Source organism: Bos indicus, chromosome 2, assembly GCF_029378745.1.
Source record: "Bos indicus isolate NIAB-ARS_2022 breed Sahiwal x Tharparkar chromosome 2, NIAB-ARS_B.indTharparkar_mat_pri_1.0, whole genome shotgun sequence".
NCBI lineage: Eukaryota > Metazoa > Chordata > Mammalia > Artiodactyla > Bovidae > Bos > Bos indicus.
Window position 1 is genome coordinate 30,475,316 of NC_091761.1, and position 144,179 is coordinate 30,619,494.

At 38.6% G+C, this 144,179-nt stretch overlaps 2 protein-coding genes and 1 non-coding gene across 7 annotated transcripts in view; 1 reads left to right on the plus strand and 2 right to left on the minus strand.

The window, feature by feature from the left end:
* The first annotated feature begins 10,329 nt into the window (after window positions 1–10,329).
* On the plus strand, window positions 10,330–62,027 carry GALNT3 (polypeptide N-acetylgalactosaminyltransferase 3). Of its 3 annotated transcripts, none has more exons than XM_070803917.1 (11): window positions 10,330–10,755; window positions 38,995–39,617; window positions 43,415–43,587; window positions 48,365–48,514; window positions 50,208–50,442; window positions 50,915–51,032; window positions 52,463–52,663; window positions 54,716–54,847; window positions 55,047–55,148; window positions 60,040–60,192; window positions 60,918–62,027. In XM_070803917.1, exons 2-11 carry the CDS (start codon window positions 39,103–39,105, stop codon window positions 61,038–61,040), a joined length of 1,902 nt encoding a protein of 633 aa, XP_070660018.1. In that variant the 5' UTR covers window positions 10,330–10,755; window positions 38,995–39,102; the 3' UTR covers window positions 61,041–62,027. The 3 variants fall into 3 exon arrangements, with proteins under 3 accessions (XP_070660018.1, XP_019827254.1, XP_070660012.1); XM_019971695.2 differs by lacking the exon at window positions 10,330–10,755 and adding an exon at window positions 10,780–11,081; XM_070803911.1 differs by lacking the exon at window positions 10,330–10,755 and adding an exon at window positions 29,097–29,121.
* Window positions 62,028–99,902: 37,875 nt separating this feature from the next.
* CSRNP3 (cysteine and serine rich nuclear protein 3) overlaps window positions 99,903–144,179 on the minus strand; it is a 205,144-nt gene continuing 160,867 nt past the window's right edge. For all 3 annotated transcript variants that reach the window (XM_070803923.1, XM_019971710.2, XM_019971704.2), the window contains 3 exons: window positions 129,974–130,233; window positions 112,644–112,940; window positions 99,903–110,402 (listed from right to left, as the gene is read on the minus strand). In XM_070803923.1, the coding sequence (XP_070660024.1) occupies window positions 109,350–110,402; window positions 112,644–112,940; window positions 129,974–130,233 (1,610 nt within the window). In that variant the 3' untranslated portion in view covers window positions 99,903–109,349. The remainder of the gene's footprint in view (window positions 110,403–112,643; window positions 112,941–129,973; window positions 130,234–144,179) is intronic.
* Window positions 143,674–143,780, minus strand: LOC139179015 (U6 spliceosomal RNA). Its single transcript, XR_011563452.1, has one exon. It is a non-coding gene; the product is annotated as a U6 spliceosomal RNA (small nuclear RNA).

Consider the following 144,179-nt stretch of genomic DNA (forward strand, 5'->3'; position numbering starts at 1 on the left):
TTATAATCATCTACTTTTGTGTGGTCTGGGACATTATTTCCTGATATAGCATAGCATGAGATTATGGCAGCGTTTAAGTACTATTAAAAATAAAAAGGTGGCAAAACTAATCAGTCTGGTTCATTTTATTTTGTGATGCTACAAAGGGTCAAATTCCATAAAACCAACTGACGGGCTGTCCCAGGACTTTTGCTTTAGACAATCTTTAAAAATGAAAGGTTATTTTGAAAACTCACTGAGATATTATAAAATACATTTTTTCATGAGGATTTTTATTTTGTTGTACCTTTTTACTGAATAGTTTTATATTACACATTTCTAGAATGATCCCTTAAACATGATCCATGCACTGCAATTCCATCTGTCTAGTGTGTTTATATGGGGTCCAAAAGTCAGGTTACAACATTCACAATTTAATTTTTTATATTGATGAATTTTATTGTATCTTCTCACTTTATGAGAAGAGATAGATTGAGCTAAGAATCATTGGTCCAAAAGTATAAGTATTTCACTTGCAACTGAAGTATATGTATCACTTAAAAGTAAGAGAGACTCTTATCTTTAATGTGAAAATAGAAACTGTCAATGAATGCTTAAAGACAAGCTAAAGATACTGAGTTATTCACCCTTGGATTCAAGGCAAAATGATTTTATAACTTCTCTCATATGATGTAGTTTATAGAACACAGGTATTTGGGTCTGACAGACCTGCTTTTAAATCCAGCTCTCTCAACTGTGCATCTTTGAGCTATTTCCCAAGATCTCCTCACCTGAAAGACAACAGGGATTTTATGGAGACTCAATTAGATGATGTAGGAACAATTCCTGGTACAAAACTATTACTGAGTAAATGTTATCCTTTCCCCACATTGCAGGTCAAAATAGGAGATAAAATGTTTTCGGTACAAGAACATCAAGTCATTGCAACGGATTATAAGCAAATTCCTTATCATCCAAAGCACTTACCAGTGTTTTTTGTGTGTGTGTGTGACATAAACCACAGACTTATGGATTCCTGCCCCATTATCTCCTCCCACTCGCTTCACACATGGTTTCCTATCCATCATTCTCTTTTATTTGGGGGAGTCGGGGTAAGAGAGAGAAATGCCATCTCAGGAAATGGAAAAACTTACTGTGAAGGGATGTACATCATCATCATCATGACCGCTGAAGAAAGTTTATAAAAGACATGAGTTGTGAATAACATACTTTTTGACATGAATTGGCAATGACAGCATGCAGTTTTGTAAAATAAGAGACCAGAGAAAATCCCATGGAGGCTGAACATTCAATATAGATTTCTTTTGCATCATTTTATGCTTATTACTATGAAGGCTTTGTAGTGGATGCTAGTTCTGAAGAGAGATTCAGATACATAACAAGCAACATAAAATTATTTTTCCATGTCTGTTGTTGTTGTTGAGTTGCTAAGTCATGTCTCTTTTTTTGACCCTGTGAACTATAGCCCTCTAGGCTCCTCTGTCCATGAGATTTTCCAGGCAAGAATACTGGAATGGGTTTCCGTTTCCTTCTCCAGGGGATCTTCCTGATTCAGGGACAGAACCTGTGCCTCCTGCATTGGCAGGCAGATTCTTTACCACTAAGCCACCTGGAAATCCCTTTCCATGTCTATACCTAAGTAAGGATAATTTCTTTCTCACATCCATTCTTACTTACACTGAAAAATGTTTTGTGGCCTCTCTGAATCTTTCTGGGGCACTAGAGGGCTTGGGGGCTGTCCTACATCTGACTGCCTCAAGAAGGCTTTTGGAAACGTTTTCTGTTCTAACTCAACATTAGGTAAGGAATAAACTTAGGGTCTTTCTGCTCTCCACGTTAGAGCCTATGAGGCCAGCTTCTTTTCTGCTCTCAGAGTTCCCTCAGCAGGCTGGCTCTTAGCGTCAAGTCTGCGTTCCTGCACATCTTATTCTGCACACCATTCTGTGAATGGTGGCCCATGCAGTTGAGCAATATGGCATTCCTGCACAATGAGGTTACAGGACTTCTTCTCAAGCATCCTTTTAATGCCCTTATCCCCACCCCACCTTGATTCTCCTCTCTTTCCTCATTCTTAACACATTTTATTAATATTTGGGGTGGGGAAGAGAAAACTGTCTCTGACTGAGCACATATTCTTTAAAATATATAGTTTATGGTGTATGTTTTGTGCAGTCATTTTAAGCTTAGACTTCAAAATCCCAATAAATCCAAACTTTGCATGTCAGAAGTTTTCTTTGTACGATCAGGGAGAGTACAAAGGGAGCACAAACATAAAACAAAAGGTGCTTGCTCTTGTTGAGAGACCAAATTTAGATGAACTTGTTAAATACATTAAAAAACTCAAAAAAATAAAAAATAAAAAAACTCCCCCCGAAACTTAAAAGAACAAATTAATCCTTTTCATGATTTTGTGGTTGGTCAGGAGAGTAAAAAGGCTGACTTAAAACTCAACATTCAAAAAACTAAGATTGTGGCATTTGGTCTCATCACTTCATGGCAAGTAGATGGGGAGACAATGGAAACAGTGACAGACTTTATTTTGCTGGTCTTCAAAATCACTTCTGATGGTGACTGCAGCCATGAAATTAAAAGACACTTGCTCCTGGAAGAAAAGCTATGACAAAACTAGACAGCATTTTAAAAAGCAGAGACATTACTTTGCTGACAAAGGTCCTTCTAGTCAAAGCTATGGTTTTTCCAGTAATTATGTATGGATGTGAGAGTTGGACCAAAAGTAAGTTGAGTGCCGAAGAATTGATGCTTTTAAACTGTGGTGTTGGAGAAGACTCTTGAGAGCCCCTTGGACTGCCAGGAGGTCAAACCAGTCAATCCTAAAGGAAATCAGTCCTGAATATTCATTGGAAGAACTGATGCTGAAGCTGATGCTCCAACACTTTGGTCACTTGATGTGAAGAACTGACTCATTGGAAAGACCCTGATGCTGGGAAAGATTGAAGGCGGGAGAAGAAGGGGGACGACAGAGGATGAGATGGTTGGGTGGCATCACTGACTCAATGGACATGAATTTGAGCAAGCTCCAGGAATTGGTGATGGACAGAGAAGACTCTCATGCTACAGTCCATGGCGTTGCAAAGAGTCAGACATGTCTGAGCAACTGAAATGACTGACTGACTGAGGTGATTCTTTAGCTGGTATCTACCTGGGCTCTGACACAGAGTTACATTTAGCTGATGGATGGCTGGAGTCTGAGCTCAGCTGGGCATCTGGGACATTTGGGCCTCTCTCTCTCCCCATGGTTTTCCATTTCAGGCTTCTTCATGATATGAAGAAGCAACATTCCAAGAGACTAAACACAGAATGTGAAAAGTCTTCTAACGCCTAGTCTCAGAAGTCACAGAACACCACCTCCACTATATTCTGTTGGTCAACACAAGTGGCATAATACTCCATGTTTAAAAGGTGAGAAAACAGATTTTACCTGAGGGACACCAGGTTGTGTGAGCTGAGCCCTGCTTGCATCATGGAATCCTGTCAATAGACAAGTAGGGCTGAAATGCACCCTGAGCTCCCTTCAGCCACCTGGATACCCTGGAGTGAATTTACATCTACTGGGAGGATAGGCTCATCCCCTTGGCTCATCACAAGCCATGAGCCTGTGAATTCTCTCTGCCCATTAGTGACATTCTCTAATCCACACTCGCACACACACACACACAAGACACTGTTGAGGCTGGTAGAGGCCCAGTTGAATATCATCTGAGTTTGAATCGAATACACACTAGGTCTTGATGAAGGCTAAAGGCTTTCCCACATAATTAGGTGGTTATTCTAAGGCTGCATAGAGTTTGCAATCGGGGGAGAAAGGGAGAGGAAAAGAAGTTGGACATTGTTCCTGATTTACCTCCTCTGCTCCCTGTTCACTCCCAGGAGTGAAGCCACATTATTAGGCCTTGGGAGGAACGTGTCCCCAAGATTGTTCTTAAGCCTTCAGAGGATGTCCCACATGGATGAGTCCTTTGTCCTCTACTCCTTCTTTATCATGTCTATGCTATTTAATCCCTTTCTGCAGTATCTCCATCTCCGCTTGCCTTTTCTCTGTGGTCCATCAACTCTTCTAACAGAAATAAACACATTTCCTTCCCTAGCAGTGATTTTGTGTGTGTGTGGCCTCAAATGTCAGCTACTTGTCAGGGACTCCTGTTATTGAAGTTTTGCAGAGGGGAGGATCGGGCTGTTTTAGAGTTGGCTGACTCCCTCAGGAATAGAGAACAGGTGCATTCCAACTCTGTGATTGGACATATGTAAGGAGGAAATGACTTTTCTGTTAATCAACTAAAAACAAAGCCACTGAAAAATATAATTTCCTTCAAAGTTTTCCTTCTAGTATGCATGAAAAATCAATATTTCTCTCTTAAACTTAATTATAATGATGCTACTTCTTTTTGGTATAATACCTTAGACCTATTATGCTAAAAGAGCATCCCTATCTTCAATGATTAAAATTATGGATAGATTTTATAACTATTTAGCAATAAATGATACCACACCTAGGTAGCATCTCTCAACAATTCTCCCTTTATGATACTGGAGTAAGGAGGAGGGAAGGACCAAGAGAGGAGGGAGGTTTATTTTATGCCATTGCAAGGAATGGAAAAATATCAAGGTGATTTGGATTGATTTTGGAGGCTTGCTAGTAGACCAGGGTCTTCAGCTGTGTTAAAGAGTCTTTGGAGAGATGGAGGGAAGAATACTGTATCAAAAGATGTACAAATTTTCAAAAGTGGGAAGCTAAGTGTGGTATGATCAGGAGACCCTAAAAGATTTAACTTATTTAAAATAAGGGGGCACATCCATATTTCTAAAGTAATAAGGTTTTAATTACAATGAACATCCTTTACATAAAGGCTTGGTAACTAAGATTCTTACAAATAGAAAATGCTAATTTGTTTCTATATTTTACTGTTTGGGATAAGATTCTTCTAGTGATGTCATCATTGTTTAGGATCTTGAATGGCTGATATAAAAGTCAGAAGGAAATCATTACAAATGTTTCAACAGATGAAGACAGTAGTGACTAGATGAAGAGCATGATCATCATAGTACTGTTTGCAATAACAAAATTTGGAGACAGTCTTCACTATCCAGTAATAAATGACCGATTAAGTACATCTACACAAAAAGAAACAATGCTGTAATTTGTTGCAAATTACAAATACAAAATAATGTTGTAGAGAAGTGAATTAATTGATGTGGAAGTATATGTTAAGCAGAAAACTTTACAGAACAAGATCCCAAAATGATCTAGATTTTATTTTAAAGACGTGTCTCTATCTCCCTTCACATCTCACATTCCTCTCCCCCAACTTTTTCCAATAAAATATCTTTGGAAAGATATACAATGAAAACAGGTCTGGTAATTAGTACTGATTTATCCTCATGGCAGAAATTCTGGATTTTTCAAAATTCATCTGCATTTTCTGATATTTCTATAGTGAACATGAATTGCTTTATAATTTATTCAATCATTTTAAAGAAAACAGAGAGATAAATTGTGGGGAAAAACAGATCAAGGATACTTGGAGAACTTCTCTGCGGTTAACGTCATGCAGGACTATCACCATCTTTTCCCACAAAACATCCTTTGGTGCCACTGTCAGAATTTAAAATCAGCTAGATTGAATTTAGCCTGACTCAGCATAGCATTTGTTTTTTTTGTCTTATGCTAATGCTTGAAAGCTTGAAACTCTGCACTCTATTCAATCCATTTCATCAAATATTTATTGAGCACCTACTATGTGCCAAGCATTAAGGATACAAGATTAACAAGACATAATTCTGTTGCAACTTAAGTCAATAAGTGCCCTCATAGAAATCTGTATGTCTTAGAAAGTCCCAGATGGTTGTTCTGATGATATTCTTCAAGGGAAAAATCATAAACAATCCTCATACAAGACAATGTCCAAAAGACTTCATACTAAAAATAATCTATCCATGTTTTCACTCATAATATTTTAAGCACAATGTAGAATTATGCTGAATCACTATTTTTAAAAAAACATTCACATATTTGTGGCTCTTCACTATGATACCAGCACCATTCTCCTTTTAACTCAATAGCTTTTCAATTCTTTTAGTAGAAATTATTTCAGTCTTTTTAGTCTTTGAGTCAAAACTCTCAGTTTGACTTTGATCCTGAACTGGAGACTCCAGTTTCCACACAAGGAAAAACTGTTTTTAAAGTTTAAATCAGGCAGTATGTTTCAAACTAAAGTTGCTAAGTCCAGGAAAACGAAAAATTAAACAGTTAGCAAATCCAAAACACTTAAAGTTGGACTTGGTGAATCTGAACAATTTCACTAGTTATATTACATAATTAATTTTTGAATTAAAATTTCAGTCTCAGTTAAGTAATTTATGTGTTTTCATTTTTGTTTTCTTTTAGAGGTTTTTTTTTTACCCCTGACAATTTTCATGGCATTTACATGAATCAGTGTGTAAAGGAACTTGGCAATCACATTATACCATTGTCTTATTTTGTGGAAAAGAAAATGTAATCCCAGAAACAAGTAACTCATAGGAGTGTAAGTTTCTTTGCATCAGTTCAGTTCAGTCGCTCAGTCGTGTCCGATTCTTTGCGACCCCATGAATCGCGGCACGTCAGGCCTCCCTGTCCATTACCAACTCCCGGAGTTGACTCAAACTCACGTCCCTCGAGTCAGTGATGCCATCCAGCCATCTCATCCTCTGTCGTCCCCTTCTCCTCCTGCCCTCAATCCCTCCCAGGATCAGAGTTTTTTCCAATGAGTCAGCTCTTCACATCAAGTGGCCAAAGTATTGGAGTTTCAGCTTTAGCATCAGTCCTTCCAATGAATACCCAAGACTGATCTCCTTTAGGATGGACTGGTTGGATCTCCTTGCAGTCCAAGGGACTCTCAAGAGTCTTCTCCAACAGTGCCTTTGAAATATAAGTATGCGATAACTGGTAACTACTGTTATTAGAAACTTGTCCCTCAGATTCCTAGTCCATTACTCTTACTTGCCTAAATTATTTCTCCAAACTGTTTGGTTAAAGCATTCTTTTGGGCTTGTACCCAGCTCAAGACACTCTGATTATTGTTTTTTTCATGATATTTAGTAGATCTATTTATTAATTTAACAAATATTTATTGAGTACCTATTAAATTTCAGATACTGGTCTTGCCACTACTTTATATATTAACAGAAATTATTAAATAGTGAGTATTATTTTGGGAGTGGTTTAGTTGCTAAGTGCTGTTCGACTCTTGCAACCCACGGACTGTTGCCCACCAGGCTCCTCTATCCATGGGATTCCCCAGGCAAGAATACTGGAGTGAGTTGCCATTTCCTTCTCCAGGGGATCTTTCTAATCTAGGGATTGAACCTGCATCTCCTGTTCTGCAGGCAGTCTTCTGCATTGCAGGTGGATTCTTTACAGATGAACCACCAGAGAGGCCCAAGTATTATTTTAAACCCATATAAATGAGCATTTTGTGGTTAGTCCTGTGTGTGTGTGTGTGTGTGTTTTCCTGTGGCAGAGGGGAGTGGAGGTGAGAGAATGTCTGTCTTCCTTCCTGTGTAAAATCTGCTTGGTTTTCTATCTTAACTGACATTTTATACCAAATATGTAGTGTTAAGATAAGCTTGTTTCAGGAACTTCCCTGGTGGTCCAGTGGTTAGGACTCAGCATTTCTGGTTCAGGAGATGCAGGTTCAATCCCTGGTCTGGGAACTGGGGTCTGCCTGCTTCATATAGTAGCCAAAAAAAATAAATAAATAAATAAAGCTTATATATGTATATATAAAATATGCTTGTTTCTGAGAAGCATGTCTACACTAAGTCTCCTGGGTTTTATTTTATGATGAAATACTGATTTCCTCTTTATAAAACAAATTCTTTATTCCATAATTTTGAATAACATGATACTTTCAAAAACCCTTTGTCTGATTAGATTTAGGACATTAAACATTTCAGCATAACAGTATTTTCCTCTGGGCCTGCGGCATTTTAATTTTATTGTTAAGGAATAACTTTCATTAATTTTAAGACTTTGCTTCAGAATGAAATGAAACAGTATGTGTAATGCAAATAGTAATGCCAGACAAAGAAATATTGTTTTTCTTATTTAAATGATTTGTCTTCATTGTAAAAGTGACCATCAATTTTTAGCTCTTTCTGATTTTTCCTGGTCTTTTTTCACTCATGCAGCATTTTGGTCCTATTTACTTGTTCTCCCCTAGCTTCTCTTTCGGCTTCCCAGGTGGCTCAGTCAATGGAGGAGACTGTCTGGAGTACAGGAGACAAGTGTTCAATCCCTGGGTTGGGAAATTCCCCTGGAGTAGGAAATGGAAACCCACTCCAGTTTTCTTGCCTGAAAAATCCATGAACAGAGTAGCCTGGCAGTTATTATTTGACTTAGAATTGCCGTCAAAGAATTTCAGTTCTTGGATTCCAGGTTGCTTTTCTATATTCATCTGCTCTATCCTGCCCTGTTAGTGAAAATTGCTTGTTGCTTGGTGGGACATCAAAAATCTGATAGTCTTTGGCTCCTGCCTCATTTAGGGATGAGGAGTACCAGATAAGAAACATAGACTCCTTGGTTTAGGATTTCTTAGTTTATTAATTTCTCGGTTCAAGTTTATTGGCTTCGTATTTCTCCCCAATTTCGCAAAGGCTGACACTCTAATATCTGCTTAAAAGCAAACAACAAAGAAAGTAGCGGAATTTTTTAAAAAGGAGCTGGGGGATGTGGAATTTAGGTAGTGTTTTTAGCTCTGGATCTAACAACAAATATGATCAAGTTGGTATGGTAATACACATAAGTAGCTCCTGAACTTTTGTGGGAAGAAAGGGAGAGCTTAAAAAATTGCAGGCAAGTACTGATATAAAAGGGGCTTTTCAGGTGGTGATAGTGGTACAGAACCTGCCTGCTAACCCAGAAGACATAAAGAAACAAGGGTTTGATCCCTGGGCAGGGAAGATCCACTGAAAGAGGACACAGCAACCCAACTCTAGTATTCTTGCCTGGAGAATCCTTTGGACAGAGGAGCCTGGCAGGCTGCAGTCCATAGGGTCACTAAGAGTCAGACATGGCTGAAGCAACTTAGCACACACACACACACACACACACATATTAAAATGTCATAAACATAAAATGGTTTCTTGATGCTTGCAGTTCAGTTCAGCTGCTCAGTTGTGTCCAACTCTTTGCGACCCCATGGACTGCGGCACGCCAGGCCTCCTTGTCCATCAACAACTCCTGGAGTTTACTTAAACTCACGACCATTGAGTCAGTGACGCCATCCGACCATCTCATCCTCTGTTGTCACCTTCTTCTCCTGCCTTCAATCTTTCCCAGCATCAGGGTCTCTTCCAGTGAGTCAGTTCTTCACATCAGCTGGCCAAAATATTGGAGTTTCAGCTTCAGGTAACCACAATATACAAAATAAACAACTAACTAAAGTTTTAAACCCGATTTATGACTGTAATATAAAATAGTACTGTGGATGCTAAAACCAATGTTAGATGAACCAAGTCCTAAAACTACACCTGTTGATACTGTACTGACCAGTATTTCTAAGCCTTTACTTTTCAGTTCAGTTCAGCCACTAAGTCGTGTCTGACTCTTTGTGAACAAACCTTTACTTTAGTAAAGTAAAACTAGTAAAGTACTTTAGGTTAAGAGTATGTACCAAAATGCTGGAGGAAGGCCACAGGTAAACTTTATGGAAAAACCTGCCACCAGGTAATTAAGCATGCCACTGAAACATTTTCAGCTATTTTTCTCTTAATAGTCCCATGTACATTCAAGATACAGCTAAATAAATGAGTAAGTTCATAGGAAGGTAGAAAGGTCATTTTAAGTCCTGGTTTCGGGTGTGTCAATGCTTGTCAGAACAGCAGCAGGAAGACTGAAACAGAAAGTTGTATCTATCATAGAAAGATTTAAAATTTGTCTTTCTTTCTTTTTTTGGTTTTGGGAAGAACAGCAAATCCCACCAGTTCCTTAGAGACTGCGTTCTCACTTCCCAATAGATGTTGGGTTTAAGCAAAACTGCGGAGAAGCAAGCCCTCTCTAGGAAACCTCAGCGTCTTTGCAAACAAGGACAGTGGGTTGTTCTCTACTGTCGCTGCTTTCCCTCTCATCTGGCAATCGGTTTGCCTTTCGATAGCAACCCAGGAAGGAGTGGCGCGCCCCAAATTCGCGAGGCTCTGCCAAATACCAGAAGCTCTTCTTTGGAAGACAGAGGCTCCTCCTTTGGACGTGAGGCGCCCCTACCAGAGCGCGCGCTTGCAGAAACGGAAACCACTAGCTGCGCTGAAGTGAGTCAAGTGATGAAATCAAGACTGCATGGGAAGGAAGCTCACCCAATAGCTCACGAACCTAAGTGGTGACAGACGCTGCTGAACTCTGCTCGTGGAAACCCTACGAGCCAACCGTCGCTAGTCATGAGGTGGTCCTCGGAGGCACGGGGCACCCCGATCTCCGGACAGCTCACCCCTTCATTTTGGCAAAACGCAGAGGAAGACAAGTGTGTCTGAGGGATATCTAGATCCTCTGGTTCCCTAAGGACTCAGACTGTGTCCCGGTTACAAGGTGACCCCTGACATCAGGTCAGCGCAGGACTCCTCAGGGTAGACAGGCTGAGACTCGCCCGGAACGGAGAACCAGCCTCGCCTCTCGCGCGGACAGAGGAGCCGCGCGGCGGCTGCGCGCGGCCAGGGACTGCGCCCTCGCCCCGAGCGCGGACCTCGGTCCTCACCTGGAGCGCTCAGGTAGAGCTTGGGCGGGGCGGGAGGCTGGCGCGCAGGCGCGGGGCGGGGGCCTCGCCCTTGCCGACGTCGCAGGCTGGAGCTCACCTGGGAGACTCCGAGAGGAAGCGGAGCCTCGGTTCGGCCTCTCCTGGCAACGCCGGAGGCCCAGCGGGAAGGCAGGAGGCGGCGGCGGAGGAGGAGCTGGACTAAGCGGCAACTGTAGCGACAGCAACCGGAGCCGTCGCCGCCGCCGCCGCCACCTGCACCTGGCGCCTGGCCCACGTCCAGCGCCCGCCGTGCCGCCGCTTCCCGCCGCCCTGCCCTGCCCTGCCCTGCCCACCCGCCAGGTGAGTCGGCGGGCCGGCGCTGGTGTCGGGGCTGGGGACCCGTTGTCCCAGGGCAGCATCGGAGGTGGGGAGGGGGGTCGGATGGACGCGGAGGCTCACGTGGCGGGGAGACCGGGACGGTCCTGGTGGCCGGTTGGAAATGGTCTCGAGAGCGGTGTTTCAGTTGCCCTTCGGGAGAGGCCGAAAGAGGTGCCCGAGGCCGGGGGAGGTGACGCCCCGGGGGTCACTCTGTCACCCGCGGTGCCCTCTGTAAGGAGGCTCCAGAAGATCCAGCCCCGGGCCGAAGTCCCGGGGGCCCGGAGCCTGTCCCTTTGAGGGTCGCGGACTGGGGATGGGGTGGGGAGGTGTGAAGGGCAGGGACCGGGGCGGCCGCGCTTCCTCTCGGGCTAACAGGTTGTAGGTCTCCTCCCTCCCCGGTGTGGGTGCCGGAGCGGCGAGCCCGCGGCGGGAAGGGCCGAGCTTGGCAGACAACTTTCCCAGCCGGACCCCAGACAGTCCTAACTGGAAACCGCGGCCGCCGAGCCATTCGAATGGTTTCCGAGTGGTTTGGAAGGCGCTCTGTGGTCGGGACGCGGACATCCTTCTCTCTCTGTCTGTTTGGTCTCTGCACTTTTCCGGGTGCGCTCCCTAAGCCAGAGCTGCGCCCACTTTCCGGTTTGATCAAGAAGCTATTTTCTTCGTGTCAGGAGGAAATCCAACTGCCACTCACCGACCGCACACCATCTCGTTAAAGGACCTGTTGACTTAACAACCTGCATATCGCGGGTTTGGTCTGCCTGTGGCATATGACTCAAAGGTTCAAAAAAACTTTGTTTCAGGAACCTGCCACGTCTGAACCTGGGTGTGCCAGGCCCAAATTCCTTTCCCTGCCTAATTAGGCTTTTCTGAAGCCCAAGAAATGAGGGTAAAACCGGTGCTTACCTTAGATTTTTATTTTCTTTTCTTTCAAAGTCCATCGAACACCTTATTTTAAAATTGATCAAATAACTGTTTCTGTTTTAAGAACTCCATGGAGTTACCAATTCTTCTGGTTTTCAAAATACCTTATCAAGTGAACAGTGAACATAATTTGCTATAGAAGTTATGCTGCAATATTGAAGACATTTTAATTCAATTTGTATTATTAAAAATCAAAGTTGCTGCCTTTATTTGAGAGTTTCTGGTTGTGGGGAAATCTATTGCTTTTTTTACTATGCAAATTTTTCCTTGAATTTGTGGCTAAACTATGTAAGGTTAGAATCATGCCCTACAAATAAATTTCTTTAAATTTAACTTTTAATATCTGTAGTCTAGCATACATATTAGTTGAAACATTCTGAACAGTTTGTACCAAGCATCTTTCTTTTTGCATTGCTTTGACTAACATTTTTACATAGAAATTTTAATAATATACAGTCTCACTGTCTAGATTTTTTTAGTTCTATCTTTGCTAATTTTTTTTAACATAGTTTAAATTGAACACTTAAAATGCCTTACGAAACACAAATAATATTTTAAGGTGCAATTAAAGTTAAAAATTCAATCACAGCACAATAGGAGATTATTATTAATGACAGCTTTAACCAGTGCGTTTTGCTTTTCATAAAAGAGCCTCACCTTCCCTCTTCTCGCCATACAGAGAAATATATGTGCTAAATACTGTTTAAAAATTAGATATGGGTATTGCTCTCTCTTCTGAGGGGCTTCACAGGTGGGTCAGTGGTAAAGAATCTATCTGCCAGAGCAGGAGATGAGAGTTCGATCCCTGGGTGGGAAAGATCACCTGGAGAACGAAAGGGCAACCCATTCAAGTATTCTTGCCTGGGAATCCCATGGATAGAGGAGCCTGGCAGACTACAGTCTGCAGGGTCATAGTCAGACAGGACTGAGCAACTGAGCGCACACACATTGCTCTCTTGAGTGTATGGTATTAATTTAATCTTATTGATTATTGGGCCAGATGTTATTAGATTATCTTTGCTTTTAATTCTAGAGAGAAATGTAACATATCTGCATTATCTAGAGTAACAGTGTGTCTCATTTAAACTATCTGTAAAATAGAAAAAAATAATACTTCCCTAGACTAAGATAATGAGGACTTAAGTCAGGACTGCCTTCTAGCCCTACCATTCTTAGGATCCCCTTCTCACATTGGATATCCAGTCAACCCATCCATTTTGTGATGAACTGAAGCTGAGAAGAGATTCTAACTTCAGTTCACCTAGCAAGTTAATAGTAGACATGGCCTTATTTGAGTGACTTGACTCAAGACCCATGTTATTCACCACCCACCTTCTCATTTATCTTAAGATGTTTATCTTTCTGTCTTTCATATAGTTTGTAAGTCCTTTGTAATTACAGAACAGTCAATTGTTCTTTGTCCAGCTCTGATTTACTCTAATTTCTACTGCCCAGATGATGCCTGACTCCAGGGAGACTGAGTGAGGCTGTCAGTCTTTTCTCTCACTGTGAGCACATGTGTATTGATGATGATATGTGGCTTGAGATTTTTAATCCTTCCTTGGTATTTCAGAGCCACATTTAATTTTTTGACTCAACTTGGACGACATAATTTAGTCTTCTGATCTTTTATTATATTGGCTTAAAATGTATTTTATTTTAAGCCAATAAAACATCAATGTTTTTAAAACTTTTTTTTTTTTTTTTTGGACTGCAGTCCTCAGAATTGCATTCTATTCTTCAATACAATAGCCTGAAGTATGTGTATATATAAATGAAGCAAGGTTTACAAGGCAGTGCTAACCTTACAACTGGATGTTCTCTATTATTTACTGTAAAAAATATTGGTCCTAAAACACTGCATTGATTTTATGGGCCCAGATGGGCTGGAACCTACAATAAAAATGGTGATGTCCTATTGAATTTACATTTTTTTAAGGCTGATTTTTCTAGCAGTTTATGTCTCTCTCTCACACACACATTCACGGGGAAGAAAATCAAACTGTACTTTAAAAAATGTATAAAATTATACTGTAATCCTTATGAAACATTTATTGGATGGCTAGAGGCTCTAGGACCTGGTGCTAGACCAATCTCTCAAACATTAGGAACTGCATGAAACCTTATTGTACATCATTGTTATCTTAAATGAGTTCTCAGTATATTGTGGTATGTTTGGGGATAGGAAAAATTGGAAAGGTTTTTCTGAAGGGATTTCAGTGGTAACTATTATCAAATGAAAGCTTGAGAGAGAAAAAGAATTATGTCCAGCTCTAAGTGCTAACTTTTATGGCTGAGTTATATGGTGGGTAGAGGGTGAAAAATATTATTATAGTAAACTGGCAAGTTTATTCTTTGGTTTGTCATTTGTTAATGTATGTTTTCCTTTTACTATGAAACAAACATAAGACATATTGTAGAAATCATACCATTTACCCACCCCCTGCAAAAACTAGATTGGGAAATTGAGAAATTTGACTGGATCCCTAAAGGACCTGTAGGGATGTACGCTTGGAAACTCTGATTGGATGATTAAGCCTTCCATAGAAGCTTTTAATTTTAACCTGCCTTCTGATTCCTGGTAAAAGGAATCTTTCTCCAAAAGCAAATATTACTGTTTTAATATTTTGGAAATGATTAATGCCCAGATCATCTTCAGACGTATTTAACTTTTTGGTCCATAGAATATAAAAATACATTTGTTATGCTAGATCTTTTATGACTGTAAAATCTTATTGAGAAAGAAATATTTTTAATCACCTATCTAATTACGCATCTAGTTAGGATCAGAATGATTAGTTTGTTATAATTTGAGTAATCAAAACACAATTACTATGGGGCCAATGCTGCTGCTGCTAAGTCGCTTCACTCATGTCCGACTCTGTGCGACCCCATAGACGGCAGCCCACCAGGCTCCCCCGTCCCTGGGATTCTCCAGGCAAGAACACTGGAGTGGGTTGCCATTTCCTTCTCCAATGCATGAAAGGGAAAAGTGAAAGTGAAGTCGCTCAGTCGTGTCCGACTCTAACAACCCCAGCGACCCCATGGACTGCAGCCTACCAGGCTCCTCTGTCCATGGGATTTTCCAGGCAAAAGTACTGGAGCAGCAATGAATTCAAATAGTGCCAGTAAAGACAAAAGACCAACATGCATTAACTTATGGCAAAGCAGAGACAAGTAGGACTCTGAATTCTAGGTCATTAGTGACTACTGGCAATTAGATGAAATCTTCTTCAGTCATTCTCTGGGTTGGCCTCATATTTTTGGCGCTAAACAGAGATTATTTTCCCAAGTACACATTTTCCCCCTATAATTGTTACAGTTTCAAACTGTCCAAACTAGTTTTTTCATCTCATCTATCCCATTGCCTGCTGGACATCTTTAAGATGTCATAATTACCTGAGATTATACATGTGTAAACCAGAACCTTCATCCCATCAAAACAGCAGCAGCAACAGCAAAAGACAACCTCTTTTACTTCCTGTATCTTCTTTATGAGCATTAGTACATTTACTGTATCTTATCCACAAATCCAAAACCAAAAGAATCTCTGATAACAAAAATTTTTTTGGTTAACTCATTTTTCAGTAGAATTCAGTACATTTGCCATGAAACCTGAGTGAATTGTCAGGAAGCTGTTTATCATCTACTCTGCTTGGTGGATGTGTCTGGCTGAAGAAATAGTTCTGTGCTTGTTTGAGTGTGTGTGTGCCAAGTCATTTCAGTCATGTCCGACTCTGTGCGACCCTGTGGATTGTAGCCCTCCAGGCTCCTCTGTCCATGGGATTCTCCAGGAAAGAATACTGGAGTGGGTTGACATGCCCTTTTCCAGAGGATCTTCCTGACCCAGGGATTAAACCCTCCTTTCTTACATCTCCTGCATTGGCAGGCGGGTTCTTTACCACTAGCTCCACCTGGGAAACCCCTCTGTGTGTGTTTGCTGCTGCTGCTGCTGCTGCTAAATCGCTTCAGTCGTGTCCGACTCTGTGTGACCCCACAGACAGCAGCCCACCAGGCTCCCCCGTCCCTGGGATTCTCCAGGCAAGAACACTGGAATGGGATGCCATTTCCTTTTCCAGTGCATAAAAGTGAAAAGTGAAAGTGAAGTTGCTCAGTTGTGTCCGACTCTTAGTGACCCCATGGACTGCAGCCCACCAGGGTCCTCCGTCCATGGGATTTTCCAGGCAAGAGTACTGGAGTGGGGTGCCATTGCCTTCTCCGGTGTTTGACTACATGGTACCATCCAAGTGCTGCTGGGGGATACTCTGTTATATTGGCTATGTAAACCATATCTCCTTTATAACATCCAAAATATCTCAATTTTTGAAACATATTAGGCTCCTGGGATTTTGGAGAAGGGGTTATTGATCTGTATCACCATTCAGGTGTCATGCCAGAAATCCAGAGGTCATTTTTTACTCTCATTTTAGCTTCTAGAACTATCAGAATACTGAATCTCTTTAAGGTTTTCCACCTATTTTTTTTTTTTTTTCTTGTTTCACAAATTCCTCTCCTACTTCTACTGCTCTAGTTCAGGGTCTCGTCACCTTTTGTCTTGGGTACCATAGTCCCCTGCCACCTGATATCTCAACGGATAGTGTTAAGCTCAAATCCATCCTCAGAAGAACCCCTGAGGTGCTAATCTCTTTAAAAATATAAACCTGAACTTCTTTCTCCTCTGCTTCAAATCATGTAATGACTTTTCATAGCTCACAGGATAGAGAATCTATGGCCCTTAATATGGCCCCACCAGGTATGACCCTCATTTAACTATGGATTTATACTCAGAATTTTTTATTTCAGCAACAGATGTCATCTGTTTGGTTTGTTTTTGTTGTTCCTCTGCACTGCTCAGAGCACCTTCCCTCTTATGTTTACTTCTATAACTTTTTCTGATTCTTAAGAGTCAACTGAGATCTCACATCATTTAGGATACTGCCACCCCAAGCAACATATACTCCACATACACCTGAGCTGGGTGAGGTGTCTTTTTATCATGTGACTTACATATGTGATATAATATAGTCTGCTGGCTCACCTGTGAACTCACACACAATTTTTATTAATAAATTATTTGTAAAACATGTAAAATTTCTCTTTCCACTTAAACTATTATGGAATAAAAATATTGGAGTAAAAATGGCACAGAAAGGAGAGAGAGGCATTGGGCAGGAAGAATATTTGCTTTTTTTAATAGACATTGCAGAAATTGGGAAGTAGGAAACATACTTAATTAGGCTATTTAATTTATATTGCTATTATTTCCATCTGATTTCTGTGAATTCAGTGTTATTTTTGTGCCTTTTGGTTCTGTTCCAAGATCTGGGTTTTACCATTTAGAAGTGAAAAGTTAATTTTGTGATTGAAATGCCTTGCAGCTTTTGTTTGCAAATATTCTACAATTGAGTACATTTGTATTGGTGAGAAGTTTGAGAGATCAGCTTTCACGTAAAGAATATAATGTAATTAGACTAGACCAGAAAAAAAAGATGAAAGATTCCTTCCTGGAAGTCTCCCTTCGCCAAGTTCTGTCAGTTTTACCTCTTAAATAAATATTTCTCAAATCCATCTACTTTTCTCTATTCCTAGCACTAGCATCTCTTGCCTGAACTTTGGCAATGTGTCCTCCCTGTTGCCTCTCTGAACTTCTTTCTAGTTGCTTCGCAGGGTACCTAGAGGGATCTTCTCAGAATATTGGTCTTCTTACCCAGCTGCTTAAAGCCTTTCATTGCCTCAGGGTAAGTCAAACTCCTTAAGATAGCCTAAAGGCATGGCTTGATTTAGTTCCTGCCCAGAGCACATCTCTCTCATCATCACACTCTGTTCTAGCTCTCAGTTCGGTTTAGTCACTCAGTCCTGTCTGACTCTTTGTGACCCCATGGACTGCAACACACCAGGCCTCCCTGTCCATCAACAACTCCCAGAGCTTGCTCAAACTCATGTCCATCGAGTCGATGATGCCATCCAACCATCTCATCCTCTGTCATCCCCTTCTCCCACCTTCAATCTTTCCCAGCATCAGGGTCTTTTCAAATGAGTCAGCTCTTCGCATGAGGTGGCCGAAGTATTGGAGCTTCAGCATCAGTCCTTCCAATGAATATTCAGGGTTGATTTCCTTTAGGATGGACTGGTTTGATCTCTTTGCAGTTCAAGGGACTCTCAAGAGTCTTCTCCAACACCACAGTTCAAAAGCATCAATTCTTTGGCGCTCAGCTTTCTTTATTGTCCAACTCTCACATCCATACATGACTACCGGAAAAACCATAGCTTTGACTAGATTGATCTTTGTTGGCAAGTAATGTCTCTGCTTTTTAATATGCTGTCTAGGTTGGTCATAATTTTCCTTCCAAGGAGCAAGCGTCTTTTAATTTCATGGCTACAGTCACCACCTGCAGTGATTTTGGAGCCTAAGAAAATAAAGTCAGCTACTGTTTCTACTGTTTCCCCATCTATTTGCCATGAAGTGCTGGGACTGGATGCCATGATCTTAGTTTTTTTAATGTTGAGTTTTAAGCCAGCTTTTTTGTTCTCTCTTTCACCTTCATCAAAGGGCTCTTTAGTCCCTCTTGGCTTTCTGTCATAAGGGTGGTGTCATTTTCTGCATATCTGAGGTTATTGATATTTCTCCCAGAAAACTTGATTCCAACTTTAGCTTCATCCCACCCAGCATTTTGCATGATGTACTCTGCATATAAGTTAAATAAGCAGGGTGACAATATACAGCCTTGATATACTCCTTTCCCAATTTTAAACCAGTCCATTGTTCCATATCCAGTTCTAATTGTTGCTTCTTGACCTGCATGCAGATTTCTCAGGAGGCAGGTAAGATGGTCTGGTATTCCCAACTCTTTAAGAATTTTCCAGTTTGTTGTGATCCACACAGTCAAAGGCTTTGGTGTAGTCAGTAAAGCAGAAGTAGATGTGTTTCTGGAACTCTCTTGCTTTTTTGATGATTCAGCACATATTGGCAATTTGATCTCTGGTTCCTCTGCCTTTTCTAAATCCAGCTTGAACATCTGGAGGTTCATGGTTCATGTACTGTTGAAGCCTGGCTTGGAGAATTTTGAGCATTACTTTGCTAGCATGTGAGATGAGTGCAATTGCGCAGTAGTTTGAACATTCTTTGGTATTGCCTTCCTTTGGGATTGGAACTGACCTTTTCCAGTCCTGTGGCCATTGCTGAGTTTTCCAAATTTGCTGGCATATTGAGTGCAGCATTTTAACAGCATCATCTTTGAGGATTTGAAATAGTTCAACTGGAATGCCATCACTTCCTCTAGCTTTGTTTATAGTGATGCTTCCTAAGGCCCACTTGACTTCCAGGATGTCTGGCTCTAGGTGAGTTATCACATCAATGTGATTATCTGGGTCATGAAGATCTTTTTTGTATAGTTCTTCTGTGTATTCTTGCCACCTCTTAATATCTTCTGCTTCTGCTAAGTCCGTACCATTTCTGTCCTTTATTGTGCGTGTCCTTTATTCTTGCTCTACTAGCTTTTTTTCTTTCCTTTTCTTTTACCAAGTCCCTCCTGCCTTTAGGTCTTTGTGTCATTCTTCCTGCCTGGAACTCTCCTTCCCCTTTCACCCTATCTAGCTAAGACTTACCTTCTGATTCCAATTTAAGCTCTTACTGTAACTGGAATTTTTCATGGGTCTTTTCCCCCACCTCCAGCTATGGATTAAACTGAAGACTGAAGCCCAAAGAGGTGAAGTCCTACTTAATACCTGGGAATATTACCTTAAATAAAATTAAAGTTTCCTCTGCTCCTAAAAGGAGCAGACTTTCGTATGTGACTCGTATGTATAAAAAATAGATTTTAGTTATTAATGCCTTTATATTTTTACCAAATAACAGTAGTTAATATTTATTGTCTTAATAATTTTTGTCCTCAGTTACTACTTTACTACTGAACATTTATGTGCCAGGCATATTTTAGGAACTTACGTGAATTAGTTATTTAATTTTCAAAGCTGCTCTGTGAAGTGCATGTTTTTGCCCCTAATTTAGAGATAGGAAAATTGAAAAATAAGTAATTTTCCTCTATCTACAAGGCTAGTGAAATGTCAGAGCCAAGATTCAAATCTAAGTTGTCTCATTCCAAATCCTATACTTCTCCTGACTTACATGTAAATAAAATTAAGTAGGATTTAAAAGATTCTGCAATAGCAACAGAAATCCTCTCAACCCTCATCTTTCCCAATCGTGCTATGAGAAGGCAATCGCTTTCACCTCTTTTAGATGTTTCTTCCCATTTTTACCTTTTGAAATAATATGCTTATACTGCTATTTCTTAATGTATTATTTTGACATTACCTACTGACTGCCCACATGGTAGATAAATCTTAAGCTTTTTCACACACATACTCACTGCACTCCCTACCTTGATTTGCCAATAGATGTCACAGTATAGTCTCACATTTTGTTGGCATTTTAGTATGTATTTATTGTTGTGAAATCTTTTTCACCAGTGAGCCGAGCAAGTCTATTATGAACATGCTTCCTTGTAGAATTTTTAAAAATCTTTGAGTTAAGCATAAACTCACTTAAGAAAAAAGAACGTGTTTAGTTTTTCCATATATGGTTTTCTATATAACCCAACACTGTCTCAGTAAGATATTTTTCACCTAATCAAACCTATCAAATTCATGGGTCCCTTCCTAGAGCTCTCTGTCTTCTTGTTTCTGTTTGGACTATTGCTTTCTAGTCCTGTTCCATAGCAATTGTTTGGGCTCTTTCTTTGCTGACTTCTGACAGAGTTTGTATTTATTAGATATCATGACTTCTGTTGTTTTTGCGCTCCCTAATTTGGATGGAACACCCCCAACATCCAGTAGCCCTTTTCCTTTCACTGTGTCCTTTAATACCCAGTTTTCCTCTCTGGAGGCAATTAATACTTTTTCTTTAAAAAAAAAAAAAAGATGTGTATATTTTCTCTGTTTTTGAAATGCAAATAAATTTTGCTTTTTTTCCCCATTTAACTGTATTGTGGAACTAACATCGTATCAGCATATAAAGTTGCTTCTTTGTTTTTAACTTTGCTTACTATTCCATCATATGACTCTATCATTATTTATCTAGTTCCCTTTTGGTAGAGTTGTAGGCTGTTTCAACATTTCAATATTAAAAAGAATGCTTTACCCTGGAGAAGAAAATGGCGACCCACTCCAGTATTCTTGCCTGGAAAATCCAATGGACAGGAGCCTGGTGGGCTACGGTTCATGGGGTCGCAAAGAGTCGGACATGACTTGGCAACTAAACAACAACGACAAACATGGAAGCTGTTCTTTTTTCTTTTTACTTTTATATGTTTTAGAATTTTCCATAATAGAAACTTTAATAGAAATTTTAAAAAAAGAATGCTTTAATGTAAAAACTTTACAGGTTGTCATTTCACTTGAATACTAACATGTGTGGGATAAATTTCTAGAAATTATTCTCATACTTGGTTGATACTTTGATGGAGATCTGGGTAGTATAAGACCTTGCATGTTGGATGATTCTGCATCAAATGGGGTAAGAATAAAGGGTAAAAGAATAAGTGGGTAATACTGGTGATAAGTGGGCCCTTCTGGAGAGCCATTAATAGTGCAGAGAGGGTTTCTAATGCAAATTGTTTTCTTTGAGCTTTTGACCATGACATTTGTTTTTTCAGATATGACCCATCTTTTTGAACTTTGTCATCACCTCCTTTAGTGTTCATGGCTTCTTGCTCCATTACTTTAGCTCCAGGTCTACCCCTGAAGTAATCCAGAGCGGAGATTATGCTGTTATTTTTCAGTCACTTAGTCGTGTCCAACTTTTTTGTGACCCCCACGGACTGTAGCCTGCCAGGTTCCTCTGTCCGTGGGATTTCTCTGGCAGGAATACTGAAGTGGATTGCCATCTGCTTCCCCAGAGGATCTTCCTGACCCAGGGATTGAATCTGCATCTCCTGAATTGCAGGCAGATTCTTTACCACTGAACCACCAGGGAAGCCCAAGCATGTCATTACGTGGTCTTTTTCAGCAAGCCAAGAACCTATCTTTAACACACTTCACAGCTCAACAACCTTCCCAAACTCCACACTGATTTATTTGTTGAGTTCAGCTAACTCTTTATTTCCAAATCGTATCCTGAGCCTCCACACCTCTTCTGCTCTCACCTGGATTACTTTTACTAGTTTCCTAATTGCCTTCAGCCTCCTCTCTGGCTTTCCCAACCATCTCCCCTCAGGGGGAAAAAAATCTATATTCATCACAGCTTCAAGAGCAATCATTTTAAATTTCAGTTCTGATTAGTTTATCACCCTGCTTAAAATCCAATAAAACCTCTTCCCTTTGCCTGAAGGTTTAAGTGTAAATACAGATCCCACAGAATTAGGTACCTCTCCCTTCTCTACATGGAGCTTGGCATTCAACATGTGTGTCACAGGCCTCAGTGTGTGGTATTGTCCTGACAAAAATTGCCCTACCTGAGGTCATCTGTTGAAAGAAGAATTAAAGTTTAGGCTGACATTGTTTTATTTCCAACTGAAACATACATTAAAAGGGTTTTTTCATACTTTAACCATAGGATGCAGAAATTTCAAATGATTACTGAATCAGTGGAGGGATATCATGTGCTTCAAATCAGGCACATGTCTGGCCTAATCTTAAAGGAAGACATTGCTTTTATGCGTAATTAAATAATGTTATGGATTTATGGAGAATTTATTTTGTTCTTTTTTATCTGGGGATGTGTTAGCTAATGGAAATGGGGTAAGTAAGGGAAATATATAAATGCTGAGGTGGAAGTTTTTTTTTTAATTTCTAGGCTAGAGGGTTGGCAAACAGGCCTTGGGCCAAATTCATTCTACCACCTGTTTTTGTAGAGAAAATTTTATGAGGACCAGCTATGCCCTTTTATTTATATATTGTCTATAGCTGTTTCTACACCATAAAAATAGAGTTGAGGAGTTGCAATACGGATGATTTCTGCCCACAGAGCAAAAAATATTTATTGTTTTGCCCTTTCCAGAGAGTTTGCTGACACTTTCTAGAGAGGAATGGAAGTTGAGAGCTTGAGAGCAAGTATTTACTAAATGAGTTGTACATAAACCTGTAGAAAGATGAATGCAAAGGGATAAAGGTTTGAGCAAGCAATCTTCACTTCTCCCCTGTTTCTTAATACTCTGAGACCTCAAAAGAAGAGTGCATGGACAGGCATATATCTGCAACTTGTGAGTTTTGGACCCCAAAAGGAATGTTTGATTGGATTTATTGTGTGCAACTTGCACACCCATCTTCCAACTGTATTCCATGACAAGGCCCCATGCACACTTCCTTCATGAAGATATTGAGAAAAAAACAATGAAGGGGCCCCTGCATTGTTGAAAAAATCTATAGTTGCTATCTTTAGTAACCCATGAGATTGGCTCCCTAATTTCAGTGGAGATGGTGGAATCCTATAGCAGCAGAAACCAAGTGGCAACATTTAACCACCAAGGATGAATCGGGTTACCTGTGCAATAAAGGAAAGCAGGGACATAGGTGTAATCAGAAGGCATTGGCCCTCAGATGGGGCCAAAACCCCAAATGGTTTTGTGGGTGAAGTCATCAACAGACTTCTGGCACTTTGTGTATTTCACAGGAGAAGCTCTAGATCAGGTAGCAAAAAGCTTTAGTGGCCACAGTTGAGTGTCATGACCTTTCATCCAGTTTCCAAACCTAAGTCAGTTTCCAAGTCGAGAGTGATTTGATTGATGTGCCGCCCTGTTCCCCTAGAGGAAGAGCACTGTGTCACTGCCTCAAGCGTATACCATAAACCTTCCTCTAAGCCTTTCCCAAAGGAACCTGTAGCCATTTGTTAAACTGCAGTTTGAGGAAAAGGAAATAATCATAGCTTTCACACTTAATTCCTGAGGACCAAAAATATCCTTGTGGTCCACCAGTGAAAATGGGGATGTGGAGTATATGGAGTCTTAGCTCAAGCCTGACTCACGGTATGCTCAGATGAAGGTCAGAAGATCCACTCTGTGGATCTTCCCCCAGTTTCTCAAAGTATAATTGGAATAGATATACAATATAACTATATTAGCTTTCTAAATCACAGGTCCAGAACCACTATGGTAGGGGACCTAAGTGGAAGACCTTAGGACTTTTCCTCTGTAAGACAGTAGATCAGAAGCAATGCCATATCCCAGAGGAAATTGTTGAGATTAATGCCACCATCAAAGGCTTGAAATAAGACTAGTGATATTTGTCACATCTCCATTTACCTCACTTATTTGGCCTGTGCAAAAGTTGGATAAATCTTAGAGAATGACTGGACTACCATAAATTTGGCTGATTCCACATTACAGCTGACCTTTGAACAATATGCAGGTAGGGGCACCAACCCTCCAAATAGTTAAAAATCTGAGTATAATTTATAGTCAGCCTTCCAACTGTGTAGTTTCTCTGTATTGGCAGTTCTGCATCCGCAGATTCAAAAAACCTCAGATCGCATAATGCTATAGTATTTACTATTGAAAACATACACGTGTAAGTGGACTCATTTATTTCGAACCCATGTTGTCCAAGGGGCAGCTGTAGTTGCTGACCCAGATATAGTATCTTTACTTGATCAAATCAGCACAGCCCCTGGCTTTTGGTGTGTACCTACTGATATGATGAATTTACCAGGACTACCAAAAGCAATTTGCTTTTATTTAGCAGGGCCAACCATATATTGTCACAGTTTTGCCTCAGGGTCAGGTTAGTCCTTCTGTTCTAGAAATCTTAATCATCCCAACATTCCACAAAACATCACACTGGCCTACTCTTGATGCTATTTTATTGATTGTATCCAATGAGCAGGAAGTACTTGGTACTTTAGATGTCTTAGTAAAGTATATGAGAACCAGAGGGTAATATTGATAATTGATAACCAGAGGGTAATATAATATTGATAACCAGAGGGTATATTACCAGAGGGTAATATTGATAATTCAGCCCCACAAAAATTCTAGGACACTTAAGTAACATTTCTGGATATTCAGTAGTCACTGTGCCCAAAAGGCCCTTCTGGATTTTGAAGCAACATGTACTACCTTTGAACATGCCACTTCAGCTTGTCTACAGAGTAACCCCTAAGGTTGCTAGTTTTGAAAGACTATAAGAGCAATAAAAGGCTGTGCAGCAAGTCCAGGACACATGCATACTGTGCTCCCAATCTGGCTATGTGACCTAGCAGAGTCAATGATTTTCTGAGTGTCTACAGGAAATGGAAAGTCTGTACAGAGCCTCTGACAAGCACCAAGAGCAGAATCACAGTGCAGATTTCTGAGATGTTGAAGTAAACCTCTGACCTCTTTAGCTAACTCTTCACACTTTGACACACAGCCTTTGAAACATTTTTTGGTTTGCTACCAGGTAGATCCTGAATACATGAATGTAGGGTGTCAGTTTATCATGTGGGCCAGACTTCTCATCATTGAGTGTTGTCTGAGCTACCTTGCCATGAAGTTGGCCATTCTCAGCAACAATCTGTCATCAAGTGGAAATGGTATTGTTAGGAAGAGGGAAATGTCCTCCTCTGCTCCTCCCGAGTCCCTGTGACTGGACTAATAATAAAATTGACACGAGAGACTAACAGAAATAAAAGAAACAACTTTTAATGCATGCACACAGAGTTCTCATAGAAGATGGGACCTAAGAGGTAGCCAGAGTAGACATCTTTTACACTTTTTACACAAAGAAACAATACAATTTGTGAGGAATTGATAGGACAAAGAAACTTAGGCTTTGAGTGCTCAATTGGTCAAGAATCTAAACAATTTGGGCTGTAGTATTAAACTAAAGAAGTAACAAAGTGTGTGTGTATGTTTAATACAGGTTTCTTGGCCCCAGATTCCTTGTCTCTGGCAATAGGGTGTCCTCTACCTACACAAGGAGAGCATGCCCCCATTTACATGAGAGATTTATTTCCTGCTTCCTCGTATACAGGAGGGCTGAAGGGTCCCTCTTTCATTCAATATTTCTTTTTTTTTTTTTTAGTTACTCAGTCATGTTTGACTCTTTGAGACCCCATGTATTATAGCCCCCTCCAGGGTCCTCTGTCTATGGAATTTTCCAGGCAAGAATACTGGAGTGGGTGGCCATTCTCTTCTCCTGGGGATCTTACTGAACCCAGGGATCAAACCTGGGTCTCCTGCATTGCAGGCAGGTTCTTTACCATCTGAGCCACCAGGGTAGCCCAGATGTTTCATAAGTAACTTTAATTCAAAATAATATGCCATTGAGGCATATTTGGTGGGGAGGCCTAGCCCTCAGCTCCAGTAGTATGTAAGGGACAGAGCTTGTGCAAATTTGGAAAGTATGAGCAAATGACTCAGACTCCTTTGATGGCAGCTCCTATTGTATTTCTCAAGCCTGGGTTACAGGGGAGTCTGCAGAATATGCTGGTACCATTCAAGAGCTGGTACCCAGCAAGAAAACTCCAGAAAAACATCTACTTCTGCTTTATTGGCTATGCTAGGGCCTTGGACTGTGTGGATCACAACAAACTGTGGAAAATTCTTAAAGAGTTGGGAATACCAGACCATCTTACCTGCCTCCTCAGAAAGCTGTATGCAGGTCAAGAAGCAATAGTTAGAACTGGACATGGAAAAATGGACTGGTTTAAAATTGGGAAAGGAGTATGTCAAGGCTGTATATTGTCACCCTGCTTATTTAACTTATATGCAGAGTACATCATGTGAAATGCTGGGCTGGATAAAGCTAAAGTTGGAATCAAGTTTTCTGGGAGAAATATCAATAACCTCAGATATGCAGATGACACCACCCTTATGACAGAAAGCCAAGAGGGACTAAAGAGCCCCTTGATGAAGGTGAAAGAGAGAATAAAAAAGCTGGCTTAAAACTCGACATTCAAAAAACTAAGATCGTGGCATCCAGTCCCATCACTTCATGGCAAATAGATGGGGAAACAATGGAAATAGAGAGTTTATTTTCTTAGGCTCCAAAATCACTGCAGATGGTAACTGCAGCCATGAAATTAAAAGACGCTTACTCCTTGGAAGAAAAGTTATGACCAACCTAGACAGCATATTAAAAAGCAGAGACGTTACTTGCCAACAAAGGTCCATCTAGTCAAAGGTCCAGTAGTCATGTATGGATGTGAGAGTTGGACCATAAAGAAGGTTGAGTGCTGAAGAATTGATGCTTTTGAACTGTGGTGTTGGAGAAGACTCTTGAGAGTCCCTTGGACTGCAAAGAGATCCAGCCAGTCCATCCTAAAGGAAATCAGTCCTGAATATTCATTGGAAGGACTGATTCTGAAGCTGAAGCTCAAATACTTTGACCACCTCATGTGATGAGCTGACTCATTAGAAAAGACCTTGATGCTGGGAAAGACTGAGAGCAAGAAGAGAAGGAGGTGGCAGAGGATGAGGTGGTTGGATGGCATCATAGACTCAACGGACATGAGTTTGAGCAAACTGGGAGACAGTGAAGGACAGAGAAGTCTGGCATACTGCAGTCCGTGGGGTCACAGAGGTCAGACACGACTGAGTGACTAAACAACAAATTCAAGAGTGGATAGCTATAGCACTACAATTCTCCTCATTGTAAAGTGCAGTGGAGAAGGAAAATTCTCCCAGTCGGCAGAATTTTGAATGCTGCTGCTGCTGCTGCTAAGTCGCTTCAGTCGTGTCCGACTCTGTGCTACCCCATAAATGGCAGCCCACCAGGCTCCTCCATCCATGGGATTTTCCAGGCAAGAGTACTGGAGTGGGTTGCCATTGCCTGCTCCAATGCATGAAAGTGAAAAGTCAAAGTGAAGTCGCTCAGTCGTGTTCGACTCTTCGCGACCCCATGGCCTGCAGCCCACCAGGCTCCTCCATCCATGGGATTTTCCAGGCAAGAGTACTGGAGTGGGTTGCCATTGCCTTCTCCAAGAATTTTGAATAGTAGATATAATTTGTATAGTGTATCTGAAATGAGGGATGCCAGCAGTAAAGGTGTATAATGAGCCATGGGCAGTTGCTCATGGTTCAACTGTATGGTCAGGGACTTAGGAGAAACAAGATTGGAAGATTGGTGACAAGGAATTTTGAGGGAGTGGTATAAGGATGGACTTTTCAAAAAGGAGAGATCCTGAAGAAATTCATGTCCCATCTGAATGCCCACCATAGAGCACCTATTTCTCTTAATAATGAAGTGGACAGAATTACACACTCTATGGATGCCAGTTAGCCTTTCTCCTGTCTCCCCCAGTGCATATGCAGAGGGCCCATGCATAGTAGCCATGGTGGCAGAAACTGAGGCTATGTGGGCACAACATGGACTTCTTTCTAAAGTTGCCTGGCTAGTGCTATTGCTGTGCCGGGAGCCAGCACGGGAGTTCCCACCCATGACAAAGGTCATGCGGAGAGGATCTGACATGCAAAGGCGAATCAGAACTCAAGAGGCCCCCTGGACCTGCCCGAGCATTTACCCCAAAACCAAAATCTGTCTGTTTCACTATTTCACGACTTTCACCAACTCTTCTGACATTAATGGGGGGGCTATCCCCGACCACCTTTCTCTGTAAGAAAATCAACTTAAAACTCTAGGTAATAAGTCTCCTGGGCATAATAGGTGTGTTTCAATTCAAACCCCTCTGATGACTTTTTCTGGCCTGCCTGACAGGTTTGTTTGGACTCCTGCAGCTACGCATGTGATTGTTCACAGCCTCCCAACCACAAGATGCATGGGATGCTTAAGATATTCTAACAGTGCAGAGCTTCTCAGAGAGTTAAAATTGTTAGAATAGAACTAGTAGAGGATTTCTTGTTGAGCTAATGCTTGCTGCCAAGTTTCCGTATCCCTTACCTACTGTGTCCCTGGGAGTGTATTGATTAATATAGTTGGTGTATAGAAATGTAAGTAGTAGCTTTAATGTTTGTAACCTTGGACCCTTGATTTAATTCTTTTCTTGATATAGCCCACCACACTTTTGCCCTATAGGAATGCAACTTTATCTAATGCTTTCGGAGGGTGGCGCCTGACTTTAGAATAATCTCCTTTAGAGAAAAACAAGTTTTCTGAAGAAAGGGTCATAAAATGTTAACAGGCCTCCTGGCCAGAAGATGATGTAAATCACCTAAAGCTTTTGCATATGGTAAGTTTGCAGAAAAAAAGCTTGGCTTCGATAAGGATCAAGGACTGCTGACCTTGCATGACTTTACCGCCCCCGCCCCATTATCCTCTATGCACAACTTAAGGTATAAAAACTACTTTGGAAAATAAAGTGTGGGCCTTGCTCATCAGACTTGGTCTCCCCTTGTCGTTCTTTCTCTTTCCTTTTCCTTTTCATGCTGATCCCCTGAAGCGCAGGGGCCCTCTGTGTTCACTTTCCTGCCTGGGCTTCTAAGACCCACTCGAGAAGGTGCCTAAGGTGGGGCACCTTCCGCGATTTGAAAGGGCGCCTGAGGCCTACGTGAACAGAGTGAGTCCTGTGCTGGGGCTTTATTGGCTTTCTGCATAAACCAAGGAATATCAGCTTCTTTTCTCTCCTCTATTTTCCTAAACTGCAAAATTCTTTCCTTATCTCTTTATCCTCTTAATCGCAGACGCAGTCCTCTGCTGAGTTCTTAGTCAATGAGAAATCAACATTGAGTGCCTAGGGGCACCAGCCAGCCACTGGGTGACAGGTTGATTATATCTGACTTTCCGTCATTGAGGGAGCAGAGATTTATCCTCATTAAAACAGACAAATATTCAGGATATGGATTTGTTTTATCTGCCAGCATTAACAGCACAGAATGCTTGCAGACAGAGTTCACTCAGAATGAATAGTGGAAGAAGGAAGCCGTGAGTATCAGTTATGGTCTCCTGGCCAATGAGATAAATGAGGATTGCAGTAGCTTTGCACGTTTTTCCGTTGCCTTTTGTATGTATATGTGTATTTGTATCTGCTACCAGTTTTCTTCTTTCCTTTCCATTTTTTTTTCTAATATTACACCGGAAGTTGTTAAAAGTTAACGTTATAATTCAGTCTTTAGGTGACAGAATATTAGGTGGGACTGTGACAGAATTGGAGAAGTAATTCACATAGTCCTAACAGTGGATACAATGGCTGTTGGCACTCTGTGTCTCCCCATTTTGAGGTTTCCCCTTCACTTGTGAGAAGGGTGCATCTTGTTTGGTGGAATATAGTTATTTTGCTATTGGGATATACTTTTCAATAGCCCTACCATGAACATTGGGAACGCACAAGAGAGCTGGCTGTTCAACTTTTATCTCAGGCACTAGCTTGGAGCTACACTGGCCCAAGGTGCCCATGAAAGTTTTACAGTAGACTCCTGCCGAGGACAGCTTTTCAGCTCCATTGGCAGCCAGAAGTTTTCCTGAGCACCTAGCAAATTCCGGGGTTTGATACCTTGCTAGGAATGACTTCTTTCAGGACCCCAGAGGGAGTGTCTCCACTAAGGCACCCCATGACTCACTATTAGGGAGCCAGTGCTCTCCCATCTCCATTAAGATCTCTGGATCTCAGCCCTTGTGATGGGATAGTTCTTGGGCCTTCAGCTCAGCTTAGGGGTAGTGGTTGCCCCTTATATCTATCATATCTGTGTTCTTTACAATTCTTGTTAACTCCTACTAGCCAATTCTCTGTTACTCCAGTTCTCTCTTAATAATAGATTAACCTTTCCTTGTTCAAATCAGTATCTACTTTCTGTCTCCTTGCTAATCCCAAAGCCATCAACTGTGGTGGTTCACTAGCTAAGTCGTGTCCCACTTTTGCAACCGCATGGACTGTAGCCCACCAGACTCCTCTGTCCATGGGATTTCCCAGGCAAGAATAATGGAGTGAGTTGCCATTTCCTTCTCCAGGGGATCTTCCTGCCCCAGGGGTCGAACATGGGTCGCCTGCATTGCAGGCGGATTCTTATGCCATTTATCTTTCATGTGTTATGTGAAATTCATTCATAGGTGCAGGTGTGGCAGGAGGTAGTATTTGAGCCTCCCTCCCTACCTACCTGGTTACCCCCATGGGTAAGTGTAACTCCGTAATTACTTTTTTGTCCCAAACTATAAAGATAGGTTGGCTGGTCCACAAATCAAGATCTACAACCTTTCACCTAAGATACGTTAATGAGGATGTTTATCTGACCAGATATGGTTTAGAAGTTGAATGTCTGACCACCCTCTTTTCCTTACTAAAGCCTATGCTTCACAGTCACTGGAAGTCAAACCTATCACTAGGCTTTTGCCTCAGCCTGAAGATACCTTGGTTCAGAAGCCATCCTACTTTATGACAAAAGTCATCCTACTTTATGACAGTTTCATGCATTTTGTTGTCTGCGGGTGGCATTTTCCAGTCACCCAGCACAATTTTACTTAGTGTTGAGCTGGGGTCTTTGGGGTTTGTCTGCTGTGTGTGGCTGTCTCAATGTAGTTTGCTTTGTTTTAGTGTCTGTCACTTGTCATATATCCGGAAGTTACTTCCTGCTCAGAATTGTTGACAAGGATGTGCATGTGGACTTAAACAATCAGAACTAAGAAACTATAGGTAGCAAATCATCATGAAATTTTATTCCACCAGTAAAGACAAACAGAAATGACTTCCTACCACTCCTCTGTTCATTAACATTTTCAACAGCAGATGACAGGCACTTAAAATTTCTGCCCAAGACTTAAGTGAAAGTCGCTCAGTTGTTTCCAACTCTTTGCAGCCCCATGGACTATACAGTCCATGGATTTCTCCAGGCCAGAATGCTGGAGTGGGTAGCCGTTCCCTTCTCCAGGGGATCTTCCCAACCAGGGATTGAACCCAGGTCTCCCACATTGCACACGGATTCTAACTGAGCTATAAGGGATGCCCAAGAATATTGGAGTGGGTAGCCTATCACTTCTCCAGCAGATCTTCCCAACCCAGGAATAGAAGCGGGGTCTCCTGCATTTGCCAACTGAGCTATCAGGGCTTAAGGCTTTATTATCAGGGCAACTTTTGTGTTTAAATTCAGTGAGGAAATCCAGATATGATGCATGGAAAAGCTCCAATGAGTATTAATTCACAATAGTGTACTTTTGCTAGTCTACAATCTAGGCTATGATTTGAAGATGTAGTTTTGTAATTTCTTGCTTTGTGTAGTTATTCTTAACTCTTTGTAGCATGCTTTAACTCAAGTTGTAAGCAAGTTTCGTATACCAATTAGGCTTTGTGCCAGCTAAGTTCAACTGAAACCAGACCTTGAATCCCTAAAATTGTAAAGGTTTATTGTGACAAATACAGAAACAAGATATGGAAAGAACCACTGTTTGCTTATTTTATTAAATGTTACTCTTATGTACAGTTATGAACTTCTGCATTGCACTGCTTTAGAAGATTGTTTTACTTGAAATTTTAAAATGAAACTAACGACTAATATTCTTGCAATGTATGCTTTTTCACCTGGAGGGACAATAATGACTATAATGATGGATCTTATTTTGATATTTTCCCATCTGAATCTGCATTTAAACAACAGCCCCAGATGATTTATTGTCACGTTATAGTTGAAGAAGCCACGGTCTACATACTTGGAAGCACAACTTTATAGTTAGATTATTTTAACTTATGAGATTTTGTTTTCTTTTCTGTTCAGATGGAAGCATATTTTTACTCTTGAGAACAATTCATTGATTTTAAGCCAGTCTCACAAACTGTTAGAATTGTGAATATTATTTTAACCTTTCAAAGTATCATTTATAGGTATCTTTATTTATTATTAATACCTTTTTATAATGTTTACATATATACTAAGATATAGATTAATTTTTTAAGAGCAGTACTTCTCTGAATTTTATTTTTTTTCTAACGTTAGACATTTGTAAGGATTTAGAATTTAGAAAATCTGAATTTTAATTACTTTTTTCTAGTTTTGAAAAACTATTTTATGGTATTCCCTTCTCTTCTGTGAATGTGATCTTTTATAATTAGCAAGTGACCATTTTGGATAGGTATGTTTAAAGATTTTAGAAAGAGAACAAGAACAAAGCCTTTGTCTGCTAATCATTTCTAATGTGCAAATATCCTTAGCTTGCTGTTGTGCTGAGTTTTTGTTTTTAATTCTCAAACTTAATAATCCAATTGGAAGTTGTTTCTAGGAGAGATTTGTTTTGGTTCATTGGCTGTTTTTACACTGATCATCAAGGTTGGCAGGTAGTATGGTCTAAGAACATGGTATTATTCCCAGGAATAGGAATTAAGACCCCTCCCCCCCAGTTTCATCTTACCCATTAATTAGTTAGGATTGTGTCTTTTATTGCTCACAGTCTCAGTTTTTCCATCTTTATTATGGGAATAAAATATTATTTTAAAAATGGTTTTACAGCATCATAATTTGGAATATAACCTCAATGCCTCATTTGTATCAGCAATTAATCCTTTAACCTTTTCAGGAAACTTTGGGTCATTCTTGCTTTGGATTTTATCTTATCTCTCTGTGTCAAAATAACTTGCTTAATTTATATCAAGAGTCCATTTTGAAAACCTGTCTTTGGAGTATTAGCAATTAACAATGTGGTTGTCTTTGGTTAGGTGCAGTCCCTTCCTTATCAGGTGCTAGTTTTGCCCAAAGTCTTGTTACCTAAGTGACTGATTCTTAACCTTTGCTGCCTTTTAGAATTATCTGGAAAGTTTAAAATAACAACAAAAACAGGGCCTAGGCTCCACCACTAGAACAATAAAAAATTATATACTTTAAATATGTGCAACATATTGTACATTGTGTACATTTCAATAAAGCTATAAAAAGTTCTTAAAAGTCTCTTTTTAATAATGCACAGTGATCCAAACAGCTAGAGTTCCTCTCCATAAAAGCCACAATGTCAAAAATAAATGAATAAATAATAAAAATAAGTAAAATAAAATCAGACTCTGTAGAGATGGGGCCTAAGGCACTGCAGTTTTAAAGAGCTTTCTGCTCACGTGTGTCCAGAGTTGAAAATCAGTGGTGGAGATGCTTCATGTCGAGTGTAATTTATCATTAATGGAAGCTTGATACTGTACATTAGCAGCAAAGAAGATCAGAGTATACACAGTCCTGAGGGAACTATGTTGGAATCTTCAGCTGATCAGCAATTGATAAAAAAAATCTATTCCCTTAGAAATAATCTGAGAAAAGCAAACCATCATCTTCCTACTTTAGTAGACTCTACCACTAAGCAGTCTCAGTTTCTTAACCCTCTGTTGTCAAAATCTACAGTCTCATCCTCCTCAATCTTTATTTCCAAAAATATGCTCTGAAAATAGTTTTTTCTTTAAAACTTCATTTGTCCAGAAAACCTCACTTGAGTTGTTAAGAGACTATTTGTAGTTTTCCCCCCTAGATTTTCCCCTTATTTCCTTACATTTATAACATCAATTCTTGACCCTAGTGGCCTTATTTCAGACAATTCAATGAAAATCTCAGGCTTTTACATCAGTTGGGGAAATGCTGCTGGAATGACCTTGGCCAAGCCACTTAATCTATTTGACTCTCAATGTTTGTCAGTGAAATGAAAGTATGTACAATCAGGTAGGAAGTGTCAAAGTATGTGGGACTTAACGTTTAACAAAAGCTATTTCTATTGTTTATGATAATAAATGAAATCTTGGTCTACTTTCATCCCTTCTCTAGTCAACGAACACTTATTGGGTACCCATTATGTCGCCAATATTGGGTAAGTGTCAGAAAAAACAACCATGAGTAAAGGAGTAAATGCTTGTCCTTTATGTGCTTTTCTCGACTCTCCTGGTAGAGATATCCTATACTAAATCCTAACTGAGTGACTCCCTTGGGTAGATAAACATATGGACTGGAGAGGATTACTGCACTATTGATGAACTCCTCTAGTTTATAGTTTATCCTTAAAAAAGAACTCACTTCCAATGGCCTCAATAATTCTATCCTTTTTTCTAATTCCCCACCCTATCCACAGATACAACTTCTGGCATAAAATGTTTTAGAAAAACCATCACTATTATAGAAAGAGCTAATAATGTCATCTCCCTCTACTCCGTACTTTCCCAGGACTCTTTCTTGTTCTGCATTGTGTTAAAACGTTCTAAGGAATGAGACCAGCTCATTCCTTCTCAAATTCCTAATCGAGCCTATTCTGGCTATGGAAGAAATCTAGGATCACTCTGTAGCACTAGAGAAAGGGGTTTTTGGTGATTGTCTCAGACAGAAAGGAGGATGAACACAGGTTGATTTACATCTGTTGTCAAGCATGAACACTATGCCAGAAAACATGTTTATGGGTAGGATGGGGAATTAGAAGAATGGAACTAGTGAGGCCATTAGAAGAGAGAAGGGTGATCAGGTTGTATTTTGTAGGTTGGAGACCATTATCCTGTGAAAACTCAGTATTTTTTCTATCCTTATCTCCCTGGAACGTCTTAGATCATTGTTGCCCTGTTGTTTGAATGTGTCCTAGATCCTAAGCCCAAAGATGTTAAGAGCATGACTATAACTCAACCATTGGATTCTCTGCAAAAAGTTCATTTCTGATTTTGCACTAAAGTCCGTTAGACCAGGTCTCATGACATTTACTTTTAAAGATCAACCACTGTCAAACAATTAACATCTCTCAAGGGTAGTATGCAGATTGTATCCACTTAATTTGGACACATTATCTGTCAGTCTGTTCTCCCTTGTTTCTCCTTTTTTCATATTCCTTTGCTCTTTCCTTCCAGTTTCTCCTTTTCCTCCCCCAACCCTTCAGTTTAGTTCAGTCGCTCAGTTGTGTCCGACTTTTTGTGACCCCATGAACCACAACACGCCAGGCCTCCCTGTCCATCACCAACTCCCAGAGTCCACCCAAACCCATATCCACTGAGTTGGTGATGCCATCCAACCATCTCATCCTCTGTCATCCCCTTCTCCTCCTGCCCTCAATCTTTCCCAGCATCAGAGTCTGTTCAAATGAGTCAGCTCTTCACGTCAGGTGGCCAAAGTATTGGAGATTCAGCTTCAACATCAGTCCTGGGTATTCATCTCCTTTAGGATGGACTGGTTGGATCTCCTTGCAGTCCAAGGGACTCTCAAGAGTCTTCTCCAACACCACAGTTCAAAAGCATCAATTCTTCTGCGCTCAGCTTTCTTTATAGTCCAACTCTCACATCCATACATGACCGCTGGAGAAACCATAGCCTTGACTAGACTGACCCTTGTTGACAAAGTAATGTCTCTGCTTTTTATATGCTGTCTAGGTTGGTCATAACTTTCCTTCCAAGGAGTAAGTGTCTTTTAATTTCATGGCTGCAGTCACCATCTGCAGTGATTTTGGAGCCCAGAAAAATAAAGTCAGCCACTATTTCCACTGTTTCCCCCAACCCTTAAATGTAGCTTTTTCTCTGGCCTTCTTTATTTCACTATTGGTGAATTCTTTTGTAACACAAGACTGTCAAACGTTCATCTCTAGCATAGAGATTTCCCTAATTTTCAGTCCTATATATCTTTTTCCCTGGAGAAGGAAATGGCAACCCTCTCCAGTATTCTTGACTGAAGAATCCCATGGTTAGGGGAGCCAGGCAGGCTACAGTCCACAGGGTCCCAAAGTAGGACACAACTTAGCAACTAAACCACCATATATCTTTTTACTCATGAGAACTCACCTTGGAAATCCTTCTAGCATCTCAAATTTGTCATGGCCAAAATGGAACATCCCATCTCCAATCTATCTTTCTTTCTATATTTCCTGCTTTTGTTATAGGCATCACTTTACCCATCCACCTCCTCTTTTTCCCTTTCGTTCACAAAGTCCTATTTGATCTCAATTCCTTGAGTCTCTTGAGTCAGCCCTCTTCGTTCTTCCTGTTTCCTTGAGTGATTTGGTACACATTACCTTTGCTGGTGCTGAGGAATTTGTGATTTTTCAAAAATATAAATATGATTATGGTCCTTCCTTAAAGTCATTCAGTACTTTCTATTCCATTCATTCAGGACAAAATTGGTAGAGTCCAAATTTACTGTGTGAGCTGATCTTTAACTGACCTTCTGGCCTTACCTCCTGCCCTTTCCTGCTTGTGGCTTCCATTTCTGCTGTACTCAAGGACTGATCACATCTTTTCTTGCTCTTAGGCCTTTGCCCCTCCATTCCCTGTCTCTCCTCTCTCTTTTGTCCACCAGCCTAAAAATTGCTTATGGCTGGATGATATCTCTGGGAAATTCTCCCTAACATTTCTCCTCATCTTCCACGTGCTTTCATAGTCTCCATCATATCACACTGCTTCACTGCCTGTTGAAGTGCCATCATTCCTATTGGCCTCTGCTCCTTGAAGCTTACCTTTAAGGTATCTTTCCTTTCATAGCCGTAGCCCAGCACAACATTTGATAGAGTTAAAATGACATAACCACAATTGGGTGGTTCTGAAACTCCTTATATCTTAAAGTGATGTTAAAAGCTTAAGAGATCATTTTAATTTTTACATGATACCGTTGAAGCAACCAAGCTGAGAAATATTGGAATCTCAGTTTTATGGGCAATAAACATCATAACCCCCACTCCAGTACTCTTGCCTGGAAAACCCCATGGACCAAGGAGCCTGGTAGGCTGCAGTCCATGGGGTCGCTGAGGGTAGGACACGACTGAGCGACTTCACTTTCACTTTTCACTTTCACTTTTCACTTTCATGCATTGGAGAAGGAGATGGCAACCCACTCCAGTGTTCTTGCCTGGAGAATCCCAGGGATGGGGGAGCCTGGTGGGCTGCCGTCTATGGGATCACACAGACATGACTGAAGTGACTTAGCAGCAGCAGCAAACATCATAACTGAGGTATCTTTTGGAACCAAAGTGTCCATTCTATACTGAAAACATATAGAGCAGTCCAATTAGAAACAGTATATCAAACTAAGTTTGAAGGTTCTGCCTATTTTCTTTATCCAACTTAAAATTTCTTGTTAAAGACTGGAAAATCCATCTTAGAACTTGGTTTTCTTATTTTAAATCTAGCGATAACTTTGGAAAAGAATTTAATTAAATAAAGTGCTAGCTTTTACTTCTATAAATGGCATTTTCCTTAAAATATGTTTAGGATTAGGAGCACAGGCATTTTCTTTGCCCCTTTGCCCCTGCTAATTACTTGCTGACTATAATGGTGCATGGTGTATAATCACGTACTGAACCCTTCACATTACATTTTTTTAAGCATTGTGAAGAAAGTCCATCTTCACTGTGATTCAGGCTGTAGTCAATTTCTTCTATTACATTTTGTTTCTTCTGCTTCTGGTGGCCTGTATTAGAATTTGGTAAACATACTGCTTTGTTCTTAGGGTCATCTACAAGCAGGATTTTATCACACCAAATACTGGTTGTATAATTCAATGATCTCTATCGCCTCTTTAGAGACACTTCAAATGAAACTTACTGCCTTTTTTTTTTTTGCTACTAGATTTTATGTTTGCGTGAGCTATGAAAAATAGCCTTTATATAACATTATCTTAATTTTCCAGTCTTTATTGGTTATGTCAAATTCACAAGTACTATCAGGTGTGCAGATTTGGGAGGATGCCGGTTTACTTGGTGGTGAAGCTGCTTTATCATTTTAATTGATTTATATGAAGTTCAGATTGTTGATGAACTTCTTAAAAACCACGATTTTAGATGTGTCTCTGACAGTACCTGTCAGTGTACTTTTGTTTTCTTCTGGATTACCCCTTTCTTTACAATCAGTTTAATGAAGTCCTTTGGCCTCACGGTTATTGAACTAAAATTCTTTTTAAACTCAAAATATATTTATAAAACCTATGCATGTTATATGGTAGATAGTAGCCAGAGTTAACACATAATGTATTTTTTACTGGAGAGAAATCTCTAATATTTTATAAACCCAATAGATTACAGTTAACGATAGCAATTGTCTCCCAAGTGTAATTTTTTGAGGCCAAGATATCTTTGACTGTTATTAACCATAAGAGTGTGTTGTTTACAGCTTTTGTTCAGTTGCTGTCTGAGTGAGTGAAGTGAACCATGCCTATAGGGATGAATAGCTACTAATACCATCTATCATTTCTGTTTACAGGGATTACAATTTAAGGAACCTTCTTGCCAGCAAATCTATGATAAAAAATATACATAACAGAGGAAACTGTAACTATTATTTGTCAAGTGACAAGCTTTTAATGTCAGAATGGCTCACCTAAAACGATTAGTAAAACTGCATCTTAAAAGACATTACCATAAAAAATTCTGGAAGCTTGGTGCAGTAGTTTTTTTCTTTATAATATTTTTGATTTTAATGCAAAGAGAAGTAAGTGTTCAGTATTCCAAAGAGGAATCAAGGATGGAAAGGAACATGAAAAACAAAAACAAGATGTTTGATTTAATGATAGAAGCTGTAAACAATATTAAAGATGCAATGCCAAAAATGCAAATAGGAGCACCTGTCAGGCAAAACATTGATGCTGGTGAGAGACCCTGTTTGCAAGGATATTATACAGCAGCAGAATTGAAACCTGTTCTTGACCGCCCACCTCAGGATTCTAACGCACCTGGTGCTTCTGGTAAAGCATTCAAAACAACCAATTTAAGTGCTGAAGAGCAGAAGGAAAAAGAACGTGGAGAAGCAAAACACTGTTTTAACGCTTTTGCAAGTGACAGGATTTCTTTACACCGAGATCTTGGACCAGACACTCGACCTCCTGAGTATGTTGAAGCATATTAATTGTTTAGTATTTATCTCGAGGGTTTGCCTGGAAGGGGCGTTAGTTAAGGTGATACTTGTTCTTTAGCCACTTTGAAGCAAAGAATTCACAAATACCAATTGTTTAATCTGTTTCAGTGATTTTTTGCTTATTATTATTGAGGGTAGATTTCTGTATCTATGATTGGTGAGGCATTGCATATATGAAAAATTACCATCTTAGAAATTAGGAAACAGAATTCTAGATCTGACCTCTATAGAAACACAAGGAAATCCTTTATTCTTAAAAGCTTTAGTTTTCTCATCTATTAAGCAGGAAATACGGGGTGGATTTTATGGGAAATGTGGGAGGTGGAAGAGTTATTTCTGTTCTTCTCTGTGTTGCTATAGAATAGAAATATTAAAAATGTGCCAAGATTTTGGAGCTATTAGATAATGATACTTTATGAGCTAAATCACAGACTCTGTGGCTACTTTTAGTGCTATAATTATATTTCAGAATGCCCTGTGTTTTGTAACCTTTCTTTTAAGAGCCAATATTGTCATAATTACTAATTCAACTGCAATTCTTTCTCTGGGGTATTGTTGAACAAGTTCTTGTATTTATTGAGTTTTCTCCCTTTAGCTTCTGAAAGGCCAGAATTGCTTTTTATTGTTACTTTGTTTACATGTTTATCTCAAATATATTTTGTGTAACATTCTCCCACCCCAGATTCTTCTGTGCTGACTCTTTGTTCTTAGTTAACTGTTTTGTTATCTTTGAGGTAGTATTCAAATACTCTGTTTGGACTGAAATGGTGAAAATGAATTTCAGCACTTTCAGGCAATCTGTAGGTTTGTTAAAAGTACAAGCTAGACAAACTGTAAACAGTGCCTGCATATTTTGCTTTCTAGTTAAAAGAGAATTAAATTTATAAGTGTGGCTGAAGAAATGTACTTTGGTAGACTTAGGTCTATTGCTGTCTTCATATTTTTCTGGATCTGTTATCATGAATACCTGGTCCTACTATGAGTCCCTCAATACTGAAGCTGTGTAAATTAGATTTCTGTTGCTCTATTCTAATGCATATTATTCAGGGTTAAATTGCTTATTATTTTAAATGAATGTGTGAAAAAACAAATAAGTGGAAAATATTCTAGCTGTTCTAACAGGGCACCGAATAGTTCCTTTTTTATGCTGATAGGTTAAAATGCACTATGGCACTTTACTGATTTTGGAAGAAGTGTTGATTGAAAAGTAATCCCCATCACAAATCAAGAAGCATGCTTTTTGTTCTTTGACATGACAAAATGAGCTTAAGATAAGCCTTTTCCCCAGTATAGCATTGAGAATCTATAGAAATATTCGATAATGTTAATCAATAAGTAAGTGCAAAATAGCTAAACAGACAAACTTTTTTTGGACAGTAATGCATACTTAGAACTGTGAAGGGTTGAAGATTTAATATTTCCATAGTTTTAACTTATATCAGCAATAAAAACATTTTCTGAAGAATTGCTAATCTTTTACATGCTCATTAGAAATATGGATCTTGTTTCTCCCAAAGCCAGATGGTCTTGTGCCTGATAACTTAAGCACATTTCTATATGCCAACTTTTTCAAATGGTTTGACTGGGAATCTGTAATTACTTTGGCAAGTCATTTTAATTTCACTACTTTAAATGACATGTGAAACAACTTTTAAAGCATAAATTGAGCATGCTAATTGTTTCAAAATAAATGAGGTTTATGAAATCATATTGTGAAATTTTATTATCATTTGCATTAACAATACTTTTACTTGATATTAGTACTTATCAGTTAGGTAAATAAACCCTAGTTTAAACTGAAAGTCTTATGAGATTAAAGAGATAACATTTCACTAGTGTGAATTTTTGTAAAGTTTCCTACTTTAAATCTTCAAAAACTTTTTATATTTCTTAACTAATACTATATTAGTTAGTCACATGGCAAATAAATATAGGGAATTTTTTTTTTTTTAATCTCAAAGCTTCCTCCCCCAAATGCTTATAAGACAAAAAATAAGGTTTTCTCTTTTCTTAAAAAAAATACTACAGTATGAAGTTTTTCATAATTTTTACTTATACTTTGTTGTTTTATAAAACTTCATGTATTAAAAATACAAACTTACATTTCGCTATTTGTTTCTGTGTGATTTTAACTCAAGGATAGATAAATTGGTTGGTTGTGTTTGGACTTTATTTTCATGAGTAGATGAGTAGTTTATCCAAAATTCACTTTAGAACAAGTCGTTTGTTTTCATCTACCAGTGTGGATGAATGCGATTATTTTCTTCTGGCTATACATATATGTCACACTTTAAAATCACGACAGTCCTAGAGAGCAAAATCACTTTCGTGCAGAACCTTCCTCCTCTTTTCCTACTCGGTGGTATTGACACCCTCTCAATAGTTTACCCCTAATCTAATTCCTTCATCACTACAAATATTTCAACCTAAAGATCTCTCAGAAAAGGATCTGAAACACATTCATACTGATGTATGGTTATAAAAGTAGTAATTAGCGAGAGTTAGTAGAATATGTCTTTTAGGGTGGCTGCTTCCCCAGGCCTCTAGTACCATCGTGGGGGCTCTGGTTTTCCCATCGGCCCTGGCAGAGCAATGGAAGTGTGCTGGGCTCTTATCTCCATGAGTGACAATGATTTCCTTCCCTATCTTTGGATTTGACCAGCACTGTTTGATAGTTCACACACTATTTATAGTGGTATTTGACCGTGTGGGAGGATTTCGTAGCCCGTTTTCTAAAAGTGTACAACCTTTTATGGTTATCAAAGATCCAGTTGTTTTATCTTTACCATAAACCACACATATTTTATGTCCCAGGTTCACTCTGTCTGATTTTACTGTGTTTTGAGGCCTCTCCTATATGTTATTTCATTTGATCCTCACCTCAGCTCAGCTGGGGAAGGACTGTGGTCATCTCTAGTCTCAAAGGCTGGAGATTGTATAGACCCACCCACATCCCAATGGGTTCATGTGAAGATTATTTTCCTTGAGGGTGACATTGCTATAAAAATGAATTCAAGATCTGTTTATAACTAATGTTTTTTAGCAAATGAGTAGGATCACTCATCAGTCATAAGCCACCTAGGGTCTCTCTCCTTACTGGAGCAAAATCTTTAACACAGCAAGTCATGTGATATATGGTAGGTACTTAACAACTTTTTGCTTCTGATGATCATTATAAGAAAATAGGCTTTGTCGAAAGCGAATTTTTTTTCCCTTTTGGTTCAGGTACAGGTTAAGGAAATTGATTAAACAGAAAATATTACATACTTAGCAAATATCTAATTTAAGATAATCTCTACAAAGATGAGTATTAATTTAATAAAGCTGCACTGTTAAAAATTGCAAATATAAAGAGAAAGGCATCATTTCTACAATGAAAGAAAAAAAACTTTTTTTTTTTTTTTAATTTGAGCAGTTAACACTTATTTGCCATTTTACAGTTTGGCTCACTTCTAGGTTATTTTTCTTATCTAAAATGTTATTTATATTTAAAGTTATATTGTTGAGAAAGCTTACAAGAGCATGTTTTAATCCATGACATGTGATCAATATCAGTGGACATGATCTCTAGGTGAGTGGTCTATTTGTAAAACTTTTGTTTCAATCTGTTTGCCTTTATATAGCATTAAGATCATCTTACATAGAAATAAACTGTGCACCAGCATTTCTACTGTGTTAAAGATTAAAACAATGATAATTTTAGCAATGGTATAGCTGTGAAATAATGTAATAAAATTCATTATCGTTCTTCTACTTTGACTTTTTCTAGATGTATTGAACAAAAATTTAAGCGCTGTCCTCCCCTGCCCACCACCAGTGTCATAATAGTTTTTCATAATGAAGCATGGTCCACGCTGCTTAGAACTGTCTACAGCGTGCTGTACTCTTCACCTGCCATACTGCTGAAGGAGATCATTTTGGTGGATGATGCTAGTGTAGATGGTAAGAAAGCACACGCAAATTAGATTATTTCCTGAGTAAATCCATGTGGTGTTGTCCAAAGTCTTTTTGGTTGTATTTACTCTCTGTATGCCACCTCAGAGCCTGAATAGAGTGTCTTGGATGCTGTGTATGATGGGTAGAAGGAGAACCCAAGGATGTCCATAGATATTTTGGAGTTTATAAATGTGTGAAACACCATTATTTATATTTTTGTAGTCCTCAGTGTGAGATTTTTTTCTTTTAAAGACATGATTAGGAGCACATACTTGTGCCTTGAGTTAGGCTGCCTTGGTTTGAATCCCATTTCTGGTCCTAACAAGCTATGCAACTTGGGCAAGTTACTTAACCCCTTATACTCAGTTTTTCTGTCTGTAAAATAGGGAAAATGTTATATTTCTTTTTTTTTTTTTTTTTTACGAGGCTTGATCGCTCAGAGCTTTTGTGTAGTAAAGTTTTATTAAAGTATAAAGGAGATAGAGAAAGCTTCTGACATAGGCATCAGAAGGGGGCAGAAAGAGTACCCGGAAAATGTTATATTTCATCAAATTTATTGTAAGATACATTATTAGTGTATGTATCATTAGAAAAAAAGACCCTTACAGTCAATTAAACTAACATACCATTGATTATAAAAAGTATATAATTGTATGGTTTAGAATTGAAGAAATATATTAGTATACAACTCCTAGGGTTGTTTTAAAGATTAGATGAATTAATATAAATAATACATTAATAAATAATATAAAAGAGTAGTTAAAAATTACTGAGGAGTTACCACATCCTGTTTTATTTTTGGTTCTTTTAAATATTCTAATACCACTTACAAAGCTAGCTAAAATCGTTAATGAATTTTCACTTCAGTTTACAAGTCAATAGTCAGTTGCTAAGTTACACATTGTCAGTTGGACTCACAGGATAATTGGACAAATACTCTAATTTGCTGAATTTTCAAACATTACAAATATTTTAGGTATCAAACAGGTACAGATTATTTCAATGAATGCAAAGTTTATTCCTGAATGAGCCCAAGTTTGGAACTAGATTTCTTAAACTCAAATTCCAGCTTTTTGGAAACACTAGTGAGCAGTTTCCTTATCCGTAAAATGATGATGACATTCTTCCATCAAATTCAAGCACCATCTATTATTAGGTAAATCATTACTTTATGGGGCTTACTCTGGTGGTGAAGATGGTAAAGAATCTGCCTGCAATTCAGGAGGCCTGGGTTTGACCCCTGGGTTGGAAAGATCCCCTGGAGAGAGGAATGGTTACCCACCCACTCCAGTATTCTTGCCTGGAGAATCCCAGGGAAGGGGGAGCCTGGCGGGCTGCCATCTATGGGGTCGCACAGAGTTGGACATGACTGAAGCGACTTAGCAGCAGCAGCAGCAGAGCCACAAACACTTTCGCTTTTTTTTTCCATTGCTATAGACCATGAGGAGGAAAAAAGTTGCCTATTATGTCATATGTCATCAATTAATTATAAGATATATCCAGATTTTAGACATGGTAGTAAGTGGATAAAGCACAAAATTATTAACTTGGTTTATTTAAATATTTCTACATACAAGTCTAGACATCCCTATGGTTTCAAAATAAAACTAAACTAAAATAGCCCAAGTGAATAGAGGTTATATTATTGAGCTAAATTAACATCCAGATGGAATAGGATTGCTCATCATCGGAGATCTTTGACTTAGCTATAAAACCTATCCACCAAATAGAGAAGCTTTATTATTCAAGTTCCCTGGATTCAAGTTACATTATATCCAGATTTCTGATTTGAATCTTTAATCCTCTGAGCCAGGTTGCTTCACCATCTGATTGTAATCAGTTGCTTTATTTATTGCTTGATTTGTTCTGTATTTTTCTAATTCTTTGTATCTATTGGGACCAAAGTCCATGGATTTTTAAGTGATATCTGATTAAGTTCTCTTGTGTGTTTTACATAAAAAAAAAGAAAAATCCAGAACTTTATTTTAGAAATCTTTTGCTTTGGTTTCTTGAACTCTTTTCTCAGATAATTTTTATTTTGTTGATTTTTGAAGAAGTCGGACAACAGGGACACAGTAAGGCTACATCTAGTAAGCCTTCAGTTGAAAGTAACTTATATTATTTAATTGCACAGCAAGATTAATAGTGAAAGGAAATCAGAATAAAGGATGATATCCATTTATAATCTTTCTGTTTCAACCATTTTAATCTTTTCTTTCCTAATCACTATCTAAATAAATATATAATGTTTATATAATTATACCCATGTAAGAAATCCAGTTTTGAAATCTGACATTTTCACATCACATTGTTATTAGCCTGTTTCTGTCACCTTCAAAACTTACTTTTAATGACAGTAATGAACCAGATACGTTTTGCTTAACCATACAGTTTGTTTACCCTTTAGTCTTACTATAACATGATATTGCAATAGATATCCTTATGCTTATGTTATTTTCCTTTTTTTGAATTATATCTTTAGATTAGTCTGGAACGGCAGGGCTATTTGGTTAAAGTGTCTGAATTTTTTTTTTTTTTTTGTAATTCTTTATAGCAATCAACAGTAGATTTGGAAATATTTTCTTGACAAAGCGCTATCTTTGCATAGTAGTGTAATTGTCTTATTGGATTCAGTCAGAGAACTATCCAAGGAGTACCCACTGTAGAAAATGTATCCCTAGTTATGGTAAAGGAACTTGTGAAGTAGAAACCATAGTCCCTGACTTCAATTTGCTCGATGGAAAAGCATGAATATGTGGGTTATCAATTAACAGATAGCTAAAACCCAGTGACACCAAACAAAATATAATGAGCGTTTCCAAAGCATAGACCATGTGCTAGTTTTGTTGTTATTTAGTTGCTAAGTTGTGTCCAACTCTTTGTGATCCCCGTGGGCTATAGGCTACCAGGCTTCTCTCTGTTCATAGGATGTCCCAGGCAAGAATACTGGAGTGGATCGCCATTTCCTTCTCTAGGGGATCTTCCTGACCCAGGCATAAAACCTGGGTCTTCTTCATTGTAGGTGAATTCCTTACTGTCTGAGCCACCAGGAAAGCCCAATGTGCTAGTTAGTCCCTGTCTTAAATATTTTATTTGTATAACTGATCTTTCATTGTATCCTCCCAACAGTCCCCTATGAGGGTAAATCCTATTATTCTCATTTTATAGATAAAGAAAGTGAGGCACAGAAAGGTAAAATAACTGGCCTAAGTTCACATAGCTAAAAGTAATGGTGCTATATATCAGACCCAGGAAATTTGACTTCATGGTTTTGTGTTTTTAAATTCATAAAATTAGGAGTGTGGATGGGGGTTAAATTTAAAAGGCAGGTAAGAATTTACAGGAAATTCAAAAGTTGTGGGTGAATAAAATTTCTTAACTTGTGAACAGTGAGAGGGTTTATTGAAGGAATCTGTAGTGACTCCATTTAAAAAATCGATTCCTGTAAAGATATTTGAAATGTTTCTATTTTATAAGTTTCTGCTTTGAGAATTTATCATTAAAGCAGAAATATCTATGGTTATATTTTTTTAAGACAAATTACAATCCTACTTGTCTTTCAGAGAATTAATTTTGAGGTACTTAGAAGGTGTTAAAAAAGTTAATCTGTTACTCTGAGATAGTAATGTTTAGATAACACTTACTTTTCCCCAAATGTTATTCCTAGACTCTTACCTCTTTCATGAATGTTTAAGCTTTAAATAAGCAACTATCCTTTCTGAACCACAGGAGAATTAAAAAAAATGTGCATAATTACAGATAAAGTCAAAGTCACCTCCAATTGCTTCTGAAATCTGGCAGAAGCAAACATCTACCCAGGAGGCTTCCGGGCATTCTCAATATTCCCAAGTCTTTTTGAGTCTGTGTGATGGCCCAAGAAGGCCACGTGAAGAACTACATGATATATTCAACAAAAAATCGAGCATTTAATGTGAAAAAAACAGGCCTAAGGAGTTGTTTAAAAATATGGACAACACTTGAGTAACTTGACTGACATTTGTTTCTTTTACCTATTATTTTAACTCTTGCTTAGTATGTATGTCATCCAAATAGGAATACTGAGATCTTAAATTACACACCCATAACTCAGATTTTCCCTGCTTATAACCTCATTACTGATTTGCATGCCCTTTTCTTCCTTCCTATTTTTATTGGAAAAAATCTGTGTCAGGAGACTCTAGAGCTTTCAAAATTTTTTTGCTGACTCTTTGTAGAAATATTCACAAACTACTGTAGCCCTGCATTTTTCTACTTGTATTTTTCTCAAGATTTTGGTCTTAAAGTTATTTTGACCACTGACTAAATGTCAGAGAATTTTTTTGAGACTTCACATTTTTCTATAAATTTCCAGATTTAAATACCAATTTTAAAAAGAATTTAAAAAAATTTAAAAAGAGAATCAAATATCTTTTTGGCCAAATTCAGTTTCTTTCTTTCCTTTGTCTCTCTTCTCTGGCCTCTAAATGAGTGTTCTTAACTCCTGGGGTCTATTCCATTTGAAGTCTCTCACTCCTCCCAAACACATTGTATTTATTGACATGACACGGACAGGATGCCTATGTGTTATAATGTCATGCATTATAATCATCCAAAAGTTAAGGATTGTATATGTAGTTTTTTCAGTAGAGTTAAGGATGTAATATTTTTTATCTTAAGGGGTGGATGTGTACAACTGTTAAGATTATACACACAGAGGAATCATTGCCTTGTGCTTTCTTTAGCTTTCATGTTACATGTGAAATAAACTTAGAAATGAGTTAATCTTGATTTTTTTCTCTTACAGAGTACTTGCATGATAAACTAGAGGAATATATAAAACAATTTTCTATTGTAAAAATAGTCAGACAAAAAGAGAGAAAAGGTCTGATCACTGCAAGGTTGCTAGGAGCAACAGTAGCAACAGCTGAAACGCTCACATTTTTAGATGCTCACTGTAAGTATGCACAGAGAAACACAGTTGTACCATTTTCCCTCTCCCTCCCTCTAATTCAAAAGGTAAGGAAAGCTTTTCTTTAAATGCCTAATAGCATTTTCTTCAACATCGCTTCCAACTGGTGAGTATAGCAGTGATAGCACAAGCAGATTATAGCTCTGGGTAGGAAATTCCTTTCACTTATTTAAAGATCTTACCTCCTTTGTATTTGAGGTTCTTTAACTTTATGTCTTCCAGTGACCACCTTCCCCAGTGAGTTATCCATGCCTGGAACAGTTTTTCAGATGCTTGTTTTGTATTTAAAAAAAAAAAAAAGTGTTTTTCCTTATCATTCTTGATTATTACACTTTAAAGTGAGTGAAAGTTTTGTTTCTTTTCTTTCCCCTTCAAAGATTCATAAAGTCCTTCTTGTGCCAAATGAGAGGTGTCCCTTCATAGCTTCCTGTGTGTTTCCCATGAATGTTGTTAGTTTTTGTTTGTTTTTGTTGCTGCTGGGTTTTTTTTTCTTTGTATTTTAATTTTTTCTCCAGCATCAATGATTGTAAATACAGTAGTTGAAGACTATTTTTAGAGTCAATGTTTAATGTTCACCATAGATATTACTTAAATGTCACATAGTCCCTGGAGCTCCAAGCTTCCTGAGTTTTACTCTGTGTATGAGTGTTTAGCTTTGGATTGGCCAGCCCTCAGGTGCTGTTTGACCAAGCAAATGGTTTTGAGCACACACTAATTGTTACAGAAGGGCTTTTGGATTTGCTTGAGTCTCTTTAGAGCTTTCACATCCGGTATTCTCTCAATACCAGGCATTTAAGAAAAGTCTAAAGGTAATCCAAGAGAGGTGTTTTCAAAAGGAAATGGCCCCTTCTCCAGTATTCCTTCTCCTGTTCCAAAATTACAGTAATATCAGACTGGGCATTCTTCCCCTCCAGGCAGATTTGTCTGAGGGTCCTCCTGGGCCATGACTGCGGATGGCTGGATGATGAAAAGTCCTGAGTAGGACTGCACATGCCATATCCCCTGAAGTCTGTGTGCGCTGTGAGAGCCTGGCCTGGGGCCAGAATCCGACCTTTTGTGCCACACCTTCATCCCCTGTGAAATGCTGAGTTGGTTTGAATGGTTCTTTTCCAATTGCTAAAATCAGAATATTCTGATTCCTTTACTTATTTTCTCCTACAACCCTGTCAGAGAAATGAAGATTTCCATTTCTATACCTTACTCAAGGAGACAAGTTTAAGTAAATCAGAATATTTTTGGAGCTGCTGCTGCTGCTAAGTCACTTCAGTCGTGTCCGACTCTGTGTGACCCCATAGACGGCAGCCCACCAGGCTCCCCCGTCCCTGGGATAGCAAAAAGTCACCCTTGATTCATAGTCCATTTTAAAGAGAAATACACAGTGTGAAACTTAAATATATCAGTATCATTTTACTTCCATTCCAAGGTTCAAAAAATGTCACTCCCTCCCCATCAAAGTCACTCCTTAGCTATGCTTAATCTTGCCTGCTTTTTTTTTTTTCATCCTACCCTTATCTCATTACAAGAAACCTTTAAGAAATCTCCCTTATATAAATGTTCAAAATAATAATAATGACTTAGATATTCTCATTTCTCTGCAAACTCTCTTCCAAAATACAAAAATAAAAAAAAAAAAACCTGGAGTGTTTTGTTGAATTGATTAAAGCTGTATTCTTTCCAGGTGAGTGTTTCTACGGTTGGTTAGAACCTTTGTTGGCCAGAATAGCTGAGAACTACACTGCTGTCGTGAGCCCAGATATTGCATCCATAGATTTGAACACGTTTGAATTCAACAAACCTTCTCCTTATGGAAGTAACCATAACCGTGGGAATTTTGACTGGAGCCTTTCATTTGGCTGGGAAACACTTCCCGATCATGAGAAGCAAAGAAGGAAGGATGAGACATATCCAATCAAGTAAGACGATTGCTCTCAAAGTCTTATATATAGTTAGTTGTTTGAATGTCTATGCATTCTTTGTTTTTTACAGTAATTTCCACCAAGGTGATTCACACTAACAAAAATAAAGAATATTCTGTATGGAAGGAATAAAAAAGTACTTTATTTATGCACTTGCTTATACACAATTTACCTAGTAGGAAGTAGAATTAAGTGAGCTCTATGTCTTCCTTATAATCATTACTTAAGAATCTTTAAGTTTAGTTAAAAGACAAAATAATTTTGCTCTGCTAGGGAAGGATACTTACCAGTTCCTCCCCATCCCCCAGAACTTGACTTTGAAGATTGCATTTTTAGTTTTTATTAATCTGTATAAAGCCTTGAAATTGTGATCTCTCTTTATTTGTAAATTTGATTCAGTTGCTCTTAAAATAGTTCTTTTTTTCTTATTTGGTTGTGTAACAAAGTTTGACAATGGATTATTTTTCAGAACACCCACTTTTGCAGGAGGCCTTTTTTCCATATCAAAAGACTATTTTGAATATATTGGAACTTATGATGAAGAAATGGAAATTTGGGGAGGTGAAAATATAGAAATGTCTTTCAGAGTAAGTTTATAAATATAGCTCACATACTAAACAATGAAACATATATTTCTAGTTGGCTGCTACAGATTATCATAGATGTATCTAGTCTTTACTTTTTGTGCTTTCTTAAATTGTTAGAAATTTTAGAATCAATATATTTTCTTTTAAAATGTAGCTTATTATATTTATTCATATTTATTCATTGCTGCCAGTGTAACAAGAGGAATCAGTTAAATGATTGTGTCCAGGCACTAACACCAATTAATGCACTTGTAGCTACTGAATTCCAGCCAAGATAAATATAATTAAATCTAGTGCTTCAGGAAATTGGTTGACCATCAAGGGAGTCAGAATGGAAAAACATTTACATATAATTTTAAAGAACATTGAATTTAACTCTTTGGATTAAATGAGCTTTTTTTCTATACATATTAAAAGTTAATATGAGAAATAAAACAAAGGTTTTAGATCTCTACATGTATGTATTTGATTTTCATAAGTTCATTTTTTTCAATAGCTTTGTCATTCATTTCTCATCACTTAGGCTGGAATGTAGTAGAAAAAGAACTGAACTAACAGTTGAAAGTTTTGAGTTTTGGCTCTGGTTTCATCATATAATGGCAATGATTATCTTAGCCAAGTTTGAGTGGCCTAAGGGCAGGGGTCTTATTTTATTCATTTGAGTATTCCCAGCTCCCAGCACATGTTGAATCTCAAGCACAGTTGAACTGAACACATCACTAAGCTTTCTCACTTGCTTAAAAGAGAGAATGTGATCACAGCCCTAATGTTAGCACCTACTATTAAACATGATGTTTAGATTTCTCATTTATGGCAGAACAGATTGTCAAGACATCTAAGTGAGCAGGTACTGACTTAGCGATTTGCCATTTTATTTAGAGTTAAAGCAAATAAGGTTTTTTGACCCTCTTAAATGGCATGATATTTTTTAATATATATAATGACAAAGTTTAATAGGTTGTGTTTTGGAAAAATGACTGTCTGGAATCGTTTTCTTGATCACAAAATTGAATGTTCAAGAGGTAGAGTTTGGGCCCACTTACTCCAAATCTGCTGTGGAAGTCAAATGCAGAAGAGCCATTGGTCTTCTGTGAATGCTAGAGAACTTGCATATTTTTTGACCAAAAAAAAAGAAATTTCAGAATTTATTTTTATGAGTGATCTGAAATCACTATTCTGTTAACGTAATTTCTGAAAATATGTTTACTTTTTTGGTCTCTAGTGTCTGTACTGCCTAATGCTAGTTCTTTAAGAACTTAAGTTGAATTGGCAGGGAACAGAGAAAGCTGTAAAGAGAGATAAAAGAGAAAGCTGTTTGTAAAGCTGTAATAAATCTCTTGTTTTTATTAGTATCTTAAAGGTGAACTTAAAAGCAACACTTTGATTTTCCTAAAATACTGTAAATTTAAACAAATATCATTAATTATCAGGTATGGCAATGTGGTGGGCAGTTGGAGATTATGCCTTGCTCTGTTGTTGGACATGTTTTTCGCAGCAAAAGCCCTCATACCTTCCCAAAAGGCACTCAGGTGATTGCTCGCAACCAAGTTCGCCTTGCAGAAGTCTGGATGGATGAATACAAGGAAATATTCTATAGGAGAAACACGGATGCAGCAAAAATTGTTAAACAAGTAAGTTAGAACTAACAATTAACAATAAAAATCCACAGCAAGTTCACATGTCCTTGGATTTGTTTGAGTCAACTCAAGTATAAAACATTTTTTAAGGAATTATTTTTGAAGCTGGTCTTTTTAACTCAAAAATGTATAACTAACTGATGCCAGTTTTCTCTCTCTACACTCTCTCTCTCTTTTTTAAGTCAAATAAACTGCATTTAAAACCTGAGGCAATATATAGCAGAAACCAATGCAATATTGTAAAGCAATTTCTTCCAATTAAAAATAAATAATTTTTTAAATTGAGGCATTCTACTTGATGTTACTTTTTTTTAACGTGAAAGATATTTAGTTTTTGTGACTGCTTTGGTTCAATATTTTACTTAATGAAAATAAGATTAAGTGGAACTGCTTTCAACTGGTTTTAGGTGATGTGATTAACTCCTGAATCAAGGTGCTAAGTGGCATTTTGAATTAGAGAGACAGTGTCAGATGTGGCAGAATGAACCAAGATATCGAGCTTTTTTGTTTCCAGTTCTGGCTCCACTTTCTGGAAGGGTGACTTTGGCAAAGCCCCTTGACACTATAAAATGATCATGGTACTTTATAGGGTGATTGGCAGGTTGACCAGACATGGAGTGTATGCTCCACCACATTTCTTCTCTCTCCTTCCCTGTCTTGATATAAAATACTTACCTGTCTCCCAAAACAGCTGTGAAATAAGGAAATAAGTACTAACAAAGGCATGGCACTATGGTTATTATTGACCTGTCCTAGATAAAAGCTCTGTAGAATCATCATGCCTAATACATTTAGAATTGAGTCCCAACAGTTTCAATATTGGATGTGGTAACTAAACTAGACAGTTTAAGGACATGCTTTGGTAAATGGCATCCAATTCTTTGTAAGAAACCGTGCCAGTTCGTAAGGAAGTATATATTGGGATTAAAGGGCATCAGCACCTCGGATGTCATAAAGATCTGGTCCCCTCATTTGTCTTTTTCTCTGGTCTCTGGTATCTCCCTATAACATGTCAGTACCAAGCAATATCAGAGCAGTACTGGACTGGATTGCTAGCCCTTCACCCGCGGCCACCGACACAAGTGGGGTAGTTTGTATACTGTATAAGGTACTTGGCTAAGCAGGCGAGTGGATACTACATACCGCTTATGATTTGTCACCCACAAAGTGGCAAGTGACCCAGAAAACCCATTTTTACCTAGGGCAAATAGACCTACATGATAAAATATATAAGCTACCCAGAAGTCCTTTAGAGTTTCCTACCTTTTGCTAAGACCCCTCCCTGGGTTCAAAACATTGAAGTTGGCACAGAAAATATTTTTGTTAGTTGAACTGATAAGCTTGAGTATTTACTTTTACACATATCTAGGTACTCATAATTTTTCTTTAAAATTTTGCCTATATCAAATACCTTTTCAATTTAGAAGTGCTTTTAAAAAATATTTTCTTATTCCTTTTTAAATAAGATAAAGGGAAATAAAATACAGTTGATTAAAAACTTGACTTTTTCTACTAAAACATTGTTATTGTTAGGATATAATTAGGAGATATTATTAGGAGTAAGCAGCACCCTTAAAACTAGAAAAAAATATTCCTAAAGTATAAAAATTATTATTATCTTTGTGGTCTTGACTGGAGAAGAGATATAAATTACATGGTACATTGGCGCTGTTTCTCACACCTCACTTATAGACCACTTTAGTGTATAAAACTGGGATACATTTCGAATGTCCCACTACCATTTTTTGCTTTCAGCATTTCATTTAGGATCTCTGTCCCATGAAAGAGGTTTGTGGCACAAAGGAAGAATAAAATAGCACAAGGCCAGCACTGCAGTGGCCCTTGATTCTCTTTGAAGCCAGAAGTGAGCGGCCAGGCGTACTTGTTGCCCGAATGAATGGTGACTGTAGTTAAACTGCATATTACATTTTGACCCAGAATTTCTTTTTTTTAAAGACCTAATGTAAATACAAATAATAGCATTTGAAGTACTTCATCAGTGCTGTTTTAATTATGCATTCCCCTTCACTTCTCATCTTCCTCCAGAAATCATTTGGTGATCTTTCAAAAAGATTTGAAATAAAGCACCGCCTTCAGTGTAAAAATTTTACGTGGTATCTGAACAATATTTATCCAGAAGTGTATGTGCCAGACCTTAATCCTGTTATATCTGGATATGTGAGTATTTTCCTGTTCCTTTTTATTTGGTATACTCTTTGCCACCAATATTTATGTGGTTCAAGGAAAAATGCTGTAATACTTTCTGGTTTATTGCTTTTGAGAGTTTTACGTTAACACCACTTTCAGAAATTAGTTGAGAAAATATATAAACCACGTAGATTTTTAAAAAATTTATAACTTGAAAATTTCCCTTTAGATTAAAAGTGTTGGTCGGCCTCTATGTCTGGATGTTGGAGAGAATAACCAAGGAGGCAAACCATTGATTCTGTACACGTGTCATGGACTTGGGGGAAATCAGGTGAGCATTGCACGAAAAATCCTGCCTTCTGTTTAGTACCTGCAACCACAAGTAAGTTCTTGCATGTCTTTCAGAACCCATATATCAATTTCATGTTCAGGTAAACTGGTATGTGAAATACTTTTAGAGTAAGTTGGGCAATTAATATTGAAGTTGCAGAGTACTTTATTTTGATTTTCACTCTACCTCTGAAAACAGTTTGAGGTTGCTTACCCATTCAGTAGAAAGGCAAATGAGAATATAATAGAATAATGCCATCTGAAATAAAAACAAAAACAAAAACAGGATCTTCTGTGTGAACCCTTAAGGTTGCATGACTATTAGCATGGTGATTTTGCTAAATTATACATAAAGGCTATATTTTACTGGATTAGACAGCAAATAACATCATGTTCATACTGTACTTTTGTGGGCTACAATATTATCTCAACAGATTTTTAAAAAATATGTATGTTCTTGATTCTTCTTGATTGGTGACATCTTTGCTTGTTACTACCCTTTTCTCTGTTTTACTAATTAAGACTAAAATGTCATATGTCACTATGGATAGAGAACATATTAAAATATTATTTCTAGGTTTTAGCTTCCTTTTCTAGCCTTTTACAAGTTAATTCCTGGAAGATTAGACTCTCTCTCCGTTGTTAATTCAACAAATTCACTAAGTGACCCCTGCATACCAGGTACACTGCTGGGTTCAAGCAATTTAGATTCCAGCTCCTTCAGGAAATAGCTGTTTCAAAACTGGCATTTACAGTCAGGATGGTAAGGTCTGGGATAAAGCTTTGAGTGCTCTGAGGGTATGGAGGAGGGCATCAGAATTAGGGTGTCCATACATTTGCCTGGGAAAGGTGACATTTGGGAACATTTTTTGAAAGGTACACGTAAGGGTTAGTGAAATAGCTGGTGGGAGTGAGAACAGATTGTCCTCAGGAGAGGAGCTGGTATGTCTTTTGGGGGAGGGCAGGATTGCAAGTGTTTTGGTATAGAGTCCAAGATGTGCATAGAGGATTTTCATGGTATTATTAATGAATACTCATGATGCCCTGTGTTAACAGGATGGAACTTTGATGATATCAGTTTTAAGAAGAAAGGGCCAGTTTATCTCCCAGTCCATATACTTCCATGTTTTTTTCTACTCAGCCTCAGTTTAATTCAGTTCCAATGCTTACTCATCCAAACCAATCAGTCTACTTACTGAAGGTAGATGATGCTGATGCCCAAAAGCTATAGGTAGGGAATAAGATCCATTGCTTGATGGTTAGATATAATTATGAAATAGGATGGAGATACACATAGATATATACAGACTTACATGTATATACATATACATAGATGTATGAGTATATATCTTCCTATTTTGAAATTTCCCTACACACCATATTTTAAAAGAAAAAAATAATTATACAAATAGTTGCCTTTTTTTGAAAATAACACAGGACTATCCAAGTAAAAATTAAGGTTTGGAGCAATGAGAAATATTTCCTCATTTGTAAAAATCTTACCATTAAATGTGTGTGTGTGTGCTCAGTTGTGTCTGACTGCTTTGTGACCCCATGGACTGCAGCTGCCAACCTCCTCTATCCATGGAATTTTCCAGGCGAGAATACTGAAGTGGGTTGCCATTTCCTTCTTCAGGGTACCTTCCCAATCTGGTGATCAACCCGCGTCTCTTAAGTCTCCTGCATTGGTAGGCAGGTTCTTTACCACTAAGTGTAAATATTTATAAATTTATTTCAGGGTTCCTATAGCATTACATCTATTTACCATAAAAATTGAAGATATATTTTATACACTGTTCTGTTTTTCTCCTATCATTGCTATAAAGATATTTTTATAGTTCTGTCTCTAAAATAATTTTTAAATTATGAATATCATGGGGCATCTTTTAGAAATTTTGGAATGGTTAAATAATTCACATATTCTTTCAACAAGTATTTGTTTGACAGTCTATAAAGTAAGTCACATCCTTATAGTAGTGAAGAAGACCAAGTCTCTGTCTTGTGAAGTTTGTATTCTAAAAGGAAAGGAAAAAATAGATATGTAATTTTAGGTATAAATAAAAATAGGGTAGGGAAATAATGTGTGTGTGGGGTTAGTTATTTTTGGAGATTCAGGAAGACCACTTTGAGAAGGTGACCTTAGCCTGGAGGCCTGTAGGAGTTAGGAGAGGAACCATGTCCTAGGAAGAGAGCATCTCGGCAGAGGGACCCAAAGCCAGCGGCCCAGTGGCAGGTAAATGGAGCGGGCACAAAGCCAGTGTGGCTGGAGTAGAGTTAGAGTGGTCTAGGAAAAGAGGGTGGAAAATGAGGTCAGAGACATGGATTAGGGGCCTGGTCATATAGGACTTCACTGGCCATGTTAAGATCGTGGATTTAATCCCAGTGTGACAGAAGCCATCTGAGGGTTTTGAGTGGAAGAATAATATTTTCTGGTTTATATTTTAAGATAACTGGTTTCTATTGCCCTGACATGGCCATTGATTTTATTTTGATTTATTTACTTTAAATGTTATTTTCAGTCAAGCACTAGTTTAGGAATTGTGGTTCCTTGAGTGGTAGATGTTTCTGAGATATCATCTAACTTAGTCATTTCCTCAGGCTTCCTTCTACTCTCTTGACAGATAATGATGTTTTTTGTAGCAGAAAACTCCATTGTAGTGGTATTTAACTATGCCAAATGAAAAACAAGTATTTTGATTATGTGAATAAATCGACTAAATACTGTTGTAGTGCAGAGTGCAGTTTAATCCCTTACCACTTTGTTACACAAGCCCTTCTTCCCCTTTCTCTTCCGGTGCTTTTGTCCTGGTTCTAAGATAAAGTCTCTCCAGTGTTCTCAGCTAGCTAATTGCATACTCTTTGGCTAAGTATCTTCAACTGTTTTCCATTCCTTATAACTTCCCTTTTAATGTTTTTTTAAAAAACATTATGAGTGAAGTAAAGTACTGGTCAGCCCTTCTCATCATCTTTGAGGTCCTAAAGTTTATCTTTTTTAAAGCACAGACAGAATGTTGTTTTCCTGATCTAAACCCATTTTCTTTCAATCTGAAGAAAGAAAGTCTTCCTTCTTTCCATCTGAAGAGCTTTCAGTCTCCATCTGAAGAGCTATCAGTTATAAAAATGACTGATACTGTATTTGTGGAAGGAGATAAATTAAGCATGAGGCTAAGGCCAGGGGAACTCAAGATTAATTCAGCTAATGTTTGTGGAGTGCCTACTCTAATACACGTAAAGGGTTTAGAACAGTCCCTGCCTAGCACATAATAAGGGCTCAATAAATATTAGTGCTAAGACTAATTACTTCCCTATTGAAAATCAATTATGTTCACTCATTTTCTCTTTGGAATGTCAACATTATGAAATATTTGATTTATAATGGATGTCATTACTAGATACACTGCCTGACTTTGGTCTACAGTGAAGTCAGCTAGCTACACCATAATTCTAATAGAGTGCTGTGGAAGTTGTCTCTGATGACTCTGGGAACCCTGAGGAGAGTGTAAGTTTGTGCATGGGACAAGTTCAGGGAAAACTAAAGAAGGAAGGTAATATTGGAGTTGACTTTTGAAGCATCAAAGGGAGTTAGCTAGGCAGAAAAGCATCCAGGGAGGTATTCCAGGGAGAGCACTGTAAAGCAGTCTTGGAGTTGTGGATACACACGTCCTGCCTTGGTAGGATTATGTGAAAGGAGCAGTGCATAACTGGGACAGTGGTTGATGTAAGATTGAAAGTGGAAGATTTCACAGACCAGTTAAGAAGTATGGGCTTTATCTTAGCAACAGTAGTGATTCACTTAAGCAGGGAACGTAAGGGATCAAATCTATGTTACAAAAGACAAACCGGCAGCAGATTGGATTGTGTTATAGGAGCGGAAGTTGGAGGCACATGTGGAGGTGTTGCAGTAGAGATTTTGAGTGCCTGAACAAGAGAAATGAGGGTGTGGAAGTAAGGATGGGTAGGATGGTAGCATCTGAGAGGAAGATTTAGGAAGACTAAGGAGCCAATTAATTGGATATGTGGAGAGAGAGAAGCATCAATAATAGTAACAACAGCTAAAAATGAATTGAATGCTTACCACATCCAGTTACTGGTCTAAATGTTTTACACATATTAACCTATTTATAGTCATAACCCTATGTGTGCACTTGTGTGCTAAGCAGTTTTAGTCGTGTCCAACTATTTATGACCCTATGGACTGTAGCCCACCAGACTCTTCTGTCCGTGGGATTCTCCAGGCAAGAATACTTGCCATGCCCTTTCCAGACCCAGAGATAGAACCATGTCTCTTACCTCTCCTGCATTGGAAGGTAAGTTCTTTGCCATTAGCGCCACCCAGGAGCTATTAAATTACCTTTTACAGGCAAAGGAACTGAGGTATGAAAAACTGCCCCCCCCCCCTTTTTTTTTGGTCCATGGAATGAGGGTTGCAGGATCTTAATTCCCCAGCCAGGGACTTAACCTGGGCCACTGCAGTGAAAGTGCCTAACCACTGGACCATCAGGGAATTCCCAAGAGTGTGTTTAAATACTACTAGTTCAAATGAAAGTACTATTAATTGAGATGAATAAGAGGGAAGGAACACTTGTGGGGAGAAAAAGGAATGATGGGCTTGCTAAAAGTTTCCAGGCTCTTTTCTATGGCATACCTGTTCTAGTCTCCATCCTACCTAGAATCCAATTTCTGACATGGGGAGGAAGATAGTACCTTCTTAATTAAGTAACTATTGGTGATAGGCTGGAGAAAGGACATAATCTTTTCTGTTCCCCAAACTCAGTTTGTAATTATGATACCTATTTTTCAGTGAGTTGCTGATTTTTTTTTTTTTTAACTGACAGTTTTGCAACTGAGGATATAGGGTGCTTTTGTCAATAACAGCATTCTTCCTTTCACAGTACTTTGAATATTCTGCCCAACATGAAATTCGGCATAACATCCAGAAGGAATTATGTCTTCATGCTGCGCTAGGTGCTGTTCAGCTGAAGGCATGTGCCTACAAAGGTCACAAAACAGTTGCCACTGGAGAACAGATATGGGAGATCCAGAAGGTACCTCCTTGCAGTTAATTCACCCCTCTATATAATTATTCTGAGTAGCTCTATTGCTTATCTGGGAAAATATATGAAACAGTACATTAATGTTATCCATCAGAATTTCTTTGTCTTTGTTAACTTTGTCATTATGTATCTCTACCTTATGTTAAGAAAGAAGGTATCAATGAATTAAATACTCTTAGAGCAGAATGGTTGTAAAATGTCTTAGAGCATGATTTATGCAGATCAGCTTTCTGTGGATTATTAATAATAGTTGTTCATATTTGTTTTTCTGGAGTTTCTTATAATGCCTGTGACAGTCATACTTTTCTTACCTAAACTGATACTTTCCTTCCCATTTTTTGTACTTTTTCATGAATCTAGATTTGAGGGGATACGTGAAAGGTGGTTTTTTTCCCCCCTGTTTTTAAGCATATGTTTTAAAGCTTAGCTGGAATCTTCCAATTCTTACCTGCACATTGTTTTGTGTAATGTTAGAACATTTATATAGCACCTTCTTTGAATTGAACATCGGTGGCATAAATTGCGTTGCCTACACCAAAAACCAACAAGATTTAATTAAACATAGTAGATCTTAGAAAGATTAAAAGTTAAGAATGGTATATATTTATTCTGTTAAGTCTACCTTAAGCTTCCATGAGACCTTGAAGTGTTTTTATATTTCTCAGTTAACCCTGAGTCTTGAAACTTAATGTCTGTTTTATTTCTTTTTATTCTAGGACCAACTTCTGTATAATCCATTCTTTAAAATGTGCCTTTCAGCAAGTGGAGAGCATCCAAGCTTAGTGTCATGCAATCCATCAGACTCACTCCAAAAATGGATTTTTAACCAAAATGATTAAGTGTTCCTTAAAATTAAGGAGTTGAAAAAGGAGATATTCTTTCTCATAAAACTGTGACTAGGCATACACTGTAGTTTTTGAAAATTATGCAAAAGCAGCTAATTGTAACTTATTCCAAGTGCATTTTTTTCTTATTTATATCTTAAAATGTCTATGTAGCACTGCTACAGAAATCCCTTAAGTTTCCATTTCAAAGCACAATAACTAGTAATACCAAAGACTATTTTGAAATGTCCAGATGTAGAGGAAGAGAAGTTTATAGTATGATGAAAATAATTTTTCCAGAAAAGTGATGTTTGTGTGCTTTGTACACTTGAGAATATGCATAGTTACATTCACACACTCACAATTTAAAATATTTCTTCTAGTTTTTTGGGGGGGAGGGAGAAAGATTTGATACTATATTTTTTTAACATAGAAATGGATCAATGAAGGTCAAAAGTTGGCCTTTGTGTAAAACCAGGAAATTTTTTATAGATCTAGAATTTATTATATAAAAATGCAGGTAAACATTTTTTTTTTGCATTTTGTTAACTTACCTGTCAAATGTTTCCTTAAATATGAAATTAAATAAATAAGGAGAAGACTATTTTTAACACTTCGATTTCTTCGCAAATTTAAAAATATATTTTAGTCTGAAGTCTACTTGATTTGAAACACTGAAGTCTTCCTTAAAAGACTTTTTAAAAAGTAACTATACTGTGTGTTTTCCCAAAGAAATTAAAAAAAAAAACAAAAAACCTCTAAGTTGCTCTATGTTAAAAAGGTGTCTTTTTCCTTTCTGTTAGTCTTTTCTTCCTACCAAAATTCACTAATCTTGAATGTTTATGAAATTGAGTTTCAGATGTCATACTTGACTCCTTTAAAGTTAAATTTTGTTTGTTACCGATTCAGTTGTAGATTATCTTTGCAATGAAAAATTTCACCAAAAACCTTCTTTCTATCTATGGAAAATACAATAAAACCAATTTTTATCACTATTATAAAGGATTTGATTTCAGTTTATTTTTTGGATAAAATATATAATTGATAATAGAAGCATGAATTTTGTATACTGAATTTCTAAGCATCAATTACAGAGTCATCAGATATTCTTAAGGGAAAATTAATAATAAAAAAAAAATAATAGCAATGGCATAAAAATGGGAAATAGAGAAGATTCTGTGTTAGATATTTAGAGAAATTTCTACTAATTTCTGATAACTTTCCTTGAGTATATGACAACTATTTGGTGTGTGATGCTTACTTGGAAGACTTAACGATTTTTCTTTTTGGTAATTTTATATATAGATCCTTCTATTTTTATTGAAGAAGTAAAATATGATTTGGTTCATTTTTTAACCTGGCTTCAATTGTGTGTAAGAGAATATTTTAAAATTATTAGCCCCGTCTTCTCATTGTACTTTGAACCTACATTAAAAATAAAAAAAAACCCTGCAGTCTTTATTACAATGCCAACATTATTTTAATTCAACTGATACTTATTGTGGGTCTAACTTTGTGTCAGAAGTTATGGTAGGCATATTGCCTTTAAGCCTAGGTCTTATACAGCAGAAACACAGATAATTTTGAAATAGCACAGTGCGTGACATTATGATGTTATATATTATGATGCAAATGACAGCTCACTATTCATAGTGAATATTTCTTTACTTTAATAAGTACTTTACTTTAAAATATTACTTTATTTTACTTTAAAATAGTTCTTTAATACTTTAAAAAGTATGACTTTAAGTAATAAAAAGTAATACTTTAATAAAAGTAATACTTTAATAAGTACTTTAGTACTTGAAAAACGATGACTTTTTCTAATACTAATATGTATTGTGAAATATACACTAGAGCCCACATACGTGTGCTATTTCTGTTTCTCAGTCTGTTAACTCCAGAGTAAGCATCCAGGAGCACAGATTGTTCTTGGAGCTCATTGTATCTCACAAAACCAAACAAATCCCCAAAGGGACTTTATAAATTATGAGCTTAGTAAAACACATTAAAAAAAACAAATCTGAGCTCCCTCTGTGTATCAGTCATATATCATCATGTTAAGACCCAACCAAAAATCTATTTAGATTAGGTTAATTTTCATATAATTTCATTAAATGCATTCAAAGGGAGAGTCCTTTCTACCTGATTTGGGAGTCTCAGGCTGTTGCTCAAGTGTCATATAATTCATTTCATTAGGAATTTGTCCTTAAGGGAGAGGATAGTATCTTTTACAATCTGAATTCTGAAACAATGCTAGCAGGAAATTATTTCTGGAGTCTTCTTATCATCTATCTGAGAGATTTGGATGCACTCAAGTGTGAAACTGTGGAACTTTTGCTCAACATGAAGCTACCTTGGAGATGATGTAGTGGCTGCAGAAGAGCCGGTATGTTGCCCTTATTCCAGAGGTACTAAACCCGCTCAGGTCAATCTGATGGCTGTAAAGCCATGACATGACCATACAATTAACCATAGCAGAAAATAAACAGTACACCAAAATTGCCTATTACTACAACTGACAATGACGATAAAGTTTTAAGTTCCTACATTGACAGAGATGTGGCCTTACTTTTGATAGACAATTTAGTTCACTACTATGTAAACCATTAAAATATAAGTACAAAAAGATAGGAGCTTCAATTTTTGAGACAATAAAGTTGAATGCTTTGGAGAAACTAGAAAAGGTCAAATTGTTTTTTAAAAAAACACTGCCAAGTTATGTGTGGATAAGAATTATAAAAGAGAAAACAAAAATTAAATTGCATCACAATTGACCTAGTGTGGTTATGCAGAAAAGATGTTGCATAATTCTCATAAACCAATTCATATTCTTTTAATGTTTCTTGTATATCTGTTAATTCCTGAATATAATTTTTCATTTATTTTTCTAAGAATATTAATAGATTAAAAATTTTTGTGTTTACATCTACTGTATTGGCAATTTCCTCTGAGCTATATTTTCCCATATTGTTTTGCTTTCTGTGTTTCATAATGGCTACTTTCCTTAAATATCTAATGCTTCTTTACCTTTAACAGAGGATCACTGAATACTTAATGGAAAATTCATGAGTATGGGGAGGGCTTGTTGGCTGTAGTCTTTCCTATTAGATGACCTTATTGGGGCTCTTGCAATGTGAAACAAAATGACTGTTTAGATCCCAAGAGAAGAAGCTTCTGGTCACCTTCCTGGAGGGAATAGACTGAAATGTCATTGGGAGAAGAAGGCTGGGCTGTATTTTCAATATAGGACTCCGGTCCTCAACTGTGCCTTGTGTTCCCTGTTTGAGAGACCCTCTCTGTTTTTTACCCTCTCCAGTGAGTGAATATCTAGGCTTCTGCTTGAGGCCAGGAGAGGATCCAGGGGTCTGACTGGCAGATAGACTTTTAGCTATTCTTCCTCTTTCAACTCTGCTTTCTCTAAACCTCACTTCCAGAGGCACCAAGAACCACCAGCTTCTTTATTTGTATTTCAGTGGTCTCACAGTACAAAATGGATTACTGATCTGCTCTCTCTCCATTGCTATGCTATGCTATGCTAAGTCGCTTCAGTCGTGTCCGACTCTGTGTGACCCCATAGACGGCAGCCCACCAGGCTCCCCCGTCCCTGGGATTCTCCAGGCAAGAACACTGGAGTGGGTTGCCATTTCCTTCTCCAATGCTAGCTTTGAGTTAATCTTCCTCCATTGGTCTGACCCTTACTATGAACTGGCTTGCGTTCCAAACTCCAAAATTTCATCATCGAAACTCTTTTCTTTCTTTCTGTGAATTTTCTCTGTCTTTTTATTGTGATTTTCAAGGGATTTTGGAAGGGACCAAAAGAGAATGAGGATTCAATCTGGTATTCTTAAGAAAAAACTTCCATGCATTCTTCAATGACCTCAGTCCGTCTTCTGTCACTAACACCTTCCAAGTTGTCAAATCCAATATCCCCTTTCCTGTCCTCATGTATCTCTGTAACGTTTGAGATGATTGACTGAAACCTCATTTTTGACGTTTCTTGAAACATTCTTGAAACGTTCTTCTTTTTTGTCTCTGGGCTTCTCTGTCTCCACAAGCTTATATCTGTAGTCCCATTGCTCTTCTCTAAACCATCATATCTTACATGGATTTAGATGATCTCTTAACTAATTTCCCTAACTTTTTGTCATCCTGACCCAGGCTGTGCTGCTTTCTTGCCTCATCCATGACCATGTTTCTCTGGCTCCTTGTGCTTCACGCACGGCAGCTGTCTCTTCTGTCTCGGATCGAGCTTGTTCTTGTCTCAGAGCCATTTCTTCATCTGCATGCTCTTCACAGCAGTATCTTTTACATACGTCAAGTCTCAGATCAAATAACGTGTTCTCAGAAGAGATTACTTTTATAAAGTAACTCAGTCATGACTGCATCACCCTGTTTTTCCATTATTACATTTATGATTACCTGAAATTTACTGTCTTATTTTATGTGTGAACTTGTCATTTATCTCCACTAAGATGTCAGCTTCATGAGGGCAAGATAAGAAACAATGAAATTGCATTACATTTTAGGGAATGTGTACATCTTCTATGTGAAACAGCTCTGTATTTTTAAAGAATATTTTAAGCACAGAAGGGATGCCAGTTGGGGGAGGGCTATAAACATAAGAATGGAAGATGCAAAGGATTAATAAAACGAACAACAAAAAAGGTTTTTTGCTTGGACCGATGAAAATAGATACAAAATTAAAAAAAAATTCTGATAGGAAAATTATGGGTCTATGTATCATTTCTTCAAAAGATGTTTTACAGAGAACATAGATTTATTTATTTAAAAATAAAAGTACCAATTCACATAGCAAATAGTAAATTTATGAAATTCATTAACTAAATAGTTTATATATGTGGAGATTTTAGTAGATATAAAAAAAGTCAACAAAGCTGATGGTTGATAAATTCACAGTTGATAAGGAAAGTAAGATGTTTGGGATGTTGCCAAGCTTCCAGAGCGACACGAATGATGGCAGCATCTCACTAAACTTATCCCTTAAGTGCATCAGTCACAGACACATACTTCTTTGAACATTAGCTATGAGAGTATTTTTTTCTGTTTAACAATTTCTTAATTTCAAGATATTCCTTTAGAATCTCAGCTATCCATTGTGTGCATTATTATGGGAGGTGTCTTGACTTTTTCCCAATGAAATTTTGAAAATGTCTTCCATTTTAAAACAACATTGTGAAAAACATTTTTCTTTGAAAGTGTGAAAGGAATCCAAGGTGTTTTTAAAAAGGTACTTTTAGTAAGTTTTTTTAAAGAAGAAGAAATAATTTCTACTTATTTGTAAAATTTTTATTATCTGGAAGGAGCATTATTCATTATTCTGTATTAGAGTGCTTTTATTATTTTATTTTTCCATTGAAGTTCTTAACTCTGGATGATTTTGGTAGAAAAGAAATTTGTTGAAAGGGTACTGAGTAGTTCATAGAATCATTTATAACACTGGAGAAAACTAGAAAAATGGGAACGATAAAGCAAAGCATATAGCTTCGAAGCTAACATGCTGTAGAAGGTTGCTGGTGAGAATAGTTTCCACTGTTACCAAACACCAAACGAATGGTTGCCCCTCTTAGTCACCTGGCATTGGCATTGCCCACTGCTGACATTGGCTACTAGACGACCCTCCTTCTACAGTTGTGAATGAATTCCCGGAGTTACTGCCAAAGCTGCCGCTGGGGTAAATTCCCATTACCAGTATCCAGCAATGGAATTTATGAAAGTGGGATCTGGGTTTGGGGCTTCTGAAGAAGAAGGCTGACATTCACAGGAATAGGAAGGGAGTCCAGATGTCAAGGAGCTAAAAAAAATAATGACAAATCACTTTAGAACAAATCCTAGGATATGTAAACTATAACATGATTTATTTCCTTGCTATCTTTCGATTTAAAGAGTAAACAGCATATATTATGTATGAAAAGGTTTTCACTTAATCATATTGTGAGCATTTTCGCACTCCTCTTTTCCTTGCCTATAAATTAGGTCAAGGATATTATATATATATTTTTTATTTCTGTGTTATTAGAGTTAAGTAGGAGAAGGCAATGGCACCCCACTCCAGTACTCTTGCCTGGAAAATCCCATGGACGGAGGAGCCTGGTGGGCTGCAGTCCATGGGGTCGCTAGGAGTCAGACACGACTGAGCGACTTCACTTTAACTTTTCACTTTCCTGCATTGGAGAAGGAAATGGCAACCCACTCCAGTATTCTTGCCTGGAGAATCCCAGGGACGGGGAACCTGGTGGGCTGCCGTCTATGGGGTTGCACAGGGTCAGACACGACTGAAGCGACTTAGCAGCAGCAGCAGAGTTAAATAATTTGTTTTCTACCAGCAGTGTTTTTTAGTTTGTTTTATTAAGTTAATTTTTTATTGAGATACAATTTATATATAATAAAATTCAGGGAGCTTTTGTTGTTCATCATAACATTTTTGAGATTCATCCATGAAACTTTATGTATCTGTAGGTTTGCCTTTTAATTACCAAATAATATGCCATATATGAATACACCACACTTTGTTTATCCATCTTCCATTGATGGACATTTCAGTTGTTTTGACTTTTTGGCTGTTTTGAACAAGAGTACAATGGATATTCATGTACAAGTATTTCTATGAATGTGTGGTTTTACTTCTTTTAGATAGATACATAAGAATGGATTTATAGATTTGATGTACACTTAACTTTAAAAGATACTGTCAAGATACTGTTGTTTTTTATTTATTATTTTATTTATTTGGCCATGCTGTATGGCTTGCAGGATCTTAGTTCCCTCAGCAAGAATTGAACTCAGGCCCACTGCAGTGGAAGTGTAGAGTCCTAACCACTGGACCACCAGGGAAGTCCCCAAGTGGTTGTTTTTTAAATGGTTGTAATAGTTTTTATTCCCACAGGCAGTATATGAGAGCTCTTAGTGGCTCTGAGTCCTCACCAGCATTTAGTATTTGTAACCTTTATGATTGTAGGCATTCTAATGAATGTGGAAGGGTATCTTATGGTTTCAATTTTTATTTCTCTCATGAAGAGTTGTTTTGAACACCTTTTCATGTTCATGTTAGACAGTCATATATCTTTTTTGTAAAATGTTTGTCTTTTGAACATGTTTATTGGATAGATTTCTTTATTATTGATTTGTGGAAGATGTTCATGTATTATGAATAAAAATCCTTTGTTAGACATATGTATGGTAAATATTTTCCCCCAGTCTGAATTTGTTTTCTTAAAGATATGTTTTAATGTACAGAACTTCTTTTTATTGAAGTGTAATTTATCACACTTTATGTTTAGTGTTTTGTATGTTCTAAGAAATCTTTATCTGCTCCAAGGGTGTAAAATTGTATTTCCATTTCTTCTAGACACTTTATTGTCTTATCTTTAATTTTAGGTGAATAATTATCCTTGAAATACTTTTTATATATAGAGTGATGTACAAATTTGAGATTTATTTTTCATAAGGATATCTAGTTGTTCCAGTATCATCTATGAACTTTCTTTCCCCAAAGAATTGCACTGCTGTCCTTGTGTAGAAATCAGTGCCCTCTGTGTATGTATCTATTTCTGGGCTCTCTAGTCTGTTTTATCTAGATCTACATGCCTTTCCTTACGGCCATACTACACTATCTTGCCCCTTCATGGATCACGGGCTTGTCATGGCCAAGGGGCTTGTGTAACTCAGTGAAGCTATGAGCCATGCCATGCAGGGCTACCCAAGACAGACAGATCATAGTGAAGAGTTCTGACAATATGTAGTCCGCTGGAGGAGGACATGGCCTTGAGAACCCCATGACAGTATGAAAAGGCAAAAAGATATGACAACAGAAGATGAGCCCCCCAGATCAAAAGGTGTCTAACATGCTACTGGGAAAGAGCAGAGGGCAATTACTAATAGATCCAGGAAGAATGAAGCGGCTGGGCCAAAGTGGAAATGACGCTCGGTTGTGGATGTGTCTGATGGGAAAAGTAAATTCAGATGTTATAAAGAACAATATTGTAAGGCACCCTCGTGGCTCAGTGGTAAAGAATCCCCCTACCAATGCAGGAGACAAGGATTCGATCTCTAGTCCAGGAAGATCCTGGAAGCTGTGGAGCAATGAAGCTTATAGGCCAAAACTATTGCGCCTATGCTCTAGAGCTGCAACTACTGAGCCCCTGTGCCACAAACACTGAAGCCTGTGTGCCCTACAGCCCACGCTCTGCAGCAAGTGAAGCACAACAGAGAAGCCCTCACTCCTCACAATTAGAGAAAGCCCACACAGCAATGAAGACCCGGTATAGACAAACAAATTTTTCTTTCAAAGAACAATATTGCATAGGAACATGGAATGATAGGTCCATGAATCAAGGTAAATTGGACATGGTCAAGCAGATGATCAGATTGAACATCAACATCTGAGGGAACTAAAATGGACAGGAAAGGGTGAATTTAAATCAGATGACCATTATATTTACTACTGTGGACAAGAATCCCTTAGAAGAAATGGAGTAGCCTTCACAGTCAACAAGAGTCTGAAATGCAGTACTTGGGTGCAACCTCAAAAGTGACAGAATGATCTTGGTTCGTTTACATGGCAAACCATTCAACGTCACAGTAATACAACTCTATGCCCCAACCACTGATGCTGAAGAAGCTGAAGTAGACTGGTTCAATAAAGACCTACAACACTTTCTAGAAAGTGAAAGTCGCTTAGTCGTGTCCAACTCTTTGCAACCCCATGGACTATACAGTCCATGGAATTCTCTAGGCCAGAATACTGGAGTGGGTAGCTTTTCCCTTCTCCAGGGGATCTTCCCAACCCAGTGATCAAACCCAGACCTCCTGCATTGTAGGCAGATTCTTTACCAGCTGAGCCACAAGGGAAGCCCAGGAATACTGGAGTGGGTAGCCTATCCCTTCTCCAGAGGATCTTCCCGATCCAGGAATTGAACCAGGATCTCCTGCACTGCAGGCGGACTCTTTGCCAATTGAGCTATCAGGGAAGCACTACACTTTTTAGAACTAACACCCAGAAAAGATATCCTTTACATCATAGGCGACTGGAATGCAAAAGTAGGAAGTCAAGAGATGCCTGGAATAGTGGACAATTTGGCCTCGGAGTACGAAATGAAATAGTCAAGAGAACATGCTGGTTATAGCGAACACCCTTTTCCAACAACCCAAGGGACAGCTCTACACACAGACATCACTAGATGGTTGATACTGAAATGAGATTGCAGCCAAAGATGGAGCACCTCTATTCAGTCAGCAGAAACAAGATCTGGAGCTCACTGTGGCTCAGATCATCAGCTTCTTATTGCACAATTCAGCCTCAAATTAAAGAAAATAGGCAAAACCGCTATGCCATTCAAAGTGAAAAAAGTGAAAGAGAATCACTCAGTGGTGTCTGACTCTTTCCCACCCCATGGACTGCAGCCCACCAGGCTCCTCTGTCCATGGAATTCTCCAGGCCAGAATACTGGAGTGGGTAACCTTTCCCTTCTCCAGGGGATCTTCCCAATGCAGGGATCAAACCTAGGCTTCCTGCATTGCAGGCAGATTATTTACCAACTGAGCCACAAGGGAAGCCCAGGAATACTGGAGTAGGTAGCCTAACCCTTCTCCAGCAGATCTTCCCAACCCAGCCATTCAGGTATGACCTAAATCAAATCCCTGATGATTATACAGTGGAGGAGACATATTAATAGATTCAAGGGATTAGATCTAGTAGACAGAGTGCCTAAAGAACTCTAGACAGAGGTTCATAACATTGTACAGGAGGCAGTGATCAAAATAATCCCCAAAATAAAGAAATGCAAGAGGGCAAAGTGGTTGTCTGAGGAGACTTTACAAGTAGCAGAGGAATGAAGAGAAGCAAAAGGCAAGGGAAAAAGGGAAAGACATACCCAACTGAATGCTGAGTTCCAGAAAATAGCAAGGAGAGATAAGAAGGCCTTCTTAAAGGCAAAGAAATAGAGGAAAACAATAGAATGGAAAGGACTAGAGATTTCTTCAAGAACATTGGAGACATCAAGGGAACATTTCATGCAAGGATGAGCACAATAAAGAAAAGAAATTGTAAGGACCTAACAGAAGCAGAAGAAATTAAGAAGTGGCAAGAAATCACAAAACTATACAAGAAAGATCTTAATGACATGGATAACCACAGTGGTATGGTTACTCACCTAAAACCAGCCGAGACTGTGAAGTCAAGTGGGCCTTAGGAAGCATTACTATGAACAAAACTAGTGGAGGTTACAGAATTGTGGCTGAACTATTTAAAATTCTAAAAAATGATGCAGTTAAAGTGTTGCACTCAATATGTCAGCAAATTTGGAAAACTGGAAAAAGTCAGTTTTCATTCCAGTGCCAAAGAAGGGCAATGCCAAGAAATGTTCAAACTATCATACAGTTGCACTCATTTCACATGCTAGCAAGGTTATGCTCAAAATCCTTCAAGCTAGGCTTTGGCAGTATATGAACTGAGGACTTCCAGATATACAAACTGAATTTGGAAAAGGCAGAGGAACCAGAGATCGAATTGCCAACATTCATTGGATAGTAGAGAAAGCAAAGGAATTCCAGAAAAACATCTACTTCTGCTTCACTGACTACACTAAAGCCTTGGACTCTGGGAATCACAACAAACTATGGAAATTGCTTAGAGATGGGAATACCAGACCACCTTACCTGTCTCCTGAGAAACCTGTGTGTGGGTCAAGAAACAACAGAACCAGACATGCAATATGGACTGGTTCAAAATTGGGAATGGAGTATGAAAAGGCTGTATGTTGTCACCCTGCTTATTTAAATTCTGTGCAGAGTTCATCATGCAAAATGCCAGGCTGGATGAAGCACTAACTGAAATCAAGATTCCTGGGAGAAATTTCAACCACCTCAGATACGCTGATGATACCACTCTAATGGCAGCAAGTGAAGAGGAACTAAAGAGCCTTTTGATGTAGGTAAAGAGGAGAGTAAAAAAGCTGACTTAACATTCAAAAAACGAAGATCATGGCATCTGGTCCCATCACTTCATGGCAAAATAGATGGGGAAACAATGGAAACAGTGACAAGAGTTTATTTTCTTGAGCTCCAAAATCACTGCAGACAGTGACTGCAGCCATGAAATTAAAAGACGCTTGCTCCTTGGAGGAAAAGCTGTAACAAACATAGACAGCATATTAAGAAGCAGAAACATCACTTTGCTGACAAAAGTGTGTATAGTCAAAGCTATTGTTTTTCCAGTAATCATGTGTGGATATAAGATTTGGACCATAAAGAAGGCTGAGCGCCAAAGAATTGGTGCTTTTGAATTGTGCTGGAGAAGATGGTTGAGAGTCCCTTGGACTGCAGGGAGATCAAACCAGTCAGTCCTAAATGAAATCAACCTTAAATATTCATTAGGAGGTCTGATGCTGAAACTCCAATACTTTGGCCACCTGATGTGAAGAGCCAACTCACTGGAAAAGACCCTGATGCTCGGAAAAATTGAGGGCAAGAAGAGAAGGGGACAACAGAGGATGAGATGATTGGATGGCATTACTGACTCAATGGACATGAGTCTGAGTAAACTCGGGGAGATTGTGAAGGACAGGGAAGCCTGGTGTGCTGCAATTCATGGAGCCGAAGAAACTAGTCTGTCACTGTTTCCAATTTTTCCCCATCTATTTGCCATGAAGTGATAGGACCAGATGCTGTGATCTTAGTTTTTTGAATGTTGAGTTTTCAGCCAGATTTTTCACTCTTCTCTTTTACCTTCATTAAGCTCTTTAGTTCCTCTTCCTTTCTGCCATTGTGTCATTTGCATACCTGAGGTTACTGATATTTCTCCCAACAATCTTGATTCCAGCTTGTGCTTCATTCAGCCTGGCATTTTGCATGTACTCTGCATACAAATTAAATAAACAGGGTGACAGTACACAGCCTCGTTGTATTCCTTCCCCAATTTGGGACCAGTCTGTTGTTCCATGTCCAGTTCTAACTGTTTCTTCTTGAGCTGCATACAGTTTTCTCAGGAGCCAGGTAAGATGGTCTGGTATTCCCTTGTCTTTAAGTATTTCCCACAGTTTGCTATGATCCACACAATCAAGGGCTTTAGTGTAGTCAGTGAAGCAGAAGTCGATGTTTTTCTGGAATACTCTTGCTTTTCCTGTGATCCAACGGATGTTGGCAATTTGGTCCCTGTTTCATCTGCCTTTTCTAAATCCAACTTGTACATCTGCAAGTTCTCGGTTCATGTTCTCTTGAAGTTATTCTCAGTGGTGGTGAGGGCTGAGAAAAAAGGACACTCATAAGTTGCTGGGAGTGACATAATCTTCCTGAATGGCATTTCAGCAGTGTGTTAATTGCCTTAAAATTGTGCAAACCCTTTGACTCAACAATTCTATTTCTAGAAATTTGTCCTATAGTAAAAAAAAAAAAAGTGTTTTTTAACTTTTACTTTAAGAATATTTATTAGGATTTTGTTTAGTGAAGGATTAGAAAATTATAAATGCTTATTTGAAGAAGATTGTTGTGAATAAATTTTTGTATATCTATACTATGAAATAGTATATTTATATATAAATTTATATATATCATGTAAAAAAAAATGAAAAATATTTGCACTTTTAAAATCATGGCTAGACCCTTCACAAATCCAATCTCTACCCTGTTAAAAATGCCCACTTTTCTGAGTTTTGGGTTTATTTTCCTTTGTTTATTATAATTCTACTACATATGTTTATAATTTTAGTATACTATATATACAAATACAAACATTAAACATTACTGCTTTTGAAGTGAATTTATTTAGATGGGAAGTATATTTAGGATATACTGGATTTTTAAAAATCCAATTAGAAATCTGCATATTCAGAATAATCTCATTTTTTGTGGAAAAAAATCTGGGAGGATATACAACATTGTTACTAGGTTGTAACAATTCTGGGTGGTGGGGTAATATCTGATAATCTAGATATCTTACTTTTACTAACTTATTTTATGGATTAGTTAAATCAGTAAAGGTGCTTATTGCATAGAAAACTATGGTTAGAAAGGATTATTTAAAAGGTAGTGTCCATTGAGGAAACCAGAATTGAAAGAGACACATGTACCCCAGTGTTCATCGGAGCACTGTTTATAATAGCCAGGACATGGAAGCAACCTATATGTCCATCAGCAGACGAATGGATAAGAAAGCTATGGTACATATACACAATGGAATATTACTCAGCTATTAAAAAGAATGCATTTGAATCAGTTCTAATGAGGTGGATGAAACTGGAGCCTATTATACACAGCGAAGTAAGTCAGAAAGAAAAACACCAATACAGTATATTAATGCATATATATGGAATTTATAAAGATGGTAATGATGATCCTATATACAAGACAGCAAAAGAGACACAGCTGTAAAAAACAGACTGTTGGACTCTGTGGGAGAAGGCGAGAGTGGGATGATCTGAGAGAATAGCATTGAAACATGTATATTATTATATGTGAAATAGATCGCCAGTCCAGGTTTGATGCATGAGGTAGGGTGCTCAGAGCTGGTGCACTGGGATGACCCTGAGAGATGGGATGGGGAGGGAGGTGGGAGGGGGGTTCAGGATGGGGAACACATGTACACCCATGTCTGATTCATGTGAATGTATGGCAAAAACCCACAATATTGTAAAGTAATTAGCTTCCAATTAAAGAAATTAAAAAAAATAAATATATAAAAGTGTCATCCTTAGTACATTTTTCACTTCTAATTATTAAAGTAAAAACAACTACTAGTTGTCTTAGGAAAAGTAGAAGATGATTAAATTATACTTTTATTTACTTAGTACAACACACTCATGTTCGGTTTAGGCACAAATGAAGGCAATAATATTTTTGTGACCTTTATTTCACTTGCATCACTGTGGAAAGGTTTCCTTACCCCTGTAAAAGACAGTAAGGAAATACCTGCATAAAATGTGAGAATGCAAAGAGAATTCACAGAAGCACTTTAACCAGAGAGACGCCCAATCCCCTATTCTTGATAAGGGCAGGGTAGTGAGACCATACATCTGCCTTATATTTATCAAGTCTTGGTATCTGGTTTCAAAGAAATTTGTACACATCAGTAAGTTAGATATTAGGTGACTTATTAAAACGAGTAAGATATGATCTATTGCCTCAAGGAGTGTCCAGTTCAGCGAGGAAGTGGACCACTGATCAGCTGATTACAGTTAAGGTAGAAGTTGGGGATAGAGATGAGCACAGAGTGCAAAGAGAGGTAGAGGGGTGACCTTGTTCACAACAACGGGCATGTGGGTGTCAGGGAAGTTTTCTGGAAGATATTTCTGGGAGCTTTACTTTGAAGGGCCACCTAGATTTAGCCAGATTGACTGTCCTTCAGCTTCCCGCAGTAACCTGGCAATTACTCTTTGAATTAAGCATCTTTCACCCAGTCTTGAGAGCAGGAGGTGGGCCACAGTGAACTTAGAAACAGAGAAGGCAGAGCTCATCCCCCTCCTGACTCTTTTTCTGCCAGACCTACTGGACTCACACCCCACATGCCCTAGCTTTGGCTGTCCCTCCCTCCCAGTCTATTTTGCTCTGCTTCCTGATTAGTGAGCTTTGTAAGTTCACAGGGAAACTGAAGGCATGCTATGACAGAGGTCCTCTTCAGCTCATTTTCTGCTGGCAGATATCCTCTATCAGAAGCAATATTGATCTTTTTCTTACACAGATAGGCTTGTGATTGTTACTGAGTTTTTAAAACCTAGAGTATGTGTTGTTAGAAATCACATTTAGTGAAAAATCTGAAGAATAGCAAGTCAATGACTGACATGAAAATCAGTGTTTATTGAGAATGTGGAAGTACGGGGCTGTGATTGGGCGGGAACACACAGGACTGTCTAAGGTCCATTCCATCAGTATTTCTTAAGGTGGGTGCTCAGGTGTTCATTCTTCTTGAAAATGAAGATTTATATTTCATACAGTCTTCTGTATTTATGAAGCATTTTATAATTAAAAGAAAAAATAGTTAAGTAAAGAAGGAAGGAGGGTGAGTATGGTGAAGGGTTGGGGGTGGTGGTGGAGGTGAAATACACATCATGAGGAGGGTCCACTTTGTTTACTATTATTGTCCCTAAAATGGCCTTCTTGTCTCTCATCTGCCCTAAAGCATTAATGATAAATACTTATCTGTATAAGAGGCTTTGCTAAGCAAAATGCTCAGTGAATTGGATGTGGAACTTAGAATACTTCAGAAGGGCCTACCGGATATGAATGCTGTAGAGCCAAAGCATTGAACAAATGCAGCATAAAAGGATTTGCATTATGTTCCAACCACAGAGCAAGTGCATTTAATGGAGTTATAAGGGAACCATGGGAATTGTGTGTTTATATAAAGTAGAGTTCAAAGGGAGTTGCCAGGGTTTCAGTTGGGAAAGGGTTTGTGGAGGAGGCAGGATTGCTGGAGCCATTTAATAGAAGCAGGAGAGTTTGAACTGGAGGGAAGAAAATGTTTCAGGCTTTGAATTATTTGTGGTCCTGTTGCTGTTTTGACTATTAGGGGAGCAGGAACTGCCTGCATGGTGATCTCCCCAGGCCTGCAATGGATTGTCCAGGAATGCTCCACTGTGGCTTCCACTCCTCTCTGGCAGTCCTTTCCCCAAACCACAAAACCCAAATGAATGTGCTTTTCTTCTAAATAGGCATGACTTTGAATATGAAACCAAAATTTTTGGTTTGAGAAGAGTCAACATTTTGATGGCATTTATATTTCTGGTGTTTATTTTTCAAGTGCAGCAGTAAAGATAAACTATCCTCCTCCATCTGCGCTTACATCTTTCTATAGTTAGCCGAAAAGTGGTGCTCATCTTGTTTATCACCCATTTTTGTCTGCTTGGTGTTTACTTTTAGATCTCTTTCTCAACAATGGGAGCATGTCCGCTCCTTGGCATTCAGATTCATGTTGTGATGGGAGAAGAGAAAATGTTACCAAAGATCTTATGAGTCAGTGTTCCGGAACATGATTTCAGCATCCTCTAATCTAACTCTGTTTTCTGCTTCTTTCTTTATGCTCTTGTCCCTTTTCATCATCCTTCCTCCTCCCCCATGTCCCAAGGTCTTCTCGTTCTTCTACCCTCATTCTAGCAAAAGGCTTCATATTTAGGAAGACTGATCAAAGTTCCTCGAAGAGAAGGCTTGAGATAATACATCACTCCCACCCTGTTGTACATCACAGGAAATTTTGCCTATATTGACTAGAGGGTGAAGGACATACTTATATGTCCTTTGGAAGGAATGATGCTAAAGCTGAAACTCCAGTACTTTGGCCACCTCATGCGAAGAGTTGACTCATTGGAAAAGACTCTGATGCTGGGAGGGATTGGGGGCAAGAGGAGAAGGGGACAACAGAGGATGAGATGGCTGGATGGCATCACTGACTCGATGGACGTGAGTCTGAGTGAACTCCAGGAGTTGGTGATGGACAGGGAATCCTGGCATGCTGCAATTCATGGGGTCGCAAAGAGTAGGACACGACTGAGCGACTGATCTGATCTGATAAAGAGTAGTTTAAATTACTGCTTCCCAGATGCTGCTAGTGGTAAAGAATCTGCCTGCCAATGAAGGAGACTCAAGAGATTATGGTTTGATCCTTAGGTTGGGAAGATCACCTGGAGGAGGCGATGGCAACCCACTTCAGTATTCTTGCCTGGAAAATTTCATGGATAGTGGAGCCTGGGAGTTTACAATCCATAGAGCCACAGAGTCAGACACGACTGAGCAGAGCACTGCTTACAGTTGGCCCTGATAAAGGAGTCAGTTTACTTGTTTTTGATAGAAATTTTATCCACTCACGGTAGAGGTATGATGGAATAATTTTTATATGCTCTATGTAGAAAATAACATTAAAATATCGTCATGGGGCTATAGCATGCAGCTAAAACATGCAGGAAAATATAGAGGCATATTCACTAAAACTTATTTATTGATTTTATGACATGATATTGTCAGCTTTTAAAAATTGGTCTTATTTGTTGAGATTTAAATTCTCTCTATAGATATTTATCTTTGCACTCTATGTTCATAATTTTAAGTTTTATTTTCATAACAAGAAACCCCCAAATTGTAAAAGCTTCCGCCTTCACAATACTTGCATCTGCCCCTGATGCTCAGGGAAATGAACAATTGCAAATGTGAAAGCTGAACAGGTTAAGCTTTAATAAGGAAATTTATTTCCATATCCACATAGGAAGATGAAACATTGCTTCTCTTATGCTGTATTTATGATGTTTCTGATTCTGCTTTCTAACCCATCAAAAACATAAAAAATTGTTTCCTGCTATTGTGTACAACCATCTTTCCAAATAGTCAAATTCATGTTACACTTACTCTTTAGAGCACCAGCCACCCTAATTCTGAACTGTGCTTTTTGATTTACTGGAAACCAGCCCAGTGGGCATTGCCCTTGTGTACCCATTTTGATATAGTGCTTCCATGAACTGATATTTAATGAATATTTAATAGAGTGTGTTCAGCTAAATTAGGTCAGCATCTAAGGTGGTAGGGGAGCGGTATTTTTTTTTTTTAAATGCTGGAGCAGCTTCAGATATCAAAGCACATTAGAAAACAGAGACCTTGACAGAGTAAACAATAGGGATTGCCCTCTTCCCTCCCCTCCCCTCCTCCCCACCTTTGCCAGAGGACTCAGGAGCTGCTTCAAATTCCTGAAACATCTAAGAGGTATTTCAGTCAGTAGAAGCTTGGGCCTAATGCTGATGTGAAAACACAGGGAGAGAGGAGTTATAACCCTTCAGCCTGAATGCTTTGGAGGGTGTGGGGACTCACCGAGTTAGCAGAGTGGATACAAATTGTTGTAGAACATCGGAGGATTTAGTGGTGACTTGGCATTGGTTCTGCAACTTGCATTCAAACGGTTCAGGAGGAAAAATGAGAGATAAAGCAAAGATGATGAAAGTTCACACTGGGAAGACTAGATGAACGGTACATGGAAATTTTCTGTACCACTCTTGAAATTTTTTGTACATCTGAAATTATGTAAAAATAAAAAGTTAAAAAATGACAGCTACAATAAACTAAAAACTGAAGAAGACAATAAAAAAGCACTATGGGTCGCCATTTTCAGCCTACCTTTTTCCTTAGTATAATGAAAACACTGACACAAACAATTTAAATAAAGGATTGGATCCATCTCTATGGCATACATTACAGAAAGCTGGGCACCACTGTTTTGGTAATAAATTATTTTAAATGCTACCAACCTGACAGAATTGGGACTCTGTGAATGAAAGGAATTTGAGTCTTTTAGGACTTGACAGAGGATTTCACATTTCAATCTACATAGATACTATAAGCCGTGTTACCCCTCAAGTTTTTTGAAAAGTGGGATAAAGTTAGAGGTCCTAAGCATTCCAGCCTGTTATCCTGATTTCATTGTTGTTATCATCATTTTTCACTGTTTTATATTCCCTAACTAGTTGTGTGTATATATATATATATATAAAATATATATAATTTTATATAAAATTATATTATACATATATAATATAAAACTGTTATGTAAAACAGGTGAATATTTTAACACTAGCCCCCAAGGCTTCCCTGGTGGGGCTAGTGGTAAAGAATTCATCTGCCAATGCAGGAGACATAAGAGATATGGATTCGATCTCTGGGTGGGGAAGATACCCAGGAGTAGGAAATGGCAAACTGCTCCAGTACTCTTGCCAGGAGAATCTCATGGATAGATGAGCCTAGCGGGCTGCAGTTCATGGGGTCACAGAGTCAGACACAACTGAGTTTCTGAGGAGCATATATATATGTGTAATTTGTCTTGGGTTATAGCCTTTATAAAACAAAGTAGGTGCCATTGATAAACTTAGCTGAAGGTTTTGCACTGTGCTAGAGGAACGAAAGTTCTGTTCACTAAGTGGAGGAGAGCTTTGACTGGGGTAAGGCCAGCCAGTCTGTTGTGTGGCTCTGAGGACAATACTGGCCAAAGAAGAGGGGTATAAAAAAGCAAAGAAAGATGCAAAACCACTTTCCTTATGGTGTCCCTGCATTCAGAAAAAGAAGAGGAAACACTTTCCCTTTGTCTCCTCTTTTTTCACCTCCTCTGCCTTCCTCCTTCCTTTTCTCCATGACCTTCTATTTCCAGAACTTCAGATAGGTCTCCTCTACTGTTCTTCTGCTGTGTTATTTTAAATAGACATTTAATATGCTACAAAATTTAAAAGTGTTAACAATTTTCACCATTTACTACATCTCCTAAAAGATATTTATGTGTTTCTAAGCAACTACTTTTGGAGAAGGAAATAGCAACCCACTCCAGTGTTCTTGCCTGGAGAATCCCAGGGACGGGGGAGCCTGGTGGGCTGCCGTCTATGGGGTCGCACGGAGTCGGACACAACTGAAGCAGCTTAGCAGCAGCAGCAAGCAACTACTTTAGTGGTAACTTTAGAAACAAAGACTGTAAACTAAGAAATACATTGTGCAGTTTTACTTTTGAATTAAAACAACTTTTCAGTTTTGTACATACTCAGGTACAGCGATGAAGAGGAAACCTGACCTAGCTGGGATATTGGGACTCTTAAATTTCATGTTCTAGTGAAACAGCTTTATCTATTCTTACTGAACTATAGTTGATTTACAATATTATATTAGTTTCAAGTGTACAACATAGTGACTCAGTATTTTTATAGGTTACACTCCATTTATAAGTATTATAAAATATTGGCTGTATTCCCTGTGCTCTACAGTACACCCTGTATCTTGTTTATTTTGTACCTCTTAATCCTCTAAGCCTATCTTGCCCCTCCCTCATCTCTCTTCTCACTGATAACTGCTAGTTTGTTCTCTATATCTGTAAATCTATTTTGTAATATTTATTCATTTGTTTTATTTTTTAAATTCTTCATATAAATGATATCATACAATATTTGTCTTTGGTAGTGCCTCAAAAAGATATATGTAGGTTATTAATGATCCAACAAGTCTACTCCTGGTTATATACCAAATAGAATTTAAAACATATTTTAACACACACACACACAAATTGGCTCACAAATGTTCATAGTAATATTTTTCTTATTAACTAAAAAATAGAAACAACCCAAATATCTATACACTGGTATGATATACCCATACAATGGAATGTTATTCAAACAAAAAGAAATGAGATCCTGATATATTCTACAACATGGATGAACCTTAAAACCATTAAACTTAGTGAGAGAAGCCAACCATAAAAGATCACTCATTGGATGCTCAATTTGCATGAAATAGATATATCCATAGAGAGAAAAAATTGATTAGTTGTTGCCAGGGGCTGGGGAAGTAGAGGGAGAATGGGGAGTGTCTATTAATGGTTAAAGGGTTTGTTTTATGAGTACTGAAAATGTTCTGGAATTAAATAGTGGTGATTGTGGTACAGCTTTGTGAATATATTAAAAAAATAACTTTTAAATGGTACATTTTATGATATGTGAATTGTATCTCAAAATGAAACATGTTTTTAAAAGCTGTTACTCTACTGAGATGTAAACATTGAGGTTGCTATCTATTAATCAAGGAACTGAGAAGATTTTAATTATTGAACAAGGAAAATCCAGGGGCCTGACTTGGATTAAACATCTTTAGTTATCTATTCCTGCCTCACTATTACTTTAGAGAGTATCCATCGCCCCAGAGCTAACTAGATCCTCATCTTGAGGAAGAAATAGACCAATGGCAGTCTTTATCATGATCCCTACAGAGCACCTGTATGGATTCCACAAGACTTAGAGGCCAACACTCATCTGATGCTGGACAGCTCAGGAAGGGGCAGGATTTGACCTTGATTGAGTCTTAACATTCAAGAATAAGGAAGAGGAAGTGAGAAATACAGGTGCCAAGACAGTGAAACAGCAAATACAGGGCTTCTTCGGGGGTGGGAAATGTGTCTTCTAGTTTGCTCATCCATAGGAGTAAGGATATAGGAATACTGGTAAAATGCAGAAAAGGTTGTGTTAGATTGAGGAGTTACACCTTGAATGCCAGGTTTCAGAGACAGAATCAAGCTAAGAGAATTCCACTTGTGCCCTGGACTTTCTATAGGTCAATGAGTGAAGTTAGATAATTTACTTCACTCTTTGTGCTGAAGGTTATTTTTCTATAATGGGAGATACTGAAATTGATTTCTACAGTGTTTTATTTGGGTTAATTCTGTATTTGTTTCCTATTACTGCTATAACAAATTAGCACAAACTTAGTTGCTTAAAACAACATAAACTTGTTATTTTATAGTTCTAGAAGTCAGAAGTCTAAAATCAAGACATTACAGAGCAGCATTCCTTCTGGAGGTTTTAGGAGACAATTTGAGAAACTGTTTCCTTGCTTTTTCCAGCTTCTAGAGGTCATCTGCATTTCTTACCTCATGGTCCTGCCTCTATTTTCAACGTGCCTCATTCCAACCCTTGGTCCCATTGCCACATCTCCTTTTTAAACTTTGACACTCTTACCTCTGTCTTATAAAGGTCCTCGTAGTTACATTAAACCCCCAAACCTGAGGCTTCTCTGGTGGCTCAGATGGTAAAGAATCTGCCTGAAATGCAGGAGACCTGGGTTTGATCCCTGGGTTGGTAAGATCCCCTGGAGAGGGCATGGCAACCCACTCCAGTATTCTTGCCTGGAGAATCTCCATGGACAGAGGAACCTGGTGGGCTCTCCATGGAGTCACAAAGAGTTGGACATGACTGAGCAACTTTCACTTAAGATATACAGATTTCAAATGGGTTCCATTCTAGATCTTAAGGAGTGGGGTCCAGGAATATGCATTTTAAACAAACTTCTCCAAGTTTGAGAATCCGTACTATGAGAAAAGACATGTCACTCAAAATTTTTGTGGATAAGTACAGGAGTGAGATTCGTAAGACAGTATTTTAACATAAACTTGAGCTTTTTAAAATCATGTGAGAGTTAAGCTCTGTTAAGGGCTACTTAAGTATTGGTCTACATTTGCTCTTTTTTTTTTTTGTAACAGAAAATTCTGCAAATAATTTGGATCAAAAAATGGAAAACAAAAGCAAATAGTTTGGGTGTGAGAGTGAGGGAAACCTGTTTCTGTAATCTGTGAATCACCCTAATTACTAAACTCCTTTGCTCGTTGGGGGAATTCCGCTTTAACATACCTGCTTTTGATACCGAAAGCTCAGCTTCTCTGTGCACTGGTGCCGAGTCAGATCTTGGAGTTTTGAGTGAAGCAGAAAAGGATAGCCATATTGCTTTGCCAGCAAAGGCAACCACAATGGGCTAATGCCCTCAAGACTCTGTCCCCAACTTGGGGAAGATAGTGAGAAGTTTTCTAGTAATTGTTCAAAGACAGCATGATCAGCTTGTTGACATTCTTCTGATGGGTTGGTAGTAAGTAGAAATCAACGTCATCAACCTTCACATCTAATTGGTCTGGGGTCTTCATACTTGTGGGCAGCATACCATCATTAATCATAAACTTCTCCCATCTGGCAGTGGTTTCAGTCTCTACAAAATAGCTCAAAGATATTGTTGTGTGTATCCAGTGATGGGGAAACAGGACCTTGGTTCAAGGCTGCTCCTGACTGTTTCTCTCTGGTCTCACATCCTCTCCCTTCACTAATTAACAACTGCTTGTATCTGCCCAGTGGAACTCAGAGAAGGCCATGGAGGCTGAATGAAGGTTGTTTCCTATAACCAAAGACATGGTGGACAAGAAAGGCCTTGTTCCAGGAGCCCCACTATGCCCTGCATAGTACCACGTTCCCATGGCATAACCTGCCAGGAGAGAAGCCTTTTGAACCCTGATGCAAGGATTCAAAGTGACTGACTTAGGGCATCTTAGATGGGTCCAGCTTGGGAATAGTTGCAGTCATTATAGTGGTGTTTATATACATATATATATATATATATATATATATATATATATAAAATATTATCTATATAAAATTTTATTTATTTATTTTTGCGTGTGCTGGGTCTTCATTGCTGTGCAGGCTTTTATCTAGTTGCCGTGAGTGGGGGCTATTCTCTAGTTGCAATGTGTGGGTTTCTTCATCGCTGTGGCTTCGGTTGTCGTGGAGCATGGGCTGTAAGGTGCACGGTTTTCAGTAGTTGTGGTTCCCGGGCTCTAGAGCACAGGCTCAATAATTGTGGCACACAGGCTTAGTTGCTCCAGGACACATGGGATCTTCCTGGACCAGGAATCAAATCCATGTTTCCTACATTGGCAAATAAATTCTTTATCACTGAGTCACCAGGGAAGCCCCCATTCTAGTGTTTTTAAAACTGGAGTACAGTTAAGAATTCTCTTTTTGCTTGTGTGCAAAGCTCATTCAATATGTTTAAACTCATGGCACCCACTTTAGTGATAATTAAGAGTTGGAAGAGAGTATAGAAACATTCTAATAATATTTAGTAGAAAGAGCTTGAGCTTTGGAGACAGACTTGGGTTGGAAGGACATTTGGTTTTTCCAATTACTTGCTGGGAAATCTTAACTACTTAACCCTTCTAAGCTTCAGTTTCCTCTTCTGTATATTATGCATAATAAATCTTGACTTGTGGACTTGTTAAAAGGAATAAACGAGACTTAAATAAAGTCTCTGTCATGTTAGTTCACACATAGTAAATATTATTATCTCCCTTTTTATACAGAGGAGAAATTCTTAGCAAAAACCCCTCTGTTGTGTGTCTTCCCTAAATAATACAGTTGACTAGCCTAAACTCTGAGGGTAGAACTGACGGCTTTTAGTTGGAACCTAGTTCTTTGCAGAATCACAGTAATGTGGCTAATATAGTAATTAGAAACAGTAACAATTTTCCTGTTATAAAGGGGTGCTTCTAGCTGACTATTACCTGTAATGGCCCAAATCATCGTATTTCCTTTTACTCCTCTTTCTTTGGCTACATAATTAAATTTACAAGCAAGGAGGAGGTCAGTACAGGGCAGGGCACAGCTTATGTGGCAGTAGCAATAAAATGCTTTAGAGCAGATAATTCACTGCTTCAAATGAGAAGGAGATGCTGAGGATGGTTACTCTCTGGCCAGCTGTAGGTGGTACAACTCCATGGACTTAAATATGATTCTAGAACCACGCTGTTCAGTGTAATCGTACCTAGCGATATGAAGCTATTTGAAATAAAATTAAAATGAACTAAAATTAAGTAACTTTTAAAAACTTGGTGACTCAGTTGTACTGGTCACATTTCAAGTGCTGAGAAGTCACATGTGATCAGTGACCGCTGTATTGAATGGCATAGAGCATTTTCATCACCAGCATTGTGTTAGAGCACCTATATGTTAAGGTTGCTCAATTAAGCATTGTTAATTATTCAACTATATATTGGGGAAAAGGGTGGGCTGTGCTATGAGAATAAGCTGAGAGGAAGAGTACAGGAAGAAAGAGAAAATAGAGTTTGTCTTTCTGGATTGACATCTGGTAATTGACAGTTGAAGCGAGAATAAACCATCCCTTAGGACAGGAAGCAGAAACACCCTGGCTAAAGAGTTCATTATGCTTAAGTCTGAAAGGCTGGGGATGGTACGTCTGATACAAAGGTCTGGCAGTCAGTGCGCCTACTAGGCTCCCAGTGGGTTCCTGCTGGCAGCTGTCACCATGACAACGCTCAAGATGAAGGCTGGAGCCCTGAAAGTAGCTGCTCTCACTCGGTTGCCCCACACCTCACACTTACGCTGAGTGGCCTTAACCACAGTCTAATCAATCAATCACTGTGAAATCCCCAGAGAGCTCAATTTAAGTACAATTTATTGCAGTAAAAAGTAAGACTTGGAAAAAATTTCAGGCATTAAATCTAATCAGCAAATGTAATGTTCAGCCTCTTTCCGTTAAAAAATCAAAACATAAATTTCATGGTATGCTTGTTGCTGTATTTGATCCTTAGGTAAGAAGTGGTGTCCCTTTTCCTTGCATTAAGATGACATTTCTCATTCAGGCTAACTGTGGTAGTTATTGGTACTGTTCAGCGTTTGCTTTCTTTCCAAGCACTTAGTAGGATATCATAACCAAGCCCCTTTGTTTCTATGAAAGATTAAATTATCTTTGTTGGGAGTCAATTAAGATAATAGGAAGTAAAATGCAATTCTATTTCTGTCCATGTGATTTATTTTGGTCAATGCAATGGTCCTGGAACTGATATGTGACTTCCAGCCAGAAATCTTTAAGAATCAGTACATAATTAACCACCTTTTTCCTGCTGCCTGCAATGTTTCAGATGCTGGAAGGTTCCATGGCTCCATGGAACCTGCTGAGGGCAGCTTGGAGCAGAGTGCCCTCCCCCCATTAAAGATGGACCTGAAGTGAGACCAGGTTTCAAACCAATGAGATTTAGAAGCTTGTTTGATGCTAAACATAAAATATTTTCAAATCTCTTGACTAAAACAGTGGATATGCAAAAATTTAAAAAAGAAGAGTGAAAAATCTAATAAGAATGAACAATTTCAATGTAAACTGTCCATCTCAAGAGTACCCAATCTATTACTGGTCAGTGTAAATGAAAAAAATCACTTTAATAGTGTGATTACTTCCATGCCAATATCATTTATCTTACCAGCAAAATTTATTAGTCTTGGTTTAAAGTAAAAAATTAGCCTTGCACTAGCAACTGAATTTCTCTATTCATACTCCTTGATGAAAAAATCCACACAAAGACATCTGATGATACCTATATATAGATGCTGCATGCTTAGTCGGTTCAGTCCTGTCCCACTCTTTGCGACCCCGTGGAGTGTAGACCACCAGGCTTCTCTGTCCATAGGATTCTCCAGGCAAGAATACTTGGGTGGGTTGCTATTTCCTCCTCCAGGATATATAGATACTGAATTAAAATTTTTAATTTAATATATAGATATTTAATTTTTAAAATAAAATACTCCAGTCCTTATGTTTAAATAAAAAAAAAAAAAAACACATACGCAGCCTATGGGAAAGGTAGGTGATATATAGTTAGTACATTATTTAACCTTTTGAAGATTATTTGGGGGGAAATCCTGGGGAATAATGTGGAAAACATATATTTTATTTTTACTATTTTAGACACAGTTGTTTAACTTTACCAGCTCATTCATGAACTAATGTAGTTTATTTTGAATGATTTATGGATGTTTCAAAATGCCAAATAGATTTTTAATGTGTTAATACTTGCCACAAAGTTATAGTCCAAATAATAAAGCAAAAAAAAAAAAAATTCAAGATTGTTTTGAACAATGACAGCCTCCTTATGGGGCTTCTCATGTGGTGCAGTGGTTAAGAATCCACCTGCAACGCAGGAGATGTGGGTTCCATTCTGGATTGGGAACATTCCCTGGAGGAAGAAATGGCAACTTACTTCCGCATGTTTGCCTGGAAAATCCCATGGACAGAGGAGCCTGGTGGGCTATAATCCATGGTATCGCAGAGGAGTCGGACATGACTTAGCGACTGAATAACAACAACAACCAAACCTCCTCATTTTAAGCATATAGTCTTCAAAAAATGCAACTCATTTATCTATATCAATTCTGTCGTGTGTGTGTACTTGTGTGTGCACCTCATCCATCACCTCAAATAGTTTTTAAAATTAGATGTAACTATCACTACAGATGGTGACTGCAGCCATGAAATTAAAAGATGCTTACTCCTTGGAAGGAAAGTTATGTCCAACCTAGATAGCATATTCAAAAGCAGACAAACATTACTTTGCCAACAAAGGTTCGTCTAGTGAAGGCTATGGTTTTTCCTGTGGTCAGGTATGGATGTGAGAGTTGGACTGTGAAGAAGGCTGAGCGCCGAAGAATTGATGCTTTTGAACTGTGGTGTTGGAGAAGACTCTTGAGAGTCCCTTGAACTGCAAGGAGATCCAACCAGTCCATTCTGAAGGAGATCAGCCCTGGGATTTCTTTGGAAGGAATGATGCTAAAGCTGAAACTCCAGTACTTTGGCCACCTCATGGGAAGGGTTGACTCATTGGAAAAGACTCTGATGCTGGGAGGGATTGGGGGCAGGAGGAGAAGGGGACGACAGAGGCTGGATGGCATCACCAACTCGATGGACGTGAGTCTCAGTGAACTCCGAGAGTTGGTGATGGACAGGGAGGCCTGGCATACTGCGATTCATGGGGTCGCAAAGAGTCGGACACAACTGAGTGACTGATCTGATCTGATCTGATCTGATAAAAGTTTAAAAATGAAAATGTTAAAAGCAATTGTATTCCTTTATAATCACAAATCCTAACATTGGACTCTAGACGTCCACTGGGGATCATTAATATAAAAAACAAAGAATGATTCTGATGTATTTTATAAATACCATGGCTGAAATTTCTCCTTTTATCTTGATCCTCAGAAAATAAATCTCCTTTATCAGAACTTTTTTTTTTTTTTTTAATGCAATTAACTTAGAAGTTAATGAGGATGCTTTGGCAGTGTGTGTGCTCCCTCTTCTCTTTAGAACAGGATCTAGGACGTTCTGCCTGTTGGCCAGTAAGGGGAGCCATCACAAAGTAATTACGAACACATTACATTTCCTCCTAGAATGAACGTTTGTGAGGATTTTTCTAATGTCCGTCTTGCTCTTCAGGGAATTTTCTAGGTCATCACTGACCACGCTTTGTGAGCTCCCAGGCTGTCATAGTGGGGGGCCATCAGATAGTAAATGCTGTAGAAATGCTCAGCTGCTGTGCTGTTTCTTTGGAATCCTTCTTTCCCCATGTCCCACGCTGTTAGAAAAATCTTCTATTACCTAGGAACCAGGCCAAAGGCTCTGATCTGAGTCCTGCTGTTTTAATGCCTGCCCCTACTCAGGTCTCTTTATCAACTCCTCTCACTCTCCAATAATAAATGTAAATTGCATGTTTCTTTCAAGTCCACCTACCCACGTCTTTCAGGAAAAGCCATTTGTCTCCATGCACCTGGAGCTAATTCTCACTTCTAGCATCTTATCCACTGAGCCAACCTCCTGCCCTGCTGCCTTCTCCCAGACTCCCCTCAATGTTATTTTACTTCTTCTGGAGGCCTGAGTGCATGTGTTTTCAGGTTGGCCCAGAATGAAAGAATTCAAGCACTGAATATTCCTGGTATGGTATTTCTCCACATTTGTTTCTGATAACTCAAGAGACGAGGTAGAGCGTTTGAGTGTGGCACCTAGCCAAACATAGATGTTTCAAGAAAAGTCAATAATGCATATTACAAACATGTTTTGGTGACCAAACACAGCCTCCCAGCTATAGGTCTCCCCTAGAAAAGTGAAGCAATTATCTCAATCAGTCAAGTGAAAAGGTCCATTTATGCTTCAATTCTCTGGCTAATTCAGGCAAAAGTAAAATTTTCATCTGAATGATCCCAGTAATTGGCTTGCTGCTCTGCTTTACTAGTGAAAGCTTGACAAAGAGGCAGAGGCTGTTCCATACTGACAGGGAGGTGCTGATCATAGGGAACTTGTGCAGAGAAAACGCTTATAAGAAAGCACATTAGCAGTGGAGACTTTGTCGAGAAATTTCAACAAAGGTACCTCCTAATCATAGATTATTAGATGAACCTTAGAATTCAGTCTTTCTTTTCTTCCCTTGTCACCAGTTACCCCTCTTCCAGTGTTTCCTGACTAGAGCAAGCATACATCTAGACACAAATGAGGAAATCTATGTATTCTCCTTCCTCTCCCTTCTTCTTCACTCAGTCTTTGACATATATTTTGATGTAGTTGCCACCTGTCTGTTCTCATGGCCACTGTCTTAGTTCAGGTGAATGTTTGTACTTGGCTTGAGCATTTACTCATTTGATGGTGATTTTCTGAGGCTCTCCTCATATGCAACCACAATGCCAGTTACTGCAAATACCATGATGAGCAAGACCCGGGTCCATCGATCATGGCTACTCTTAATTGGTTTTCTGCTTCCTGTCTTGTACATCTCCCCTAATCCATTCTATTTTGCTGTCAGACTTACTTTTCTAAAACTCCAAGTGAAATAAAACTCACTACTGCTTTATAGCCAAAGTCCTAAGTATGACAAAGACCTTGATAAGCTGGTGTTGACTTTATGTTCATTCTCCCTTCTGCCACTCCCTTGTGGTCTTATGTTTGGTGAACTTGAACTTTGCACAGTTGCCTTGACTGGAAACACTCCTTCACTCCTTCATCTGGCTGACTTATACCTGCACTGCTTTATTACTTGGTTTTAATTATTACAATTACTTTCTGTATATTATGAAAACTTCTGCCTGGGTTTTAGGAAGCATAACTTCCCTGGTGGCTCAGATGGTAAAGCATCTGCCTACAACACGGGAGACCCGGGTTCGATCCCTGGGTTGGGAAGATCCCCTGGAGAAGGAAATGGCAACCCACTCCAGTGTTCTTGCCTGGAGAATCCCATGGATGGAGGAGCCTGATGGGCTACAGTCCATGGGGTCGCAAAGAGTCGGACATGACTGAGTGACTTCACTTTCACTTTCACTATGAACAAAGCTAGTGGAGGTGATGGTCCCATCACTCCATGGCAAATAGATAGGGAAACAATGGAAATAGTGACAGACTTTATTTTCTTGGGCTCCAAAATCACTGCAGATGGTGACTGCAGCCATGAAATGAAAAGACACTTGCTCCATGGAAGAAAAGCTATGACCAACCTAGACAGCATATTAAAAAGTAGAGACGTTACTTTGCTGACAAAGGTCTGTCTAGTCAAAGCTGTGGTTTTTCCAGTAGTCATGTATGGATGTGAGAGTTGGACTGTAAAGAAAGTTGAGAGCCGAAGAATGGATGCTTTTGAACTGTGGTATTGGAGAAGACTCTCGAGAGTCCCTTGGACTGCAAGGAGATACAACCAGTCCATCCCAAAGGAAATCAGTCCTGAATATTCGTTGGAAGGACTGACGCTGAAGCTGACGCTCCAATACTTTTGTCACCTGATGCAAAGAACTGACTCATTGGGAAAGACCTTGATGCTGGGAAAGATTGAAAACAGGAGGAGAAGGGGATGATAGAGGATGAGATATTTGGATGGCATCACCAACTTGATGGACATGAATTTGAGCAAGCTCCAGGAGTTGGTGATGGACAGGGAAGCCTGGTGTGCTGCAGTCCATGGGGTCACAAAGAGTCAGACACGACTGACAACTGAACTGAGACTTGGCAGTTAATTCCACAGGGGATGATTTCAAGAGTCCTTAGGTATCCGAAGAAAATTTCTATGTAGTGTAAACATCAGTTCTTTAAGCAGACTTCTTTCATTATAGTTTTTTGTCTCTTTACAATTCTGATCCTTCTTCTCTGAATACAGTTCAGGAAGTGGATGTTCTTAAACTGCAGTAACCAGAACTGAAGTCAGCACTTCACAGCGTGGGTGGGTATCAGGGTGGTGGTGTAGGGGGAGTGTTCATTTTTTAAATCTAAGTCCAACACTTTACGTTTAGCTCTTAATTGTTACACGTCTTCACTTCCTTCTTTTGAATCCTGAGTTTGTGATGGACACGGTAATGTCCCATTCCAATTCATGTCAGACTGATGTTGTTTCTCTTTCAAGGAGGGCCTCAGTTACAGAGAGATGCCTTGCTTAAAAGCATGACCAATCCAGGGTACTCACATGCAATGATTGATCATGGTGGGCTTAAAGACCTGATGTCCTTGGTTCACTAGGGGACAATTCCCATGGGTCATATTGGCTCTGGGGCTCCCTGTGGGTTGTACTGAGTTCACATCACAGTTTCATTTATTCCTCTGTTTAATTCTTTCGGCCTCTTTGATTCTACAGGTATTAATACCTAATAAATATTTGCATGTCAACCCCCATTTTAGAGTCTGTTTCTCTAAAATCCAGTCTGATAAGAAATGGTTCAAAAAAAGTAGTCAATATGATGGGATTCTGGAGCTGCACTTGCCCTTCACTGATGGTATATGCACCACAGATGCCCAAGGTGGTAGTCCACTGGGGTTAGCGGAACTCAAACACAATGAAGGACAGGTAGTGGCACCTAACTGCTAAAAGCCAGAAGGTTGCACTTATCATAATGAATGTCAGAGTCAGAGTAGCAGGAAAGGGTCCTGACACAGAGAGCTATGGAAATGGCTCATAGATACTGGTGTATCTACTGACAAAATAGATGGGCAGCTTTTATACCATCACAAGAAATTAGGATAGATGACTAACAGCCTAAAGGCAATCACTCCGATAAAAAAATCGTAATAGCTCTTGCCCATTTTCCAGACCTGAGTTAGTTTTCAGATTCAGGATGCACTGACCCAAGAAGGGGCTAAGTCCCTAGGAGGAGGAAGGACCCAACTGTATCATACAAGTCTATATGGTAATGGTTCCCCCAGTCCTCCTAAAATGGGACGTACAACCATTTACTTAGATGACTGTGCACCACGGAAAGAGGAATATCCCAACATTTAAGGACTGTTTGATGCTGCATTAGACTTGACTATATCTGGAGAGTTGAAGCCTCACCATGAGCCTCCTGTTTAAGAGGGGACCTGTAAGAACCAGAAAATAAACAGAGTCCTAGTCCAGGGCTGGCTTAAGTCCACTAGGTTTGTAGATCCACCAGTGGTCAGTTCCCCTGTCTCAGATCACATAATTGGGATTGGCATATTTGGTATACATGAAGTCCCTACACAGGACATTTGGCTATGGGATAAAGGCTATAATAGTGAGGAAGGCCAAGAGGAAATCTCTGAAACTGTTCCTTCCCCCTCCCTCTAATCAAAGTTAAATAAAATAAACAAGATTGCATTCCAGGGAGGATAGTGAAAATTAGTCTTATCCTTAATGTGTCCAGGGGTGGAGGTCCCATCACATCGTCACTTAAGTCACCTAAGTCCCCGTAGAATGCAGATAGATCTTGGAAAATGAGAATAGATCATTGCAGATTCAACCAAGCGGCTGCTGCAATTGCAGTTGCTATGTAAGATAGAAAGAACATTTGCTAGAGAAGGCTAATGAACCTCAGGTATGTGAGTGAGGTCATTGATTTGGAAAATGTATTCCTTTCTCTTCCAACCAGAAAAGAGAAGTGAAATTGTTTGCATTCATGTGGATTGGGTGACAATATACATTTAGTTTTGTACTTTGTCATAATATAGTGCAAAGAGATATTGATTCTCTGGACATCTTGCAGTTAATACCACCCCATCTCTGATATTCTGCAAATCAGGCCAGGTGAGTAATAAATGGTCAGCATGCTGGAGACATTAGGTGCTCTAAAGGGCAGAAGATAAACCCTTTGAAGACTCAGGAGCCTGCCACATCAGCATAATCTTTGGGGATCCTGTGGTCTGGGGCATTCCAAGACATTTCCTTCACAGTAGAAATAAGTCATTGCTTCTCCTACCATGAGAAGGGAAGCATAGTACCCAGTAGGACTCTGGGTTCTGGAGGCAGCGTGTTGCACACCTGGGAATGCTGCTCTGACCATAAACTGGACAACGGGACAAACTGCCATCTCTGAGTGAACGCAGAGCACACAAGGTCTGTGTAGCAAGTCCGGGCTGCGGTGTCAAAGTGTGGCAGAAGCTATGACATCAGAGGTGATGGCAAAAGATGTGGTATGGAGGTTAGGGCAAGCACCTGTGGTATAATCACAAGCCAGGCCTGTGCATCAAGGCGTGGCCATTTGTGGTGGTAATTTACATGCCTTTTGAAAAAAACTCAATATATTCCTGAGGCTTGGTAGAGACTAAATACCTGACTAGGGGATGCCAAGTGACCATGCCTTTGGAATCAGATCTCAGAAGTTGGGTTCCAACAAAGCCACTAAGTCTAAAGATAAGGCAGGGCTACCAGTGATCCATGGTAAATTCAAAGCAGAAAGACTGGGGCTAAGCACAAACCAGACTGGAAGGTACAGGAAGCTGCATGAACAGGGAGCCCCATCTTCCATCTCTGTGCCAGCACCTCTCACTCAGCTCACCCTTCTACCATGTGGAGGATTCCTTATGTCCATTCCTTATGGAGGAGGAAAAAAACTTGAATTTCGTTTGGAAAGTAGATGCAATGTAAGTTCAAAACGCATGGCAGCTGTTCTTCAGCCTCACTCAAGGGTTCAGTTCATTTCAGTTCAATTGCTCAGTCGTGTCTGACTCTTTGTGACCCCGTGGACTGCAGCACACCAGGCATCCCTGTCCATCACCAACTCCCAGAGTTTACTCAAACTCATGCCCATTGAGTCGGTGATGCCATCCAACCATCTCATCCTCTATCATCCCCTTTTCCTCCCGCCTTCAATCTTTCCCAGCATCAGGGTCTTTTCAAATGAGTCAACACTTCGCATCAGGTAGCCAAAGTATTGGAGCTTCAGCTTCAACATCAGTCCTTCCAATAAATATTCAGGATTGATTTCCTTTAGGATGGACTAGTTGTATCTCCTTGCAGTCCAAGGGACTCTCAAGAGTCTTCTTCAACACCACAGTTCAAAAGCATCAATTCTTTGGCGCTCAGCTTTCTTTATAGTCCAACTCTCACATCCATGCATGACTACTGGAAAAACAATACCCTTGATTAGACAGACCTTTGTTGGCAAAGTAACGTCTCTGCTTTTTAACGTGCTGTCTAGGTTGGTCATAACTTTCCTTCCAAGGAGTGAGCATCTTTTAATTTCATGGCTGCAGTCACCATCTGCTGTGATTTTGGAGACCAAAAAAAATAAAGTCTGCCACTGTTTCCACTGTTTCCCCATCTATTTGCTATGAAGTGATGGGACTGGATGACATGATCTTTGTTTTCTGAATGTTGAGCTTTAAGCCAACTTTTTCACTTTCCACTTTCACTTTCATCAGGAGGTTCCTTAGTTCTTCTTCACTTTCTGCCATAAGGGTGGTGTCACTTAAGGTTAGTTTTGAAAGATAGTGGCTGGGGAAGACATTTCATATGGGCAGAGCATCAGTGGTGTGCCTGGCTGTTCTGCTGTAGAAGGGAAAATGGCTCTGTTAAGATATATGGATCATGAACTGAAGTGCATGGCCTGGCTGATAAGTCAGGGCCCTGAGATGAGAGAGATCAGAAGATTAGGAAAAAGGAGGTCTGGGGTAGGATCATGCGGGTGGACATATGAGAGTGGGCACACAGTGTGAGGATTATGGTGTTTCATGTTAACACTGACCAGACAGCATCCACGGCAGAAGGGCCATGAGACAGCACTATGGACCCATGCTGCCTATTACCTTGTCCACTGTGCACATGTGGCTTGTCCAAACTGAAACATGCTGTTGGTGAAAATACTGGACTTCAAAGATTTAGGAGTACAAAAAAGGAACGTAAAATGTTTTTTGTTGTTGTTGATTACATATTGAAATGTTTTTTAATATCAGGGTGAATAAAAGTATTTTGAAATATCTTTTTTTTTTTTTTTTTACTATTTTCCATGCAGTTACTAGAAAACGTAAAGTTGTATGTGGAACTCACCCTTGTGGCTCACATTATGCTGATGTAGGCAGAAGAAGTTGGCCAGCTAACGGCAGTGAGCCTCAGCCATTGTCTACTTCAGTGCTGCCATGATAGGCCCGTGAATTGGGCAGCAGTGGGAGACAGGAAAGTTATGCTGGCCCCTTGAGCACAGCCTCCCATTTACCAAGGTAGATAAAGCCACCACTGCTGCCCAAACTGCAAAATGCCAGCAACAGAGACTCAATATGGTAAGCCCTCGATATGATGCTATTTTTCCAGAAGTCTAACCAGACACTTATTGGCAGATTAATTACATTGGACTTCCTACATCCTAGATGGATAAGAGGTTGTTTTTCATTGCTGCTATTGTTTGCTTCTAATTTAAATATATATATATATATATATTCCAAGTCTGATTTTGGTTTTCTTAGCTGCAAGGCTTACAGTATATTTAATCTGTTCATATGAGACCCCCTATCACACCATATCAGAACAGTGAGCTAACTTATAGGAAAGGAAGTGTGTAGTGGGGTTGTGATTATGAGCTTTCCCTGGCCATATTATGGACGCAGAAGCTGCCGACTGGACAGAGCGCTGACCAGCCTGCTAAAGGTGCAGCTGGAGAGCAAGTTTGGAGGTGAAATTCTGTAGGATGGGGTTACGTAGTCTATACACTGGATCTTTATATACTATTACATCTCCAGTAGAAAGAACACATGGGTCTAGGAACCTAGGCGTTTCTTCCATAGAGTGAAAGCAGAAGTGGCCCCACTTAATAGGACCCACTGGGGAAAACTCTGCATCTTGTTCCACAACTCTATAGGCTCTGCCAGGCTGGAGGTCCCAGTTCTCAAAGTGGGCACACTTTTATCAGGGGACTAAAGATTCCCATAGAATGTAAGCTGCTGCCTGGGCATTTGGGGCAGGGAGTTGCCATCTTAGTAGAAGTAATTGATCTTGATCATTAGGAAGAGATGGGTTTACTGTTATACAGTGGGAACAGGAAGAACTATCCATTAGGATGCCTCCTGGGCCTGGGTCTTACCACCAAGGAAGCCACTGAGATTAGCAGAAGTGGTTGCTGAAGCTGAGGAGAAAGTAGAACGTATAGAGAACGAGGGAGATGATGCGTATCAGGGTGGTTCTAAGACCATCCACAGTGGCAAAAGCTGTAGTTCATTCTACTAACCAAGCTCTTCTAAGTTTTCTTGAATCCCAGAGGGCCTGCTTCCTGAAACTTAAATGAAGAAGTGGGTCTGAGTTGTGGTCTGTGAAAGACACAGAGTTGTCACCTTTAAGAATTCCCCTCCAGGGTAGGGCTTCCCCAGCTTCTGAGAGTGCTCAGTAAACAGTTTCCAGCGTGCAGCTCTATTTTGGGGCATTTCTACTACAGAGGACCAACTTGCCCCAGAGCACTCCCTTCCTGGGAGACCATGTTCAGTGACTGATTGTGGGGTGGGTATAAAGTTCCAACCATTTTCAGCCCCCAGGCTTGGAGAAGCCCTTTCTTGTCCAGAGCACCCAACTGGGGATGGCTGGCTGGGGCTTTGCTGGATCTGCTCTGTAGCTTGATCTCCTCCATACCTGTGTCCTCCTCAAGCTTCCACAAGCATTAGTTCCTAAGGAAAATCCTGGTTGCTAAACTGCATCTCAGCATTTCTGCTGGACAGCACAGCCTGCAACCCCAGGCTCTGCGAGGTTCAGTCCTCTTCTTTGTACCATTCTCATTCTCTCTGTTCAGTTACCTCTTTAAATACCCTTTCACTCTCAATCTCGCATCTTTATCTAAGCTCTAGATTTATATTTCCTTCTGTCCATTTGGTATTTTCACTGAGTATTCCAGCAACACTCCTTGTCCAAAATGAACACACCTCCTTGTAACACTAATTTCTGTTCATGATGTATCTAGTCACTTGAATTCTTCCCTGTTCACTTAAATTCTCCACCTGTAGTGTCTTCAGTTCATCATCTTTTTGCTGCTCTTAATCTCTCTCACCCAAGCAGGCTTTCAAATAACCAACCTTTTCTTTGCCATAATCGTCTGGATCCCTGTCCTTGCTTGTCTGGAGGGGACCTGTCTTGTTCATGCTGCCCCCTTGTAATCAAGCAAAATGTCCTAAACATAGTAGGCCCTTGACAATGATTTGATGAATGAGTAGTGACTTCAGTAGCTACAAGGAAGGTTTCTACTCTGGCATTCCCATCTTCCCAAACTGTCTGCATCCTGCAACCACTGTGTTCTCACACTGTTAAGCATCACTCTTACTTGGTTGAACCTCCTTTTCTAATACCTTCAAGATTTCCCTCCTTCCCTAAGGATAAAAGGAAGACTTTCCAGACTAGTCTTCAGAATTTTGCAATATCTGAATAGATTTTCCTCATCTGATTGCTCATTTGTTCCTCCAGGTATATCATTTGCTTTTAGCAGCGTCTTTCTACCCTGCACAGAAGGGGGTGACCTGGTCCTGACTCGGTCCCTCCTCAAGCCATCCCACATCTTGGAATCTGGATGTCCCCTACCTGTAAAATTTCTTCCTCCTGTTGAATCTGACACCATCTCCACCCTTTCAGACAGCCATCCTTCCTTCATCTGAACTCCTGCAAACGCACCACTCAAGATTTGTACTGAACATATGTCAGTAAACATATTTTAAGCATCTACTATATTCTGGGTGTTAAGTTGGATGCCAAGGACATGGTGAGTAAAAAGACACGTTTTTGGTTCTCAGGGAGTCCTGTAGAGGGAGTAAATAGGTAATAAATTCAGTGAGACTTGAAGTGCTGTGCTGTTACTCAGTCATGTAGGCTGCCGACTCTTTGCAGCCCCAGGGACTGTAGCCTGCCAGGCTCTTCTGTCCATGGAATTTTCCAGGCAAAATACAGGAGTGGGTTTCCACTCCCTACTCCAGGGGATCTTTCCGACCCAGGGATGGAACCTGCATCTCCTGCGTCTCCTGCACTGGCAGGCAGATTCTTTACCACTAGCGCCCCCCGTAGCATCTGCATTTACCATGAAAGAGCAGGCCATCAAGGAGATTCAGAAAGGCAGCATGAAGTTTGAAGGGGCATTTGAGTTTTTGTTCAAAAAATAAGTACTCACTAGAATTGTGCTGTCAGGATGTAGTTGTGGGGTGTATATTCTGGGCAAAGGAGGAGGCAGAGAAAAAATAGTGTAGTAGAGTCAGACACACGGAGAAGGCAATGGCACCCTACTCCAGTACTCTTGCCTGGAAAATCCCATGGATGGAGGAGCCTGGTAGGCTGCAGTCCATGGGGTCGCAAAGAGTTGGACACGACTGAGAGACTTCACTTTCACTTTTCACTTTCATGCATTGGAGAAGGAAATGGCAACCCACTCCAGTGTTCTTGCCTGGAGAATCCCAGGGACGGGGGAGCCTGGTGGGCTGCCGTCTATGGGGTCACACAGAGTCGGACACAACTGAAGCGACTTATCAGAGTCAGACACAACTGGGCAACTGAACAAAAACAGCAAAGGCAAAGTCTAAGCAGTCTGTCTGTGGGCAACGGAACAAACAGTCTGACAAGTAAAACAGCTAGAGAGATTTGCTGTACCCAGATCTTACATCACCTCGTGGGGACATTCCAAAAGTGAAAGTCACTCAGTCATGTCCAACTCTGCGACCCCACGGACTATACAGTCCATGGAATTCTCCAGGTCAGAATACTGGAGTAGGTAGCTTTTTCCTTTCCCAGGGGATCTTCCCAACCAAGCGATCAAATCCAGGTCTCCTGCATGCAGACAGATTTACCAGCTGAGCTATCAGGGAAACCCTGGGTACATTCCAAAGAGTTTGTGTTTTATCTTGTCAACAATGAGAAAGGAACTCCACAGATTTTTTAAGTAAGTGAGCAACATGATCAAATTTGTGTTCGGGGTGATCAATCACATATTATGATTTAACTTTCAAAAATATAGATCTAGTGTTCAAATGTAAGAAAAACAAGTTGTTTGAAGACAGTGACCTGTACATAATAGGAAATTAGGAAGGATCCATTTTCTTTTCTCTTCATTCTACTGCCAATGAAAAGAAGTTTGGTTACCTTGAGTCAGCATGATTAAACAGACAGGCATGTATGTGTACCTATGTGTACATATTCTAAATACCAAATCACACAGATTCTGCTTCCTGCAAAGCAAAACACAAATACTGCTAAACATGTGAATTGCAGGATACTACTTACAAAAGACTGCATTTGTCTTGGTAAAAGTATCCTCCCCAGTTTCACTGGAATAGGAAGTTCCTTTCTGGCCCTCATATTTGTTTACATGTCATTACTTGATGAAAGGGTTGAATACAGCTGAGGAAGAAAAATGTTATTAAGCATCTCCACTTAGAGATCAATCACAGTAGAGTTAGCACATCTTTGAGTCATTTCACAGGAACTGGCTTCACACACAACTTTTCAGGAATGTATCTGTTATACCGAAGGAGGGAGGTATTCTTGTATGTGTGTGACCGCTTTGAAGGTAAGAACAAAAGATTTACACAAAATGCAACAGTAGATACAATTTAGAAACTGGTTTTACTCTGCTGCAAACAAATGGACAAGATATTTGTACAATATATAATAAAAAGTACAGCATAATACAAGTGCCACTAATAAAAGAAACTTAAGGATAAGACTTAAAAATGCCTATTTGTAATATATATATATATATACACACTGCAATAAAAAGCCACAATAAATACACGAATTTCCATGTCATTCATAATAAATACTGAAAATATAAATACAGAAGACTACAGCTAATATGAATAAATTATTACAACATAAGGTCCAGGTTAAGTTCTGTTGACTATTACTGTAGCTTATTTCACATACCCTTTGGCATCTTTGATGTTATAACTTATACACAAGAGAAATCAATCTAGAAACTATGTGACATACAACATGATGTCTTAGTGTAAAGTGAAGGTATGTATGACTTGTAGTTTGATTTTCTTCCCGTCAACCTTTCTAAGTGATTATATTGAGCATAACAGTAATAAAGTATCTATTGAAATATTGTTGAAATTGAGTAAAGGTCATAATAAGAGTCAACAAAAAGATAAAACCAATCACAATATAGAAAATGTTATATGGTGAATTGATCCTACTGTGTTTAGATTACTTTTTTTTTTTTGCCAGTGAAATCCAACAGATAAGAAACAAAAAAACCCCACAAATACTCTCAAAAGACTTCCCTTGTGTAAAGACCATTCCCAATGTCCGAATGGTTCAATGTAGACTGAAGGATAACACCCAAGTGCTTTGGATCATTTGATCTACCATTACATTCAGCTCACAAAGTTTCACCAGAATTTGCAAATGTACCAAATTTCTATGGCAGCTGGAAAGTGGACACACAGTTGATGTCTAAGACTATGATCAAGGTAAAGATAACTGCAAAAGGTGACATTTGTCTATGCAACCAATTATACATACACATTTTAAATGGGGAGAATGCATTTTTGACTAATGTCAGATGACCTTTTCCTATCAAACTGTTATACCCTGTGACACTGAGGGAAACACATTGAAAGAACAAAGTGCCATTTTCTGCATTAACAGGCATTAACCAGTACATATGTATTAATAGTTCTATCTTAAGAGGCTATTACACCAGAAATGCAATAAACTAAAATGAAAGCAGATCAGCTTTACTAAGACACAATAAAGGCTGAGGTTCTTAGGAACAGAGTTGTAATCTACATTTTTTTTAAAAACTATTTCTGTACTGTAAATGTCTAGCATTTATTTTACATCAAACACTTTTGAAACATGTTTCACAAACTACGCCTCAGACTTATTTCCAAAGAGGTGTCTAGAATCAATTAAAACATGGGCCAAATGATTCAACATTCTTTACATAAGCAATATATAGGGTTTGTTTTTTTTTTTTTAAAGCAAAAAAGGGTTATTTCCCCTAATGTTATTTATAGGGAGAAACCACATGGATGTGGCTGTCATTTCACAAGATCATCTGAGTTGGGGGAGTTAAGCAGCTGTACCTAGACTGGAAAAAATCCCGTACAGAGAGGAGAAATTGATTTCCAGGGTGCTCCTTATTTTCCTGCTAGTTCTAACTCCAAGCTGGAGGCAACTCTGAACAAACAGAAAAAGCTCTCTGCAGGCGGTGCTTGGATCAAGTGATGTAATCAGAAAAAAAATCACCACCCTCCTGGACTCCTCCTTCTGTTTTCAGGCCTTGTCAGGACAACACATTTTTAAATTATTGTGTGGAACCCTGAGAAGGCAAGCAGCCACTGTTTCCAGAACATGGGGACAAAGGCTGGGATCAAATGGTGGCTGAGTAATTTCTCTGGAGTCATTCTATCCCACACCAGACTCTCCATTGCCAGTCCATTCCCCAGAAAACGTGGGAAAAGTAGAGATTCTCCTTTGTCATTTTAGGGTATAGAAAGATGAATGCGAAAGTACCTATTTGGAAGCAAGAAGGGAGAAAATGCTCCCTTTTTGTAACTGTAACTTCTCAGAAAATTGAGCAGTTTAAAAGCGGAGTCACTTGATCCTAGTTCTGATATCTGTCACTGGGGATCTGAAACAGTCACTTTTCCTGATATAGCAGTGGCAAAACAAAAAAGAAGATAAAAACAAACCAAAAACTATAGCAATATTTGTCATGAGCAGGTCAAGTTACTGAACATTGTCCCAATATCCACATCTTTCTTTTTAAAACTCTGATTTCTTAGGAGTCTTAGGGAATCATCAAATGTAACAAACACCAAAGGTAAAGGAAACCCAACTTTATGAGGCTCCCAGGACAATGGCCCAAATCACCACATCTGTTGCCAGGTGCCTAGTTCACAAAGACAGGCCAAGACATTTTCCTACTGTGAGAAAAGCCTAAGAGAACTGCATTGTGTTGCTAAGGAAACCATCTTCCCCAGAGATGTTAAGAATAGATGGGTATCTATCCTTTAGAGCATGCCTGAGTGACAGTCTTCCCTAGAGGTAGATGGATAAGTTAGATGACCTCTGGAGCCACAGGGCTATAAAATTTGAAGAATACAGAAGAATCTCAAACTTTCCATTATTCACACACAGTTGGCCATCTTAAGTATCTTTGAAAAGATGAAACTATGCTGAGATACCCGTTTGGCATGACTAGTGCCTAATGAATCAAGACACACAGTAACCTGTGGCAGTGAACCTTATTTGGTTATGGTAAAGACGAAATGACTTTGCCAACTACTAAAATTTAACATCAATTATATTCAGAAATCATTTGGGTATCATTAAAACATTCAAGGATCAACACTAAATTAAAAATAAAACAACAGCTAACCTTGGGCAATTTATATTCTAGTTTTAGATATTTGGGTTTTTCCTCTTTAGAAGAATTCAGATAAGGATTTCATTTCATTTCTTCTTTCTCTTTCATGTTAAAGTATCTTTTCAAAATGGTATATAGATCTTTGGATTTTTTTTAAAGATAAGCGCTTTATTTATGGCTAAGGAGAAAAGCTTGGTGGCCAACATAAAAAGAAGGAACAAAACAAAATTGGATAAATTTTGCTACAAAGTTAGAAATTTCAATTTTATTTTGTATAGGTTCCCTACTTCGAGACAACAACAAACCATATTAGGAGGTCACACCCCTGACAAGGTCATTTCTGGTCCTACGCAACATGGCAGGAGATAAAGAGCTTAGGTGATAGAAGCTCCTAGACAATTTTTAAAGAGATATTTTCTAAGTCAATTTCCCTTCTAAAAATATTCATTAATAAATAACTTGCAATATCCTGCTAAGCCAGATAAAAATATTGGGAGAAAGCCACAAGAGAAAGGAGAATATCTAACAAAGAAGTATTCCAAAATTACAACTGAAGTCATTCAAACAGGTCACATAAATTAATTTAGACAAAGGCTAGGCTAATTTCTATCATAAATTTGTCTTCTCCTAAACCCTTCTAATCAATATATATTAGCTTAAAAATATTTAAGCGGCCTCACACGGCACTAGAATGAGTCATTGAACTGAGCTGACTATCACCATGGTAATGAGTAATGCAAAGAAAGGAATGCCACCATTATGCTGAATACAAGCATTATCCAACATATCACCAGTATGCTGAATACAAGTATTATCCAACATAAATTCTACATTCTTGAAACTTCAGTTCTGCCAGAAGCTTCTATGAGATGAAATAAAATGACACACTAGAGTTGGCTTTTCTTGAATTATAAGCAAGTATAGAGTATCAAGTGGAAACAATTACCCTGTATAGTGATATATTTATCACAAGTGAAAGAAAGTAGTCAACAACCTGACTTAAATCTTTGAAATTCATTTTCCATGAATGTACTAAGTATCTGAATTTACTAAAATCACAGGCTATATGTTAGATTACAAAAACTGTATATAAAAATGAACTGGCTTAGGTTTTGAATCTGGTTGTAAAGACCTTCCTGCTTCCCATCATTCTGTCTGAATCACCACTGCCAGGATACAGAAATCAAGGCATTATTACACTTACTATCCAGACAGCGCAAAGTTAGACTAACCCCAGGGCTGCTTATCAAGTAAAACCCAGGTCACGTCAAGCTTTTCAATTTGAATTTCTGATAAGAAAGAAAAAACCCAAAATACTTGCATTGTTATAAAGGGAGGAATCTCCTGCTCCCTTTTGTAGGAGAGGGGTTGAAATAAAACCAGAAACAACTGTTTTAAATAATCACATTCAATGTAAGATTTGGCAGGTGAAATATTAAAGAGCTCTTTCATTTCCATATTCATAACTTTTGACAAGAATCTATCAGTCTTTTTAATATAAAATGTGTTTACATCTTTAAAATAGTTTTTTTTTTATCATGCTGTAGCTCTGTATTTTTTTTTAAAAGCATCAAATTATTTTTAGATAGTTAGATGTAATTGATGGGAATAGTAGGTCACAGATGTGAACACCAACTGGGCTGTGAGGGCCCACATTGTAACTTCTAGGTTTGGGGTTGCCATTTATGAATCCAGTTTTTCTAGTAAAATAAAATTATAGTTTCTCAGCTCAGCTCAAACTTTGATTCTTAGGAGATACCATAACTTTTTAAGCTTATAGTCCATTCTCACCCCACCCAAAATTTCTATAATTCTAGTGAGTTTTCAAATTGCTGATATTCAGTTAAATTAAGTCAATTACATTCTTTAGTGCTACAGAAAACATCTGATGAGCTGTGCTACTTGCGCAGAGCTGTGGCAATCGGCTTAGGCATTTAAGTTACTCCAGCACAAGTTAGCAGATTTCAGAATGAATAATGTAATCAGTAGTTGCAAATTCAAGAGTGATTAAGGCTTTAGTTTTTGGTGTTGGTTATGGTAAGAAAGAATTCATAGCTTAGTTTTGAATTATAGTTGTCTTGCCTTTGAAAGCATGAAGCTAGTTCCCATTTAAGGTTGGTATTTTCTACATCGACTACAATAATAAACTGGGAACTATCTTGAGACAACAAGGAGCAGATGCCATTTGAAGAGAAAGATTAAGTCTGTATTTGGAGAAATGGAAGTCTCGTGGCACCTTTTACAAGGGTAGTGTCTTAACTTTGGAGGATGTCGATTTTCTACCTGCTAATTCAATGGTTTGTAATCCCTGGCTAGAAGTAAGGATGCCGAGTGACCTGTTTTCTACAAGCTGCAAGGCAATGCTGTTGGAACCAGGAACTCAAGCTTAGCTATTTTATAGGCTCTTTGTAAACAGAAATGAGTGATGGTGCTCTACACTGTGGCTTCAAAGGTTTCCTGAAAGGTTTCCTGGGTTATGTGTGAGTCAACCTGCCTTTGAAACTGTCTGGTAGGAGTGCTGGTATAACTTTAGTATAACTTACCTAGGTCTAACACCAAAGAAGCAATTATGTGAAAATCTCTTTTTCATTGGGTTAAGTTCTTCTAGTTGTGGCCAGATTTAATTCATAACTTTCAGATAGAGAGGGAAGTACGAGGATCCAGTGAGTTCTACTAATTTAGGCAAAGAAGTATCTTTTTTAGTTGCAGTTTTCATGTAATCAGACAAGAATAGATGTCATCTTTTCTAACATCACTTTATAAAGTCATAACTTAAAAGGACTGTAATGAGGTTTGATTATTTCATTCCACTTTTCATCATTATCATAATCCCTTAGAATTTGTAGTGTTTCCCCCTCTTTTTAACCACCTAGGACAGTTCCTCTAACATAGTAGATGTTCAATAAATATTTGTTAAAAGAAAGAATTGATAAACACATTGTAAATATGTTAAAACCAAAGGATTTTGACTTGTACAACAATCTCAGAAGTTTAACCAAAGAATCAGTGATATATCAGTTAATAAGAAATAAATCTTTCATTTCCTTGCTTAATGACAACCAAACCAGAATTCTGCCTAGAAATCATCTGTCAGAGGATACAATTTTAAAGAACATAATCATTTATAATCTCCTTTTTCCTTTGTTAATGTGTGACCAGTGTTTCTGTAATTTATTGTTTTTATTGGGGGAGGTATCGCTGGGCTATATATGATTATGAAGATTTTAATAATAAAATTAATTAGTAAATATTAGCTTCAAATTTTATATGTGATTGGCACTCTGGGAAAAATGCTGTTTCACCACAAAGAAAACACTGGCTTTCAGAAAGTAACCATATTCTTCAATTAACCAAAAGACAGAAGACAAATGGATTTTACTGATGTCTTAAATAATCAATGATCAAGAGAAGGGAAAAAAGTAAATCTCTTTGATTGATTTCTTTCTCCCAGAGGAAGCCTAGAATGACAAAGGAAATGCAAGCTGCTCCAGCCACTTGACTTGCAAATCAATTTGGCCTGGATTATAACTGGGAATTAAACCCTAATAAAAGGTAGAGGGCTGGTGCTAAAACAACAGTGACTAAAGCACGAAGCTTTGCCATTGACAGTGAATGACTAAAAAGCCGTGTGTCAAAACAAGACTATAATTTGGCTAGCTAGACTACGGGGGTAATACAACAGCTGCAGGTCAGGTTACTGTGTCTCCGTGTAAAGATCTGAAGAATCCACTGGCTGCGTCCAGCTCTTGGTCCCCATTTAAAAATGCTTAGAAAAACTGTAGCCCTTCCTGGCATGTGGGCATTTTTTTGTTGAATAGATGATCTATTAATGGAAAAAAAAAAAAAAGTCAAATGGCACACTGTGCTCTCTCAGCTTTTCTGGGAAAAAGTAACAATGAAATGATTCTACCATTAGTATCATTTACAACTTGAACCAGTATATTTAAACTATAGCTTTAAAAATCATCTTCATTTCCAGACCACAGTTGTAGATCATAAAACCCAACCAAATGCTAGGGTAGGGAAAATTCAGTACTCCTTATTGGCCTAAAATCTGTCATTCTCTGATGTGTGGTATTACACCTACTGTGTGTGTTGAGGGAGGCATGTGCGTGAGTGTTTTCATAGGTAATCTGTGTATGTAGGCAATATTTAGGGGTTAGGTTATAAATATATATGAATGTTTGGCTGGAAGGTTAATCCTGTGTAGCAGTGACTTTTGACCCCAATTAGACAGATAGGGGAAAAGCTCTGTTTTTTGTTTGTTTTCCTGTTTCTAGATTAAGCATCTTTTTGGAAATGAAGCTACAAAACAGAGTCCCCGTCCAACATAAACAAGTAGGTGTCAACCTTCTTGTGAAAATAAAGCTGAACTGAATTAAATATCCATCCTTTCAGAATCTAGACTGGCATTCTACCCTTCAATTCTGCACAGAGACACCTCTGCCCCACTCTGCCGCACTGTGTTCCAAGCATACGCTGAGTGCTTCACATGTAAGTAACTATTTCAAAGGCTTGCAATGGTCTAATCAATATGGCACACAGGATTTTTCATGTGCTCAAATGAAGGAACAATAGTGTCTTGTCATTTTCTCTTTGGGCCTGTGCTCTTTAGATTGTATTGATAGGGGGAAAAATTTGGAGATCAAGCACTAAAAACTGTAATTTTACAGACAACATGAGATATGCTATCAAGATTTGAGCAAAACCCCAATCTGAATAGCCCAAAGGGCCTGTCATTCAAAAGGAGCATCCCTGCCCCCATTACTTCTACCTCCATAAAGACCAGCCCAAAGCTGCTTTAATATGAATACTAATGGTTCTAAGGTTGGGTTGGCTCATTGTGGGGGTAGAGTAGGGGCTGTAACCAACTGCACAGTGGAAGAGCTGCCAAGTAAACATGTTTTCCCCAAGTCAAGTCTTAGTAGAAACTCTTCCATTGGAGGACTTTCTCTAGACCAAACATTTTTAAATTCAGTGAAATAAAATAGTATTTTCTAAGGACTTGAGATCTACAATGTATTTATATCCATATTTCTAAACACCCAAGTCTAAGAGACAAAAAATAAGTAGTGATGCAGTCACTGAATAGCAAGGCATGTCCACATTTCAAAGAGGCATAAAATGTGAAATGACATAACAATAGAAGGTCAAAAATATGAAACAGATTTAGCATAGTCATATTGCATTGGAACTAAAAAGTTAGAACACACTATTTAGTTACCTAAACTAATTTACAGGAAAACAGGATCTTAGAAGTCCTCCGACGAACCAAGTGCAGATAATCTAAAGGTGGGGAGTGCATGTTTTATTTCTATCTGTCCCCTTTTATAAGAGAACATGAGGTAATTAGAAAGTATTCAATGCATTCTGGACTGTTCTGCTAATTGTCCCAGGCAAGAGAAATCAAAATGCTTCAGAAAAGTAAGGCCTAGTTGAGTATTTGGGTAGAGGCCCCCACTTCAGTCAGCTAGTCACTAAGTGTAAATTTCATTAAACACTCATTTTTGTAGAGACGGATTGATCACGCTGTAGAAAAAGGCTGGTTGCTGAGGCTGTGTCTCTTCCGTGTTTTCTCAGCCTCCTCTGCTTTGACCGAGTTAGGTCTTGAGAGTGGTGAAGGAAAACAGGTCATTTTTCCTTCATAAAGTATCATTGGATTGATTCCTCTATTTAATTCTATGAACCTTATAATAGTTACAGATTTTAAAAATGTTTTTTGTTTTTAATTTTTCATCTCAAAGAGTTCTTAGTCCCCACCCCTCACAAGGTACCATGAAGGGGCACTAAAGTGCATTTTGATGCAGGGGAGTAGAGTTTGAAGGTGCTGTCCAAGCTAAGAACCAAGATGATGCTGTGTTTAAAAAAGAAAGGCAATAATACCTTCTACCTCCATCTCTGGAGTCAGCTGAGGGAGGGCAATGAACTAGGCCCTCACCAGAGGATTGTCCTAACTCTTGACTTTAGAGAAAACTGTGTAAGGACCTGCACATACAGACTCATTTGTTTGTCCAAAATAGCAAAAATAGGCCTATTTCACCCTTAAGAAAGTATTTGCAAATCTGATCAGACATGATCATAAAAACGTGAATGGATTCCAGAGGCAATCCATGTGGGCATGCTCGGTGGTACTAACTATGCATCTTCAGCTGAAAAGAACATGCTGCAGTTCGTTTTCATCAGAACATGACTTCTAGCTACCATAAATAAAATACACGTGGGGCAATTAAATCTTTTTCTTACAATAATAACTTTTACATTAAAAAGTCACCGTCATCTTCAGATATATTGAAAATTAGGACTCTAAATCTCATTTCCCAGTCTCAGTTAACAATCTTGCACAGGCCCGATAATCCAAAACTTGGAGCTCTGATCTACACAGCTTGGCAGGTTTCACACAGTTTGACAGGTAGGCAACTGTGAGATATGCTTTTTTTTAAAATTAGCATTTTCTATCAAAACAGTCTGAAATCATTTAAAATCCTCATAGAGATTGCGTTTGTGCAATGGCACAGTCGCATAGCTAGAAAGGAGAAAACAAAATACAGTCTGGAAGCTTCACCACGGGCCAAGTTTTCTTGGTCCTCAGTTGAAACCACAACGAGCCCAGGAAATCCAATTAAATACAGTGCTTTAAATAGGAGAAGAGTTGGTCCTAGAATAACTTAAACTACTAAACAGGGACAGTCTCGACCACAGGCGATTTGATGCACTCTTCGTGCAATCTACTCTTTTCTGCAAGGCTCAAAGGATCTTCAGCAGGATGCTCTGAAATGTGACTGTCACCATTCATCGCAGAGACAAACCCTTCCTGGGAGGGGCCTTTCAAGTATGAGTGAAATTCCACTTGAGGATGACTGGACCTGTGTTCGGGATATAAGCTATTGCAGGGCACGCCGCCGTCATTTTCCGAAGAGGAGCAGCAAACGATGACGGAGGGGTTGGCCGCTGGATAGTGGGAGGCGCCGTACGCCTCCTCGGCTTGCCGGGCGTAGTCCACGAACTGCTCCGGGGTCATGGTGTAAGGCACCAGCGAGAGGGTACCGCTCTTGACAGTCTCTCTTTCCGGATAGTTCTCAGACATCTGGCTGGGAGTTCCTGGAATGTGGCTATCTATTTGGTAATAGAGGGTCGAAGAGTTGGCATAAAAAGGAGCGTTCTTCGCGTGGCTCTCGTGGACGGCGGTGCCATCGGAATAACAAAGGACGGAAGGAAGAGGAACCACCTCGGCGTGGGGACCCAGACCTTCCACGAAACTGTCCCCTTTCTCGTCGTCGTCCTCTTCCTCCTCCTCCTCCTCCTCTTCCTCCTCCTCTTCCTCGGACTCGCTGGGGGCCAGGCTCTGCGTGCTGGAGTCCGTGACTCCGCTGCAGAAACTGCTGCCATCCTCTTCCTCCTCCTCCTCTTCCTCCCCCTGGCAGTCTAACTCCTCGGCCGACTGCAGGTGCAGCACGGCAGCCTGCGGTTCCGTTTCAATCTCGAAATTGTCTGCGAGAGCATATTCGACGGAGTGAGCCACCGGGCCCATGGAACTACCGTGCGCACTTATCTCCCCGTGGCAGCCGTTCAGCGCGGGGATTTGCTGCTCTCGGTTTTTCTCCAGTTCAAGTTTCATTATTGTGTGCAAAAAGTGAGTCCGGACACGGATAGGATTAAATTCAATTCTACCTGCTGTGTTACTACATCCTTCTTTAGTGCAGCCACAGGGGAAAGACATTCGATCCACCTTGGGAGGAAGAACACAGATTAGGCCCCCTGGAACTCTTAACAAATCAAATCAAAATCCGGTACCTCACGGCAAACCCTTGGAATCTGGGATGACAAACCCACTTAGGCCAGAATAAATGACAGTCAAACAGCAAACAGAAACAAAAGGGGAAGTGAAGGCTTAGGACAGAAGAGTTAAAACTGATTTTAAACCTATGCTCCATATAAAAATGAGTTGATGGTATGGTTTTAATCCGTTTATCCCTCCTGCGCTTTCTTTACTTGTTTCCATCCTCCCTTACCCCTTCTCTCCTGCCCATTAATTTCGGCCCCATTTTTCCCCCCCAGTGCTTCTGTCTTTTTCCTGAGCTCTTTTTTCAGCAGCAAGCCAGCTCACACGCCCAATTTTAAACAAATTTACTGCCCTCATACCCATCTGCTATTTTTAGTCTAAATAACATGACATTCCTCACACTAGCCATGAGTTTTTTCTTTTCTTATTATAAAATGAACTTCTCTGCCTGAGACACCATTTAGTCTCATGCAGCCTGATAATTCACTCGCATTGGTTCACTGTCTTTTTCTTTTGGGTCCTTGGTACTTGATGCACTGTGGGGGCTGCGAAAGGTACGCACATTCATGACTGTGACTGGTGGACTCTGATTTAGTTGCTGGCTCCCCCTCCCCTGCTCTCCCTTAGACTACAGGCTTCTCTAGAGAAGCTGCTTATTTAATCAATACCCCCGAATTACTCCAATAATTGGAGTGATTGAGTGATTGGGTTCAGCAAAGGGTGTAAGCCCGAGGTCCTCACTCAGGTGATGAGTGGAATTCTGGGCATCCCAAGAACGCCTAAGATACGCTTACTGTCTTAGACCCCATCTGTATGCAGACCAGAGTACAGGCAACCAGGAAGAACTTGCCTTTCTTGCTACCTTATTCAAGCTCAGGAATTTCCCATGTTACAGAGAAGAAAGCAGATTCGATCCCAGTCATCCTGGCCCCAACAAAAAGCAGTAGCAGATGTCAGAGCCAGAATCTAGAGCCACTTTGGAAGCTGTGATTTCCTTTTCTGTGAATCCACCTCAAGCAACTGCTCAACTGATGAGAACTGCCTTCTCCTTTTGTCTGCCTGAGGGCTTTAACTGAAAAAGTTGAATTTCTGCATAAAATACCACCCCCTATTTAATCACGTAGCACCAATGCTGCAGATGGACAGGAACCTGAGAATCATCTAGTTCAGGGGTTGGTAAGCTTTTTTTTTGTACAAGGCCAGAGAATAATTTTAAGCTTTGTGAGTCATATAGTCTCTCCAGCAACTACTCAATTCTGCTGTAGAATTATGAAAGCAGTTATAGGAAATATGTAAACAAAAAAACAAAAACATGGCTGTGTCTCCATAAGATTTTATTTACAAAAATCAGGTGGCAGGCCAGATTTGACCTGTGAATAATCATTCCCCAACCCCTGATCTAGTCTAGCCCATTCAGGTCAGAGGTGCAAAAATTGAACCCAGTAAGCTTACCTGACTTGCCAGTTTCACATAGTGGCAGAAAACAGAGCCAGAACTCAGTTTTCTGAAGTTCCAGTCTAATCATTATTCCACTAGTCTGCACCACTTTTAACCAATCATCATATTATAGCCCATGGATGGATTAGAGAATGCAAGCTCAAATGGTGGGGATGACATGATCTCCTTGGCTGCTTGTTAGAAGCCAAAGTGAGCTCGTATAATAAATGAATCCAAGGGGAAACAATTTCAACTGATAATTGCAGTTTGGATTGCCTTTCACACATATATGTCATATATGTGTGTATATATATATATATTAATGTGTATACATACACATTAATGTGTATACATACACATTAATATATATATACACATACACATTTATATATTATGTATACTATGTATGTAATACATATAAATATTATATATACAAATGATATTATATAATATATAAATAGATATATGTGTGTATAGGTAATACACACACATAATATATAAAATATTATGTACACATATATTTAGATATGTATATATGCATGTTTATATAATATATATTATGTATAAGTATATATATTACATATACTCATGTCATTGAATTAGTATTTCTCTCTTCTTGAATCATGTGTCTTGCCTTGCTTCAGAGTTTTTTCCACGTGTGGGAAACTTCATTATATGTAACACAACTGCCTCTTTAGTGGGTAGTGTATAATGTCTTGCCTTTGGGTTCCCTGAAATCCCAATCCTTACCTGACACTTAATGCCTGCCAGGCTGCAGGTACATGTTTCTGGATCACAGAACACCCGGCAGTCACAACCACAGTCCTCTCGAGACAGGCGGATGGCCCTCAGCTCATGCTTTTCCTCCACATCAATCTTTTTAACTCCAGAGGCCCGCAGCAGTGCTCTTCGTTTTTTTGTTGGCAGGGGTTGAAGAAAGAAGTACTCATCCACCTCGGTATTGTCTAAATCAATATCATCATCAGAAATGTCATCCACTGTAAGAGTGCTCGCTTCTTCAGATTCCACGGTGCCATTCTTTGTCATCTAGAAATACAAAGCAGCAAATAAGAGACTTAGCAGGTTTGAAAATTCCCCACTTTTGCACTTGGTAAGAATGAAGTTATTATATAACACTATGTCCCTATAATCCATAAGTGTTTGTGGATAAGTGTGGGAGATTAAGAGGTCTACACTTCCACTTACAAATGATTCATATGGGATGAAAAAAAAAAACAAAACTGTGAGTCAAATCATTTCCTCTTACTTTTCTCTTTAGAGAAGTTACAGGAAGGTACATGAACATATCAAAATGATAGGCTTTTATATGGACACAAGACCTGTTAATTGGAACTCTTAACCTCCTAATCTAGGAGCTACAGTTGTTGGAGCTTTCAGCCAGCATGATGTGAAACAGGCCAAAGGTTACAGATGCCCATCAGTGAAAGCTATCTTTAGACTCAGTTCGTGATGGACACATTTGATGTTGGGATAAATGTGTCCTTGTTCAGAGGTGATAGCATCTTAGTGGAAGCTGCTGCCACCTAAATCAGCAAAACATGTCCTTGAAACAACAACTCTGTCTTTTGGGCTCCAGAGAAGCCATGTACTAGGAAATAAAGTTTTGCTGCCCTGTGCTGTTGGGATTACAAACATGGTTTCTGTACAGAATGTTCCATGAACAAGGCCTTGATACGAAGCAGTCAGTCAGGTCAGTGTGCTCTCAGTAAGACAAGAGCAGATGGCAGTGAGGCAGGCTCTTGCACACAGGTACCCAAACAAACTCCACCCCCAAAGGAGTTCACAGGAGACGACCCACAGCAGTACCTTCCGCAATACAGCCCCTGGGCGGCTGGGTCTCATACTGTAACTGTTCTCTTCCGTGTATATTTCTTTCCTAAATTAATTTCATTCATCAGGAAACCCAGAGTCAGTATTTCACTTCTTACTGCTATATCACCACAGAACATGTTTTCTTCATAAAAAAGCATTTAGAAAGAGACACTTTCTCTGAATATGAGCAAAACATATATTCTGAGAAGCAGCACAGGAATAAATGCAGAAACTCAGTGAGGGACTATTCAAAGAAGTTCTAAATAGAACTTTTTGATTCTTTAGCTTTTCAATGTATTACTTTATGGATTTCATTAACTGTAATCATTACTATGCCTTTTGATCTTAACAACAATTCAGTTATTACACAGTAAAAATACCCTGGTGACACCAGACATCATTTTCTCATCTTCATAGGAAAAAGTCTGACACTTAGAGAAGAATATTTATTACTGACCAAAAATCCCAAACTTGACAACTTGACAACTCTGAATGTATTGAAAAACAAATAAAAGGTTGATCTTTGCCCTCAGGTGGAGGAAACTACACAGTAGCAAGTATGTGTGTGTCTGTGTGTGTGTTGCGAAGAGTCCCTGAAATACATTCTCAAAAGCTGTTGATTTATTTTATATATATATATATATATTTATTTATTTATTTTACTTCAGAGCTTAAATCTATGTTCTAACAAAGTTAGGCATTTCCTTTTATTGGGTTTTGTTTCTTGCTGTGATCTGTAATTTATTACCTTCCTTGAAATTTCTTTATAAATGCATTGGTTAAGCTGTTTTCACTTTTCTTTGATGTCCACTAATAGGATATTACTTTGTTTGGCTGCTATTAGCACTTTTGTTAATTCTTATTTGCCCACAGAAGCATCTTTCTATCTGTAAAGATTTGATTTTTGAAGGAATTCAAGTGTATAACTACCTAACATATACTCAGTCCTCTGAGATAGGTAAATCTGCATTAACCAACAGGAGGGTTACCTTTCCTATTTTGTCATCTCTGTGGCATTTAAATTATGTTTTCATTAATTCTTGGCTTGTCTATGTGAACTTCATCGAAATTCTGACTCCGTAGCACATGCAGGGCACCCAGGATTCATTTCAGTACCTCCTTCCTACTTAATCTCCATGTTCTATAATATTTTTGCTCCCTTGTGAAGCTGGTAAGATAACAAAAACAACAAAGAACTTCATTTCATATTAATAGAGCTTGATTTTTTAAAAAATAATGGTGGCTGTCATATAACACATGGAATCTAAAAATCAATAAAAATAAGTAAACATTTTAAAGACATGAAAATTTTTAGGACAACATGAATAACCCAACTGGCATCTAAGAATGAAAAAGAAACAACTGTATCTCAAATAAACTACAGATGATTCTTAATCCAATACCGCATGATCCACTGATTCCATTCCTGAGCATTTCATTCCTGAGCATTTATCTGGAGAAAACTATAATTTGAAAACATACATGCATTCTTGTATACACTGCGTGCATGAATGAACAATGCTGGTGTTCATTCACAGCAGCACTGTTTACAGTAGCAAAGACATGGAAGCAGCCTAAACGTCCATTGACAGAAAACGGATAAAGAAGATATGGTGTGTGTATATATACGTATGTATATATGTCTGTGTGATGAAATATTAAAACAAATGAAATGATCCCATTTGCAGCAACGTGAGTGGACCTAGAGATTATCATAACAAGGGAAGTAAGTCAGGCAGACAAAGATAAATATCTTATGGTATTGCTTACATGTGGAATCTAAAAAAAATGATAAAATGAACTTATCTACAAAACAGAAATAGACTCACAGACAGAAAAGAAATTTATGATTACCAAAGGGAAAGGAGAAAAGAAGGATAAGTTAGGAGTTTGGGAATAAAATATACACACTACTATACATTGTATAAAATAGATAACCAACAAGGTCGGTTGTTGGTTCCCTGTATAGCACAGGGAACTCAATATCTTGTAATAACCTATAATGGAAAAGATTCTGAGAAAGATATATATATATATATACAAACACACACACACACACAAAACTGAATCACTTTGCTGTGTACCTGTCACTTAAATTACAATAAGTAGTTTCATTTTAAAATAAAAATTCAATTAAGAATCTAAAAATCCTTGATACAGAGTGCAAATTATTTTTACTCTTGTTCAAGAACATACAAGGGCTCTAATCAAGATTTTCAAAATCTCATATTATCACTGAAGTGGTCTGGCAAGGTTTTCTCCTCACCTCTCCAATATCATCTCTGCCATTTCTAGTGAAGACTGGAACTATTCCAGTTCATCCTAGTTAACTGGCTTGTCTCCCCTCCTCACAGTATCTGGTTTGGTGTGTAACCACTGACAGGTACTATTTTCTCCGCTGTCCCCTCGGAAGTCCTTCTCCAACTCTCTCCTCCAGGATATGCCCAATTGCACCTTTAAAACTCAGGCCAAACCTACTGAGCTTAAATGCTCTTTTAAATTAGAGTATTGCATACATTATTTTCAAATGCATTTTCTATATTAGAGCAATGGAGAAATAAGTCAATGAGTATTTTATTTCTGTTCACTAACTCATGTTCATTTCACTTTCAAGATCTGGTACAACAAACTCTGGGGAGTCTTCCAAGATTTCCTCATCTGTTTCTGCTGACTCCTTTACCCCATGACCCATCTTCACAGGAATATTTATTCTGTACAATTTTTTTCTCTTTGACATGAATGATACCTTTAAATGTCTTTTTCCTATCTTAAAACAGAATCCTTGAGTTTTCAGACATTAGTTCATCAAATGCAGCCTCCTTATTCTATGCATTCCTGAAGCTCAGATTATTAACAATTACATCTTCTCTAAGACATGCTTATAGAATCTAATCCCCTAACTTCTATTTTAGTATGCTTTTCCCTGTATAAAACAGATGGATTCCAAGTTTCCAGTGGTACCTAATGCAGTATGGGGACTATTAATATAATGTGGAATTAAACCACAATGTGTCTAAAAAGTTCCTTTGTTTATAAAATAAATGCATACAGAGTAACGAGCACATTCAAAAAAATGCTCTCTTTTGAAGTTGATTCCTTAAAAGACAATCTGTATCTTGGACCATTTCTGGCTCAGTGCTGTTTTCCCAAAGAATGCTGCCTTTTCAAGAGCTCAAAGAAGGCTTGCCAAAAAAATGTGATTTAAGGAGACCATCAAATGATACTGACCTTCAAACCTGTTTGTGTGTGTGTGTGTGCATGTGTGTATGACAGAGAATGAGAGAGAGAGAGATTGGAGGTGGGGGTGAAAGAGAGGTGAGAGAATCAGATATGAGATAATAATAGCAATATGAATAACAATAGTTTTGAATCTGCATGTCACTGCTTCAAGCACTTTACCTGCATAAGCTCACTGAGCATCACAAAATATCTCATAAAGTAGATATTAGCATTAGATTGTTTAACTGATGGGGAAACTGAGGCACAGGAATGCTAAATAACCTGTCCAAAATCATAGGCAGTGAGGTATGTACTATGTCAGAATCCTAAATATTTAACTCTGCAGCTTGTGTTCTTAACTGCTTTGGTAATTACTTAGATACACTCTTTATATATATATATATATATATATATTTTTTTTTTTTTACAGAATAGTATAAATGTTTATTTTCTGTATGATTTACTTTGCTGTTCCTGTTTTTACAATATAGAAAAGTGTATTCTTTGAATAGCTCTAGTAAATATAAATTTTATCTTTCTACTTTGGGATGTAAATAGAGCTAAAAAATTATATACCCAACCCTCCCCAAATAGTCTTTTAAAATTGTTGAACTAATGTGGATATTAATCTTGTTCAGCAATTTGATGCAAATGCCTAAATACAAAAAGTTGTTTAGTAAGTACTACACAGGAAGGAAAAGGCTTAATACTTTAGATAGCTTCTTGAAAATCAGAAAAACTAGTAGCATTTGATTGCACCTTCAAATTTTTACAAGCAAAACATTCTCAAGCAATGCCATCATACATAATCTACAATTGTAATCCAAATTTCACAACCATATTATGCACACTGTATATAAATACACATCACAAAGGTGCAATTAGAATTAAACACAGAATATGTACAAAATGAACACAGTTTAGGTGTGGACCAAAAAGGTATTGTTATCTTTTGAAAAATAACTTGATTAGATATTACTTCATCCTCTTACACTAATTTACATTTATACAAATTTTAATTAAACATACTAGAGTGAGGTGCTAAGGATGTTGGCACTATCTACATTTAAAGTTACTGCACTATGACTTTATAAATCCAGATTTCAAAAGGAAGATACTTAATAACGGAATCTTCTTTTGGATTACTTAATTTCTATTGCCTATATCTTGCATGTTCATATGAACATATATACACACTTAATACATACAACTATAGATTCCTTGTAGGAAATGTAATAATCATATACTACTAATTACTGAGCATTAAGGTACCTAATAAAATGTCTGAATTCCAACATGGTTTTTTCTCATCATAAAATCCAGAGTCCTATTATAATGGGCTGTTAAATTCATAAAGCTTTTGAATTCTGAATTATTGAAAATGATTTATGTTATTTTAGTAATTATATGAAAACACTCATACTGTAGGCTTACCAAATCACTGGCTAAAAATAACGCCATATTAAGCTTCCCTTATAAAAAGAAACCCCACTATAATTCTTTTTATATATTTAATATATATCCAGTAATCTTTTGTGCTTATTTTGCATTAGGCTCTAGGTGTGTTGGTGCACAAGATATGGGTCTTGAAATCAATGGATTAAAGAGAAGAGGAATCTAGTAATTTTTGAAGGTGGGAGGAGAAGGGGACAACACAGGATGAGATGGTTGGATGGCATCACCGACTCAATGGACATGAGTTTGAGTAAACTCCAAGAGTTGGTGATGGACAGGGAGGCCTGGCGTGCTGCAGTCCATGGGGTCACAAAGAGTCAGACACAACTGAGAGACTGAACTGAACTGAACCGATAACGATTTCCTAACTGAACTTGGACACAGGGCATTGAGACTATGTAGAAGGGGCAACTGGTGGCTCAGATAGTAAAGAATCCACCTGCAATACAGGAGACTGGGGTTTGATCTCTGGGTTGGGAAGATTCCCTGGAGAAGGAAATGGCAACCCTCTTCAGTATTCTTGCCTGGGAAATCCCATGGACAGAGGATCCTTGTGGGCTACAGTCCCTGGGGTCACAAGAGTGATACAACTTAGTGACGAAACCAGCAGAAGCTGCATCTGGTGGTGGGGCCAGTGGTGGAGTGAGGAGGGTAGACGTCACATCTAAGCTTGAATCTGAAGACGGAGTAGCAGTTAGCTGAACAGGTGGAGGCAGAATGTCCCTGCTGAGCAACAATAGCTTTACAGGCCTGAGATGGGACAGAGCTTTCACTGGCCTACAAAATATCCAGACTGGATGAACTTGTGTGGCATCCCTTCCTGTCTTGGCCCATAAGCAAAAAACAAAAAGTAACTAAACAGAACGTTTTCAGAAAGTAGCATCTCCCTTCCTCTGCCTTCGCCATCTTCAGGTGATAAGTAATGTCTTAACTCATAATTTGATTTAATGATCCTTATATTTATCTCATTTATGTGAATGTGTGCTTATCCTGTATTGGAAATATCTTGAGGAATGCTGTGTGTTTGTGTGTGTGTGTATTTGCTTTGTTCTAATGATGCTACTTAAGATAGGGCTTAGTTCTTGAGCCACTGTGTAAACTTGTCCAGACTCACTCTACAATTTAAAGGATTATAGCTTTTCTTAAACAGAATTGAAACTCCTTACTTTTGCAAATCTATCTGATATGTACTGATAAGTATGAGTAAACTGTTTCCAAAGCCCAATAGAGTAAAAGTTTTGCCCATCTAAATATGTTTGAGGGATGGGACATGTTACACATTACTTCCAGAATCAGCAGAGTGATTCTTAGACTATCCTGAATCAAGGACCAGATGGGATGGGGGAGTGAGTGGGGTGGTGGATTGGTGAGTGGGAGATTGTCAACTCAGTAGTCAATCTTTTTTTTTTTTTTTTTCTGTACCATGTAGTGAATATATTCCACTGTAAATTCCAACAAGATGAACTTTTTGATGAATCGAAGGCTTGAAGAAACTAACTTAATGTAAAATAATTATAGCGAGGGAAACTACTGAAAACGTGGATCGACCATAATGCTAAAAACAAAGCAAAATCCCACAAAAATAAAAACACTTCCTTTCAGTGGTTTAATGTGTTCTTAATAATAAAAACTCCTGGTTATTACAAAGTCATTAACACATGTATCAATGATAGTGGCAATAGAAATGTGAAAAAATGATTCAGTTCCACATACACTGATTGCTGCCTACAATAATGAGGATGATGTGGAGAATGACCCAAGCCATCATAGCTTGAAAACCAGGTGCTGAATTCTCTACTTTATATAAATTATCTCACCTGATTCGGAAACAATCTTAGGAAGTATTTTAACAGTTGAGAAAATTTGAGCATGAAGATAATTTGCCAAAGTCTAGCTACTTAGATAATTGGTGATTGCACTGAGAATCAAACTCAGGTTTGGTTTGACTCCAAAGCTTGAGCCAGGCTCACAAGACCAGTCTGGAGTGAAAATTCTTAGAATAATATTAATAGAAAACCTGTATAGAAGAAAACAGAAGGATATGGTTACAGTTACACTCCAAGAGCTGATCTTAGTGCTGTGGGGCAGGAGGTAAGAGAACAGAAAAGCTTCCTTATAATTAGCTCATTCAGAAATTTAAAAAAAATATATGATTCATACACAGAGAACAAGAGCTCAAAAAAGAATACAGGAAGCCAGCTGAAGATATGACATTCTCACCAGTTAGCATTTCCTTTGAGTAATCTATTTTGTGAGCTTGTGGAGGTGTTCTTTCTAATAGACATGCCAGCAAAAGAAGCTAGTCCAAGTGATAGCTACCACTGTTGAACTCATGTGTTACTTTTGATTTTCTCAGCTGACTTGTAACTCATTTACCCTGTACTATATGCTTAGTCACTCAGTTATGTCTGACTCCTGGGACCCCATGGACTGTTGCCCACCAGGCTCCTCTGTCCATGGGGATTCTCCAGGCAAGAATACTGGAGTTGGCATTCCCTTCTCTAGGGGATCTTCCCAACCCAGGGATCAAACCCAGGTCTCCCGCATTGCAGGCTGATTCTTTACCGTCTGAGCCATCATTGCTTACCCTGGGGGCATTTAATCAGCATAGTATGCTGCCTAATTTTGTAGTAATATTTTAGTTTTGGTGATTGGTTTTATGTATATCTCCCTCATTATAATAGGAATATGTTGAGAATAAGGACCACCAGCTACTAGTCTGCTGGGGAGATGACCCTGTAATAAATATGATAGAGTGTGGTAAGTGCAACAAAATGTATGAGCAAGTTATAGAAGCAGTGGAGAGGAGGAAATGACAAATAAAATGGGAGGCAGATACAAAGACACAAAGCAGAATCATTTACTTCCTATTCTGATTCCACAGTCTGTATCAAGAAGAAAAACCTTTAAACAAGAAATGGAAGAACAGATACATTAGGAAGAATTTCATGTAAAAAAAGAAGGTGGGAGATAGTGAAAGAGTGCTCAGCAGTTTTATGTAAGAATCCTTAGGCCTGGGCTATTCATGTTTTAAATCAATGAAAAATTTGAAAGTTACGACTGCTCTGCCTAGTATCTGCAAAGAGTCATGGGGAAAGGAATTAAAAGGTAATCAAAATGCAAGTGAATTATTATTTTTAAAAGTGCAAATTCTAGATAAAATTCCAAAAAAAGATGATTTAAAAAGATGGTCTCTATACAGGTGGGAACAGGGAACAGTAACTATAAGACTATTGCCTGGGCTCACTAGGGAGAGAATGTCCATGTGTCAAATTAAAGTCCATGCAGAATCTTAACCTATTAAACAAACAAAAGTGAGAAAGGTATCAACAGCCCTGACCCCATGGAACATAACTGGAAAACCAGTGATCTAGTCTTGAGATTCTCTGACAAAGTTTCTTACGTTCTGTACATGGAAGGATGGAATACCAGTTGATTAATAAGGATATGGTTGAATGCATGGATTTCAGTTAGTTGAAATGTTGAAAATATTTCAAAGAACAGAGATACTCAGCCTCTTTGCACCACCAATAAGGCGTGTGCTGCTTAGAGATCCTATTGGCAGTAGAGACTAGCCCAGGAAAGGAATCTCCATGAAGGTCACCTGGGGTGGTGACAAGGACCCTCTGACAGGGTATCATGAACTTGGCCCTGTCTTGTTAAATGTAGTTTTTAAATAATATCTTGGATGGACTAAAAGGCAGGTTAGCACATTTGTCAGATGACAAGATCAAGTTCATTCAAATAAAAAAACCCCAAATTTTATTGACTGCTCTGTGTACACCATATATAGTACTAAAAAAGATTCTTACCCAGGAGATGTTAAAAAGTTTTAATTTGCATGATGATGCAGACCTGATTTACCAGGCCTGATATGCATGTTTGCTTCCTTGTCTTTTTGTTGTTGTTGATTTACTTACCACCAGCATAATATGAACAAACAAACTGATTAAGATCCAAAAAGCTCCTGTACCTTTAGCATATAACTGTGGATAGAGTATCTACAGCTCAGTTAGCAGGTAATATAACATATCCTTATGTACTGCAACAATCCCATCTTGAATGCAATGTCCAGATCAAGTTCCATAGTTTTTAACTGGAGTATAATTGCTTTATAATGTGTTTGTTTCTGCTGTACAAAACATGAATCAGCTTTATGTATACACGTATCGCTTCTCTCATGAGCCTCACTCCCACCCCACCGCCAGGTTCCATATTTTGAGGTGGACATTAATAAACAGCACTATATTCAGAAGAAGTAACCAAGGCTATAAGGTGTCTGGAAAACAGAAGCATTAGAGAAAAGAACTAAGGATGTTTAAATCTATAGAACAGAGACACATGGAGCCCATATAACCTATTGTCAAATATTTGCATGTCCATCAAGACTGCTTTCCGGCAAAGGCAATGGCACCCCACTCTAGTACTCTTGCCTGGAACATCCCATGGATGGAGGAGCCTGGTAGGCGGCAGTCCATGGGGTCGCTAAGAGTCGGACATGACTGAGCGACTTCACTTTCACTTTTCACTTTCATGCATTGGAGAAGGCAATGGCAACCCACTCCAGTGTTCTTGCCTGGAGAATCCCAGGGACGGGGGAGCCTGGTGGGCTGCCGTCTATGGGGTTGCACAGAGTCGGACACGACTGAAGTGACTTAGCAGCAGCAGCAAGACTGCTTTCAAACACTTGGAGTTTGGAGAACAGGAACAAGATCTATTCTGTGTCTCTGGAGGCCAGAATTAGGGTCAGAAGGTAATATTAGATGATAGCAGGTTGATCAATATGAAGAGCTTTCTAACAATTATCACTACAAAATGGAATGGGCTTTCTTAAAAAGCAGTGTGTGTTTATATTATAGGACACGACTAAGCGACTGATCTGATCTGATCTGTATACATATATATATATTAATCTATATATATATATATATATATATGTTAATCCCAACCTCCTAATTTATCCCTCCCTTTCTTTCATCTTTTGTAACCAACTATACTTCGGTAAAGCATCTGCCTGCAATGCGGGAGACCTGGGTTTGATCCTGGGGTCAGGAAAATCGCCTGTAGAAGGAAATGGCAACCCACTCTAGTATTCTTGCCTGGGAAATCCCATGGACAGAGGAACCTGGTGGGCTACAGTCCATGGGATCACAAAGAGTCAGGCACGACTGAGCGACTTCACTTTCACTTTCACTATACTTCAATACATGTTTTTAAAAAAGCAATGTGTTGGGTTGCCAGAGATGTGTAATGAGAGGCTGGATATACATATCTGCATTTGTATACCCAAATACACATAGGATATATATTTGATGAAAGGAATTCCTGGTTACACGTTATGTGTTGAATAAATAGCCTGGGTGCTAATGTCTCTGGCAAACCAAACTAAAACATTCATATCACTTTGATGTTCAGTCAAATCTTACAGTGTAAGTCTTTGGTTCATTAGTTGTTAATTGTAGGTGGCAATTTGGAACCAGATTCATTATGTTCAGCTGTTTTGTCAGCTAATAAGAATTTCAACAACCTGAATTTACAATGAGTCCTTGGTTTACATATTACCCCAAAAGTCACCAGAAAAGAGGATAATATCAACAAATAGACATAAATTTTCCATACATTCCTTTATTCTTCCTTCTGGTTTAGACAGGCATTGTCTCTTTTAGCAGAGGCTAATAAGTGAAATGAATCCAAGAGTGTCCTGGTAAATATTTAATAACTATGTCTCTGAAAAAAAAGGGAGGGGTGTTTCTAATTTGTTGTCAAGTTTGCTGTGTTTGTCTAATGTTGTGTTTGTTTTGTGCTTGTCAAAGCCCACAATATGACTATCCCCATCACTGGTGATTTCAAGATACAATGGGGGAAGAGATGAGTCCAATCCACTTTAGTGATGAATTTTTATAAGCTGACTCCAGAACACCACTGTGTGAACCCCACATATTAATGAGAAGAATCAGCTGAATGGATGTCTCCTGAACTAGAAGATCACTGTTTATTGCATAGGAAAACTGTAGAGATTGATTACATATGTTTAATTTTTCCACTTAAATAAAAATGCCAGCAGTTTTGAAGGAACCTATTCTTAAATGTATTGCATTTGCTCAGGGCTGAAGCCCAGCCTCTCAGGATGCACCACTTTGGTTAGCTGTATTTTCTCTGATCCTCTCAAAATATGCTGCACATATGACATGACAAGTATTTGGGAAGTCCATGTTTTCCATTTGGTGTTGGAGCAATGCATTCTGAAGTACTGGTCCTATATAAGCTTTTGCGTAATATCTACAGAGGCTGACAAAGAAATTCTGTACGGAGTTTAAAAATACTAAGTGGAGTTTAAAAATACCAAGACCAGCACACTCTCGTCAGTAATGCCTAACGCAGCCCCCTCTCCTCATTCCGCAGGCACGGATCCCGGGATGAAGGAGTCACTCTGATCCATCTAGTAAGAACTGTCGTATGAGGAAATAGTTAAAAACCTATCCCTACATTTGGAAACTATAGGTTAGAGATACTTGGCGTCAGCCATCTCTCACAAACCTCTAATGGCTTCTATCTCCTAGAGCATTTAGGAATTTTACTTGAAGGTTAGTTAAATTATAAGACTGTTAAGAGGAAACAAGAGGGCAGGGCTGGAAGACTGGGCATGCGGGTGGAGAATTATAATACTGTACAGGTAATTACTAACTGAATAAAGCACAGTCATAAATCTAAGACTGGGTGAAGGAAATTTAGACAGAGACATTTTAAAGTTTGCTCATTAAAGGAAGAGTTACCATCTGGCAACTCTTTTTTTATGACGAAAGAGAGCAAACAACCAAGCATTCCTCAAGGAACACATGGTAACCCCACAATGTAGAAACAGCTTTGACCTTAGAAAGGAGAGGAAGAACGATCAGGGTTGGGAAAACATTGAGAAAAAGAATCCAGTGAAAGTTGTGAAAACTAAGTTACATTTCCTATACCATGGTAACAGAATCCAGAAAAATATAATCCAGGCGAATTCAATGCCAAGGTTCCTTTGAAACATAGAAGCAGCCGCCTAATGGATTTTACAGATACACGTGAAATGGGAATAAAGGCTAATGTAATTGTTCAACAGTGTGGTGCAGATGATGAAATCTAAGTACTTAATTTGGAAAAATGTGTAGTATTAAGATGACTGCAATGATTACTGTGAAGAGCATGACATGTCTGAATGGGCTTGACAGGGAAAAAGAGCTGTACTCTGTAATTTAGAAATCTAAAGCTAGTTATTTCTTCTAGAAACACGTACTTTATTCAATAAGCTTTCTCTATTAATTGTTTCTAGACAATGTTTGGAACAAACACCACCACCACCAATAAAGGCACAGTTGAACACCACCCCCCAAATAAAATTGGATTCGTTCTATAAATCTAACTATACATATTACTTCTCAATATATCAAACTCATAATTAGATTGAGAAGAATCACTAAGACATTTTATAATGAAAAACTAAATTTCTATCCTTATTTTGTTTCTGAAGTATTTTATTATAAAGAAACACAGAAACACATGTCTGTGTTCTTTTTACTAGTCTTAAGACTATCATATGGGCTTCCCTGGTAGTTCAGCTGGTAAAGAATCCACCTGCAATGCAAGAGATCCTGGTTTGATTCCTGGGTCGGGAAGTTCCCCTGGAGAAGGGATAGGCTACCCACTCCAGTATTCTTAGGCTTCCCTGGTGGCTCAGATGGTAAAGAATCTGCTTGCAATGTGGGATACCTGGGTTCAATCAGTTGGGAAGATCCCCTGGAAGAGGGCATGGCCACCACTCCAGTATTCTTGCCTAGAGAATCCCCATGGACAGAGGAGCCTGGCAGGCTACAGTCCATGGGGTTGCAAATAGTCTGACATGACTGAGCGACTAAGCACACAACGCAAGACCATCATACAGAGTAAAGTAAGTCAGAAAGAGAAAAACAAATACTGTATATTATCGCATATATGTGGAATCTAGAAAAATGGTATAGATGATCTTATTTGCAAGTAGAAATAGAGATAGAGACTTAGAGAACAAATGTATGGAAACCAAGAGAGGAAGTGGGGATGGGATGAACTGGGAGATTGGGATTGACATATACACACTATTGATACTAAGTACAAAATATATAACTAATGACAACCTGTAGTATAGCTCAGGGAACTCTACTCACAGTGCTCTGTGGTGACCTAAATGGGAATGAAATCCAAAAAAGAGGAGACATGTGTATACACATAGCTGGTTCACTTTGCTGCACAGTTGAAATTAACACAACATTGTAAAGCAACTATACGCCAATAAAAATGAATTTTAAAAAAAGGCCGCATTGGAGGAGATGTCATTGTATAAACTGATTCACTATTTACAACCTGAGACACCTTGGAAAGACACACAGGTAGAGTGGAAAGAAAAACATCTCCTTTATGTCCTGGAGCTTTTGTTTCTGAGGTAAGTAGGAAGGAAATGACCCAGTACCAAGTCCACTGAGTTTCTTGGTGTGTTTTATCTGGTTGCCATAGTGAAGGCTTTGGAAGAAGTTTGACACTGAAAGTTTTGCAAAGTGGTTTTTGTTTTGTTTTTGGTCAGATGTTCCTTCTATCTCCTCCCTTAATGGGCAGTTCACTGTCACCCACAGAGGACCATCTCCAGGAAAAACCAAAGTGGCAAAGTCTGTCCTTAATAATCCTCCCTTTCTTCTTTCAGTCCCTCTCTCTGCTACTGACCCTCTCTAGCTGCTTTAGCCAAAAAATGGAATTAATTCAGTCACATTCTGTTGCTTATCCCAGACGTATATTTCAAAGAAAATGTCATATTGAAAGTGAAATCTCAAGTACCTGATTGAAATTGTTGGATCCGTAATGTTTTTGGATGGCTAATTTTAGATTTTGGATAGCTAAACCTTAGACAAACATAGTCAATGATATTTAAAAACTCATTAAAGTTAATATACATTTTCTTCCATTAATACCCCTCAGATTTTTTAGTCAATGAGTCCACATTGCTTTGATCTTTTATTAGTTTTCTGTGAAATGTGTTTCCCAGTTTCTGAATACTTTCATTAGGCTTAGATCAGATCACCTTAGAATCCCATTCATTATCTTTTTCGCTTGGCATTCATTTGAAAGGAGTGATGATATCCAAATGCCTTTTGTTTGTATCTTCACCAAAATGGAAAGTTGCATGTTTTCAGACAAACCAAGGCATGACACCCACTCGGAAGACTGCCTCTTCAACTTGTAACAGTAAGCAGAATGACAAAAGTAAATCAATAACAGAAGCCTGTTTTTGCTTCTTCTTCAGCTTGCTAAAAATAAAAGGGTAGAAGTAACTGAATACAAATTATAGTATCAGAATACATCACTGCCTGGTAAGGAGGAATGTTCCTGAAGGCATGTAGCTCCCCCAATAGTCATTGTGTGTGTGTGCTACAAAGGTCACCACAATAAATCTTCTGGTTCTCAGATAGAATTACAGTTCCCCACCTGTTAAAAACCACTACACACAGTACCAAACCCCAGACAGGGATGACTCCCAATAGGTACAGAGATTGTCTTTCCCAACACCTATGGGGGGTAATCAATTAATTTTAGAATAGTAAGTAACAAGATAATAGTTTTCTATTGAGTGAGCCAGTTAACATCTTTGTGCTTCTTTATCTTCAGTTGTACACATGGTCTCATAATTTACCTATTCCAGTGGGTTTTTGTCAGGATTAAATTAAATAATGTTTATAAAATGCCTGGCAAGTAAAAAATCATTTAATGAATGGCAGCCATCACTATTGTTCCACCAATATTTTGAGCTTGGAGAATGACTTCATCTTTTGAGTAAGGGTTACCATTGGTTTGTAGTGAGTTAGAAAAGCAGAGAGTGTATTTCAGAAGCAAATCTGAGAATTATTATTAAATTAGGCTACATTCAAAGCTATCATGAAGAACAGCAACAATAGTGACTTGTTACCAAAAAAAAAATCTTAAGGGCCTTTCAATGAACTGTGTCAAAAATACCTCCAAAGGAGTTATGAGACTTGCTCTAGGCTAGGTTGTAACTAGCTTCGTTTAAGCAACTGTCTTCTTGTGCAGTTGGGAACAAAGCACATACATGAGGTGCAAAATACTTAAAAACAGGGGTTTTGAAACACACATCACACCTCTGCTATCTGACTTCATACTGGCAACTAAAGGTACAGGTAACACAGGTGTGCTTATGGTGTTTCTGCTACTTAGCCAGTGATCCTTTATGTTAAGCATCCTGGATTATGTAAGAGAAATCTTTGTCTTTCTTCCTTTGTCCTTAGATAATAATGGGAGGCCATTTACTATGAGCTGATAAGCTGATGGATCAATACAAATATAAAGAGTGTCTCTGATCGAGGAAAAGGTTTTCTGAGCTGTGTTTCTCTCCACTTAATCTCTAAGATGGCACAATGATAGTTATCTCTACCTGGATCCTTCCCTGACATCACTTTAATAACTCAAAAGCCTCTCAGAATCACCTGGATTCCTTGTCATATTCTTGTCATTGAGAAAGGTACTATCACCCACAACCCATTCAGTTTTGCAAGCCAGAAATTTAGGAGTCATTCTTGACAGTTCCCCACTTTCCTTCCAAATCCAACCCATCATCAAGGACTGTTGATTTTATTTCCTAAATTACTCCCTCTGTCCATCTCTCTTCATCTCCCCTACCATCAGTGTAATCTAACCTACCATCATCTCTCTCCTGGACTATTGTAATAGTCTCTTAACTGGTCTGACTCCATAAGCTCCCCCGACACGGCTACCCCTACCCCTAAACCATTCTCAAATCAGAGCATGAACCAGATCACATTATTCTGCCAACCGACCCCATGCCTAAAACTCCTATATGACTTCCGATAGCATTAGGATGAGGAGAAAAACAATGTCTTAATCAGACTGACAAAGCCCAACCCTACCGCCTTCATGATGCTCTACTCCTTCCATCTCTGCTCCAGGCTCACTAGCCTCTGCGTGCTCCCGGTGCTTCCTCCTGACACAAGGTAACTCAGTGTTCTCTGCTGCCTGAACCACTCTCACCAACCCTTTCTGGCTAGTTACCTGTTGAGATTTCAGTTCAATTGTCACTTTCTTAAGGAAACTCCTTGATATCTGGCCCCCATCAATTCTCGGGTACATACTTTCCTAGCACTTAGCAACTTCCCTTTATGGTACTTTATGAAGCTGTGATTTTGTCTACATGATTAATATTTTTCTTTTCTGTTAATATGTAAGTTCCAGGAGAAAAGGGATCACATCTATTTTTCATAGCAGTTAGCCCCAGCTGAAGCACAGGGTTTATGACCTAAATAAATATTTATAGAGTGAATAAATAAACGATGTCAGGGAAGTTTTCTGCCCTGTTTTCAGTGATGAGACTATACTCTTTTTCCTTTAAAAAAGCCTCAGCAGAGAGTCTGCTCGGAAAAATACCCATTTTAATCTGCGGATCTAAATATGAAAATGGGTTAATGCAACCAGATTGAGGTAAGGATTGGGGGTTTGGTAAAAAAAAATAAATAAATAAAAGTGCACTTCTCAGGTTTTTTTACCTTTAGCTTTAGAGAGTTCAGTTTTTCCTCCCTGAGGTGTTCTCTCAGCATCTCACGGTGGAGCCTCTCCTGCTCTCTGGCAAATTCGCCCAGGGTGTACTGGCGCACGCTGTTGTGGCGGCTGGACATGCCCAGGGTGCTGCCGCCCTGGCTGGGCACACTCGTGAAGCCCTGCCTCCTGGTGAAGTAGTACACAGTGACGCAACTGAAATGCACATTCTTGGTCCTCAGCCGCTTCTCTCTTTTGAGGATGGAGGAAGCTGAAAGGGAAAGAAACAACTCAGAGAACAGCCCCACAGCAATTTTCGGATGAGGTGACGAATTAGAAAATGCCACTCGATGATCTTAAATTTACGGTCAACCCTTTCTGGCTGGGAGACACTAAAAATTTGTCACTCAGAATTGGCACAGACTCCGCATTCCTTGCTTAGATTTTCTCCTAGCTGTGGTGGAGTAGACTTTTAAGACCTCTATAATGGTAGTCCAAGAAAACGTTTGGGCAAGTTGCCAGTAGTCTGTGAATCAGTGGCAGAATTTAATTTCTCATTTCCCTTCACCTTTTAAGTTTTGCTTTTATGATTTTCACATGAGTTGTATTTTACTATAATCAGAAAAGACACATACTACAAACTCTTTGGCTCTCATTTGATATGGAAGGCACTTGGTGTGAAATAAATGTCTATTTTTAAATTTTAGAAAATTCCAAAATGCAATAAACATTTATAGAAAAAGGCTCAATGGCACTATTTAGGCATTTTTACAATCTAAATGTAACCAAGTTTTCATCTGATGAAGACACCAATAAGTAATATTATGGACAGTGGGACTTTAATCCAAGTATACATTGAGAATATAGAAAATGTCATGAAATATATCAGAACCTTTACTATTAGTTACAGAGACATCAAGATGCGCAGAGCACCATGGAAGGTTGAAATGAACTCTGTAGTTGAGAGGAACAGAGTTACACATTGACCTTTTGAAGTTGGAAGATGTGCCGGTCTGTTTATTTTGTTGTGAGGTAACCCAGTCTTATAGAATTTGAGTGATTTCTTTCAATGAAACAAAAAGAAACAATGAACCCCTCAGATGTTTTCTATCAGCTAACATTTACGGACTGTTCAAAGAACTATGCAAAGGACTATGCATGAGTTATCTCATTTTATTCTTATGACTGCTTGAGTTGGAATAATCCAAGCCTACATTTTGAGGAAAACAATCCACAAAAGGTTAAATGACATGGCCAAGGTCATATAACTAGCAGTGAAAATGGGATTCATTATTCTAGAGCCCAGTCTTTTAGCCATCAGGCCACAGTAGAAAGCTGGGATCAAGCTAAGCAAGATGAACAAGGCTAAGATTTGGTGCCACACTGCTTCTGGGAGATGTCAACTGCTCCAGACTCCAAAGATGATTTTTATTTGTAAGACTGTATAAACAATGAAATAAAAGTAACTACAGGAGCACTGGATTTATATAAAAATATGCTTCTAAGGGAACAGAATGAACTTCCAAGTTCAGTTGTCTCATTTTCTCCTTATAAAACCTTCAAGCCAAATAGAGACGTTGCTGTGATACATATCATTTTGAGGATTTATATATTCAATAAATATAAACCAGTAGTTTTCCCAGGCACTTTCTAAATGATTGGATATCTTGGTGGAAAAGACATCTGTGATCCCTGCCCACATGGAGCTTTCATTTCCAGTGATGAGAAACTCAGAATAAATAGACTCAAACAGAGTAAAAGAAATAAGACATCTGGGCAAGAATTTAGCTATCTCAACTTTTCCTCCTCATTAGTGCTTTACTTCTCCAGAAGAGATTGCCAGGGAGCAAATGCTTCCAGCATGTATGTAGTTTTTCCATTTATTTTTTTCTAGTTATCTATGTACATGTTCACGGCAACATACTTGTACTCCTGGAAGTAGTGACAATTTTCAACTTAGATTTAAAAGCTCTGATCTGCTTCATAACTGTAGGTTTAAATCATCTCAAAACAAAGAAGAATTTGTCAAAATGTAAAAGATTTCACCATAGAAAGCAAAATTCAACCATGTGCCCAGTAATTTGCTACCTGATCCGACAACCTCATCCATCACCACCTTACAGCAGGCTAGAGCCTCTGCTTTTTGGGTGATAACCTTGAACTTATTTTGCTCTTCATATCATGAAGATGCAAATGATGCCCTGAAAATACTATCTTTCAAGGCCATAATTTACAAATAAAAATATTTTAATGTACTCATTTAAAATAATTATTATAAACACATCTGATAATTTTCTTACTTGTTTTTTAGATAATTCATAGTACTCTACATGAATTTCCTTTAGAAATTTTTATTGAGATTTTGTGCCTACGTTTTTGGATTATAAAAGAATTCCACCTTTTGGATGAATCTACTCTACCATCCTTTCACAAAAAGCCATATTATATTTTCCCCAGAAAACTGTTAAGAGATGATTTTCCAAGGCTTGAAAAAAGACAACAGTGGCAGAGAGTAGGAGCCCTTCATCTGGGCTCCTGGCATTTCTAACACTGTCACAGTGCACATGGACTTATGCTTTTTCTTATCCACTACAGCTTATAATTCAAACGTGCTTATACTTGTTTCAGCACTTGCATATTATAAGTAGCACTGTAGAAATATGATCAAAAAGCCTACAGAATACATTTTAAAGGAAGGCTTTGAGATGTTGTAAGATTAGCCTTATGAGGAATATTTTAAATGTGGCTTTCCTAAACTTAGGAGGCACTCATGTCTCTCTCTTCTGATGATTGATCTGGAGCCCTAGAACAGGCCCTTGTGGGCTGTCTCTTGCCTCCAGAACCAATTTGACTAACAATCACAGAAGGAAGTTATCAAAAAAGAGTCTGTGTTTTTCAAACCTGAGAAAAACAGATGAAATCCACTCAGCACATTTGCCATAGGGAATCTGAAACCTCGATGCTACACCTACCTAGTAATCTGTGCCCTTTACAGGATAATTGAACTCAATGTTGTGTCTCTACAGAGTTCAGGGTTCATTTTACTACTGTGAAGTCAAGAGCAAGAAAAAAAAAAATGAAGGAGACAGTGGCATTCATTACTGCTTTGAAAAATAACTAGTCTGTTTTCATATGCAATGCTAATTTTTTGCTGCCTTCCAGCTCCTCTTCTTTTATCTCACTCAGTTACCATCCTGCAGCAGAGGTATCTAAGTGCAGCAGTATTATTTGTTCCAACCAGGACACAGCTCTTGGGACCACCATTATGGCTAGCACATCAGGGTGTACTGGTATTGCTGTAAAATCATCACATATTATGGAGATAATATTGATCCTTGTAAATTAAAGGAATAAACAGCACAGAGTAACCAGCATTAGCTATCTGCAGAAGCTACCCATCTTTAAAATGCTTTTAAAAATGAATGAAGAAGAGAGTTGAGAAACTAATTCACGATGCCAGGGTGAGAAAGTAAGTAGATAAAATAAAATAAGTTATACCATACATTTATATAAAGAGTTCATGCTCAGAGTGGATTAAAAATGGAAGCCATTTGGGATTAGCAGATGCAAACTATTATATGTAGAATGAATAAACAACAAAAATCCTACTATATAGCAGAGGGAGCTGTATTCAATATCCTGTGATAAACCATAATGCAAAATAATATGAAAAAGAATATATATATATTTTTATGTATAACTGAATCACTTTGTTGTATAGCAGAAATAAACACAGCATTGTAAATCAGCGATACTTCAATAGAATACACGTTTAAAAAATGGAAGCCAAAGCTAAGAGTTGTACAGTGTGTTTTCAGGGCCATCCAGGGAAGCCAGTGCTCTGAGGAGACACACATTCTGAATATTCTGATCCTACAGAGAAGATGAGTATATCAAGATATCAAAGCGGCCTCACATCAGGCTCTAAGAAAATGCAACCAACCTTGCTCCATTTCAACACGCATAAACCAACCTGTTCATTCACATTGGAATGTAACTTCAAAAGTCAACAAGACTATCTGATTGACTTGTCAATTCTATTTCTTGCTGAAAATAATCAAATTTGCTTTCAGGTTTATACTTCAGACATTTGTGAATGCGTGTGTCATTGCATCTGAGATTGCTCTCTCTGTATGCACAGAGACCATTGTGCGTCTGAGTCTGTAAATCTGAAGACAAGATTCTCGATTATTGATTCCACTCTAGCGCAATCATTCTGGGGCCAGTGCTTGAGGAGTGATTCAGTTACTCTTAATGCACATTTGGCTCTTTTAGTGTCAACAACTATCAGCAAAGTCCAGATATAGGTAGAAAGGCAGAGAGCAGTAAACAGAACTATGTATTTTGGCTCTGAAGTTGCCACACGGAGGTTGAGAGTTTTTGGTCCAGTCTGATGTTAAACAAGGGGAAAACCGTGGAAAATATTAATTCTACCGTTTGGGTCTGATGAAGTTAATAGTATACTTCTTTCTCCTATGCAGTATGTTCAAAAGGAAAATACCAGATGATTTGTAAGTCAATATTGAGTTTACTTTTCTTCTTTGCGGGGTGGGGTGGGGTGGGAATTTAGTAGAAGCAAAGTGAGATTGTTGAAATTAGTTTATCTTGGTAAATCCCGGGTAATAAAAACTTGTTTTCTTAAATTATACAGGCCAAGTTAATCAGGGGCTCTGAAAGTATGTTGTTTCTCGCCTTTTGAAGAACAAATCAAGATCATATCAGTTATGAAGTCATGAAACCTAACTTTCAAACAAAAACCCCACTGTCATAAGAAAATATTTTGCATAGGAATTAACAATAACAGCTTAGATATTAAATCAACTTCCAATGGTTAAAGTTATTAAGATTTAAAAAAATATATGTCCTCAATCTTTCCAAGGGACTTCTACAAATCTCCTGTGATCATATTTTCACATTTTCTCCAGCTTGACGCAATTGTCAAGATCGGCCCCTCCTGATCCTGGTGTCACAAGCATGTTCTCAGATCTCAACCACAGGTAAGGAGTGAAATGGATCTAGCAACCAAACAATATAGGAATAGTTCCTTTGAAAATGAAGCCAGTTTGCTGTCAAAAGTAATTCTTCCTTGTTCTAATTGTTCCCTTTTATTCTTTTATGTCACATTCTCAAGTTTTTCAAATCTACTTACCACAGTTGTATTTTTGTGGTTTTTTTTGTTTGTTTGTTTTGTTATTTTGCTCAAGTAAGGTATTTAGGGAAACAGTAAATCTTTCAAGTGCAAACAATTCCAAAAGACTAATAAAAGGAAATGTCTTGAGGCACTGGGTAAACGAGAGGCAAATGAAAGTAAAGACTATTTGGGAGTATTTTCCTTCCAACTGTGAACAGAATTCAAATTACCTAAAGTATATAACACAAAGTGGTGGCCAAATCAATAGTATGTTATACTCAGGATGTTATTTTATATTCAGTGATGAAAGATATAGGGCTTCCTTGGTGGCTCAAACAGTAAAGAATCTGCCTGTGATACAGGAGACCCGGGTTCAATCCCCGGATTGGGCAGATCCCCTGAAGGAGGCATGGCAACCCACTCCAGTATTCTTACCTGGAGAATTACAAGGAAAGAGGAGCCTGGTGGGCTACAGTCCATGGGGTCACAAAAAATCAGACAGGACTGAGTGAGTAACACTTTCACTTTATGAAAGATATACCATGTGCAAAAATAATCATGAAAGAAAGACTTTTCCAAACACTGGATCTGTTAGAGACAATATTGGGATATCCCCCATGTTTTGGAATTGAAGGGCTTTGCATTTCCCAAAAGGACATCAGAATGGAGACAAAGTCGGTAAATGTAAGAAAATGTCAGGACCCATCAAATTAGGGACTTTTTTACTATGCCCTTATTTCTATGAAAGCAGCATTCAAAAACAAAAATCAAGGAAGAGTAGCTCCCACTTGAAGTGATGCTTGAGATATCAAGTCCCAGTTTGTTTCTGGTTCCCTGTAGTATGAATGATAGCTCTAACCGCTTTTCAAACTGCAGCACATCTGTCTCTCCAGCCCCTAAATGCCATTCTTCCCCATCTCCAACCAACCAACCAATTTATGTACTAGCAACGCGGCAAACTGACTGGAGAATATAAAGTATGATAAACATACATAAGAACCAGTCAGCATTCTGATGTCAGTCCTTCTGCAGAGAAGAAATAGGTTTATAACTCACAGACAAGATTAGGTAGTTTAACCATTTACCCTAGGTATTTTCCATCCTAATAACAGGTTGAAAATATTCACAATGGATTACTCTGAAGACTAATAACGTCCTTGTGTATTGTGTATTGAAACTTCTGAGTGGAAATAACTCAAGATGAAACCCTTTTGTTTAAATCGTTAGTTTTACAAAAACAAAACAAAAGAAGAAACCCTCTCACATAAGACTATGTGATAATAAATTTTCTATCAAGACATGTACAAATACTGCATACGCATTTAAGCAAAAAATTTAACAAGAAAACAGAAATAATATCAAAAGTTGACCCTTCAGGCTGGACGACCAAGGCTTTGTTTTGGATAATGAGCATGCGCGTCACGTCGTCATCTATTCAGTCTGTCAGCTGCGTCCACACAAGCAAGCCAGAGATCCGCGTGCAGGGAGGCAGCTCTCTCCCCAGTCTCTTGACAGCTACAGCCCAGGCCGCTCAGCACACTGCAAGCTGAATTTGACATTACAGAGCGTGGTTTAATAGTGTAATCATCTACTTGTAATTATCTGCTTGAAAAAAAATAAAGTTTACTGCCCAGGATTTTGATATATATTTAGAAAGCTGCAAATAAAAATTGAGAACTTCGACCTTCCAGCTTTGATGTCATAAATAATTATGATGATTAACTCACAAAGAGTGGTCATTTCTCAGAACTAGCTCTTTTTTATTCATACATTTGAATTTATTAAAAATGCCCTCTGCACTTTCCCCCTAATTCTTGTGAGTTACCTAAAAAAATAGGGAGGGGGTCATTTTATTCTCATTAGAACAAAAGGAATAAATGCTGTATTTTGAAGTTATAAATTTGAAATTAAAAAACTGAAAGAAATGAATAAGGACCTACTGTATAGCACAGGGAATGCTACTCAGTATTCTGTAATAACCTATATGGGGAAAAAATCTGAAAAAGACTTGATATATGTTTATAACTGATTCACTTTGCTGTACACCTGTAACTAGTACAACACTGTATCAACTATACTCCAATATAGTTTTTTTAATTTTTTTCAATTTTTTTTAAAAATTGAAAGAACAAAAATTTTGAAAAGAAATCATGTCCTCTCTTATCTTTAACCTTTATAGCTGACTTAGCACTAACCCTTTCACTGCTTACATTAGATTGATGCCCACTGAAAATGCAGTGTGACTTAGAAAGCCCTATCCATCAACATCAAATGCAATTAATACTGGGAATAGTGAACTGTTAAACTCAAACAAATTTAGATTAAACCATTGATTAAAATAGTACCATTAACTGAACGATCAACCAAGTTTCACTCTAATTTTCCTTTCTCATCAATTCATCCATCAAATTTATAGTACTAGGCATTATGAATCTTGGGATTCTAATTCTATATTTGATATGAAGTCTTCCTTCTGGTCTTTATATGATAAATAGTGTGTTTATATAACTATCACTTAAAGTTTATATATTAAAATCCTTTGGCAAGATATTTGAAAGACAATATAATATTAAAGTGTTTTGCTGAATTTAGACCCTGCATTCTGTTCAGTTCTGTCTCAAACAACTGAAAGTTCAGAAATTTTTTTCCCTGTTCTATATATTCAACTGGCCATCTGACTTTATTTCTAGTGAGAACAATTTCACAGAAACTGATCAATGTTATCACTACTTTTCTCTGTTAACAGTATGTATTTTCCTTTAGATAACATAATAATTTTCCAGAGAATCTAAATTTCTACAGAGATATTAACATTTATATATGGAACATTGATTGTTACTGAGGTCTTTGTCATCTCATTTTTAAAGAATGCCTCTTTATTGTAAGCATACCATATCACTAATGAACTGGAGAAAGTGTTATCCTATCCTCATACTTGGAAAATAATAAATTGTTAGATAATGTTAGATAATTCAAAATCTGAATTCTAAATTTGCTAATTTCCATTATACAGATTAAATTAAGGGGCACCTGCATTTTTCAGTCCCTCTGTTAGTATTTTCAGAATTATGTTTACCTCAGGAGTATTATCAGAAATATTACCTTTGTAAAAAACCTTAAGAATCACAGATGGAAAGCATTACATATGCAGACTACTATCGTGGTGATGCTGTTAAGCCAAACAAAAAGTGTGTTCCTTTTTTATCAGTGAGAAAATAAATACCACCTACTTCCCAGGCTGTTTCCTTAATCTCTCATGTGTGCAATTAAACCCTAAAACTACATGCTTAAGAAATACATTTCACTGCTATTAAAGTAACAGCTATTTCCAAAATATATAAACTCTCATTTTATTAAAATCTCAACATGGATACCATCTTAGGACCATATCGTTTTTTCCTGGGAAAAAAAAGGTAGTCGTCACTAAACATAAATATTCGCAGCTCTGGCTGCAGTCCAAGTTGTAAGCACTTTCCTCTGCTGTCTCAGCAATTCTCCTGATGTCAAAGACACATTAAAATAAATGGGAACCATATGGCTCCGCAGCAGAATACCCGCGCTCTTACAACTGAGAGGGCAATGCAATTCATTACCACCATCTGAGAAATATTTGGGGGACATGGAATATCTCAATGCAAAATAAAGCTGCATGAGGCAGACCATTTGATTAAAATGCTCACACAATGACAGAAGGAGATATTTGCTATTCTTTGGCTCCACGAACCTGTTTTGCTGCTTTTTACATTTTCTCAGTACCACCATGAGCCTCCGCTGTTAGAAGGATTAAACAGCACTTCCCACCTGCTCAACGACTTCCCCACACTCTATCTCATCTGGCCCAACAATGTAGCCCCATCAAGCCTAATATATCATGATAATCCAGGTCAGAGCATCACTGAACAACAATAACAACAAAATGAAACAAAATCCTCAAAAATAACAAGAGCAACTAAGATCAAGTCATTCTGGAGAGGACTGGGTCAAAGGTAATGCACTTGAACTTTGCTATAAATGAGGAAATCTGGAAGCACATTTCTTTTTTATATCCTTAACCTAAAATGCCTTTACTGTACTAACCCCAAACAAAAATCGAAATCATTAAAAAAAACATAAAAGGAAGAAATTCATCAATGCTGTATTACTGGCTCCATATGTCAGACATTCTAAATTTAAAAAAGAGATCTAGGGCTGCAGAGTTGGGATTAAAACGGAGTCTGGGAAGGCAGCTGGGAGTGGGGCAGCTGGGGTTACTGTGGTACCTTCTGTCTCCTGGCTGTCAACGAAAGATTTGGGAGGGTTGTAAACATCAAAAAGAAAGAAAGAAAAACAAAAGAAAAACTTCATGATTTTTCTACAAAAATAGTTGTTGTTGGTTGATTGAGCATAGGCTTCAACTTCTCATAATCCTCTCATTGTCTGTTTTAACACTTTTAAAAGCTACAAATAAGGAAACTGCTTAAAGTATCATGTTTGGCATAAAATTACCACCCCATATCTACTATTAATAGAAAAATTAGTTGAGATTCAGCTCAAATGTCAACTTTAAGAAGCCTTTCATAGGATCCCTAATATGTGATATGTGCCCTTTCTACACATTTCCAGAACACCCCTGACTTGGTATATAATATGAGTGTGTGTTTCTCCTCCACTGCCTGATAAACACCCAGTGGGCAAGGAGTTCATGTTGCTCCCTGCAGAACCCTCAGGGTGCAGCACACACCCAGGCACTGAAGACTCACTTGATAAATGTTTGTGTAACCAAATGAGATGAATGAATAACTGAGCTATGAGGTAAACATGTAAACATATACATTTCCTGAATACACTTTCCTTAATTTTAAATGATAAGATGGCATTTGACAGTTCTCCCCTAAAGCCTCGTGGTCAGTGTCTTCCTTCCTTCTTAGTTTCTAGTCACTTTATTTTTTGAAGGTATCTTTCAATAAAAAACATAATATACTGAAGGGAGGACACATTGCCTTCATGGCTTCAGGGTACACATAACCTTTGTATTACAAACCATTTGAAATATGCAATATTTTCCATTTCAATAGATCTGACATAAAAAAAAAAACCAACAAAAACCCTAGCACCATAATAAACTTCTAAATAATCCATTAATAATAAGCTGGTAAACCCATCTCTAAAAAGCAAGTAACTAGTAGGGGAGTTACCTGAACATCATAAAACAGTTTTGAAAGAGAAATCCTGCTGATAAAACATCACTAATTGGTACTGACCTCTAGCAAAAACAAGGCTGAAATTTGTGCCTTTAGCAGTTCACTAGTGATAGATCTACAAAACAATTCTGTCTCTTGGTATTTAAATTATTATCTTTGCCTTAGAGTCATGACTATCCTGTAAAAATAAAATCATATCACACAAGATTTATTAATTTCCTATGGAATTTTATGATATATAGCCATGTTCTAAGACATCTAATTTACCTCTTTTTTGTGGTTGGTAGAAATGAAAGTAAAAGCCATGGTTGTTGAGTTCCTGAGACAAACTGCAGAAGCAAGCAAGGAGAATTTTGAATTTTTATTGAAATACAAGAGCCAGGCAGAACTGATAGAATATAGGCAACTATGTAATTTGAGAGAAGGCAGCTATTTATCTTGTCTGGGACAATTTTACCCTGCAACTAAAGAGTTGTCCTCTTAATATTTCACAGATGGGGGCAAAAGCATGAGTTTCTGGGTCAGAAACAAACTATTTCATTATTCACAGTACAAGAAGTAGAAAGAGCATCTTGTTTCTGTTGGTACTCCTTGTTCACCAGATTCTACAGGGGCAAGGTGGAGGAGCCAAATAGATGCTGCCCACACAGTACGTTTGCATTATACCAAAAGCACAATGAGTTTGGGAATCCACTGTTTTTCTTAGCAAGCAGTAAACAAGCCTGTTGTTCATTGGGAAGGAGACATTACCTCATCCTTCAGGATGGTGGTGCTTTAGCTGCTAAGTCGTGTCCAACTCTTGCGACACCATGGACTATAGCCTACCAGGCTTCTCTGTCCATGGGATTTCTCAGGCAAGAATACTGGTGTGGGTTGCCATTTCCTACTCCAGAGAATCTTCCTGATCCAGAGATCAAACCCTAGTTGCTGCACTGAAGGCAGATTCTTTACCACTGAGCTACCAGGATCTCTTTGTAGCTCACAGATATCTCCCTTTGAAAACATCTTGCCAAAGGAGAGAATCAGCCCAAAGTTCTTGGGAATGTATCTGGCAGTTCCCAGGAGTGGACCCGGTTATGATTTGATATCACATCCAAATAGGAAAAGGAGTACGCCAAGGCTGTATATTGTCATCCTGCTTATTTAACTTCTATGCAGAGTACATCATGAGAAACGCTGGGCTGGAAGAAGCACAAGCTGGAATCAAGATTGCTGGGAGAAATATCAATAACTTCAGATATGCAGATGACACCACCCTTATGGCAGAAAGTGAAGAGGAACTAAAAAGCCTCTTGATGAAGGTGAAAGAAGAAAGTGAAAGAGTTGGCTTAAAGCTCAACATTCAGAAAACAAAGATCATGTCATCCAGTCCCATCACTTCATGGCAAATAGATGGGAAACAGTGGAAACAGTGTCAGACTTTATTTTTGGGGGCTCCAAAATCACTGCAAATGGTGACTGCAGCCATGAAATTAAAAGACGCTTACTCCTTGGAAGAAAAGTTATGACCAATCTAGATAGCATATTGAAAAACAGAGACATTAGTTTGCCAACAAATGTCCGTCTAAGTCAAGGCTATGGTTTTTCCAGTGGTCATGTATGGATGTGAGAGTTGGACTGTGAAGAAAGCTGAGTGCTGAAGAATTGATGCTTTTGAACTGCGGTGTTGAAGAAGACTCTTGAGAGTCCCTTGGACTGCAAGGAGATCCAACTAGTCCATCCTAAAGGCGATCAGCCCTGGGATTTCTTTGGAAGGAATGATGCTAAAGCAGAAACTCCAATACTTTGGCCACCTTGTGAGAAAAGTTGACTCATTGGAAAAGACTCTGATGCTGGGAGGGATTGAGGGCAGGAGGAAAAGGGGACGACAGAGGATGAGATGGTTGGATTGGCATCACCAACTCGATGGACATGAGTTTGAGTGAACTCCGGGAGTTGGTGATGGACAGGGAGGCCTGGCGTGCTGCGATTCATGGGGTTGCAGAGTCAGACACGACTGAGCAACTGAACTGAACCATGGGGCAAATAGGGGGATAAAGGTGTCCATTGGAATCCATGGGAAATTGGTTCCAGGACCCCCATGGAACCAAAGTCCATATTCAAGTCCCTTAAGTAAAGTAGTATAATATTTGCATATAACCTATGTACATCCTCCTGTATACTTTAAATGAGCTCAATATTTCTTATAATACCTTGCTGTTCAGTTGCTAAGTCGTGTTTGACTCTGCGACCCCATGGACTGCAGCATGCCAAGCTTCCCTGTCCTTCACTCTCTCGGAAGTTGCTCAAACTCGTGCCCATTGAGTCAGTGATGCCATCCAACCATCTCATCCTATGTTGTCCCCTTCTCATCCTGCCCTCAATCTTTCCCAGCATCACAATGTAAATGCTATGTAGATTATTGCAAATATAATGTAAATATTATGTAAATAGTTGCCAGAGCACAGCAAATTCATGTTTCTCTTTTTAAACTTTCTGGAGTTTTTTTCTGAATATTTTGAGATCATTTGTTGGTTGAATCTGCAGATGCAGAATCCACGAATATGGGGGGTCAACTGTGTGCATCCACATATACTCTCAGGTACCTCAGGATGCATAGAAACAGTCCCCCTTCTCAGGTCTATGTTTCCCCTTTTCTATGCTACTCATATGGGTTGTTACAGGAAATATTTTTCCAAAGCTAAATGTGACTTTGGGCTATGAAGGACAAACAAAGGCATAAAAAGGTTTCTTTTCCTTCTACATTTTAGGATTTTCTATTCTTTGGGATGGAAGAGAAAAAAATAAGCAGAATGTGTATACTGAGTTTCATAAAAGTAGGATTCAACCCCGTCTATCTTCAAGAGCATCACTTCTCAATGATTTCTATGTTTCTTTTACATCTGGAGTGAACTCAACCTTGGATCCTTGGTTCTCAGCATTCTCCACTAACCAGTTCCCTGACCTCCTCTCATGTATATATGGTCTTCAATGTCTCTAAGTCTAAGGTTTTCTTTTTAGTTAAAAAAATGTGGCGTATATATTACTGGGGTATAGTTTCTTTACAATGTTGTGTTAGCTTCTGCTGTACAGCAAAGTGAATCAGTTATATATATACATATATCCACTCTTCTTTGGATTTCTTTCCTATTTAGGTCACCACAGAACAGTGAGTAGAGTTTCCTGTGCTAAACTGTAGGTTCTCATTAGTTATCTATTTTATATGTTGTTGTCTGTTACTAAGTCCTATCTGATTCTGTGATCCTACGAACTGTAGTACGCCAGGCTTCCCTGTCCTTCACTATCTCCCCGAGTTTGCTCAAACTCATGTCCACTGAATCAGTCATGTCATCCAACCATCTCTCTGACACCCCCTTCCCCTCTTGCCCTCATTTCATACATAGTAGTGTACATATGTCAAAAAAGTCTGGAACACTTCACAAATTTGCATGTCATCCTCGAGCAGGGACCAGGCTAATCTTCTCTGGATTATTCCAATTTTAGTATAAGTGATGCTGAAGCCAGCACTCTAAATTCAAGTTTTAAGTGACTTTCACCAGCAAAGCATTTATCTCCAGCCCTTGCCAGGGACCAATTCGCTCACCAAAGGGAATTGGTGCTGGGAGATGGCATAAGGAAAAACGTGAGAAGCAGAATCAATTTGAGGTCGACCCTGCCTTGACCCCCCAGACTTCTGGTCTTTGATCAAGGATTCAGTAGGGATAACACAGGATGTTTTTTGAGTACTTGAATAATCTTGAGAGAGTTAAGGGACTATTATTGTTCCCAGATGGTAATGGATATAATTACTTTCCTTTGACAGAAGTTACCCTCTTTTCTACAGCAAGCCGTTGAAACTGAGAAAGACTAGAAAAGGCCATAGGTAGCTTTGAGCAAAGAACTCTTCGGGGAGGAGAGGTCTGGGTA

Excerpts from the sequence above, each read along its gene's own strand:
- GALNT3 (XM_070803917.1), top strand. The coding sequence starts at position 39,103 with ATGGCTCACCTAAAACGATTAGTAAAACTGCATCTTAAAAGACATTAC. Across the intron at positions 39,618-43,414 it reads CCAGACACTCGACCTCCTGA|ATGTATTGAACAAAAATTTA; the intron begins GTATGTTGAAGC and ends GACTTTTTCTAG. Across the intron at positions 48,515-50,207 it reads CACATTTTTAGATGCTCACT|GTGAGTGTTTCTACGGTTGG; the intron begins GTAAGTATGCAC and ends TATTCTTTCCAG.